Below are 136199 nucleotides of genomic sequence, written 5' to 3'. Positions count from 1 at the left end.
GATGTGGGAAGGTCACTATTTGCAGATGATGGGGCCTTAAAAGAAGGGATAAAACAAGTTGAGGAAGGAATGGGGATTTAGGTTCTCAGCTGAAAAAACGAAAGTGATGGTCTTTACAAGACGGAGGAAAAGGGGAAACTACCAGCTGAATCTTTATGGAAACAAGTTAGAAATTGTAGAGTCGTTTCGTTTTTTAGGAGTGCTATTTGACAACAGATTAATATGGAAAGACCACATTAAAAATGTTATAAATATATTAAGATGTCTGGTGGGAATGGCGTGGGGAGCAGAGGTCGCGGCCATGATTCACTTGTACAAAGCGCTAATTAAGTCCAGAATAGATTATGGGTGAATAGCATATGGGTCAGCATCAGAAACCACACTTAAACAACTAGATGTTAGACCAGACCAGGGCCCTGAGAATTTGTATAGGTGCAGCAAGAACATCTCCCGTGTGCAATTAGAGACTAGAGACTGGAGAAATGCGATTGTGTCATCGCAGAAAGCAGCTAATCGTTAACCATTGGATAAACCTGAGAGGTCATAAAGAAGATCACCTTGCAAAAAAAGTGGTACAGGCATGCTGGGAAAGGCACAAAGGACCAAAGACTAGTTTTGGATGGATAGGAGGAGCAGCTGCAGAAAGTCGAGGAGTAGCTGATAAAGAGCTTACCCCTACTAACATTTGGCCAATAACTCCTGTGTGGTTGCTTAAGGAACCAGAGGTGGACATGGAGTTGCTGCAAAGTAAGGTAAGAAGAAAGAACCCTGACCATGTGAGTGAGTTTTATGAATACACAGACAGTAAATATGCAGAGCATGGGCAGGTGTTTACTGATGGATCTAAAGACCCAGATACGGACAAAACAGGAGCTGCTGTAGCAATCCCATGTTGTGAAATATAGTGTGAAATATACAATTGCACCTCAAATTGTCTGGCTGTGTACTCCGTTGAATTGTATGCAATTGTTATGGTCTTAGAGTGGGTTGAACAACAAAAAACAGGCAAAGTACTTGTTTGCAGTGACTCCATGTCTGCCCTTGAAAGCCTAAAGTCAGGAAAGTCCAATACTCTACAAGGAGTTGAAATTATTTATTTATGGACACCAGACAATCTAGGTATCCGAGAAAATGAAAAGGTGGATAAGCTAGCCAAACAAGCACTAAAGGAAAACAAAGTACAAATAGATATTAAGCTATCTAAAGCAGAGGGAAAGGGCATTGTCAAGAATAACACACTGTACTTGATCAGAAAGCATGCAACTGGCCTCTGTGAGCACTGCCAGTCACCAGAAACACGTTATCTCTGCTTGTAATAGATACAGCGCAGAGAGGAAAGACATGCTGAAGGAAATGGAAACGCAAGGGATGAAAGGAAGCGAGACAAACAATGCACTAGAGTGGGGGTCCAGTAAGCTTGGAAGAAGGTGCTTTATACATTTTTTGCGGGCAACAGGGCTGATTGGGAGTTTAAGCGGTGGGAGACAGAAGATGGCGGTAATGCAACAAAAAAGGATGCAAGCTGCCGGTAAACAACACAGAAGAAGAAGAAGTCATCACTTTGTCTGGTCTGGTTTTTGAGTAAGGACTCTCGTCGATGCACCTCTCACCTAATCCAATTCGGTATAGAGTGCTATCTGCCTACCCGTGTCTCCATTGTCTCCTTCGTCCTCCTGGTTCCCGTCGCCATCCCGCCACTTACCTCTCGCCAGTCCGCAGTGTGTGTCCCAGCGATCTTCCACCTCCTCATCCATCCTCAACGAGAACGACTGTCAGTATTCCGATTCTCTTCATCTACATTACACCTCCTCTGATACCCTCACCATCCAGTTCAAAATTCTAGTACTTACTATCTACCTTGTTGTGAGTCTCTGTTCTGTGACATAAGACCAGACCTACAACAGAATGAGTTCCCCGGATTCTTTCCAGAAGGTTGTGGATGCCCTCAAACGTGCACTATCCTCTACCACTTCCGCATCACCAGTCACCACTTCTCCTTCATCGCCAGTCCCGTGGCCAATCCGGCGCCCTACTCTGGCTTGGCAGAGGATTGATTGATTTTTGCTACAATGTTCGCTGGCCCTGGAGATGCAGTTGCCCCGCTTCCCCACCGAGCGAGCTAAGATCGCCTTCATCATTACCCTTCTGACGGGGCGAGCGCTCTATTCGGCTCAAACGATTTGGAATCAGAAAACACTGAACAACTTCGTCACTCACTTCCGGATGGTGATTCCTCCGTGGGTGAGCAGTTATATCATCTTCGTCAGAGTCTGTTTCTGAGCATACCCTCAAGTTCCGGACCCTCGCGGTGGCCAGTGGGTGGAACGAGCGCTCACTCCTCACCACCTATCGGCAGGGTTTGAATCCTTGTCTGCGACTGCATCTCGCTGCATACAAAGATACTATGGGTCTCGAACGGTTCCTTCATCTCGCCATCCGCACCGATCGTCGTATGCAACACTGCTTGGAAGATCTACAGGACCAGCAGTCACCTTCCCTGCCTCGCCAGCCAGAGTTGACCAGCTCTCCAGTGCCCATGCAGCTGGCCCACACATGTCTGTCTTATATGGAGCGGCAGAGGAGGTTGTTTGTACTGTGTTTGTACTGTGGCGATAGTGGACACATCATCTCATCTCTGCCTGCCATCCGTCCACCACGACTCAGGTGAGCGTTCTCCATTCCTTACCAGTGAACATGAAACCACTCACCACCGAAGTTGTCCTTACTGCCTCTAATGTCTCTCTACCAGTACACGCCCTCCTCGACTCTGGGTCAGCTGAAAACTTAATCTCAGATTCCCTCTGCCGCCAGCTCAATCTCCAGAAGTGGTCCAACAAGGTCCATTATCAAGCCCACTCGATAATCGGCAAACCTCTCAACAAGAACAACGTGCGTTTCTCCGTGGGACCTCTTCAGTTACAAGTGGGACTGTTACACACCGAAGTCCTCTCATTTCTGGTTCTGGAGAATTCCACCGCTGGTATAATCCTAGGGCGCCCGTGGCTAGTGCAACACGATCCGGATCTCTCCTGGACCACCGGAGAAGTCCTGAAGTGGGGCAATGGCTGTTTTTCTCATCTGTCTCAACCTGTGATTCCTTGACCAGTCAACCTCCATTGAGAGCCCAGTGGAGCGAGATTCCATCCTGCTATGCCCCTTTCAGTGACGTTTTCTGCCCGGCACGCGCATCGTCGTTGCCTCCACACCGGCCATGGGACTGCGCCAACGATCTCCTTCCAAATGAGCCAGTGCCCCACGGTAAGATCTATCCTCTATTACTCCCTGAACAAAAGGCCATGGAGGAGTACGTCAAAGAGGCTCTCCAACAGTGTTACATCCGCCCTTCCACTTCCCCTGCTGCATCAAGTTTTTTCTTCGTAGCCAAGAAGGACGGAGGCTTGCGGCCCTGCATAGACAATCGAGCACTCAACAACATCACCGTCAAGTTCCGGTATCCACTTCCTCTCCTCCCAGCAGCCCTGGAACCACTTCGTAGAGCACCCCTGTTCACCAAATTGGACCTTCGAAGCGCGTATAACCTTGTCCGAATATGTGAGGGGGACGAATGGAAGACGGCCTTTGTGACTCCCACAGGACACTATGAATACCTGGTCATGCCTTATGGACTGGCAAACGCCCCCTCCGTATTCCAAGACTTTGTGCACGAGGTGCTCAGGGAATTCCTTCATCGCACCGTGATTGTCTACATAGATGATATTCTGATTTATTCCCGGATGGCCGAACATCGCCATCACGTTGCGGAGGTCCTCCAACGCCTCAGAGAGCATCATCGCTTCCTTAAGGCCGAGAAATGTTCATTCCATCAGCCAACCGTTCAGTTTCTCGGCCATCCAGATGGACGAGGGGAAGGTTAAAGCGGTCCGGAACTGGCCCATACCTCCCACCATCAAAGAACTTCAACGTTTCCTTGGATTTTCTCATTTCTATCCCAATATTAATCCCATGTGGGGTAAAATACAACTCTGACCTTGAGTTGTTCTTGATGATGTTGGACCCCCTTTTAGCCACTCTGTTATGGGATGTACAGTGCATCCGGAAAGTATTCACAGCGCTTCACATTTCCCACATTTTGTTATGTTACAGCCTTATTAAAAAATTGATTAAATTCATTATCTTCCTCAACATTCTACACACAAAAATAAAGAACGAAAACATAACATGTACATAAGTATTCACAGCCTTTGCAATGACACTCAAAATTTTGCTCAGGTGCATCCTGTTTCCACTGATCATCCTTGAGATGTTTATACACCTTGATTGGAGTCCACCTGTGCTGAAATTCAGTTGATTGGACATGATTGAGAAAGGCACATACCGGTCTATATAAGGTATTACAGTTGACAGTGCATGTCAGAGCATAAACCAAGCCATGAAGTCCAAGGAATTATCTGTTGACCTCCGAGACAGAATTGTATCGAGGCACAGATCTGGCGAAGGGTACAGAAAGATTTCTGCAGCATTGAAAGTCCCAATGAGCACAGTGGCCTCCATCATCCGGAAATGGAAGAAGTTTGGAACCACCAGGACTCTTCCTAGACTAGAGTTGGCCGCCCAGCCAGACTGAGCGATCGGGGGAGAAGGGCCTTAGTCAGGGAGGTGACCAGGAACCCGATGGTCACTCTGACAGAGCTCCAGCGTTGTTCTATGAAGAGAGGAGAACCTTCCAGAAGGACAACCATCTCTGCAGCACTCAACAACTCAGGCCTGTATGGTAGAGTGGCCAGACGGAAGCCACTCCTCAGTAAAAAGCACATGACAGGCCGCCTGAAGGACTCTCAGACCATGAGAAACAAAATTATCTGGTCTGCTGAAACAAAGATTGAACTCTTTGTCCTGAATGCCAAGCGTCATGTCTGGAGGAAACCAGGCACTGTTCCTCACCTGGCCAATACCATCCCTACAGTGAAGCATGGTGGTGGCAGCATCATGCTGTGGGGATGTTTTTCAGCAGGAGGAACTGGGAGAGTAGTCAGGATTGAGGGAAAGATGAATGCAGCAATGTACAGAGACATCCTCAATGAAAACATGCTCCAAAGCGCTCTGGACCTCAGACTGGGGCGACAGTTCATCTTCCAACAGGACAACGACCCGAAGCACACAGCCAAGATAACAAAGGAGTGGCTTCGGCACAACTCTGTGAATTTCCTTGAGTGGCCCAGCCAGAGCCCTGACTTGAACCCGATTGAACATCTCTAGAGAGATCTGAAAATGGCTGTGGACCGACACTCCCCATCCAACCTGATGGAACTTGAGAGGTTCTGCAAAAAAGAATGGGAGAAACCGGTGTGCAGCTTACATATGTATCATAATGAGAGACTGCTTAAGTGCCCCAACCTGCAGCTTGTCCCTCAAACCCCACACACCTCCCTCACTATCTCTCTAACCCATAAAAGCCCTTCGGGTCATCAGTGTCGTGGTGTGATTTTTGATACTTGTTGTTTTTTGTGTTCTTCCATTTCCCTGGCAGTAGGAGACGGCGGAGGGCGAGGTTGGTGCTGAACGAGACACACCTGGTTCCCATCCCACCTAATCACTTGTGCCATAAAGACAGGCTCTGCTCGCCACTCCGGTGCCAGAGTATTCCCGCTCGTACCCGCTGCAACTCGTGGCTCCCGGCTCTCTTCTCCCGTGCTCGACGCCAGCCCAGCCAGCTCAACCTCCGTCGTCTCCTCCGCTTCCAGCGCCTTGTGTTTTTGTGTAGCCTGCTGTGAGGATTAAACCTTTTGAAGACCATCTCGTCTCCTGTCTCTGCATTTTGGGGTCCACCGAGAACCGCACCGTGACAATCAGACCATGATCAGTTTCAGATGTCGGGAATTGAGGGGTGGAGTTCCCAACTCCACCAGCTCCACCAGCAGAGCCATAGCTGTTTCTGGTTTTCTTATGGGGATGTAGCGCCCTTCCAGGACACAGCCTCTCATGACATCACAACATATATATCTATATTTTTAGGTCCTTGAGATACACTACCAGGGACACCCAGAGCAACACAAGGTAGAGCTGTACGCTGACGTCCACTTCTCCAACCTCCACTTCTGCGACACCACGGGGACTCTCGCTGCATGCTCAAACTTACAGGGGCCCGCAGGGCGATCTGAAAGAACGCACAAAGCGAACGAACGTGATCAAAAATTGGAAGCCCGGTTGGGGACATCTGGAAGCATTCAGTCAAACAACGTCTCTCGTTCTCATAGATTTGTCTGATCACAGGTCAAGTATAAGCGCTGCATTTGCAAAGGCAGGAGCAGTTCTGTCGGCCCGGAAGAACAACTGACTAACATCCGGAAGAACATTATGTTTTATATTTCTTGTTAGATATAAATGGAAATATATCTATTGGGCCTAAACTGGCGTTGAGGAGGAGCAGGTCCTCTCGCCACAACACAAGATCCAATCACATGCAATGTGTGGTCTTCTAACATAATGTGAACATAACGAACAAAGCGTGAGTGTTGTATGGTGCTTGGTGTGTCACAAAATCTCATCCTTATCAGACCTGTGTCTGCCTGGTTGGCACTTTGTGCTTTTCCTCTGACTTTGCACCCCTCAAGACAGTGACTCCCTAAATGAGCACTGGGAAAACGTTTTTGATTATCAGATCTTCATCACCAACTGCTCACCGCTATGGGGCGCCGTTTGTAAAATGTTGCACATTCTAAAATCCTGCGCAGTTTTGCTACATTTAGCATTATATGAACAAAAAAGCACGACAATATTCACATGTCACTTTTTCAAAGAGAGAAATCCATGTACATTCATGCAATAACTTTTCCAAGGATAATGCTTGGCATAAACAGAGTTGTTAAATAATATAAATGTTCAATCTAAATGTTAAATCTAAATCCGTCCATCCATTGCATCCATCCATTTTCAACCGCTTATCCGGGGTCGGGTCGCGGGGGCAACAGCTCCAGCAGGGGACCCCAAACTTCCCTTTCCCGGGCCACATCTACCAGCTCTGACTGGGGGATCCCAAGGCGTTCCCAGGCCAGTGCAGAGATATAATCTCTCCACCTAGTCCTGGGTCTTCCCCGGGGCCTCTTCCCAGCTGGCCGTGCCTGAAACACCTCCCTAGGGAGGCGCCCAGGGGGCATCCTCACCAGATGCCCAAACCACCTCAACTGGCTCCTTTCGACGCAAAGGAGCAGCGGCTCTACTCCGAGCTCCTCGCGAATGGCTGAGCTTCTCACCCTATCCCTAAGGGAGACGCCAACCACTCTCCTGAGGAAACCCATTTCGGCCGCTTGTACCCGTGACCTAGTTCTTTCGGTCATGACCCATTCTTCATGACCATAGGTGAGGGTAGGAACGAAGATTGACTGGTAGATCGAGAGCTTTGCCTTCCGGCTCAGCTCTCTTTTCGTCACAACGGTGCAGTAAAGCGAGTGCAATACCGCCCCCGCTGCTCCGATTCTCCGGCCAAACTCACACTCCATCTTCCCCTCACTCGTGAACAAGACCCCGAGGTACTTGAACTCCTTCACTTAGGACACATTCCCTACCTGGAGTAGGCAATCCATTGGTTTCCTGCTGAGAACCATGGCCTCAGATTTAGAGGTGCTAATCCTCATCCCGACCGCTTCACACTCGACTGCGAAATGCTCCAGTGAGAGTTGGAGGTCACAGACGAAAGATGCCATCAGGACCACATCATCTGCAAAAAGCAGCGATGAGATCCGCAGCCCCCCGAACTGTAGACCCTCCTCCCCCCGACTACGCCTCGATATCCTGTCCATGAAAACCACAAACAAGATTGGTGACAAGGCGCAGCCCTGGCGAAGGCCAACCCCCACCGGAAACGCCTTCGACTTACTGCCGAGCACCCGAACACAGCTCTCGCTTTGGGCGTACAAGGATTGGATGGCCCCAAGCAAGGACCCCCTCACCCCGTACTCCCGCAGCACCTCCCACAGTATCTCTCGGGGGACCCGGTCATACACCTTCTCCAAGTCCACAAAACACATGTAGACTGGATGAGCATACTCCCAAGCCCCCTCTATGATCCTGGAAAGAGTGAAGAGCTGGTCCGTTGTTCCACGACCAGGACGAAAACCGTATTGTTCCTCTTCAATCCTTGGTTCGACTATCGGCCGAACCCTCCTTTCCAGCACCTTGGAGTAGACTTTACCCGGGAGGCTGAGTAGTGTGATACCCCTGTAATTGGCACGCACTCTCTGGTCCCCCTTTTTGAAGAGGGGTACCACCACCCCGATCTGCCACTCTTTTGGCACTGTCCCAGACTTCCACGCAATGTTGAAGAGGCGTGTCATCCAAGACAACCCCCCAACACCCATTGCTTTTAGCATCTCTGGACGGATCTCATCAATCCCTGGGGCTTTGCCACTGCGGAGTTGTTTGACTACCTCAGTGACCTCCACCAGGCCAAATTACGATGATCGCTCCGCCTCTACCAAAGAGGGCGTAGTAGTTGGATTCAGGAGTTCCTCAAAGTGTTCCTTCCACCGCCCGATAAGTCGCGGTCAACAGGGTCCCATCCTTACTGTACACAGCTTGGATGCTTTCCCGTTTCCCCCTCCTGAGGTGCCGGATGGTCTTCCAGAAGCACTTTGGTGCCGACCGAAAGTCCTTCTCCATAGTTACCCTGAACTCCTCCCATACTCGGCGCTTTGCCTCCATCATGGCAGAGGCTGCTGCCCGTCGAGCCTGTCGGTACACTGCAACTTCCTCCGGAGTCCCACCGGATATCATAACCCGGGGCCTGGCTCCAAATGGGGGCCCCGGGCTTCCTCCGGGCCGGGTAACTCCTTCCCTCTTCCGTTTTTTCATGGGGTCTTGAACCATTCTTAGTCTGGCCCCTCGCCAGAGACCACTTTGCCAAGGGTAACCCTACCAGGAGCACAAGGCTCCCGACAACACAGCCCTCAGGTTCATAGGGACACACAAACCTCTCCACCACGATAAGGTGACGGTTCCCAGAGAGGTTAAATAATCTAATCTTAAATCTAAATGTTAAATCTAAATGTTAAATGTAAATCCAAATGTTAAATGTAAATGTTAAATGTAAATGGTAAATCGAAATGGTAAATCGAAATGTAAATGTAGAGTGAACATTTAGCTCTACATATTTTAAGCCCAGTTTATGCTTCTGCGTTTTCAGAGCGACGCAGACGCAAGCCCCCCTTGCGTGTCCCTTGCGTCGCTTTTCACACCTCCTTGCATGTGTCGAGCCATTTTTCTAGGCTTGCGTCGAAAGCGACGCAAGCAACGCAAGCCTCCCGCAACGCACAACGCTGCGATTGGTCCGCTAACTACATCCTTTACGTCTCACATTTCCGCTTTCATAGCCCGATACAGCCATTATTAAAACGAAGGATGTTTAAGAGAGAACGGATCAGATTTAAGAACTTTTGTCGGAAGAAATGCGTAAATATGACCGCTTATACAAGCCGTCATTGGCGGGTTGTAGAAGCGGGTTGGATTCACGGAGGGAGATTGTCGCAAACGCCGGTTGGCAGGTCGAGAGGTGCGCAAAGTTGTGGAGGAAAATACGGGACAAATGTGTCCGCGATGAAAAGCAGCAGTGGCGGTGCACGGGGCAATAAAGTCTATGATAAATAAATAACACAGTTTACCTCCTCTATGCTCATGTACATTTCCATTAAATATTAATGTATAGATTTTGAGAAAAGTAAAAATGTAATCCGTTACCATACCATAACACCTTAAATAGAGGCACATTTCATTTTGAAATGCGGTCCGCATGGCCGCAGTGGAGAGGGGGTTCACGGGCGCAGATAACAAGAGCTAATTCATCCAGACTTGCCAGCTTGTCGGCGTGAATTACCGTAATTATTGTAATGTTCAGTCGTCAAGTCTTAAATGTTAAATGTAGAGCTAAATGTTCTCTACATTTAACATTTATATTTTACATTTATATTTAACATTTAGATTTACATTTAACATTTAGATATAGCATTTAACATTTACATTTACATTTATATTATTTAACAACTTTGTTACTGCCAAACATTATCCTTGGAAAAGTTATTGCATGAATGTACATGAATTTCTCTCTAAATGTTTGAAAAAGTGACATAATATTGTGATGCTTTATTGTTCATATGATAATGCTAAATGTAGCAAAACTGCGCAGGATTTTAGAACGTGCGACATTTTACAAACGGCGCCCCATACGCCGCTTGCCGTGTCCTACCACTGGGTCTTCCGTTGACAGGGTGAAAAGTACACACACAGTTATATCAGTTAATATTCGGTCTTCTTCATGCTGCTTTCATTGGGTTGTAGAAATAAAATAAACTATCACTCTTCTTCCATCCCTCTTTTTTTTACCCCAGCAGTCTATTGCCTTGTTTTTTAACCCATGGACGGGAAGCTCGTGTTCCGGTAGAGGTGTTGGTGCCATCGCAGATGGTTCGCATGGACTTGCCTCTGTCTCACGCTGACTTAGCGTCATCTCTGGCAGAAAGGCTGGAGATGGCTTTTTGTGTGGCCAGACCGTATGGTGCGGATGCCCACAAAAAACAAAAGCTGTACTATGATAGAAGGGCACGGTACCATCCGTATCGGGAAGGGGAGCTCGTATGGCTGCATAATCCTACGGAGGACCGTCTGAAACTTGCTCCCCACTGGAAGGGACCCTAAAGGGTGCTGGCTGTATTGGACTCTCAGGAAGAACAGGAAGAACATCTATCGTATTGGCAGTCCACTGGATCTCCACGGACCGGAGCAAGTGGTCCATTATGACAGATTGAAACCGTATACCTTGCTACGGCCTGCTGGTGCTTCCGGTAGCCTCCCAGCTTCTCCTCACCAAGCGCCTCCGGAGGACGATAGAGTGGAGGAGCCACGTGTCACTATTGGCACAGAGACTGCATTGGTTACGGGAAACGGTCAACCACAGCAGACCAGGACTCGTTCGAATAGAGTTTTGAGGCAGCCAGCATATTTGGGGGACTTTGTCACTTACCGCTAGCTGATGTGTCATGTGTAAATTTGTTGATTGACATGTTTTCGTAACGGTAGATGCACAGGCCTTATTAGACATGTATCCAAAAACTATGGGGTATCAGCAATTTCTGGTGTCTACTGGAATTAGTGGGGCATGTTTTCAGGAGGATCTGCAGTGGGGGATTATGATGTATGTATGATGTTATTTACTGTTAAACGTTGTGTTATGAAGACATGTTGCTGGGTTGTTTTGAAGGAGCAACATGATACAAAATGTTAGTTTGCAGCTGTGCCCTGAGAAGGGAGGGCGGTCAACTCAATCTCATAGACGCTTGAAAACAAAGGACTTCTGTTCATGGCCTTGGTTCATATCTTATTTGGTACGAAAGTTCTCGGATCCACGTTTTTACTTTGTTAATTATTTAGGATTTGCACCGGCCACTGAGGATGATCTTGCTGTGTGTGTGTGCTACCCTCAGCTTCGCCTGGGTTCTTATCTCAACCTGATTTGTAGCTTCTCGTAACTGGCACTGAGGATGGTCTTCATGTGTATAAAAACCCTGAATGGAGTCCTGCATGGGGCTCCAGTAGGGGACTCCATAGTCCTACTGGGAGACTTCAATGCGCACGTGGGCGACGATGGAGATAACTGGAGAGGCGTGATTGGGAGGAATGGCCTACCTGATCTGAACCCGAGCGGGTGTTTGTTACTGGACTTCTGTGCCAGTCACGGATTGTCCATAACAAAAATCCATGTTCGAACATAAGGATGTTCATAAGTGTACGTAGTACCAGAGCACCCTGGGCCAAAGATCAATGATTGATTTTGTAATCGTATCGTCTGATCTGAGGACGCATGTTCTAGACACTAAAGAAAGGGGCATAGCTGTCAACTGATCACGATCTGGTTGTGAGCTGGGTCAGAGGATGGGGGAAGACTCAGGACAGACCCGGTAAACCCAAGCATGTAGTGAGGGTGAACTGGGAGGAGGCCCCCGGTCCAAAAGATTTTTAACTCACACCTTCGGCGGAGCTTCTCTCACATTCCTGTGGAGGTAGGGGACATTGAACCAGAGTGGTGTATGTTCAAAACCTCCATTGCTGAAGCCGCGGCAGTGAGTTGTGGCCTCAAGGTCTTAGGTGCATCAAGGGGTGGTAACCCTCGAACCCCGTGGTGGACACCGGTGGTCAGGGAAACCGTCCGACTGAAGAAGGAGGCCTTCCGGGTTTTGATATCCGGTGGGACTCCGGAGGAAGTTGCAGTGTACCGACAGGCTCGACGGGCAGCAGCCTCTGCCATGATGGAGGCAAAGCGCCGAGTATGGGAGGAGTTCGGGGTAACTATGGAGAAGAACTTTCGGTCGGCACCAAAGTGCTTCTGGAAGACCATCCGGCACCCCAGGAAGGGGAAACGGGAAAGCATCCAAGCTGTGTACAGTAAGGATGGGACCCTGTTGACTGCGACTTATCGGGCAGTGGAAGGAACACTTTGAGGAACTCCTGAATCCAACTACTACGCCCTCTTTGGTAGAGGCGGAGCGATCATCGTAATTTGGCCTGGTGGAGGTCACTGAGGTAGTCAAACAACTCCGCAGTGGCAAAGCCCCAGGGATTGATGAGATCCGTCCAGAGATGCTAAAAGCAATGGGTGTTGGGGGGTTGTCTTGGATGACACGCCTCTTCAACATTGCATGGAAGTCTGGGACAGTGCCAAAAGAGTGGCAGACCGGGGTTGTGGTACCGCTCTTCAAAAAGGGGGACCAGAAAGTGTGTGCCAATTACAGGGGTATCACACTACTCAGCCTCCCGGGTAAAGTCTACTCCAAGGTGCTGGAAAGGAGGGTTCGGCCGATAGTCGAACCAAGGATTGAAGAGGAACAATACGGTTTTCGTCCTGGTTGTGGAACAACGGACCAGCTCTGTCACTCTCTTCACTCTCCAGTATCATGGAGGGGGCTTGGGAGTATGCTCATCCAGTCTACAGGTGTTTTGTGGACTTGGAGAAAGCGTATGACCGGGTCCCCCGAGAGAAACTGTGGGAGGTGCTGCGGGAGTACGGGGTGAGGGGGTCCTTGCTTGGGGCCATCCAATCCTTGTACGCCCAAAGCGAGAGCTGTGTTCGGGTGCTCTGCAGTAAGTCAAAGGCGTTTCCGATGGGGGTTGGCCTTCGCCAGGGCTGCGCCTTGTCACCAATCTTGTTTTTGGTTTTCATAGACAGGATATCGAGGCGTAGTCGGGGGGGAGGAGGGTCTACAGTTCGGGGGGCTGCGGATCTCATCGCTGCTTTTTGTAGATGATGTGGTCCTGATGGCATCTTCCGTCTGTGACCTCCAACTCTCACTGGAGCGTTTCGCAGTCGAGTGTGAAGCGGTCGGGATGAGGATAAGCACCTCTAAATCTGAGGCCATGGTTCTCAGCAGGAAACCGATGGATTGCCTACTCCAGGTAGGTAATGTGTCCTTACCCCAAGTGAAGGAGTTCAAGTACCTCGGGGTCTTGTTCACGAGTGAGGGGAAGATGGAATGTGAGTTTGGCCGGAGAATCGGAGCAGCAGGGGCGGTATTGCACTCGCTTCGTTGTGACGAAAAGAGCTGAGCCGGAAGGCAAAGCTCTCGATCTACCGGTCAATCTTCGTTCCTACCCTCACCTCATGAAGGATGGGTCATGACCGAAAGAACTAGGTCACGGGTACAAGCGGCTGAAATGGGTTTCCTCAGGAGAGTGTCTGGCGTCTCCCTTAGGGATAGGGTGAGGAGCTCGGAGTAGAGCCGCTGCTCCTTTGCGTCGAAAGGAGCCAGTTGAGGTGGTTTGGGCATCTGGTGAGGATGCCCCCTGGGCGCCTCCCTAGGGAGGTGTTCCAGGCACGGCCAGCTGGGAAGAGGCCCCGGGGAAGACCCAGGACTAGGTGGAGAGTTTATATTTCCTCACTGGCCTGGGAACACCTTGGGATCCCCCAGTCAGAGCTGGTAGATGTGGCCCGGGAAAGGGAAGTTTGGGGTCCCCTGCTGGAGCTGTTGCGCCCGCGACCAGACTCTGGATAAGCGGTTGAAAATGGATGGATGGATGGATATTGATTTTCAGGTTTGAATTGTGTCCTTGTTTGTGTATTTCAATTCTCTGTACATTGGGAAGAAGTGGAACAAACACTTATCTATGTCTTTCTGCACCTTTGTGGATGTATGTTTGTGATCATACAGAATTAATAGAAGAGCATACCAGCAAGTGCTTCCTACTGCATCTGCAGTTCATGGCAGTCATAGGAACTTATGTGAATTGTTTGAATGTGGGAAGTGATTTACAGAGGAAAGCTCAGTGGGGCAGTGATAAAAAAAATTAAAAACTCCCGGAAAGAAGCTGAATTATTCATGTGCACTAATAAAACGTGAATTATGGTAGAACGAGAGCGTGAGAGAGGAGCTCGGGGTGTCCTAAGAAGTCCCCCGGCAGTCTAAGCCTATAGCAGCTTAACTAAGGGCTGGTCCGGGCTAACCTGAGCCAGCCCTAACTATAGGCAGAATCAAAGAGGAAAGTTTTAAGTTTTACATTAAAAGAGCTGTAGGGCAATAAGGTGTTACGAGCGCTTTAAGATACGACAGTGCCTCACCAGCAAGTGCCTTGTAGGTGAGGAGAAGTACCTTAAAACCTTCTATGGCCTCTCAATATTCAACGTTTTAAATTAATAATTCTATTGTGTTGCCTCTTCAAACGATTCAGTCAGAGACTTTAAAAGCATGAAAAACCTGCCTTGTGGAGAGACACAGACTTTTACGGTCAAATTTGACCCACAGACCGCCGACCTGAAGATAGGGGATGGAGTGTTGTAATGTCAATACAGGTAAACATGGGCTTATTTCTGACTCAGGATGAAACTTTGACACAATTGGTTCGTTGTCTGCCTTGTTGAGCAGTAGCATTGTGGCCTCTTTGTCTCCACTTGGATCTACAGGTCTTAGGCGGCCCGATGCTCCAGGTGCGGCTGTGTGCTTTGGTGACAGGCTGTCACCAGGATACCCTGTAGTTTGACACTGTGCAGTGTGGCATGTGTCAGGTAATAATCTGTGACAAGATATACCTTTCATGTAGCCCTGCTGAGGTTGCTTGTCAGGTTCTATGATTGAGAATACAGCGTTGGAAGTTTAGATTTTTTTTCAGTCTCCGACATTGATTTGACTAAAGTCTGTTGTAGCCAAATTGACGAGAATGCCCTCGGGTTGCTGTTTTTGTTCCCCATCAGATGAGGACAATACAGCTGTTTAATCGGGAGTCTGTGCCATGCACATGGAGGATACAGTGCATCCGGAAAGTATTCACAGTGCTTCACTTTTACCACATTTTGTTATGTTACAGCCTAATTCCAAAATGGAAGTTCCAAAGATTAAATTCATTATTTTCCTCAACAACCCATAATGACAAATATAGACAGGTGTGTGCCTTTCTCAATCATGTCCAATCAACTGAATTTAGAACAGGTGGACTCCAATCAAGTTGTAGAAACATCAAGGATGATCAGTGGGAACAGGATGCACCTTGGTGTCATGGCAAAGGCTGTGAATACTTATGTACATGTTATGTTTGTTGTTCTTTATTTTTAACAGATTTGCCAAAATTTGCAAAAAAACTGTTTTCACTTTGTCATTATGGGTTGTTGTGTGTAGAATGTTGAGGAAAATAATTAATTTAATCCATTTTGGAATAAGGCTGTAACAACAAAATGTGGAAAAAGTGAAGCGCTGTGAATACTTTCCGGATGAACTGTATTCTTGGTATATCATATTCTTGATGCAGAGCCATCCCTTCAGTGTGACACCAAACCCCCACAGGATAACATAAAGCGGTTTACACACATCAATGAGATGGAGAGATGCATTCTGACCTGTCACACGCTCACAACATCGCAACATGGCTTTAAAAAACATGAATCGCATTCCAGTAACGCAGCGTTACTTCTGTAGAATAATCCTCTTTTACACATTTTAATCCCTCCCCCTATTTGTTGAGTGTAAAAGGTAGTTAAGTTACAGTAATGCTGTACTAGAAACCAACACATCAATTGGATACATCATCGCCTGTGTGCACAGACGGCTGTTGGCAAGAAGAGCAATTAACACGGCAACAAGATCTCGTCTCCGATGCCCAGTCAGATGTCAGTGCCAGCAGCAGCATCGGCGTCGTGCTTCCACAGGACATTATCCCTCAGATTATCTTGAATATAACAGGGAAAGACTATCCAAGTGCTGCGGAGCTGCTAAAAGGCAGCACACTGCCTCCACTGGCCGAGGTACAGCTGACTTTTCTGTTTGATAAGCAATCATAATTCAAAAATGTTGTCCATTAATCTTCTACTTGTCTCTTGGATCCGATTCCGACTAAGCTGCTTATGGAAGTTTTTCCTTTAGTTAGCACGTCTTTATTAGATATTATGAATCTGTCTTTGTTGACAGGACATGTACCACAGTCCTTCAAGGTAGCTGTAATTAAACCTCTTCTTACAGTTTTTTTCGATTGCTAAACGACAGTGAGCACAACTGGAACTACATGTGCAAAACTCTAACTACAGTCTGCACAGCAGCAGCTCATGTGGACCAAACTCTAGTTCATTTTTCATTGCTTGAACACAGTTTTCAAAACTCTACACACTTATCCCATGACTTTAACCACAACCTGCACAACACTGTGGATTTACAGCACTTTGTTCAAATGCTAACACACTGCTGTCAAAACTGTGAACCACACATTCAAAACGGAATAGATTTCAGCCTTGTGCCTTTCAAACACTGCTGATTGCAATTTCAGCTGAAAGGCTAAGCAGGTGTCTTGTTTTAGACTTGTTAGTGAACACACACAAAATATATATATATACACAGGTAAAGCTCAGAAAGACTAATTTTGGAAATGGAACAAGGAAGACGGGTTCGTGGAGGGAGAAGGGTGGCAGGGAGAGGGCGGGTTTGTGGAGGGAGACAAAGAAGACAAAGAGCTGTTATTTCAGATGAAATAAGGGCTACAATTATAGACCATGTCGTGAACCATGGTCTCTCATTGAGAGAGGCAGGGTTGAGGGTGCAACCCAATCTGCAAAGATCCACAGTGGCATCTGTAATGCGAATTTTCCATCATACAAACAGGTGAGAGTTACATCCTTATAGTAAATGAAAACATTACAGGAATTTATTTTGTATTGCAATTATGGAATATTTACACAAATATATATTACAGTAAGTTTGACTGTAAAATATATTTTTACAACAGGACCCAAAGGCTGCCCCCAACAGGAGGAAGAGCAAAAATATTTTCAGATGCGCAGGAAAATGCTATTGTTGACATGGTTGTTGTCAACAATGCAATAAAACTGCGGGAGATTCAAGATAGAGTGCTGGCTGATAATGATATATTTGAAAATGTTAATTCTGTCAGCACAACAACTATTGCTCGAGTCCTACAGAAACACCAAGTTACAATGAAACAGTTATACACTGTACCGTTCGAGAGGAACAGTGAACGGGTAAAAGAGCAAAGATACCAATATGTCCAGGTAAGACGTCCGAGGTTACATACACAGCTATTACTGTAAAAATATTTACAGTAAAAAAAACACTAGCATTACTACAGTTACGTAAACTGTGCACTTACTGTTTTTCAGAGAGTAATGGAGGTGGAAGCACTGGAAACACCACATTCATTTGTATTTATCGATGAAGCTGGATTTAACCTTGCCAAAACACGGCGCAGAGGAAGGAATGTTATAGGTCAAAGGGCCACTGTGGAGGTTCCAGGCCAAAGGGGGGGAAATATAACCATGTGTGCTGCAATGGCCAATGATGGTTTGCTTCTCAACACACCACTCATTGGCTCATACAACACAGAAAGGCTTATAGCTTTCCTAGAACAGCTCTATGCTCAGCTAGTGCCAGCAGAACAGGGGGAGCCAGTAAGAAACCCCCAAGTTTTTGTCATAGTTTGCGATAACGTTGCTTTTCACCACTCTGCAGCTGTCACAGATTGGTTTGCAGCACATTGCAGATTTATAGTTTTGTACCTGCCTGCATATTCACCCTTCCTCAACCCAATAGAGGAGTTTTTCTCTGCCTGGAGGTGGAAAGTGTTTGATCACCACCCACATGACCAAATGTCTCTTTTGGAAGCCATGCGTGCCGGATGTGAGGCCACAAGTCCAGAGGACTGCCAGGGATGGATAAGGCACTCCAGAAGGTTCTTCCCCAGGTGCATGGCAAGAGAGAACATTAGATGTGATGTTGACGAAAACCTGTGGCCTGATGCTAGAGAGAGGCAGGATTAGCCCCTCAATTATTTGTTAGAATTAAAGTATGTACTTTTAGTTTCTACCTTTTTTTTCTCATTACTGTAATTCTGTAAATTACAGTACAGACTATTGAAGCAAACTGCTAATTTTCATTTACCTTAAAGAATTGTTATGTTCTAAAAATGTAAATAAAATAAATCATGTGAAAGAATGTCAATCTTTTCATTGAAGAAAATATTACTTTCTATGAAGTCACTGAAATTGTTCAAACTGTAAAGATGAAAATTTAGTATTTTCTGTATTGGTGTTTGATGCTAGTGTTTTTACTCTCAGTGTGTTCTGAGTGACAGTGTGTGTTCTGTCAGTGAGGCTTGTGCACAGTGTTTGCTGCACTGAGCCTGTTTTGAGCCGTGTGTTAAGAGTTGTGTTGCTTGGAATGAGTTTTGCACGTGACGTGAACTGTTTAGCTCAGGTGACTGTTGGTAGTGCAGACTGTAGTTAGAGTTTTGCACATGTGACTCCAGTTGTGCCCACTGACGTTTAGCAATCGAAAAAAACTGTAAGAAACCTACTCTTGCTCTAGAGGTGTTGGCCAACTACAGACCTATCTTTAATCTTCCCTTCCTCTCTAAGATCCTTCCTCTCTAATGTTGTTTTTTTTCCTGTCACACTTCCCCTCTGATCATTAAGTGGTCACAATAAATACTGAGAAAAATGATTAAGCCTTTTCAGCTTCAAAAATTCAAATTGAACGAATTTCACTTGAGATACTGAGAAAAGATCATCATGCTGCTTTTGTGGGCAAGGTCCTCCTATAACCAGCAAACAATGTAAAAAAATGTAATTTCTCACAATGTAACTGTGACAGGTTCGACCTGTGGGTGGGTCCCGGAATGACGAGAATGCAGTCTGTTCCATTTATGCAGTCTTTATTTTATGTTTATACAACAACACACGACCGACTCCAGCCTCCTCGCCTCGCTCAGTTTCCCTGCTGTTGCCGGATCTGTCCCTCTTAAGGACAAACACACACACTGATTAATCCCACCTGAGGCCAATTCTGTCTCCCCCGGCACCGTTCCCCGAACCACTCCCTTCTCCGTCCGCTCTGCAGCTGAGCCAAACCATGGCCGCCACCACATACCCCCACCGCCTGACTTAGGCCGGGGAGCCGTCCGGCCTAGCCTACTCCCCCCTTTCAGGTGCTATAACATGGGTGAAAGTATTTGGGAAGGCAAAGCTTACCATTTGGACCCCACTTTCCTTGTCAGAGGCTCCACGACCCCTTTACCCTCTGTGGCTATTAATGCCTCTGTTTAAGCGACCCGTTTGGCTCCCTGTGCAGAGGAATGGTGAGAAAGAGAACCAAGCATGAGGCTTGATGTTTCTACCATTAAATCAGGTAGTCCTCATAGGGACCCGGACCGGTCCTCATAGGGAAGGAGGTCCGGATTAACTACAGCACTTTCAGAGGGGTTCGGGCGAGTAGTGTGTAACTGATGTGTTTAGGGCATGGAAGAAGTCGACTCAGACACTGATCTTTCCAGCATTTATTTGGTCCTGCAGAAGACAATAAAACATAGACATTGCCTTCTGGTCTCTCTGCACATCAGCTCCCTAGGCACAGGATCTTCAACAGAGTAACGCTTCTGTGAATGAAAAACGGGACTGCGCAAAATATAAATTATAACTTGTCAAATAATCCGAATCATGACAAAAAGGGTAAAACAGGGTAAAACAACAACCCTAACAAAATAAATAACGTGACAACAAAAAAAAGTTCAACATTAAAACAAAAGAAAACACATACCTACAGAAGACAATAAAACACAGACATTGCCTTCTCGTAGTGTTACGAGATGTGCCGATGCTACGACGCTTCGACGCTTCGAAGCGTGTGTCGATCCATTCAAAATGTGAGTTGTTGGTGGAGAGTTGCGGTCAGTTGAGAGTTTGGATAGCGTTTATATAGTTTGGAGAAGTTCAAGAGAGATAGTTTGGAGTGTTAGGAGAGTGAGGAGAGATGGATAGGTGAAAAGTTGGAACCAGCTAGGAAGAGGAGGATTTCCCCTGTGTAGGAACACTTTGATTCGATAATTCCTAATAAGGTAAGCTAAATGTAACTCTATTTCAGACACATTAGGTTTGCTTATCAAGAACTGTATTTTTCAGTGTCTTATTTTATTCAAAGGTGAGATGTTTATTGTGCTCCAAGAAGTTGGGGTACAATAACAACACCTCGTCCATGCTATGGCATCACCGTGCCTTTCATGAGAATACGGAGGAAACTGGAGTTTCCCCCATCCAATGTAACTCATTACAATATTACAAATGCAGCACCACAATTTTTCACTGTTCACTTTTGTTTATTGTGCAAATAAAGACAGGTAACAGACACTGTATTTATTCTCTTTTAACCAGCCACCAGAAAACAAGAGCTGGATGAAGCCCTCGTCTCCATGATACTGAAGGACACACAGCCCTTCAGTATTGTCGATGGGTTGTCGTGGCGCAGGGGTTAGAGAGGGTGTGCTGGGAAGCACAAGGTTGGTGGTTAGAGTCCAGGCTGCCCCATGTTCCATGTCGAAGTGTCCCTGAGCAAGACACCTAACCCCTAATTGCTCCCTGGGAAAAAATGTGAAAAAGCCATGGGTTTAAAGTGTAATGTAAGTCGCTTTGGATAAAAGCGTCTGCTAAATGATCTGTAATGTAATGTAATAATGGATGATGTTGGATTCAGGGCATTTGTGTCCAAACTGGATCGTAATTATGTTCACCCTACAATGTAGGTATGTATGGGTGCATGCATGAACCAAATGAGTACTTTATTGTGTCTCACAGTTCAGCACTATATATTTTTTCCTTTAGGCTCTGAAGGCCATGGTAGAGGCCAAGTATGAGTCCGCTAAGGAGAAGGCTATGGCTGGAGTGGAAAAGGTGGCTACTGTTAGCCTTACTTCTGACATGTGGACATCCATCAATACGGATGCCCACCTGGCTGTAACATGCCATTTTGTGGGTGAGAAAACCACAATCAGTTCAGTGCTGTTAAGAGTACAGACATTTCCCCCAATCACACACTGCTGGAAATATAGCTTGTGTCAAAGCCTGATGGAGGAATGGGGAATTGCTAATAAGGTGACATGTATGGTCACTGATGGTGCTCCCAATATGGTTGCCTGTGTGAGAGAGCTGAAGCTTCGGCACCATATTTGCGTTGCATACATGCTGAATCTGATAGTGTGTGTCGACAGTGGCGCATGAGTAGAGAGGGTGCACCTAACCTAACCGCTGGGAAACGCAAGGTTGGCTGTTCGAGCCCTGGCTGCTCCATGTCCCCTGTTGAAATGTCCCTGAGCAAGACACCTAACCCCTAATCTCTCCCTGGGCACAAATGTATAAAGCCATGGGTTACAAATGCAATGTAAGTCGCTTTGGATAAAAGCGTCAGCTAAATGACCTGTAATGTAATGATAGTGAAGAAGGCACTTGACCAGCAGCCTGTGCTCTCTGGCATCTGGGCCAAAGCACGGAAGCTGGTTGGCTTCTTTAGAAGCAGCACCACTACTGAGGTTTGCTCTTTTATTCCAATTTCTAATAATGCTAAGAGTTTGTCTGTGTTCCCACTGCAGTGATTTAATGGCCTACTCATCTGTATCTTTAAAGGAGAAGCTTACACAAGTGTAACTTCATCTGGGGATGGCAAACATGAAGCTAATGCAAGAAGTGGAGACCAAATGGAACAGCACATATTTCTCCTGTGACATCTCATGATGAGAACACTTAGTAACATGATCTGTGGGATCGGTAGCAAACTGTGGCATTACTTAGACACCAGCATCATGGAGGCACGGAAGACTGTATCACAATTGATATAGACTTGCTGTTGCGTTTTTGTGCACGCCAACATCTTCTGTAGCCTATTAAAGGGTGTTTTCAAAGGCCGGAGAGGTTGTGTCAAAAAAAAGGAATTGTTTAAAACCAAAAACTGTTGAGAGACTGTTATTTCTGAATAAAAATGAATAAAATGTCCACTGTCCTGTACATCAATGTCCAAGTTACACAAGTTACACAAACACATATTCAGTCCCCTCTTCCTAGTTCAATAAGCACTTTCACTGTCATCATAATCATTCCCAACAGCCATAACAGACACAAAAAAATTCAATGCATCCATTATGTGGTTCAGATACAGCTGCCTGTGATTATACACTTGGCCAGTAGATGGTTTTGTGTGCACATGAAGCTTCGAGAAATGAACCCTTTCTCGAACCAATTGGCTGAAGTGGTTCGATGCCTCACGAGGCTTCATCTCACCATCACTACTTGCAGCCTTTCGTCAAAATATTAATATCACATTTTACAGTTAGCTCATGCAAACGTGACACTACGGTAACTAGCTAACGTACCGTTACGTTATCAACCTGTGGAATGCACCTGTCAGTATGTACTTTTCTCTCGCGAGATTTCGGCGTTGCGCAGTGGAGTACAGCCGTCCGCCATCACTGCATACAAGCTAACATTAGCTAAAAACCACTGAGAGGAGAGCGAGTGACAACAACATAACAGACATTCAGACCGACCTAATTTTTGAAGGGGAGGTCGCTGTGTTTCCCTGCCGCTTTCCTGGCGTAGAAAGCAAACTAGCAACTGCCTTGCATGTAGTCTTCAAGTCAACTTAGAAACGAAAGTCGTTCTAACTCATCATGTCCAACCTCAAAGGCGGCCCCAAGAAGGACACCAAGATGCGGATACGAGCCTTTCCCGTAAGTATTTTTCGGCTCTGTGAGCACCGAGACGCTAACTACGAGACTCGAGTACCGGGGATGACGGGTCTCTAAACTAGCCACTACCTGCTAGCTAGCCACTCAAACTAGAAATACATGTCATTGTCAAGTGAAAGGTGGCAATAGTGAAACAATATAACCGAAGAACATAAGCCATTTGAGCAGTTAGTTCATTTAACGTTTGCTAGCACCCTGTCTGAGCAACGATATTGGCGTTGGGCATGAGCTAATGTTAGCATTTGTAACGTTAAGGAAACTTCCCCAGTGTCTTACTAGCAAATGGTAGCTAGCGTTAGCTAAGCATCGTAGCAGGCCTGATAATGCTGGCTTACTTGACGCTAGCTAAGTTTCGGTCAGTTAGCGAGTATCATCACGCTATGGTAACGGAAGGCTCTCTTGGCCGTTGCTGTTCGTTGCACGACGCTTTTGGCGTGGGCTGCTGTAGGTGCCAACTACTACATTGTCGTGTCTTCTTCAGAGCTAACGCAGCTTCAGCCTAACTAGAGACTCCAGTAAACACGGGTATGGTAACGTCAACCGGGCTAGTTAATGGTGTTGACGTCAACCAAGAAACCTAACGTTACTAATAATAACGTTACTACTGTCACACAACGAATTCCCCAACATCTAATGATCACCGCAATCAAGACACTCACCCACTCAACTATCATCTGTTATGAACGCAGTTGTCATGTTGTGTGATGTGCAGTCTTGTCTAAGTTGCCTAAGTTAGTTCTTAGAACATCCTTCCATTCTTTGTCGAGATTACTTATAAACACAGACTTTTTTTTCTTCTTCTGTTGGTTATCCAGGGTCATGAGTGGGTGTTTAGCAGAATGAGTCAGTTATGTGAGCTTACATGCAAATGCAAAAGCAGCCCATTAGACCAGAATGTAGCCACTACCAGTTTCTCTCTGTCAATATAACAATAAACTCGAGTTAAGTCATTCTATTACAACTATTGTATTTGTAGCTGCCATCGAGATATGCTTGTCTTCTGATCTGATAACTCTGACTAAGTATTTCATTTTGTATTTGGGGAGGTCGGTGTAGCGTTGTCCTTAAACAAATATTCAGAACAAATGTTTTTATGTGCTGATTCATACTAATCAATAACCAGTGCATACGTTCTCCCAGATGTAAAACTCTATTATTCCTAAACCAAGGAAGTAGTCAAAACAGAATACCCTTTTATGTTTTTTTCAAGGGGTTTTAAAGCCTTCTCCATAGCCGCCCCCTCCCTCTGCGACTTTATTCCCAAACATCCGAGACTGCACCGACATTTACATATTCAAGTCACTAATCAAAACCCACCTTTTCAGAACTACTAATATGTGACCAAAATGATGTGTGTTGTTTTTAAGGTTTAGCCTTCTTTTTCACATTTGATGATTTTAATGTAACGTGTCTTTGAGTACAATGAAACACACTATACAAATAAAATCCATTGTTATTACTAGTATGTGTAATAACGTGAAGCTAATGACCCGAGTTGACAGCCTTTGTTATTACATTTGTCATGACATTGGCAGGCAAACTTTATTTAATGTGGATTAGTCATATGTGGCTGACGCCTGATCCGTCTTTCCTCCTAGTCAGGTTCTGATCAGGTTCTTGATCGAGTTAAAGGAGTGTGTAAAGACCTCAAATAATACACTCTGCTTCTCTTTAGTAAGATTGTATGAGATTGACATCCATACAGCTTTTAGTGGACTGTTATGTGTACAGTTGCATTCCAGATTAATAAGCTCCCATTGCAAATTAGGTTTATGAGGAATTAGGTTCACGTGATGCGGACACCAGGTTGGGGAATTCAGCTTTCAGATGTTCCTTCTACTTTATTGATACATTTGTCTTTTCTGCCGCGTCCAGGTAGTGTTCCTTTATAACTTTGAACTTGAGAGCTGTGCTTCCAATGGTATCTCTAAGAACGTTCACTGTCTTTCCATCCATCCTCTTCTTCCATTTTTGTGCAAGGCAACGATCTCTCCTCTTACCTTTTTGGAATATTCCCTTGACATAGCCATATTTCAAGTATGCAATCAAAGTCACTGCCAGTCCACATATTTGATGTAATCTATCTCGAGCTCAACTCAGGAGGCTCTCGATTTGTCACATCAGGTGTAAGACAACACCTGATTTGTTATGAGGGAATCTATTAAAGGAGTTTAATCATATTTGCATCATGTACATTCCATACTCTTTATTGCTGCTGATATGACTAAACAAGTATAAAATGGAATCAATCATTGCTTCCTGTCGATCAAAGCTATTGCCTCTGTGCTGCTGCATTGAGATCCTTGAACAAATTGCTGTTATATACAGGCAAAACCTTCAAGGTATCACCTGCATTTTATCACAGGGGGAATTGTGATTAGTATAAATGAAGCGTGTGTACATTTCTGCTACATCAACATCTGGGCTTTCAAAAAGTTCCACCATCCCTGTCTACACTGCAAGGTAGAAATTAAGACTTAATGTGTAAGTTGTTTATGTATATGCACTTTATTACCAATGTAGATATCTTAACTGTTTTGTGCATATTGATATGTTCCTTCATAAAGTGACCATTTTCCATTTAATTTCATTGCATTGCAAGGAATAATCCTTGACATAACTGTGGTCATAGGCCTCTGCCAGGTGGACATAATGAAAATAGACATTTTCATCTTTCTACCCCTCCTAGATGACAATGGATGAGAAGTATGTGAACAACATCTGGGACCTGCTTAAGAATGCCATCCAGGAGATCCAGAGGAAGAACAACAGTGGGTTAAGCTTTGAGGAGCTGTACAGGAACGCCTACACCATGGTGCTCCACAAGCACGGGGAGAAGCTCTACACGGGCCTGAGGGAGGTCGTCACGGAGCACCTCATCAACAAAGTGAGGAAACCTGTTCCTCTCCAAGGCTGCTAAATACCCCTAACCTCTTTTTAAAATCATTTCAAGTGTCCTTTGAGTCACACCAGTAATAACTTAAAGTGATCTGTCTATATTTTCAGGTACGGGAAGATGTCTTAAACTCTCTAAATAATAATTTCCTGCAAACACTGAATCAGGCGTGGAATGACCATCAGACTGCCATGGTTATGATCAGAGACATCCTCATGTACATGGTAAATAAGCTGTTGTGCTTTCTTGTCATACTCAATTTCTTTTGAATCAATCGGTAACTATAAAATACTCTTCAAAGATCTTCAACAATGCAGTGATGACTTTTATTTTTGTTTCATTCGTGCCAATGTTACCAGAGTTTGGACGTTGGTGCCGTGAGTGTGTATGTTGCCTCTGCAAGTGGATTATGGTGCGCTTTTTGAAGAAATAGCCTTTTGTTCTCTACTGTGGCTACCCTTCACCTACTCCCTATTCTGGACTTTGTAAGGTGCCGTTATATCTGTGGCCCCAACAATGAGCCTCCTGTTGCTTTTATTTTTTTGGAAAACTGGCAGGACTTGATTTAGTTAGCTGCGCATGTTTGTGTGTGGTAGTGAGAGTGAGCGAGCTCTCAGGGTCGGCCCAAGTGTAGGCCAAACAATGGCACAGGCAGTACCACCAGACCACACGGCTCTCCCGAGGTTCTTTTGTTTTGCATTCTCCGTTTGCCTGTTCTGGCTTTACCCCGAAAGGTTTGCTTCCTGGTGCTAAAGCAGACTCCTCCTGCTGACTTCTAGAGGAGAGCCAGACCGATGCAGCGAGTGTGACTTCACTGTTCTCCCGCGGTGTATTTACCTTTTTTGGAAGCTGCTCTTCCCCTGGTTAGGCCCTTGGGCATTGGAAGGCAATGGGACTTTTTCCACACACTTTTCATTTATGTTATGGCAGAGCATTCTCTTTTATTTATTTGTAATTTGTCTCCCATGTAAAATATACATTTAACATGGTAATCTGTTCACAAGCAAGCCATCATTTCATAAAACAGTAAACGAAAACTAAGCTCATTTCTTTAAAAGAACGAACAAGGGTGCTATTCAAATCAAATTATTATACCACACTATGGTACCTGACTAGTTGTCAGGTGGAAACTCACTCTAATTTTCCAATGTCAAAGCTTTCCCCTTGAATATTTACTCTACCCTTGAAACTCATGTCGTTACCTTATGTTGATGCCTTATGTTTAATGCGAATAATTCAGATGTTCCTCCTGACAAAGAATTGACCTTATCAAATTTGCATCCCGTCAGTAGCTCTGTCAAACTTGTAATGAACGGTCTGCTGGCATATCCAGCCCTAATATAAAGTTTGCATTTTGAATTAGATTCAAGGTATTTTTCTTTTTTCTATACAACTCTGCATTCAAAACACTTGAAATACGTACTTGTGTAGTTGGATGAATACCTTTCTTACACACTTTAGACTTAAATATAACTTATTTTATCTGTGATTTTAAGGTTTCTAAATCTTTAAACATTAATATGTTTATATGAAGGTTGTTGAGTACTACCTTCCATATATGCCGTATTCAGGGTCTTTCTCCCCTCCTTTCTCTGTCGTCCCCCAGGACCGGGTCTATGTGCAACAGAACAATGTGGAGAATGTCTACAACCTCGGCCTCATCATATTCAGAGACCAGGTGGTGCGCTACGGTTGCATCCGAGACCACCTACGTCAGACGCTACTGGACATGATCGCCCGTGAGAGGAAGGGAGAAGTTGTCGACCGGTACGCAGAAGTACTACTTCTCTACTTAACTTTAGGCCTGCCATGATGCCCCATATTTGGGTTAAATTAGAGCATGTCTCAACCTTATATCCTATGTTTCTGCTAACTTTCCTTTTGGTATCATCCATTGCAGGGGCGCCATCAGAAACGCCTGCCAGATGCTGATGATTCTCGGCCTGGACGGCCGGTCTGTGTACGAGGAGGACTTCGAGGGTCCTTTCCTAGATATGTCAGCGGAGTTCTTCCAGGTAAGTCTCTGGTCGGTTGTTGGTGGTGTCCTTTCTTCTTTTTGTAACAAAATAATCACATGATGCTGTGCTCTTCCAGATGGAGAGCCAGAAGTTCCTAGCAGAAAACAGTGCCAGTGTCTACATTAAGAAGGTAGAGGCCAGAATCAACGAGGAGATAGAGCGGGTTATGCACTGCCTGGACAAGTCTACAGAGGAGCCCATCGTCAAGGTGGTGGAGAGGGAGCTTATTTCTAAGCACATGAAGACTATTGTGGAGATGGAGAACTCTGGACTCGTCCATATGCTCAAGAACGGCAAGACAGAAGGTCAAATTCCCTTTCAATTCTTAATGATTTTGAATGGAGAGTTAAAGCATTGCATTTATATTTCAAAAATGAAGTTGTTTTTCTCAGCCTTTCCTGTAACCGTTTCTATTTGTTTCTCAAAAGTTGTCGCCCCCACCATATCTCCCTCTCAGACCTGGCATGCATGTACAAGCTGTTCAGTCGGGTGCCAAATGGCCTGAAAACCATGTGCGAGTGCATGAGCTCTTACTTGAGGGAGCAAGGCAAAGCCCTAGTGTCAGAAGAAGGAGAGGGCAAGAACCCTGTTGACTACATCCAGGTATGCACAAAGTCCAAAATCACGCCCTAGTGTGCGACTTGTCCGCATGCGTTGTTATTATATCGCCTTTTAATTGTCTCATTAACAGGGCCTGCTGGACCTGAAGACCCGGTTTGATCGATTCCTCCTCGAGTCCTTCAACAATGACAGACTTTTCAAACAAACCATAGCAGGAGACTTTGAGTATTTCCTCAACCTCAACTCCCGCTCACCTGAGTACCTTTCACTCTTTATTGATGACAAGCTCAAGAAGGGTGTCAAAGGGGTGTGTATCTTTTTGAATTTGTGTTGCTTTGCTTATACTTCTGCAATATTGTGCTTTTTTTTCTTTGCCCAAGGAATTCCTCATTCTTTTTCTCTCTGTCGCGTTTGAGCAGTTGACCGAACAGGAGGTGGAGTCGATCCTTGACAAGGCCATGGTGTTGTTCCGGTTTATGCAAGAGAAGGATGTGTTTGAAAGATACTACAAGCAACATCTGGGTCGCAGGCTCCTAAGCAACAAGAGTGTCTCCGACGACTCTGAGAAGAACATGATCTCCAAGCTCAAGGTAAGCGGGACGCTTCTGTAACAGAAGAACCAAAAGTGCACATCCGCTGCAGTGCTCGGTCTCTGCCGTCGCCCTTCACTCGACCCGACTCCACGTCAGCAGTTTTGACTCGGTGTTGCGTCTTTGTGCTTTGCAGACGGAATGTGGCTGTCAGTTCACCTCAAAACTGGAAGGGATGTTCAGAGACATGAGCATATCCAACACCACCATGGATGAGTTCAGGCAACACATACAAACCACGTCGGTAAGACAAAACGGTCATTATTCTAAACGAGGCATTCTTTAATCATCCATCTCATAATGAGAAAGACGTCTAAATCCCAGGATTTAGAAGTGAGTCTTCAATCAGTGGTACGTCAGAAGGTTGTCCACCTGTTATTCTGTTATTGAGATGTAATAACTGATGAGTCATGTTATGTCTAAATGTGCTTCGAGAAGTTCCTGAAAAAAGCCTGTGTATCTCTTTCAGGCATCTCTAAGTGGTGTGGACCTCACAGTAAGAGTTCTAACCACTGGCTACTGGCCTACACAGTCGGCGACACCGAAATGCACCATCCCCCCCTCCCCCAGACATGCCTTTGAAGTCTTTAGAAGGTTATGCTTTTTAATTCTCTAAAATTGTTTTTTCTGAACAAAGGGAGGCTGTGTGGTTTCTAAAGATCTTGGCTTTTTTTTTTTATTTTGCAGGTTTTACCTCGCTAAGCACAGTGGTAGGCAGCTAACACTGCAGCATCATATGGGCGGGGCAGACCTAAACGCAACCTTCTACGGCACTATTAAAAAGGTAGAGGAAGAATTCCATTTTCCTTTTTTTCATTCTGAACCACAATAATCAGTGGCTTTGTTGTGTATATAGTTCAGTTTGGAGTGTAAATGTGCCTTCCCCTCTACTTCGTCTGCAGGAAGATGGCTCAGAGGTGGGTGTAGGCGGCGCGCAGGTGACGGGCTCTAACACCCGGAAGCACATTCTGCAAGTCTCCACTTTCCAGATGACCATCCTCATGCTCTTCAACAACAGAGAAAAGTGCACATTCGAGGTGGGGACGCAGGAAGCGCGGCGGCTTTCATGATCTCGCCCTTGGGTTAGATCTTTTTGCCATACGAGGACAGAATTCTCACAATATGCTTTGTCCCTTTTTATCTCTCTCCTTTGCAACCACGTCACCTGTTTCGTCCCCGTCCAAAGGAGATCCAGCAGGAGACGGATATTCCTGAACGGGAGTTGGTGCGAGCGCTGCAGTCTTTGGCCTGTGGGAAGCCAACGCAGAGAGTTCTCACCAAGGAGCCAAAGTCGAAGGAGATCGAGAGCGGCCACGTGTTTACAGTTAACGATCAGTTTACTTCCAAACTGCACAGAGTCAAAATACAGACAGGTGGGCAAAGTTTATATACTGCACGTACTATCAGTACTACAACATGTCTTGCCTCGCTTCTGTGCCGACTTCCATCCAACATAGTGTGCTCTCACTTCTCATTGCCAGTTGCCAATATATTTTTGCTACATACGCATTTAGCGCTATGTGTATAATATATATTATATACAACAGTATCACGTTTCAGCCTCTCAGAAACATGAATAAACGACATCCTCTGCTACTCATCCCTCAAAAGTACACGGTGACATCAAGCGGAGATTGGATATAGTAACAGTACCTTGAGGGATTCTCTGCATTTGGTCCTCATCTTGTTCCTGTCTCCTTCCTTCCTAGTTGCTGCTAAACAAGGGGAGTCGGACCCCGAGCGGAAAGAGACGCGGCAGAAAGTGGATGATGACAGGAAGCATGAGATCGAGGCAGCCATTGTCCGAATCATGAAGTCTAGGAAGAAGATGCAGCACAATGTCCTGGTGGCTGAGGTAAGGAACCCCTTTTTTCTTTCATGAACGGACCACAATTTGAAGCGAGCAATTTCTCATCTTCAAAACCTATTTATTTTTGCAGAGAAATGTAATGTAAAAAGAAAAAGGCTTGTTTTCTTACATGTTGTGACTCTGTGTCTTCAGGTGACTCAGCAGCTGCGGGCACGTTTTCTCCCAAGCCCTGTCGTTATTAAAAAGCGCATAGAAGGACTAATAGAAAGAGAATACTTGGCAAGGACGCCAGAAGATCGCAAAGTATACACCTACGTTGCATAGACGATGAACTGTAGCTGAGAGGAGGAAGACTCTGGACAGGGGTGGGGGGGGGATTTGTTTGTTTTCTTTGGACTGTTGTTACGCATGGACTGGAAGTTTCTTTTAAAGACAAATGCTGGGAACCTGATTCATCCTCCCTTACAAAAACACAGTTAAAGAACTTAAATGGGAATAAAATGTCGGCGCAGAAATTAAATCCATCTTGTAGATTTTTAAATCAGGCCCAGTCTTCCTATTCCCTCAGTTTTAACATGGATGGATCCGGCTTCAAGCTTTTCACTGTTTTACCCTTGTAGAGATCAAACTTGCAAAGAATCCCTTGGGAAAAATGTGAATGCACCACATTATTTTTTTTGTTTCAATACTGTATAAAAATAATAAAATTATTAAAAACAGCAAATGTGGATCGTTACAAAATAAAAAACGAGTATTGTTGCTCTCTAGTTTTTCACAGAAAGTCTCATCTGCTCTGCTACATTTTACTCTCCTACATAATAACTTTTTTTTCATTCTTTGTGTGGAATGAGACAATTTGAATGGGAGCAGATGACTAATGTGGGAAATTAGATCTATTGGACTTTTCAATTGAGTAACGCTGAAAATATCTAAGGTGTGAGCACTGAGGAAATATAATCCTGCACATCCAGGTCGCGCTCTGAGGCCCAACGGCTCAGTGTGGTAGCCACGACTTCTAAAATATAAATCACATTGAGCAGGTAAACCAGCAGTTCTTGCTTCAGCTGAACAACAAACACACAATTTCACACACACGCTGTAAAATCAACTAGCCTTGAGACCATTAGTTTGTGACAATGAGGACACGGCAGTTACTGATGACATCACAGGTCGCCCTGGTACCTCCAAGCTACGCTCCTAAACATGGCTGTGGGGAATCAGGACATGGGATTTTATTTCAAAAATTGATCTTAATGCTTTATTGGGTCACTTCCACGTGGTGTAACATTTGTATCAGACTATTGAGAGCCGTTGAGGCGGTGAAGGAGCGTTAAAATCTACGCCGCGTTTTGAAGGTAGGCTCTGGCCAAAGTCTCCAGCTGAGTCATGAAGCCCTGAACTTCTTCAGCAGAACTCTGAGTCCAGGCCAGAGGCAGGTGAGCTGCAACAGGCGTGCGATCTGCAACACAAAACAGCCCGTCAGAAGATGGCAGAAGGAAATAAAGGAGCGTCCCTATATCACAGTCTCCTTCACCTTGAAAGAACTGGCCGCTGCGCATTCTGCCCGCAGCTCTGGACAGCGCCAACCACACAACGGTGTCGGCTCCCTGCTCCACGCTGCGCAGCCTGTCGCCCATCATCTGGTGGAACTGAGGCATTGATGTGGAAACAGCTGGACAAGGGGGGGGGGGGGGGGTAACATTTTAAAAAGGTGCTGGTGGTGTGTATGTCTATCTCGCACTGATCTATATATTTAATCTCCCTAATGTCCTCAGTCTCACAACCCGAAATCACTTTTCTGTAAATATTAATTTAGCTATGGAGATACATTTGATACTAGAGTTTGAGGTCACATATTTTGTGTGGAACAACTAGTCCTGGACACTATCCACTTGAACGCTGTTCATAAATATATCTTTTAATAACTACCCACACAGAGGTGTATGGGCCAAAGCGCAAGGCAGTGAGTGGAAGCCCTTTACTCTGTTGTGTTGTGGGTTGTAATTTGAATGAACCTTCAAAATAACAAGCACAAAAAAAGTATTACAATAAAAAACAGCAGTTTAATCATCAAAAACTCCCTTATGGAAAAGTATGTATGTGTTATCAATTAAATGTATTAAAGTAAAATAGCAGTTTACATTTGTAAATGTTATAATAGCCTGCTGTATTTCCCCATATTGACATGTAATCTAATTTTAAAATTGTATCTGACCACTGTCAGATACAATTTTAAAATTAGATTCAGTGGAACCCTAATTTGACAATGCCATTGATCAGATTATTACTCATATGTAGACATCAGCGGCATATGAGGGACAAGACAGCTGTGCATTTCTGTGATTTTTCTCAACAAAGACAAAAAATGACCAACACCAACAACCGTCTTTAGGTCATTTGGATGAGCTGCCTATCGGTACCTGGAGTGTCTGCCCAGCCAGGATGCATTGAAGAAAATAGAATGACTGGGTTGGCCTTGGCCCACTGCTGTGTCAGCACCACCTGCTGCCTCTGAGGAGAAACACCACATGGTCAGAGACATAACCAACATGTAGTCACTACCACTGCTGTCAATGCACTCGCCACTGCCACTTCATCCGTTTTCCTCCGTTCAACTGCATCACATCAACAAATCGGAACGAAGCGAGACGCACAGCGTTCCTAAATGAGGGAGACGTACACGGCGCACGTGGGCCTGCTGGTTTTGTAACCTGGATTGTGTTCTTTTCCTCCCCCCACCTTGTTCTGCGCGTACACCATGACGCCGTCAAAGTCGCCCTTCTCTGACTGCAAGTCATCGACTCGGAGTTTCTGGACCAGCATGCCTCCTGAGGACACAGTGATCTAACAGGCCGGGAGAAAAAAGGCCCAGTGTGCTTAGAACACAGCCACTACAGCGCGGACAACAGTGCCATTATGCTGTCCGCATCACGCGGAGGAGCACTTGTGTGTGTGTGTCTGAGAGAAAGTGTGTGTTTTCATACCACCCTTGGGTCCCGGCTCTTCTGTAGAAGTGGCATGAGAGTCTCCGTGAGGATGTACACCCCTGAAGAAATGGAGAAGAGGCAAACTTCAAACTGTGCTATGAACCGCAGCGGTCAGCCTTCTTTGACCATCAGAATGAAGGCTCACCCATAGTGTTGGTGGCAAAGTTCTTCTCCAGGCCCTCGGCATTCAGCTCCCTCTTGTGCACCATGCAGCCCGCGTTATTTATCTGTCACGACAGAAGTGATGCAGAGATCGGATCAAACAGTCACATCAGAATAGATTCACATAGACAGATTTGGCATGAGGATTAAAAGGAGACTGGTGACACGTACCAACACGTTCAAGGCTGGATACTGCCTCTTGAAGGCCTCGGCGAACTCCCTGACCTTCTGTGTCTCTGACATGTCCACAATGTGGATGTGCACCTCCTAGAATGACCAGATAAGCATCAGTCTCTCCCAATGGGATTTGTTGCCATCTTCGTCCCGTTTAGTGTTTGGCATGTTTAAGGTCAACAACACCCACCGAGTTGCCTGACTCACTGACAATGTCCAACTTGGCCTCTTCTGCTTTATCTTTGTTCCTACAAACCATGTAGACGGTCCCACCTGGAAACAAAGTATCAAAAGTGGAATTTCTATCAATATGAAAAAGGCAGAGACAACACCTCGGCAGTATTGTACCTTTCTTGGCTATAGCCATGGCTGTCGCCCGGCCAATTCCACTGTTGGCTCCGGTGATCATGAAAGACCGTCCCACCACGGACACATCCAGGTCTTGGGGCTCAAAGTCTCTGAAGGCCGCCTCATATCCTTTTCTGAAGGCATATGGGGAAAACCATAGGTGCAGATTTAAGCTTCAGAAGAGTCAGGTGATTTCATCCTCAATGCACACCAGCTGTCAATGGCCCTATTGTAATTGTGCATAAAGGCCAGTTTGTGTAGCGATGTGTGAACGGTGATCAGACCGTTGATATTACCCGGATGAGCCGTCTTCAGGCTTAAACTAATGATACTAAATACATTTTTTTAAAGAGAAATGCATTTCAAATCTAGACAACCGACAAAGCAGAACTCACAAACAGGATTATACCGTACACACAAAGCATCATCTGCCAACTGTTTTCTTACAACTCCAAAGTAAGCACTCAGTGCTTGACTGAGTGATGACTAACCTGGTGTATTGGTGGATTCCATTCAAAAACCAGACGGCATTTCGGTACAGAGACATGTTGCCAAATGAACAATAATCCCAGGAGTGTTGCAGTTTGGCGGCTCCCTGTCAGCCGCTGTGACGGATCGGTGTCACATGAAGCGATCGGACGGAAAGGGAGCGCTCGCTGCTCTCCGCCGACTCCGCGCGGCAACTACACTGAGACGCCAACAAAGTGCAGTCACATTAATCTTTTACCAGCTAATTCATGAAAACAACTTTTTTTTTAAAGTAGGGTGAGACCTATTTGAGAGGTTGTCATGGGCTGCACCTCTGCTACACAAACCGACATTAACCAATCCAGATGGGTGTGAGCGGCGGTGACGCGCCCACGGGGGCGGAGTTACAGCCAACTTTCACGCCGCTCGGAGTGCACCAGACAGAGATGTGTTCAGCCGGACCAGCTGACCCTTTGTGAGGGTTAAAGTTACTTAAAACAATTAAAAAAACATTTTGATTTAGCATTTACAGCTCTTGTCGTGTCGTCAAAATGGTAAGTACGTGTCGGTTTGTTTTTCCCACGCATGACGTTGTCGAAAGCCGCCAGGCTGCTGTTCACCTGTTGCACCTGTCGTCGCTGTGCTACGCCTCGTAAATAAACGTTAACACCTCTGCGCCACTTCCTCATACACTCCGGGCCCCGTTTGCGCCTACTCGGACACCGAAAATCAGCTGTATATCTTTAGTTTTCTACCGTTTAGTATCTAGTGGTGTTGCTTTAAAAGCGACAACCGGAAGTAAGGTGAACGTTTCCTCGACCTGTCGCCTCAGTCCAACAGGTTTGGTCGCTTCGCGTCGCGTGCTGCCCTGGTGGCAGTTCAAAGCTTCCCATGTTCGATTTGCCTTTTGTGTGGAAACACTGACATTGGCCTGCTGTCTTTCTAGACCCTAGAAATTAGGTTTTTAAATGTCCTGTATGGTTCACTTTACAGTTCAAAACAGCTTCTTCACTTTGACAACAAGTTAGAACATTTTTTTTAAAATGGCAACACACGACGGTGGTGTTCTGGGCTAGAAGGTTGCATTGTTGCACAATCTTAGATTAGAAACGACGTCTGCACGTCTCAGTTATTTAAGCAACATACTTTTATGCCAAAACTCGGACTCAGAGCTGCAACACGACACCCCGCATCCTTTACCCCATTGAAACCTCAAACTACTTGTTCTTCCTACGGCAACAATGACAGGAAGACTCTAAGAAAACATTGTGTCCGCGTGTTTTTGATAGAAATGGGGTAACCGTAATGTCCATTTTTACACATAGGCCATATGTCCAATGACTCATTCTGTAAACATCTGAAACCCTCTCTTGAAAAACATACTTTTTCACGATCACTTGCTGACCTTCACATTTCTGCTTGTGGCGCCTTCTTCCCCCCCGCCGGTGACGTATTTGTTCAGTGGAGTTACTCTTTAATGAGCCACAACCTCAGCAAACTACTCTTTTGAACCCTGCCTTGATGTGTTGGCAGGGTTAGTTAACAGTGTCCTCTGCGGAGACTTCATGCTGACATGCGTGTGCGTTTTGTCGCCTCAGTTTGTGCGTGCATCACCACTTCCCCTGTGACCCTGCTCTGTGTCTGTGCTGTTCAGATGCGCTTCCTGCTCCTCTTCAGTCGCCAGGGGAAGCTGCGTCTGCAGAAGTGGTTCACGCCCATGTCCGAACGTGAGAAGAAGAAGATCATCAGGGACATGACCACAATGGTGTTGGCACGGCAACCGCGCTCCTGTAACTTCCTGCACTGGAAAGACCTGAAGGTTATTTACAAGAGGTGGGTTTGTTCAAATAACTTTATCTGCTTCTGAAGCAGCGGCCTTTTCTTCTCCTTCTCGGAACAATTTTATTTTATACTTACGGAAATCTTCACCGTGTCACCGTTTCCTCAGGTATGCAAGTTTGTATTTCTGCTTGGCCATCGAGAACCAGGAGAATGAGCTGATCGCCCTGGAGGTTATTCATCGCTACGTGGAGCTGCTGGACAAATACTTTGGCAATGTATTTCTTAATGTTTTACCCTCTTTTCATTTAATACACAGCTAGAGCCTAAAGTGTAACTATGGAAACGTGATGCTAGCTTAAATAGAGGAAAGGAGTCAGTAAATACCATATACAAATGTCTGTTTTAAAGTAAAAATATGCTTATTTACTGTTTTGTGACATGACCTCCTCAGGTGTGTGAGCTGGACATAATCTTTAACTTTGAGAAGGCCTATTTTATCCTGGATGAGTTTCTAATTGGAGGGGAAATACAAGAAACCTCCAAACAAATGGTGAACCGCTCCATTGAAGCCTCAGACATGTTACAGGAGGTGAGATGCGCCGGCACACACTCTCATACACAACACGAGACGTGGCTTGCATCTGTGGTGTGAGCATGTAACATGTGTGGCATGGCTCGACTTGAAAAAAACTGATTAAAAGCTAAAAAAAAAGCAGTACTTATTGCATCTGAAAAGAAGCTCAGCTGTGGGATATCGAGACATATCCAGATGTCTGAAATTGTTTCTTTCTAACACTTATCATGAATCAAGCTCCAGGATGGAAACTTGTTTCATTTTATTTGTGTGTGCGTGTGTGTGTGTGTGTGAACGTTTATTGTCGCAAGCAGTGTCATTATAAGTTCCATTAACCGCGGTGCTGAGTCCTTGGCGTGCCTTTCTTTCTCATAGCTTTTACACTTGTGGATATTGGCTCCTTTTTGCATAGATTTGAGTTTGTGCTGCTGATTTCCCCCTTTGTGTGTGTGTGCACATCTCTCTCTCTCTCTGCCATGTTATTGCGAGTGAGAGACAGATCTTCCTGGAATGTGGCGTAGGTTTAGTGTCTGGCTGAATCTTCCCGCTCTTCCTGTAGGTTCATGGCTCTGCGTGGTACAGTTGTTAACTGGGTGTGTTGTTCTGTGCTTCTGAGTAGGGTTGACTAACACTTATTAAATCAAGAGTTGGATTATGTGCAGCGTAGCCTCCCATTCATTTTGACCATTATCACTTCAGGATGACATCAGTGAGTGGTATGAGGTGGAGCTGTTTGGATGACCTTGAATATGGACAGAAAGGTTAGATGTTCTGCTTGTGTTAGTTGGTGTGCTCAGCACTTATCACCAGGTGATGTGTAGATGTGTGCCTGTGAATATTCATTGTATTGTAATGCCTTTTTTTTTTTTTTACAAGGCGTAGAACGTGATTTTAAAACTAAACTCTTTGTGTTTTTCTCTAGACCATGGAGGAGTATATGAGCAAGCCTGCTTTTTAACCTGGGACGTAAAGGACACAAAGGCACCGCCGGGAGGAACCCAGTGTACTGCATATGAGTCAAAGACGTTTCTGATATGGAATTTTCTTTGATTCTATTGAACATTTTCAAAAGATGAAACAGGCCTTCTTCATGTCTTCTTACCTTCTGCTTGAAGCTTCACTACATTGTAGCTACATTTGAGAGTATGTTTAATATTTTTTCAGTCATTCGCTTAATTGAAGGAAGCCGAAAAGTCGTGATTGCCTTGCAATGTAAATGAATTAGGAATCTGATTTTGGGGTGTATTTTGGGTTCATAAATTTGTTGTGTTTTGTATTTAAATCATGTATTAATATATTGTAACAAATGATTTTATTCCAAAAACACTAATGCTAGTCTGCAACTTAGTTAATATTTCAACAATATTTGGACCAATTTGAGTGAGACTAATAATGACAACTGTTTTTAAGCTGTGTAGCTTCCTTAACACGTCTTTGCTATTGAGGGTATGAATAGCATTATTATTTATCATGTCCAATTCATGAAGTTATGATTAAAATTTGTATTTTGATACCGTTTCCATGTGTAATTGAATTTCACCAAACCTTGCAAAAATGAGTGTTTATGATCAACATCATTTTAAATAACTTTCACCCAGATTCCTCTGTAAACAGTGTCTGGTGTGTTTTTTAATAAGGCAACACAACTCCGCAAGAAGGAAAAATAATACAGCTGATTCTTTATTGGTCTGTGATTCATCACACATTATTGAACATGTACAAAATGGTTTAAAAATGAGCATACATAGCACAAACCACTGGTAGGCCAACAATACAGAGCTTCGCAGTATGAAAGGGTTGGAAGGCAGGCGACGGTCTGATATTTAGAATTGGAAATAATGATCCATTATAATAACATGAAATCTACTAACCCTGAATATATCACGAGTCACAACAACACTCGCTCTCAGCCCAGCACGCTGCCCTAACGAAAAATGCCCGTAATGTTCCCCCTCTCAGGACATTATGCTAAATAATTTACAGGTATATTCACGTTGAATAATTTGAAATGGATGAAAAATAAGTATTTTTTACACTATCTAGTTGATTATGATTTAAAATAAGCCTGTTTACAAACACAATAAACCTAACCAAACTTTTGACATCACCAAACTTTAATATATTTCTGTGTGATTTAGTTGATGCGTACTAGGCCTAATTGGCAATTTCAGAGTGGTAACACGTTGAAATTATAAGTATTTTGAGAATATTTTTTACCCATTTATGTACGGATTGCACCTTTTAATCTCCTCCGGTATTAATATAATCTCTATAATGTTCTTGCAGCAAGTAGGGACTATAGTACATTTAATGTGTTGGATGTATACGATTGCCATAGTTCATTTTCATAAGGGTGATATTAGTTATACCAGCTATAGTTCATATAATGTAAACTAGATCACGTCCACCAAACTTTATTTTCGAGACAGTATAAATACTATATTCATTGTTGCGTGCTTCTTGCAGGGCTTCAGGCTACATCCCGGCCACCTTTTTGTCACGGCGCTCCTCCACTTCATTTGCGGTCTCTGGAGCCGAGGTCTTGGGCGTCATCTCCTCCTCCCCCTCCATCTCCACGGGCTCCATTGTTTCCTCGGTGGCCTCCTCGGTGTCCCTCTTGGTTATTGGCCGCTTTTCGGGGTCCGCTTGACCCAAATAGTCTTTCATTGCCCGCTCGTACAGCTCGTAGGGGAACTGCCCCTTCAGTTGGGCCTGGGTGTCCCTCTTGGTGATGGTGTTGGGGTACTCTGTGAGGATCTTGGCCGCCAGGTAGGTGGTCACCTCGTCTTCCACGTCACCATCCTCGTCTTCATCATCGGCGACATCGGCCTGACGTTTCAACGGCATTTTGTTGAGCTCGGACAGAAAGAGGTTCTCCCTGCGGCCGGAGGAGGCAGGGGGTTTAACCGGTCCGGAGTTTGGAACGGGATTGGACGCCACGGGGATTCTGTCCGAGGAGGGAGAGGTCTTCACGGGTCTCTGCACCACGGGGTACTGGTTGCTGATAGTCTCCACTCCGATGATGTCTAAAAAGTCCTCCCTGTCCATATCCTCGGGAACGGGCTTGCTCTTCGCCGGCAGCCTGTGGCTGTAGTACCTGATCTTGGGGGTCTGCCCGGTCGGGTAGCGGGTCTCTGAGGCTTGGGGTTCGCGGTGGAATTTTCTGAGCTCCTCGGTGAGCAGCAGGTCGATGAGGTCCTGAGGGGGGACGTGGAGCTTCAGGGACAGCTGCAGCAACTCCCTCAGTGTCCGAGGATCGACGATGGAGGGGCGGATCAGCCTCTTTCTCTGCTCTCCGATCTTATCCCTGCGCTGCGTCTGGTCGCTCATCTCCAAGACTTTCAACAGGTAGTAATCTACCAGTTTAGTGTCGTCTTCCGCCTGCTCTTGGTTTTGTCCAGCACGGCGTTGCATTTCCCCTCTCTCTGCTTCTCCCTGCTCCCCGAGCGCCCTGTCCATTTCTTCGTGGCTCCCATTGACCATCTCCTCCGTCTCCTCCCTCTCCTCCACGGGGACCCACTCCTCTCCGCCGGCCACATCCTCGTAGGCCGGACTCCTCAGGTTGAACCCGAGCTCTTCCTCGTCATCATCGTCCCCGAACACGTCTCTCTTCTGGCCGGACAGACCGGGCATCCTCCCGAGCTCCTCGAAGATGGACCGCAAATTGGCGAGGCTCTGAGGTGTGTACTGTTCATCCAGGTCCTCCGTGGCTCGCTTGGAAGCGTCCGTGTTCTCCTCGTCCTCAAACATCAGGGGGTATTTCTTGTGGGGTCTGGGAAAATTACCGTATTCAGACTGTGTGCCCGCGGGGACTTCGGTGTCTTTGGTGCGGTGCCTATGCGTGCGGCGGTCGTTCCTGGGCGCCGAAACGGGGCCGGGGTTTGCGTCCTTCCCAGTCCGATCCTGGAGGGACTGGAGCATGGCTTTCATCAGCTGCTCAGCGGTAACGTCCTGCCTCGGCACGCCGGGGGCTGGCTGGCGGTCGCCGGGACTCTCTTCTTGCTGCGTAGCGAGCTGAAGGAGGACCCTGAACTTGTCCACTTCGTCGTAATCCACGGGTTCGGGTCTGCCCCCGTTCCGCTGCTTCAAGTTTTCGATGTACTCCAATGCTTTCATCATGTCGGAGCTGGGCGGATAGGCAGCCGGCTGCCCCTCGCTCTGCCCGCCGCGGAGCCTGTAGTGGCGGGGAAGAGACGCAGCCCGCACGCCGCATCCATGGAGGAGGAAGGCGAGTAGCACCACGGCTCCCCCCACGGGCAACTTTTGGTGGAAATGCAGCATTATAGGCAATGTATTACCTGCAAACCGAGAGAGCATACGAGGTTAGAGGCGGAATAAGCGATTTCTACGTTTCTACCAGAATGTATAAAGCAACGTGCACAAGCGTGCAAGTCTGTTTTTATCCGTGAAATGAAATCCGGGGAGTTACGCTCGGCAAATTGAATGACGATGCCGTGCGTGAGGAGATGCATTCACATCACTGGATGAGTCATTCACCGCGTTGTTATGGGCAACCTCAACATCCGATTTTCCTCACAAAGCCATTAAAAAAACAACACCCCGTTTTCTTTTCTCTTTTTTTCACTATAGTAACAACACATTTTAATCACGAATTGTTCAGACTGTGCATTTGATCACATCGATAGCCCTCATTCAACACATTGTCGACATCTGCGACAAGCGAATGTGACAGACGGTTGTCTTTCAAACCTCGGACTCGGGAACCGGAAACACATTTGAACTCAAATATAACGAAAACATATCAAAACTGTTTCTTACCTTTGGCAAAAAAGCTCAGACAGCAGTGAAGGTGTATGGCATCTGCCGTGAAACGGTTCTGTTCTCTACTGTTTTCAGCACTTGGACAGCTCCCCCGGTTATATGAGGCAACACCTGACCACCGCGTCATCACACAACACACGCAATAGCCGCTCCTCAGAAATCCATATAAATGATTCAGGTTTGTTTGATGGCTTACTGAAAAGCTCGCTTCATTAAAACTATTTTTCTGCTGTCTGTGATGTTTCACAGCACTACTCTGAAAGGTATAATGACTCGAAATATATATATAATTCTGGGAGTAAATGCAACCTGCCGATATGTTTATGTAATTACTCATTCATTGCATTTACAACTTTTATCTAAAATCTGCAAAACAACGTGTAAAAGTTCCTGTGTAAACTTTAGCATTTAAGCATCTACTTAAAAATTGATTTCTCACTTTTCATTCTGATACAGAAAAAAACACTCTTTTGTATTTTGGTATAAAACCTGCAGTTTTACCATCATTGCCTCCGTCATCTTGGCAAGTGAGGAGTTAACCCCTCTAACGATGACTCACACTCCAAAACCACCGCGCAGTTGCTGTCGCAGTTGCTCGCTCCCTCCCTCCCCCCCCCCACCCCCTCCCCCCTTTCTGACAGAGACGTTGATAAACACCCTCCTTGTCGGCGAGAGGCCGAAGCTGCGGCCTTCTGCGGGTCAATTAGACGAAAAAAAGGTCACATGTAAGGATCGTTTAAACGGTATGTATTTCCCTCTAAGAATTATGATATCAGTAGTTAACAAAGTAGTAAAAAAAACAAATTTCACAATGATAAAGGCATACGACTCAACCCTATACCATATCCCTCACCATTTCCATAGGGTGCAACACAAGGGAGATGAAGCTTAAACGGCTCGTGATACTTGTTGTAAAGGCATCGTTTAAACAATCTGATGGGACCACTGCTCAGGTTGTGTAGGTGGAGCTCAATTGTTGGAATTGAATGTATTGCTTTGCTTTTACTTCATTCTGTACACTTCCGTTGTAGTTCATTCAGGGAGAGGGATCCCTTCCTCTGCCGCTCTCTCTAAGGTTTCTCCCCTTTTTTTTCCCCATCAAAAGGTTTTTCATATTTTTTGGGAGTTTTTCCTTTGCAGATGTGAGGGTTTTGGAATAAGGATGTTTTACGTGTACAGACTGTAAAATTCAATAAAACTAATTGAATTGAATTAATTGTGTCACCTCTTTGAGCAATACACATTTATTTAAAACAAAACCGATGTGCATTGGTCATTTTAAGCCAATACATGTACGAGTATTTAAATTTCATATCCACATTGCAGGGATTTTCTTTCATGCTTTTAATGTTTAAGTTAATGTTAAGCAAAGCAAATGGTCAGTCAGCCGCTCAATGCTTATTGCCATATGACACCTTTTATCCACCCCAACCTCCATTTTCATTTCACATCTAATTAATCTAGTGTGCTTCTTATTTATTCGATGTTGCAATACTATCATGCCTATTAGTTAAAGGAAGAAACGTAATCTTTCAACTCCATCCTCGTTGTCGGGCACTCGATGTGTCATCAAATATAGACAACAACGTTGGAGGTGCTTTTTAGTTGAAGGTGCCGTCATCTGCCTGCTCTGCAGAGCCACAGAGAGCCTCCTGATGTTAACAGACACATCCATCTGAAGAGCCACTGATGCGTGTGCAGCCTTGTTTAAGCCCCCTAGTGTGTGCAGAAAAAATGTGAACAGAAATTGAAAGAGGTGATGCATGCCTTGCATGTCCATTAAGAGATGGATAATAGGATATGCTCATCGTCTGCAATCAATTGAACTGAAAATTAACAACTGCACAGGGACTATATAACAATTCATTTAATTTTTTCAGCTTATTTGATATTCAACTAACTAAAAAAGGAAAACATCAGACTTCTTGGAACGATTACGATGAATGTAATGAGCTCAAGAGCCCTTTAACATTGCAGTTGTATCTATAGTCTGAAGGACGAGTGAAGAAACACACGTTTTTTTGTTGTGTGTCAGAAATACTTTTTTTTCACTGCTAAAAATAACTTGTCATGTGGTTATTGTGACGTGTTTGGGCAAGTGATTCAGCACCACAACAAACTGATTTTCCTAGCTACGGATATGGTATTTATTCAGCCTTAACTCCGATGTTATGTCTGAGGAATGGATCGGCCCTAGCACAATATATCAGAAAAATGTGCATGGAGCATCATTGTTAAAGTACTTGTTCCGAAGAAAAGGGACCTGGTCCATTGTTTCATACAGTGGGTCCGGGAAGTATTCAACCCCCTTTAAATTGTTCACTCTTTGTTTCATTGCAGCCATTTTGGTAAAATCTAAATTTTTATTTCTCATTAATGTACACTCAGCACCTCATGTTGACAGAAAAAACCCAGAAATGTAGATGCAAATTTATCAAAAAAGAAAACCTGAAATATCACATGGTCATAAGCATTCAGACCCTTTGCTCAGTATTGAGTAGAAGCACCCTTTTGAGCTATCATTCCCAAGCTCTTCTTGAAGTTTTTCCACACCTGGATTTGGGGATCTTTGCAGATCCTCTTCAGTTCTGTCAGGTTGGGTCGTGAACATTGGTGTACAGCCATTTTCAGGTCTCTCCGGAGATGCTCAATTGGGTTCAGGTCAGGGCTCTGGCTGGGCCAGTCACAGAGTTGTTCCGAAGCCACTCCTTTTGGCTGTGTGCTTAGGGTTATCCTCTTGTTGGAAGGTGAACCTTCGACCCAGTCTGAGGTCCTGAGCAGCCGGGATGAGGTTTTCTTCCAGGATATCTCTATACTTGGTCGCATTGATCTTTCCTTCAATTGCAACCAGTCATCCTGTCCCTGCAGCTGAAAAACACCCCCATAGCATGATGCTGCCACCACCATATTTCACTGTTGGGATTGTATTGGGAAGCCAATGAGCAGTGCCTGGTTATCTTCACACATACCGCTTTGAATTAACCCAAAAAAGTTCAATCTTGGTCTAATCAGACCAGAGAATCTTATTTCTCATAGTTTAGGAGTCCTTCATGTGTTTTTTGGCAAACTCTATGGGGGCTTTCATATTGCACTGAGGAGAGGCTTCCATTGGTCCACTCTGCCATAAATCCAAGACTAGTGGATGGCTGCAGTGATAGTTGACTTTGTGGAACTTTCTCCCATCTCCCTACTGCATCTCTAGAGCTCAGCCACAGTGATCTTTGGGTTCTTCTTTACCTCTCTCACCAAGGCTCTTCTCCCACGATTGCTCAGTTTGGTTCGACGACCAGGTCTAGGAAGAGTTCTGGTCGTCTCAAACTTCTTCCATTTAAGGATTATGGAGGCCACTGTGCTCTTAGGGACCTTGAGTACTGCAGAAATTATTTTGTAGTCTTGGCCAGATCTGAGCCTTGCCACAATTCTGTCTCTGTGCTCCATGGGCAGTTCCTTCGACCTCATGATTCTCCTTTGCTCTGACATGCACTGTGAGCTGTAAGGCTATATGGACAGGTGTGTGCCGGTTTAATTCAGTTTAATTAAACACAGCAGGACTCCAAAGAAGGAGCAGAACCATCTCAAGGAGAATTAGAAGAAATGGACAGCATGTGAGTTAATGTGAGTGTCACAGCAAAGGGTCTGAATACTTATGACCATATGATATTTTAGTTTTTAAAAAAAAATAAATTTGCAATAATTTCTACATTTCTGTTTTTTTCTGTCAAGGGGTGCTGAGTGTACATCACTGAGAAATAAAATGAACTTTTTTGATTTTAGCAAATGGCTGCAATGAAACAAAGAGTAAAACATGTATAGGGGTCTGAATACTTTCTGTACCCGCTAGATACATTGTTATATCATCTTACATCATAGAACCATTGATAAAGCTTCCTCAATGCATAAGGAACACCAAGTTCAAATGGTTTGTTTGTGAAATCTAATCTGAAGAGTAACTTTGACTTTCAAATAAATGTGGAGAGAAAAAGTTTGTGGAGTACATGAAGCGGCATGATCTGGATACATAGACTTTGATAATTCATTACATTGATGCCATTATAAGTCAATCAAGGGATCCACCTTTGTGTGGAGTCTCAACAAATCTGTATATCCGAATGTCTATCTGTTCATTTTCTTGTCAATCTGGCATTGTGAAAGTAACATCAACCCTCTGGGCACTATGACGATTAATGGATCATGTGTTTTTAAACAGGAATCCAGGTTTTCGGTCTGATTCCTCTACAGGCCTTATGATGTGCTGTCTCTGTGCATAGTTCCATACAGACCCGCCCAGTTATTTCAGAGATATAAAACAGCAGTGAAATGTGGTACAGCTACATCCCATTCACTCTCCCTCTTTTCTCTATTGATTGATAACAATTGCAGCAGGAATTATTACAACTATCACAGATTTGTACTCTCTCCTTTTGTTTGTTACATAGTGGTATTTTATATGGAACTTACTGCCAAAGCGTGCAAATGTTTCATCGAATGGTTTGAACACATTCAGCCAGATCCATATTGGCCTTTTTCATTTCACTGTCTTTCTCTCTTTGTACAATATTCCAGTGTCTAAACCAACAGCTGACCATTGGGGACCCAGCTGCTGTTTATCCCCATGTCCGTCAAAAAGCTGCAGGGCGAGGATGATGTCAGCTCGCCAACGACTTGTGTGCGTCACCATGGCACAAAAATCACACGGGCATGTGTTCACATGCATGTGTTCATATGCATGAGCTCACAACTGCAAAAATAAAAAAAACATGCACACAGGCTTAAAAAGCTGATTCTCAGATCCTTTTGATCTTCTGAATGTGTTCAGATGCTGAATTTCACACAATAGCAGCTCAAGGACTCACTATTCAACCAGCCCATGTTAAAGATCTGCAAACGCTTCATTTTTTCAACACTGGATCTGAAAACAAAATAGAAGAGGAAGAAAAGAAACAATGATCGTCACAAAAGAAGGAGAGAGGCGTCAGGGCCACATGTAGGCCGTTCTTCTCTTCGGCTTTGTTTTGTTTTTCTCTCCCTCCTCCTCAGCTCTTCACCCCCCCCCCCCCCCCCCCCCATCACCCCTTCATGAAGCGGGGAGAGAATGGCTCACCTTCTTTTCAACCGACATCTCCATGGTGACGCTGCCTCAAAGCCTTTGCTCTGCTTCTATCATGTCTTCCCACAGGTTGGCATCCACCTGCCCTCTCCTCCATTAGTCGCTTCCTTTCTTAAGATGGACATCTTTTTAGTGGCTTGCATTCATTACGTCTCCCTCTGTCCTGGTCATCTCACTACTTGTACCAATTAATGTGGTCAATGAGTGGTCCTTGTCTTCATGAGGCAGGTGGTTTCAGCCAGGGACATATTTGGGCTGATTAGGGGTCGCAATACGGAGCAGAATTAGGTATGCTGTCTGGATCAACAAGAAAACTGAAGGGGTGTATGAACAAAATGAAAGTGGAGATTTGAACCTAGCATATCCTTTTTTAAAAAGGCACATGTCCGGGAAAGGATTATGTTTCATATCTGTATGTAGCAGACAATTGAGCCTTGATCTTTTACTAATGAGCATCTTTTGAGCTCATCTAAGTGTGACATTTGGCACACATGTGCTCTTTTCTCTTTGAGGATTGATCTTCTCATTTAACTTGGCAAGAAAGATAACTCCTTTACTCTTTTGCATACATATTTTTAAGAAGAAGAAAGTATCCTTTATTAATCCCTGTGGGTTCTCTGCATTTATCCCACACAATGGGAGCAGTGTGCTGCCGTAAAGGCGCCCGGGGAGCGGTTTGGGGTTAGGTGTCTTGCTCAGAGACACCGACACGGACGTTTAAATTGATAAGATTAGCCTGTAACAGGAAATAAAGAGAAAGAAAGCCGGGGATTGACACGCAACCACGACCTCTCGCAGCCTCTGCACACCCACGCGAATGTTTTTACTTAATCTTTCTCAGACCACTCAGGTCAGACACTGTTGGAGTTTATCAACTGTCCGCTGTAGCGTTGATGCACCTGTGAATATTTTTGACATCAGAAATGATCACGAAATCTCCATCTACACTCAACCTAAACAGAGGTCCCATCAGACTGTAAATTCCTGTGTTGGTGTTCAAAGGTCTTTAAGCTTATTTTTACACCCCAACTTATTTTCAATATAATCAGATTTCAGTCAAATCTTTGCCTCCACCATCACAAACCTGTTTTTTGTTTCTCTCTCTTTCCTGAACTTATCTTTGGTCTCCTTCCCCCCAAACCTGTCAACCATGATTCCTCTCATTATTAGTATCCTCCACCCCCCTGTAAATATTAAAGGCTGCTCACCTTGGTGCTCTGACTCATCCCTCTTTAACAAACCGAGAGTGTTCTTCTGCGCGTGTGGACAGCCTTACATGAGCGCACATGCAGAGTTATCTTGGTGTCTATGGTAAGGGACGCAGCGTGACGCACTTCAGAGACGGAGAAAGGATGTGTTTTTTTTAATGAAGAATGTCAATGAAGGGGCCAGTAAGAATGTGCCAGTAATAATGTACATATTTGCAGCATGAACTTCCAAATCCATCATAATCACGTTCATGTTATAAAGCTCCAAATAGTGCCTTTCTAATTTGATTTTGGTCTTTTTGTCTCCCTAATTGGCTGTGCATGTAACAGCTTTATGTGTTACTTGGAATATACGGTGTCTTGGCAACTGTGGTGATTTTTATGATCATTATAGACTGCAGACTTTATCCGAAACCCAATTGTGTCCGATCCTTCCTTTTGTTTCTGCGTCGTGGCACTCCCAGCAGGATGGTTTTTAACCTGAGAAACTTTTTTAAATACGCTCTTTTTCATGTGAATGCTGTTCTATTTTTGTTTCCCCTGCTTTGCTTGACAGTTCAACTTTTCTTTCCAATATGCTCAGTCTCAGAGATCCACCCCTCCTCTCCTCCACCTTGCCTGTTTTCCAAACCTCCTTCTCTGCTCTTTCCCCACCACCATCCCTCCCATTCCCCCTTTTCTTCTCCGTGGCTTCATCCCTGCGGTCTCTCTGTCTCTCTCTCCGCCACTCCCTGTCAGCGGCGCGATGATGCTGTGCTGGCTGACTCCCAAAGCACTTGCCCCCTCGTTCCTCCACTTCCGCACCACCGCCCTCCCTGCCGATGCTATAAATACGGCGGTGAGTCATCGCCCAGACATATCGGTTGCCCCTCCCCCTCCCCCCCTTCACACACACACACACACACACACACACACACACACTCACACATGCTCTCTCTGCTCAAAGCTCATTGCCAGACGTCACACAATTTCCCACCTCCACTTTGGCCCACCCATCATGAAGACCCAGCTCAGATAAGTCGGGGCGAGGGCATAGGCACGGGTGCAGCCAGTGTTACCCAGCCTAAGGTCAGCACATCAAGAGCAAGATCAGCAGAAGGACCCACAAGATGGGGAAGATAGTCAACCGAAAATAGGTGTCACAATAACATTTTCCATTTTGGTGATGGGGATCTCCTTCATTGGCCCCTTTTGTAGCTCACCATTAAACATGTACCTGCATCTGCTTGTCCCATTGCTTCATAGCATCTATATCACTCTGGAGTTAGGTGTCTTGGTCAGGGACACTGACACCGAAATTTATTAGATTAGCCTGTAACAGGAAATAAACGTCTTATGTTACACCGTTTTTTGTATTACAAGTAAAATATTCGGGATCTACGGATGCCTTTGATTTGATGTGTTTGAACAGTGCTTCACCACACAGGTTTGTAGTGACGGACCACACTTCATATCTCCAATCAAGCAGTGTCTACATAGCTTCAACAACCCAGTGTCCTATCTCAGTCCCAGTCCTCGTTGAACCACCGTCTCTCAGCCTCAGATATACTTATTATATGTTCTCTGTCACCCACCTTTCCACAGTGATGACGCAGATCCGGTTCAGCTCCTCTCATCCTTAGGTAAACTACAAATGGTCTATTGGCCCACACAGGGATGTGCACATATATAAAAGCACAACCACAGATAAAAGTTTTTGCGCACTTCTGAGTCATAAGTAGCGAGGAAGAGGGAGGAAGGTGCGAGGGGAAGAGAGAGAGAGAGAGAGAGAGAGAGAGAGAGAGAGCGAGAGAGAAACAGACAGAAAAAGTAAAGGGTCGGAGAGCAAAGACAATCACAGAGAGGGAGATATGCACACGCACACACACACAACTAACAATATGGAAGATGTCCTTCACAGTTGCTGGCTGCTTGGTGCTGTTGTTGTTGTCTCTGTGGCAGAGGAACTCAGTGTGTGTGTGTCTGCGTCAGAACCGGTTGGCTAATGAAGGGAGCATTATGCCTCTGACGCACTCTCCAGTCCCATAGGGTTGGATGGAAGGAACGGAGGAGAGGAGAGGAGAGGAGAGGAGAGGAGGACAGGAGGACAGGAGAGGAGAGGCTAGAAGAATCGCTCATGTCTCGATGGTCTCACGGCTACTCTTTTGTGCCGCTTTTGCATTTCATTTGAAATCAAACAAAACCCTGTGTTTTTAGTGGGATTTTGTTTGAGAGGCTGGTTGATCTCTTATGTTTTCCTTCTCAAATACTGTGTAGGTTCCGATTCGTCTTTTGAAAACTGGGATGGCCAATGTTTTCACTTATCTTATAGATCAACAATATCAACAACGATACAGTCAGCTACTCTGCCTGGAAAGGATTTGAAAAGAATCACCGCTGATTGAATGTTGACTCTAAGGACTGCATGTTCCATACGCATCCGCAAACCACACAACTCTTTCACAAACCACATTCACTCAAACACCCATTCAGAGACACGCTGGCCTCTTGTTGCCATAGAAACTGGTTTCAGGATTCTAATCAAGCTGCCGATCCGATCAGTCACACGTCGTGCCGCGCAGATTGCGTTGATCAGGCGTTGAACGCAGCTCAAAAACACACAAATACCAGCAGTAATTACAACACCGTTCTTTATTGGATTTATTTCAGAATTGTCAAGGCCAACTCACGAATAAATAAGGAAGTAAACACTTGCAATAGCCCGGCAGCCGGGACCCATTGACCACACAAAACAAGGAGACCCCAAAAACTCGTCCTAAACAGAGGTCATTAAATATATCAACAGGAGACTTGTACACACCTGTACAATATATTGGTAGTTTGAATGAACTTGAATCATTGATCAACTCCCATCTCGGTCTGTTTTCGAGCGAGGGAGAACAACACAAGTGGTCTTTGCACCACCCACTCTTTGTCTCGCCGTTGGTTAAAAATGGATGTAGCGGTGCACGCCCTTGTGTGCCATCAAAACACGGGGAGTTCTTCCCATTCTTAGGACCTCTGAAGACAGCCTGTGTGTGCGTTCAGAGGCAACTTGCCACCTCTAGTGAGAAAGATGAAAAGCAGCACGCTGCTTTCCACTGAAATGTCAGGAAAAAGAAACTCGATTAAAAAAAGAAAAAGAGGTAAGAATGGCAATATGATACTGTCAATTATTAATGCTAAAGTGACCCCATTGAGATAGTAGACATCTGGCTAGAGGAAAAGTTAGAGTACCTGATTGTATTTTTATTATTGCTAAGGGTCTTCAGTGGGAGACCACTGCCCAAAAAATTAATAAGAATAATCTGCTCATTAACTGAACAGAATATCGCCACTGATTTTTTTTTAAAGACAGTAATTAATGTGTGTGTTATATGGGGGATCAAATGAATGGCAGTTCACCCTTTTATATACATAGCACATACATTATCATACAGCAAAACCAAATGAAGTGTTATCTTCTCTTTACGAGGTCCGGTGAATTTACGTTATACACAAACAGGTCAATAGGGAGCCGATTTATAAGGAATGTCCTCAGTTGTCTCGACTGGAGTGTGATCCCCTTATTTCCCTCTCACACACATGTATAATAACTAGGCGTTACGTTCTTTTTTTATCATGCATCAATTTCTTCGATGTCAAGTATTTTTTCTCTACTTTACGGTCTTATTAAAAAGCATAATATTTAAGGACTTTACATTGTTAAGCACAGCATGTTCACACGGGCTGCATCAGTGTCTCTCTACCACCCTCTTCGTTAATCCCGTGCCTATTGGGCAAAAGGCCTAAACATTCAACACTACGGAGGCATCGCTATAGGCCAGTTTCTTTTCCTTCTTAGATACTTAAAATTTGTGTATAAATATTGCACATTCATTTTGTAGTTCATACTCATAAGTATAAAAAAAAGACAAAAGTAACAGTAAGTAGACATATGGCGCAAAAAAAAAAGTAAAACATGTACAGTTGCGCCAAAATGTAACTGGGCAAACTAGTGTAACAAGGTGGGAAAAGTTCCTTTGTAGACGTCCATACAGGATATTGGTCACGACAGGAGGAATACGCAGCAGGGCTACGGTTCGTCAGTGAACCAACCAGTAATCATGAGACACAAGTCAGGACGCATCCGGGAGTAGTGGGCGACAAGGGGGGGGGAGCAGGGATGGAAACAATAAAATGAAGAAACTTTGGGACACGAAAAGACAATAAAAAGCTTAAAGTAAATTAGCATAAACAAATTGGCAATAAAAAAAAACAGGAAATGAAAGACTCAGAATGTTAAAACATAAAATAACATTGGAAAATGTCATTAAAAAAACATCTTGATGCTCAATCTCTCATGGCTTTGCAACACTGATCTTCACACACAAAAACACTCAAATGGTTTCAAAGCTGACAAACCAAACCTGAAGAAAACATGGAAGGAGAAAGAAAGAAAGAAAATATCCCTGCATTGATTACAACCTAACACCCACTTAAAGCACAGAGGGACACGTCCATCGGGACCATGCAAGCCCATTTCCCTGCCAGCTACCTGCCACTACACGTACGCGACCATCTGAACTGAAGGAAGACTCCAAAACAAATGGGGGGAGCGGGCAAAGGGGGGACGTTGACATAGGCTTGATGTATATCTGCATCAGACATTTGCTTCACTTCGAGTCATGTGAAAGTTTACTTTGTGCGACACCCCCGTGGTCAAAAGAGGCCGCCCCCCTCTTTGGATCGAAGCTGGTGTTAGGGAAGCGGAGGTGCATGAGATGCTCCTATGTGTCTGTAGTAATTTGTAAGTATAGTGGCTCCTTCTGTATGTTGCGCAGGGATATATACATGTTGCCTGGAGTGTATTCGGGTGCGTTATTTTCCTCCGTACATCCGCTCTATGTCGTCTTGGTAGTGCGATTTGAGCTCCTTGCGTTTCAGTTTGAATGCGTCAGTGACCAGCCCGGTCTCTGGCGTCCAGGGCTCGGCGCTCAGTCGGATCTTCTTGGGGATCTCAAATCGCTCCATTTTCGCTGGTTGTGGGGGAGAGCAGAATCACACGTTAGGGTGACATCGACAAGTGCAATAACTGGTGCAAGTCTGACGCCGTCTGCCTCGCAGGTTATGACTGAGAGCGCCACCACTCTGGGTTCTTCCGAGGCTTCATTGACACCTCTTCTCAGTGTGCAACGGCACAGTGAAAATGAACAGAGAGAGCACGCACGGCCTTTGTCTCCCTACCTGAGACGGCCGCCTCCGTGATGATGCGCAGGACCTCTTTCTCCATCTGGGCGTTGTTGCAGATCTCCTCCCGTGTGCCCTTCAGCTGCATCTGCTCCGCCAGCACCATCAGCTGCTTGTGGTTGGGCACCACGAAGCTTATCACGTACGACTGGTCACTAAAGAATAGGGCGCACAAGAGTCTGCAAGTTTACATCTTAATCACCGTTAGCAAGAGAGAAAAAAAACAAGATAGAACGTGAGAAAGGACACTGGCTGTGATGTGTGTGATTTTACCTGTTGGCATACGCACAGATGTTGTCTATGAGTGAGCAGTTCTTCAAGACAGCCTCCACTTTTCCAAGAGAGACATACTCGCCTGCCTGCAATTTCACCAGGTCCTTCTTGCGATCTGTGGAAGTGTGTGTGTGGGGTGTGTAGGGGGAGGGAGGGGGGGGTTCACACGTCACACTCCTCATACACGTTACACGCTCGTGCAGCACACATGCACGCGTTTGATTCATGTTGTACCGATGATCTTAAGGCATCCGTCAGAGTGGATCTCCCCGATGTCCCCGGTGCAGAACCATCTCTGGCCGTGCTCGTCCACGTAAAAGTCCTCGCGGTTCCGGGACTCCTTCTTGTAGTAACCCATCGTTACATTCGGGCCGCCGATCACAATTTCCCCCCGTGGGTTGGGCTTGTCCGTGCTGTAGTATCCACCTGGGGGGGTGCACAGACCTCAATTATCACCACATCGACGCATCATTTGTCGCCTTCTCTGTTGGGTTGTTGCCGCCCATCGACTCACCCTCCTCCCAGTCCTTCAGCGTAATCTCGGAGCAAATGAGTGGAGCACCGACCCGCCCTGTGCTGTAGTCCCAAACTGCAAAATAATAAGAAAAAAAACCCAGAGAGCAGCAGAGACTCCTGTTTAAAAAAAAATTGGTAATGTGTACAAATCAACTCATTTATAGGGGAAAGAGGATGGGGGGGCCAAAAAAACCACCACTGTTTGACATTGGAATCCACTCCCTTACTCTCACTGATGGTGCCGGCTCCACAGGTCTCCGTCAGGCCGTAGCCCTGCCCCACGGGGCAGCACAGGCAGATGTTCATGAAGTGCTGCGTGGCGGCCGAGAGCGGCGCTCCACCCGAGAGCAGCACCCGCATGTTCCCCCCGAGGAGCGCGCGCACCCGCTTGAACACCAGACTGTGAAAGCGCGCGCCGGAGACAAGATGAGTGAAGGGCGCCGGCGATTCCAGCAACAACAAAATAAATAAAAAGCCATTTCTGAATGAACTGCAGACTCAGTGTTGACAGGAATTCACACAAGGTTTTTTATTATTTGTTTAGCCAAGTAGTAACAGAGGCTGATACTCCTTGTGTTTATGATGCGTGTTTCACCTGTCACACAGCGGCGTGCTGTAGCCTTTGGAGATCTGCTCCATCTTGTAGTTGTAAGCCAGCACAAAGAGCGTCTTCTGGAGTTTGCTCATCTCCTCTACTTTGGTCATCACATTCTTGTAGATTCGATCCATGATCTCCTAAACGCATCAGGTGGGAAAACCCCGAGTTACACTTCTGACATTTGGAGTGTATACTCAGTATATAACTATGTTATTTGGTGGTCCGACTGTAGTTCAGAAATAATGTTAGAAAATTAAATTTGAGGCCATGTTACAGACATAATCTGATTGGTTTTTTGAAGTGATGAATAAAGACTTACTGGTACAGCAGCCATGAGAGTAGGTTTCAGCACACTGGTATCCCCTTTACTGCCCTTCTTTATCTTGGTAGACTGAAAACAAAAAATCAAAAACATCTAAGCAATACTGAATGGAATCTAAATTTAACTAGCGTCTAGTGACATTTTTTAGACGACAATGTAAAAAGCCAAAATACACGCTGGCTATTTTCCATGGCAGCTGTATAGACAGCACCATAGCAGCAATAACTGTGCCCCTTAGTGCCTGAATCGGCTCGTCGTGAGTACCCTCACTTCTTATTGCGTACTGACACCTTCTGGTGAGGCCACGTGCGCACTCATACCCAGAGTAACTGCGCAACACATTCAATTCAGACACAGCACACATCACTGCCCACGGGGAGTTTGTGTGTGTGTGTGTGTGTGTGTACTTTTATACACTGACCTGGTCGGCTAGAGTCTGGGGGGAGGAGTAGCCGATGCGACAGCCGTGAGAGATGCACACAAGTTCCGCGCTCAGCTCCAAAACGTGCGCCAACGGCAGGTAGCCGATATATGTGTCTGTTTCACTGCCGGCACAGACAAATGTTGCGGGTTAATTTCCACAGTAGAAACAGAAATGGCAATATTGTGCGTATATTCGGAAGCAGAGATATTTGGTAGGTTGCAGAAAGAGGGGAGGGGTACTCTAGAATTGGCGTACTTGAGATTTGGGAGTCGCTCCGCCATGCCAGTGATGCCGGCAATGATGTTGCCGTGGGAGATCATGACGCCCTTGGGGATCCCCGTGGAGCCGCTGGTGTACATGATGACCGCGATGTCCGAGGACTCTGGCTTTCTGCGGTCTACCGCCACTGGACAGGCAGAGGGGTGAAACGGATCACATAGTCATCAACATTATTCATTCGATTAATATATATATGTGTGTGTGTGTGTGTGTGTGTGTGAGAAGAAGTCTCAAGTACAGATCTGTAAAAAGATGATTTCAAAAAGCTGTATGCTATGACGGGATCTGAATATGTCACTACTATGCTATTTTTCTCAATTTATCATTTAATCTTTAAATCGTCAGAGAGCCATGAAGACCCAAATGCTTGTGTTGCTCAAAAAACCCATAAAGAAGCAAAGACAATCTTAAATAAAAAACCCCCCTAAAAAGCAGCAAATTCTCACATTGAAAAAGCTACATATTTATTAACCAATTGTCGGTAAAGCTGCAGAGGATTTAGCACCTTTTTTTTTACCAATTTACAGAAATGTACAGTGCAAATAATTGCAATCAAATGTGGTTTCTGTTTTCTACGTGATTGTGAAGGACACAAATGATTCACATGTATGTTATATATTGTCGTCATTTTGCAGTACCTTATCTATCAAAAAATTCCAGCATTGTCTTCATTAAATACGGTCAGATAGAAATTCTAAAAGTAGCTCAGGAGATTATTGTTATGTAACCCTAACTTCTGTTTCCACCAATTTTCCTAAAATGTCGACCAACGTCGTTGTCTGGAGAATGCTTTTTGACCTCTTCCTGACTCATGCACAGCACAGCACTCCAATTAATCATCAGGGTGTTGGCTTTTCATTAAGCCCCCCATCAGCGTGCTCCCATTTCCGTGACAAAATCAGAAAAGCTTTTTAATCAAAATGTTTAAACACTCACTGCTGTCGGGCCTGGATCCCATCGCCTTCACAGCATCCATGTTGTAGACCATGATGCCTCTGGGAACGCTTGGACAGCTCGTCAGTTTACTGTCGACTAAAATGATATATTGCAGTCTCGGCACGTCGCACACTATCGCCTGGCACGTGGAGTTGGGTGTGGGAGGCCGGCGGCAAGGCGATCGAGAAGAATCGAAAAACGAGAAGTATTAGTGCAAATAGTACCAACACACACACACAAACAAACAAACAAACACCCTCCAATTCAGAGAAGTATAAGTGCATCCCGGAGACGGATGAGGGCGGTCGAGCGGGTACCTTGAGGCGGCTCTGGAGCAGGTCTTTGCTCGTGATGATGTGCGTGATCTCCGTCTCGTTCAGGCCGTGGGCGATGGCCGTGGGTCCGAGGGTGGAGTACAGGGTCACAACTGTCGAATTCAAAGCCAGTTTGGTTGGTCTCAAGTCCTGGACCGCGGGTCGGGGATTTGGATGGATACACATTTACTGGTCTCCCTTGCCACTTACGTGGAAAGTTGTACATGAAGCAGGCTTGCGCCGCTACCACCCACTCCGCTCTGGTCTCACAGAAGATGGCGATGTTGCACTTGGGCCTCTGGCCGAGCGCCGCCAGGCCGCTGCCGAAACTCTTTGACGCCTCGTAGGTTTCCTCGTATGACAGCCAGTTGTAGTTTCCGAGTATCACCTAAAAAGATACAGAGGTTATATATGCAATCTTCAGGATTCATTTCCCAACATGACACAAAAAACAACATGAAAACTGAGGTCTGCAAATACACTGTTCAGGTCGGGTAGATTCAGAGAATCTTCTCTGCAGTAAGTCAATGATTCAATGATTCTTGGGAACCAATTGTATTTACATTGATGGGCTGATATGAGCACTGTTTCTCTGTGCCACAGTATAATGAAAAAGGCAAATGTCGGTTGGATCTGAAAGACGTCGCCTGTTGCCTGACATCATCCTTCATATGCTGACAGTTGGCGACACCTACGGGGCTTTCGAAGCTACAACAGCTGCCGATGAGGAAAAAAGGCCCCCGTCACAGTGCTGCTCTTCCTGCCACATTCCTCCCACTGTGCACAGTGGCAGACATCTGCGTCAGCCCAACGCTCGCTGGCAAACATCCAGTAATCCCACAGATTCACTTCAAGCTTCCCCGTTCTACACCTACAACCAAGGGACTGACTCTCACCTTCTTGAAGACCTTGCCGTTGGGCTGGAGCTCGTCCTCCTCACTCAGCACCTCCCTCGTTCCCAGACAGTCTCTCTTTGGAAACCGACTTGCGGCATATTCAAATATTTTGTCCAGGGAGTCCACGCTGGGGTGCAGCCACGCCGACAGCTTCTCCTGGCTGTTGACGGCCCTGTAAGGCCCCGCCGGGTGTCCGCTAATGGAGCTGGCCTTGATGCGGCGAGCTCGTTCCAAGTTGCCACCGGCTCCCGAGAAGAAGTACCAGGGTATGAAGGTGATGACCGAGTACACCCAGACGACGGAGCGGAAGACCTGCAGCAGCACGGGGTTCACGTCCTCCTTCAACTTCATGTTTTGGGGGAAGACGGCGGTGCCGGAGAAGAATCCGAGCAGACCTGCAGTGATCTCACCGATGGCTCAGTGCTCCGACCGCTGTGGCTGAAGGTCGCAGGCGGTGGATTTCAACCAGAACTGCAACACAGAAACGCAGAGGGAAATATTAGAAGTACGGTCTGGTGTAAAATGATGCATCAGGACATCCGGCAGTATGACGGAGAATCTAAAGTGTGCTGTTGCCTCCTTGTAAATGAATCCCTGCTGGCCTAAAGACCGTTTCGGTCTATTCTTAGACCGACTGTCGGTCACATCTCACCAGATATTCTGGCATTAATAATCTCATCCTTAAGTAAAACGCTTACTAGTTGATTGGCTGATTTTGTATTTTTAGATTTTCTCCCCGAGCTCAGCTATTTTTAGCACCCTCATGGCCACGGTGTAGTTTGCAAGGAGTCTGAGGACGCCACAACTAGCGACAGTGACTCAGGCTGCTGCTTAAAACAAGAGGTCATGGCCGGCTGAAGTGACAGAACGCAGAAGAATCTAACACTTGCCGACGAGGCGGGCCGCTCCTGGTGTTATTGATACAAAAAAAAAAAAGACCCAAATACCAATGTGTAATAATACATGCTTAGCGACTTATTAAAAAAGCTCTTATTGAGACAAACAAATAGTTTATCCAATAACATTGTACATGTCCGTGGTAAAAGGAGAAGTGTGTGCAGACGTTTGACTTCAGTTAGAGGGTGAATCGGCACCCAGCGACGATCACCTGCAATGCACCACGCTCGTCTCACACACTCAACCACCGTGACACTATGGCCAATATATAGTGTTCTACAGCACGAAATCAATAAATCGCCTCTCACCTTCCAATGAAGCATGTTTATGTGTGCACGTGGATGTGGATGCAATCAGAGAGTACTCCCCGTGTCTATTCACACAAACTGTGTGTGTGTGTGTGTGTGTGTTTTACCATCCAGCACTTAAATGAACGTTGCATGAACTGTCCTGGTCTCACAGGCAAATCAAGTTCCACAAACCAACTGACACAATTCTGTTGACGGAAACATAGCAGCCAAAGACAGGTGGCTTAAAAAAACAACACTGTTTAACGCTGTAGGATTCACTGGCTGGCTGCTGTCATTTAAATGAGGTGGACACACTTGCTCCTAACAACTATTCCAACAGCATGTGCCACAAGATGAAAACGACAAAAAGCTAATGGGATAATAATGGACCAACATTTCTGTGTTGCTACACATTCCGATAAAGAGCACCACAAAACCATACACACATTTAAGCCTTCAATGAATTTATCAGAGTAATAATTCGACATGTCATATATTTTAAAACACTAAATGAAAATTGGGAAAACAGGATAATGCTAAATTATCTTGTGATTGTATGACGCATTCCCTACATCATATAATTAATATACATCATATAATAACTTAACTTACATCGTTCAATCGGATGAATACATGTTATTAACCTGTATAATACCAATATATCTTCGTCCCTTTGACAAGCACTCGATTCGCGCTTGGAACCCCCATGTTTTGAATGGTGTGTCGTTATCTTACATCCGCGGTAGATACCAACGTAGGACGCTCGTAGCGCAGCACTGTTACACTGTTACAACAATCGTAAGTGTGATTGCGATCAAACACACGCGGGTAATATGACCGCGGCACGCGTCCTCTAGTCACCAGCTAACAGCAGGACACGCATCACTACGCCGAATGCGTTTCCAGCGGACAGCTTGAAGACGCGCTAGCAGCTAGCATGGGCAGCTAGCATTCAGGGCTGCGCGGCTAACCGCTGCGGCTGTTGTTGGCCCGCTGCTGGCGTCGTACACATCAGCCACATCACCGAAATGCAGTTCAGAATCGAGAGGCGGGACTCGGATGTGATTGCACGGTAACATCTGGCACATTAGAGACAACGTGATGGGTTTTTTTGGGGGGGGGGGGAAACCGGTGACTCTCTTTCACATCTGCAGAGCGCACACGCAGCAGTACAGTCTTACCTCTTTTCTCAGCCGCCTGCGTCGTTGCCGGCCGGCGTTGATTTGCGTGTCCTTATCCCTGCAACCAGTAATCTGACATTATGCTGATATATTCTATTAGCAGGATGCGCTTGCTATTAAATCAGAACTGCCCGTCTGTTATGAAACGTACGTAAAATTAAGGGAAATTCTAAAATTGAGCGTCTCCTGGCCAATGCTAACAGCCCGGAAGCTGGGAAATGACGTCAGGACACTTCTCCATCAGCGATTGGAGCGCTGAGGTGGCGCGTGCTTAGAGCGGCGGAGCGAGGTTACCAGCGGTCACGAGAGTCTGGGGCGTCATTTCTCGCGACCGGACACGGGAACCTCTGAATGTGTCGCCCGTACCTTGTATTTATGTGCTAGTGTGTTGCCTAGCGAGCCGTAGCGACTAGTCTGTAAGCTTAATGTACCGCAGCGATGGTCGATACAGTATTGGTTACATCATATGATTTAATGGCTAATTAACCAGCCGTGAAAAACTGCAGAAAGCTGCTGCGCTGTAGCTTCCTTTCAAAAACCGTAAAACAATGTCAGATTAAAGGGACTGAAATAGAGAAAGGATACATAGGTTCATATCATATAAAATATTGTATAATTATTTTTTTTCTAATGAATGAGGGTCAACATTACAGAAATAAAGACGTCGACATAAAAAACAAAAGTGTCAAACACGTTTATTTAAAATACCAATAGGCCTACTACAAACAAAGTATTATTTGATTCAGCTCCAATTAGTGTTTGCTTCAACCACCAGACGTGATCCAAAAAAGATCAATAGAATTAGATCAGATATATTAAAATATGGGCGGCACGGTGGCGTGGTGGTTAGCACCGTTGCCTCACAGCAAGAAGGTCCTGGGTTCGATTCCACCCAGTGGCCTTTCTGTGTGGAGTCTGCATGTTCTCCCCGTGTCTGCGTGGGTTCTCTCCGGGTTCTCCGGCTTCCTCCCACAGTCCAAAGACATGCTCTGGGGATCAGGTTAATTGGTGAATCTAAATTGTCCGTAGTTGTGTGAATGTGAGTGTGAATGGTTGTGCGTCTCTGTGTAGCCCTGCGATTGGCTGGCGACCAATCCAGGGTGTACCCTGTCTATCGCCCGAAGTTGGCTGGGATGGACTCCAGCCCCCCCGCGACCCTGTGTGCAGGATAAGCGGTTAGACAATGGATGGATGGATGGATATTAAAATATTATTAGTTGAGATGAGATTAAACGTTCTTTTGAAGAGTAAATGAATAGTCTTAAAGAGCGTCAGACTTTAATAAGTGTGGGTGCGCTGGGAACTGCAAGGTTGGTGGTTCGAGTCCCGGCTTCCCCATGTCTCAAGTCGAAGTGTCCCTGAGCAAGACGCCTAAACCCTAATTGCTCCCTGGGCAAAATATTTTTAAAAAGCCATGGGTTTAAAGTGTAATGTAAGTCGCTTTGGATAAAAGCGTCAGCTATGTAATAAATTTCACTGTTGGCATTAAGTTCAGTTTCTCACTAGACCTAAATTGTAGCTTTATTCATTGCTGAGCACAGCAGCGACATTGCCCTCATTGACCCTGGCAAAAGTGGGACTAGAGAGCCGACATACACATGTTGCCAATGCAATACATTTATCATTTAGGTGGTGCTAATTTATGTTTTCCTCATCTTTGTAATACCCAACTCTATCCCACACCAGCATTTAGTGCTTGCAATAACCTTTCTACCAGTAGGCGTGTTGTGTTTAACATAATCAAACAATAACAAATACAAGAGTAACTAATTCAGAGGATGTGAAAGTATCTGGACCACTGTCGCTCAATTCTATTGTAAAATTCCGATGTGGTGAACGCTTCTTCTGGTCTTGCTTCCTTTCTAATCCAGATCTAATAACAAACGCAAAAGAAGCGCATACCAAAAATATCTGACAACTGGTGTTGAAACTAGTATGGCCATTATATTTAAACAATACTCAACCTTAAAATATCTCTTGGTTGGTTTATTGTGTGTGTGAGTGAGTGTGGACCTGCGGCGGACATGTGCAAATTACAAACAAACTACTTTTTATATGAGTGACCGCAGAAGTCTGAGATCTAAAAAAAGAAGAAGCAACAAACAGAATTTTTATATATTTCATATTTCATTTAAAAATTGAAAAAGGTGAAACAGTCCGTTGTTTAATTTTATGCAATTCCACATTTATACACTCGAGGGAGTCGTTGTACATTTCTACTGTAAGGGCTTTGCACCGCAATCTATCTTAATGTCATTTAAACTTGACAAAGAGGAGATCCAACACTTCACGACAAAGTAAAGTCTTCTTTGACGTCTAAAGACCAACAAAATAAAAGTGACAGGGCTAGGTAAGTCATGTTTGACCCTTCAACCCTGGACACTGATCCCTTCTCATGGGTCTTTTGAGTGTTTTTCATGCCTGTTAGGCCATATGTCTGTGAATTTCCCCAAAACATGCATGCAAACACACAAGTTCATGCTTTTTCCTCCTCTTAGATGCACACCATTCACACCATCATGTGATCACATGGCCGAGCCAGAGCGCTTATACAAAGTGGTGATAATCGCTCTCCTCGGGCTATGTTTGAGGTCTTCTTGATTAGGACACAAACCATCGGAGGGCAGATGTTATAAGCAAAGAGAACACTTTCATCTCCTCTGTGAAATTCCTGTGTCCAATCTGATAATTACACAAGGACACACTTTGCACACACTAAAAGGAAAAGGAAGAAAGGAAATGTATCCTGAACTTCTGTCTCTGGGTGACCCATGCACCCCGACAGCACGCACATTGGCTGATATGCTCTCTCAGGATCCACCTATCCCAAGCGCTGACCAGTGTCATGTGACTTGTTAGGGTATTTTTCGTGATGATATGCTTCTTTTAAGTTCTTATGGCTCTCAACTAGACTTCCTAACACTGAAAGGACCACAATTAGAAGACTTGTAGTGAATATCTTTTGACAGAGTTGTCTTGACAGGACATCCCTATCACATGTAATTTATTTCAAAGTAAAACAACTACACTATTTACTTTTGAGCCCCTAGCTGGTTATGAAGCCCTTTGACGTCCGGTTGGATTTATACGAAGGGTGAGAGGGGGAGGGGGGGTGGGGGTGGGGGGATGAGGATTAGGGAACAAAGGGATCCTTCTCTGTCATCAAAGAGGATCTGCTCTGCCCAACTCATCCCCTGCTCTGTGGCAACAGCTTTTCATTTTTCCGGGAGAAGGAGTGACGGCTGGAGGGAGGAGGGAGGGCGGGCTCTCCAGCGCCAGAGTTTGATGGTAGGGGATGCAGATTTCAAAGTAATCTTCAACTTTAAGCCCTGCAGTGCCTGTGAAATGAAGCCCCCTGCCCCAGACACAGTGTTGCCTGTGGCTCCCGGTGGAAGTCTGCCACCCCTCTTTTTTTTCTCATGATTTTGTCACGGTGGCATTTAAGTGGCATTACTCACCGACTGGATGACCAAGTGAAGGAGTCCCTTTGAGAAACCTGAAAGGGATGGATTTTAACTCCTGAGACCAGTGTCGCCTCTTAAAACAACACTAAGTGGAGATAAATGCCCACTGTGTTATTGTGGTGAAGTTAAATAATGGAGACATCATAAATTATCTAATAAAAGCTATAGCGAATTGACAACATGTCTCTTGATTTTTTCAAATATAATAAATTGATGACTGGGAACAGACCTTTTCGAGAATGATCCCGGTGAGGACCAAGTCGTTAGTGGAGTTTATATTGTCTTGCAATTTATATGAGTAGGAAAGTAAACTTAAGCCCGTCATATGATTCAGGTCCCCATAGGAGGTCTTCTTCTGTCCGTCCATTGTCTCACTACTTTACGACACTGCTTATTTTGGCCCTCTACTCCAAAGTTATTTCTCTCATCTTGTGATGGCTCATGTCCCCTCAGGGTCATTTCCCCGGGAGACCCCTGCTGACTTGGTCAACCACAGGGGGGGATCAATGCAATCACACAAAGGTGGTTACGGTAATTAAGTTCTGTCTTTTTCAATAAAGGTCCTGTTATCAGAGATGTGGTTGGCATGAGAAGGTTTTAATAAATCAGCTGCATATCCAGCTTAATGCATAAACACCTGCTTGGACTGCACAGCACCTTATGAAGCCTGTCATGTGTAGGAGGAGAGAAGGGACACTGCTGCAACAAATAATCATTCAAGTCAGTGTCTGCTAATGTTTCCATTAGCAAGACAAGTCAATGAGCTCTTTCTGTGTTTTAAGGAGACAGCGTAAGCCTTCGTCATGACATGCCCATTATTCATTTTGTTTTACTCAAATGTTCTTTGGACTGCATACAGTAGATTGTAGCCAGGTTTTGCTCAAGCAATAGTCGTAAGTCATGACAAGCAAAGGTGGTTCTGTTCTATTCCAACGGTACACTCTAAAAAATTTCACTGCAAATTAATGGTATTTTACTGGCAGCAAGGACGCCAGGAATTTACCGTTATTTTACGGTATAATGCCGTAAATGGTTATTACACTATGTTACCTTAAAATGGATTACTGTATGTTACCGTAAATTTTACCGAATTTTACTGTGAACAAAACATAAACATAAAATATGCCCCATGTTTACAATAATACAAATCATAAAATCATTAGGAACAAGGTAAACTAACTGCAACAATACGCTATGGAACACTTTCAATTGACCGCAGCAAACGACTGGCGTCCTTAATCTAGTGGCTACTGTAAAACAAACCAAAATTAAATATTTAGAAACACTGTCAATGGTAAAATATTAAAATTGTTGAAAGAAGACAACAAGATGTAAGGAAGGAGAATGTTAATCATGCTAGGCAAATAACACATACCGACGTTACTTGGAGAGACGAGGCAATGAGAAACTCCTCTGATGTTGAACTGCACTGACAGGTGTTCTGGATGAACTGAGATTACGGGTCTGACGTCACATTCAGGAGCAAATGGTCACGATTAACACTCAAATGAGTTTTAGGTAATGAACACTTTGAATAATACACATTTTTATAATCTTTACATTCTGGCCACTGAAACGACAGTGAAGGCGGCACATGGGATGGGGAGGGTGTGCTGTGCAGCACAAGGTTGGCGGTTTGAATCCTTGCTGCTCCCTGTGCCAGGTTGAAGTGTCACTGAGCAAGACACCTAACCCCCAATCACTCCACATAAAATTATGTCAAACCATGGGCGTTTTGGATAAAAGTGAAGCTACATGTATATGTCCTGTAAGTCAAAGTCATCATTGTATCTCATGAGATACTATCTCATTATTATGACTTACAGGACCTGTTTTTCAGTGGCTGACGTGGGCTTCCATACATTAACCTACAAAAGATGTAGATGGATTGTGATTCACTGGACTTATATGTGTATTTCCACCACTTCTTAAAATATATGTAACATGCAGTTGAACTACAGTGGTCTGCTATTATTGTAAATTCACAGCTTTAACTGTTTATTCATGACATTGCCCGTTAATTTACACGCAGGGGATGGAAATTTAACTGTATGTTACAGTTATGACATACTGTAAGATACCGTTAGAAATGCACCGTAAATTTATGGCAATTTGTTACAATGTATAAGTCTGGCAGCGCCGATATTATTTCCATCATCAAGAATTGCATTATTTACACCCGTGCTTTTTCCAAATCACTCTTTGTATTTGTATTTATGAACACTTGTGCACACTGAAACAAATGAACACGCCTTAATACTTGGTGCTATAGCGTTTATCCCAAAGAACCCCATGATATTAGAGGGCACCGAAGTTGCTTGAGTCGGTTTCCGGTCAACGTGCAGAATCAACGAGACCTGGGAAAGGACACTAGTAACAGACAGGGCCCCGGGGCACCGGGTTATCCACAAAGACAAGGCCCAGAAATATCATCACCAACAGGCACAGGGAAGAAAAGACGGCGCAGGCGCAGGCACAGGGAAGAAAATATCTATCATGGTAGTAGTCAGAGAGGTCCTTAACACAGGTGCATTGGTCTTGGTCTGGAACTATTACTTTTTATTGCAGTTCAAACTTTGAGAAATGGTGTTTTTGAATGCGCAAAACTAGAGCTTTTACTTTGTAGAAATCTCCAAATCTGTACTATAAAAATGTCTCAAATTCAGCATGCTAGTAGTCAGAGAGGTCCTTAACAAAGTTACAATGGTCTTGCCTTGGAACTATTGATGAATCTGTTTTTATTGCATATCAAAAATGGATATATGGTAATATCTAATTGCATGTAATAATTTGCTTGTTCAAAAAGAACATGCAATTATACGGCTTTTACTTTGGTGAAATCTCCAAATCTGTACAGTAAAAAGGTTTCAAATTCAGCATGGTAGTAGTCAGAGAGGTCCTTAACACAGGTGCATAGGTCTTGCCTTGGAACTATTGAGAAATTCCTTTTTATGAGTTCAAACTTTGAGAAGTGATGTTTTTGAACTTGCAAAAATAGGGCTTTTACTTTGCAGAAATCTCCAAATCTGTACAGTAAAAATACTTGATATTCTGCAAGGTAGTAGTCAGAGAGGTCCTTAACACAGGTACATTGATCTTGGCCTGGAACTATTGGGAAATCTGTTGTTATTGCAGCTCAAATATGGAGAAATGGTGTTTTTGAAATTTCAATTATAAGGCTTTTATTTTGGAGAAATCATAAATTATTGTACACCAGTAGTCCTGTACACACATAGTTATATCATTGTCTGGAATTTGCTATTTAAATAGCCTTTTTTCGGGTTACTTGTTCAATACCGTAAATGTCAGCATATACGTACACTAAAATTCAAGCGTCGGCTGAGTTGACCAAGGAAATCCGAGTGTCGGCTGAGTTGACCGCAGTTGCAGAAGGTGCGGGAACAGCCCGGCCGCTCTGGAGTGTGGCGGTCCGCGTTGAAGATTTGGCTCTCGGAGTCCTCAGCGGGGATCGAGTCGGTCACGTCCGGCGCGCGGCTCGCCTCCTGCTGCGCGCCCCTCCGCCTTGCTCTGTCTAAACGGTGCTTCACTGGCCCAGAGGGCAGTGCCCCAATGGTGGCAGTAAAACGTCGTATTATCCACATTTACAAAGAAAATGCTCCATGGTTTCCAGGTTTGAGCCGCGGATGCATTCGGTTGTGCGATCACGGACTGACCTGTTGCGGAACCGGCCTGGGACATAACCCGTGGACAGGGACAGACTATACGACTTCATCAACCGTGAATGTCGTTATTCATAACTAAACCCAGTTTACCGCTATGACACAGGCGGTAGACCTTCGCAAATTGATTTTGTAATCTGGTGTCTGTCACCTTGTCGGTGTGTCATGTGTACAGTATACGGTGGATTAAATAGCCCCATCTAACCGTATTTAGCTCCTGCAGCGACAGTGCACCATGTTTTTTTTGTCCCTTTTTCCTTTCAGCACCACACGCCGTGGACAGCGCAGAGCAGTGCGATCAGCTGTGACCCCACCTCCTCCTCATCCATACACCGTTGTAGATGTCAGTCTCTGGTTTGATATCATGTCATTCTTTGATTCGTGCTTCATTTGAAAATATGCAACACAAGCATTTGCACACTGGCTCTGCCTTTTATGCGTCGAGGGCTCAAACACTTTTAAAGTCCCCTGTCCCCTGCTCAACAAGTTTAAACTTCAACTTATTGTTTTTAGTTCTTAACTGCATTCATTGTTTATTTGCCACCTGGTTCCAAGGCAAAGATTAATACCCAGAAAAGTTTTGACCACTTCTGCAGCATCGAAGAATAACCCACCATCATGCACATTACATGTTGATATGTCTTTGTGGCCCAGACAAATGTATTCTTAACATATTCTAATGAGAGCAGTGTTAATCTTAAAAGAGTCATTCCAAATCAGATTATGGGTGATGGATTGATTTAGTCAAGTTACACAAGTAACCTTGTTTTAAATGAGGTTGGTCTCATGACATACTCTTGGTGGGATGCGTCCCATTCAATTGAGCTCTCGTGCGCCCTCTTGTGGCGGAAGCTATTCACGTGCGTATGTACAGTGATTAAACCTGGCTAGTAGCATATTGTGTCTAACTGGATTACAGTCACATGCAATTAGATGCAGATCGTTTTGCAAGTTTTGCTAGTTATTAATGAAAACAATTAATATTTTAAAGATGTTAAAAAATCCATACACAGAGAAAGTGAGTGAGAAAGACCGCATAGTCATTTTTATTATGTTAACCATGGAACTTACAGTATGTTAAATCTGTACAATTAATGCATCAAATAATTCCCAATCAACCAAAAGCAATTGGAAATTGAGAATGCCATGTAGAATGGGAACGTTTGCTTGTATAAAAACTGCAGATCTTTAAGTAAAAAATATTGTCAAGATGATCTTTTCAAGTTCCAAAACTGGATATAATATATGTTAAATGCTACTGCTGTCTGGCTATAGTTGATAGATTGCATGTTTTATTATATTTTTATGATATATTTTCTTATGTATATTTAATAAACAAAACATAAAAACATGCAATGTGTGATCCTTGGAAATATGTTCTTGACGAAAGGCAAATTGCAAACATGTTATCAGTTATTGTGCGCAGTAATTCCATACGTCTAAACTAGTGTGAAATTCCCTTCACCATCAGATACTGAACCCACCTACAGACGCACTACAGTAAAGAAGTTGTGTATTTGAATGACAGATAAGAATCTAGCAGGAGGTATTGCCGTATGCTCATCATGGGACCGTAAACTATTAGCTCACTATTTACATCATCAAAATAGCAAAGTAACCACATGGCCAGAGGCTGCCTAACTAATGGTCTGCTTATCTTTGACTTTTCTCTCTCTCACCTGGGTGCACCGTATTGCTCTTTGTTATGAAAACTACCCTTAGTTTGAGTGTTGTGGGTCACATGTATTTGATAAGATCAAACATGTGGGAAAAACAATGTGTGTTTCAGAAGCACCTGGTAACGGTAACATCCCAAAGGCTACTAGGCTTCCTTATTCTGAAGATGCAACGTTTTCCCAGATGCTTATCTAAATGTCGGCCCGGCAATTCTTCTAATCTGTTTCTCCTATTTCACACAATGTCTGCTCTGTAGTCTTTGTGATGCAAAGCCCTTTTAAATAGTCATTGAACCGCTGCAGGGGGATAAAGACAAAACATCAAACATAAATGAGTATATCACAAACTGCAAGTAAAATCAGACGCAGTCCAATTATTTTTTAACAGAATAATACCACACTTCCTCGTCATCTATTTTACAGTGTTGACATAAAATACAGTGTGTTGCATTGATATTTAATTCATAAGAAATGCAGGAATACTCATATTCATGGTACAGAACATAGAAATGCAAAACGAGGGCTCTATTTCAACAAGTACAGTGAAGGACTGCTGCTTTGAGTCTGCATGACATGTGGCCAAGAAATAGTATAATTCACTCTTTCCAAATCTGTGTTCAATATTCTAAGAGAAAAGTGGCAGAAGTAATCATACTCTGTGTCAAAGCCTGCAGTTCAGTCTCTGCTGGCGACCGCAGCACAGAAACAGACATTACGGCATGTTGAAAATTCCCTCACAGCGGTGGCACGGTTCTCTGGGGATCAACAAAGGTTGTGGACACTTTGTTTTACAACTAACTGTTATTCTAACGTTCTAACCTCCACAAAAACCCAATGAATAATGCAAATAAGGGTAACATCATACGGTATCTGTCACTCTGCTTGTCACAGTAAGCTGCAGTTACAGTTTTACAATAAGGAATGCATGACTGTCTGTTTTTATGTGGAGAAGCTCCTCTATAAAAGCCTACTCGGTCAGATAATCACTGAGATGATCTGATCGGATACAATCGTCCATCTGTAGTTGATCTCATGGTGTGGAGTTTATCATGAATACTGAGCAGTATTGTAAGTAAGCCTGGAGAGAATGGAGATTCTTTACAGTGGTCTAAGTAGGCCTCATAGGGCCACAGCCAAGATCAAACTGCCTATGGGTTGCTAGGCTGTTGGAACAACTTTATCTTTAGAGGACGCAAAGCTAATTATTATTTTTTTAAGTGCGGTTTGAGAAATACAGCCTTGAAAGCCCCTGGCTTATTCTGTGCGTCTGCCGAGCAAATTCAACACAGTGTTTCTTCTCGGGGGCCATTTTGTCCTTTATTTTTGATGCATTTTGTCCACCGCAGCGCATTTCTGACTCAGCTTACCCCACTAATTGATTTGACATGGTAGATCCAATATCCTTTTCATGATAGTCAAACTTTAGTATGATAACTTTCCTCCCCTCTCTCCATTCCTTCTTTTATGGTCATATAATGTTTCCACATGTTCTGTCTCGACTGCACCACTTTTTCTACATAAAGTCTTACAGGGGGAATGAAATATATACCGGGCCACATACTGCAGTTAAAGGGACGGGAAGCTGACTCCCCTGCTACATAGGGTCAAATTATAGAACAACATTGACAAACCATCGACATCTTATATCATTGTGTCCCATAAAGTTTACTCATCTGTTAAATCTGGTAGCCCCAAACAGCTTGTTGCTTATTACCTAATATCATGTGTATGAGGTTCCGTCCATGAGTTTGTGACAACATTGTTTCTCGATCATTGTTGTGTTTAAACAATAATAATAAACAATAAAAGAGTATTGACTAACCTGATGGGGATCAATGCTGCTAGTCAGCACTGTTGATGCATCAACAGTGCTACATGCATTACAGAGGTCGTGACCAACCAGTCACTCACGGTATGCAGCTTGAGAAAGCCTCCGAACGAAATCAGTCTATGTATGATCTTTTTCCTGGGGGGGGGGGGGAGAAAAAAATGTACCGGTCTATTAAACACGCCTAATTATCATAATTATCACAACTCCACCAGCCTCAGAAAAGTCAAATGATCCCTCATGTGGTTCTATGTGTCTATAATTGACCATTTGCACGGATGTGTTACACTGCCGTGTGGCTGAGCCACGGGTCCGAGCGGCACCTATTGTTAAATTCGTACAACCAGCAGATGACCGTGCGGCGCTTCTGCGTGGGGTGTGGTGAGGAACTCTTCCGCTGCGCGTCCACACACCATATCTATCCTCCCCTGGCGCGTATTGTTTGTGTGGTTTGCTGGACAGAAAATAAAGAAAATTTAATTACAGAAAAGCCACCTCTGTATAACGTGTTTACTGCACCACTATATACGATTCGGTAAAGGAAATACATCGTGCCATTCGCACAAGTGAACTACAAACCCTTTGCATATGCTACAGACAGTAGTAGCAGTTGATTATTAATAGCTATAATAATAACGATTATAATGTACGAGATGAACTTCGGGACATAATTATACAACATGTAAAATAAATGTAAATAATTGTCAAAAACGTTATTAATTTCCATTTTGCAGAGTAAAAGTTGATTAAGAACCGTTTATGCTGCAGCGTTTTGCGCAGAAACGAGTGCGCATAGTGCGCATATACACATATCTTCTCTGTGGGGAAATACACAAATGTAAGCGTCCTGATTTCTTAACTCTTCAACCAAAGAAAAACATTCTTCTATTCAATTAGACTATTTGTTTTCATTCTTCATTTTAACGTAAATAATACAATGATAAGTATAAAAAACATAGGCCAAAAACACCCAATTATAAGGAAATGCGTATTTATGTGTTTCGGGAAATAATATGCAAGATTGTGTGCGTGCGTGTGTGCACCCGTAGTCATGGTGTATGGATGCAGAAGACTATGAAAACATGTGTATGCAGTATGTCTCGTATTTTTTAACACACGCAAGTAATTGCGATATTTTTTTTTAAACAAATAACAATCCACATTGCTTTTTTTAGTGGTCCAGCTTCATGCATCGTTAAACTTTCTTCCATACATCAGTGTCCTGTAGACAGTGTAGACCTACAACAAGTAGCCAAAGAAGAAGATCCCATTTCAGAACAAACACATTATCATATATAATAATCATTTCATTGATTTTATTGGACTTATTCAAAGTCTCACTCGGTGCAAAGTATCGTGCGCAGCAGCAGAAGCGTGTGACACCACTAACTGACCTCGTGAGGTCAACACAGACAGAAGGCAGCCCCCCCCCCTCCCCCTCCCCCGCCATCCAATCACAACGCTCCCCGAGCCTCCCAACGTCCGGGTCTTTGACCAATCGGAAGGCGCAGCGCGGAGTCGGAGGGGACAGCGAGTACAGATAAAATGTTTGACTTGCATCCATCCCTTCAATCCTCGCAAGACTGTGAGTGACCTGCTCTTTGATTTAAACTCCCACCTCAGCCTCACATCTGCCACCGGATACCAGCCAACGACATCTCCCTGTCTGTTCAACCTGTTACTGAAGGAAACGGGGGAGGGGGGCGGGGGAGGGTGCAGAGAAGAAGGAGGAGAAGAAGAAGAAGAAGACGGGCCTTTACAACAAACACAACGCTATTTTTGTGGGATTAAAAAGAGACAAACAAAGGCAGCGTCGTTGAAACTGTTACCTGACAGAGAGTCGGGGGGTCATGACAGCGCTTGCAGGAGGTTTACCGAGAATGATGCGACCGACTCCTCACCAGAACTACCCGCGGGGGGGATACTCTCTGGAAGGTAAGATGCCACCAGTTGCTGCTCGCTGTCTGAAGAAACTACAACTTTTCCATATCGCCAAAGTTATGGAAAGTTTTTCGTCTGTTGAAATGTAATTATTGGCGTCTTGTTTGAAGGTTTAAAAGAAGTTTTTTTTTTTTACAGCTGTAGCCTGATGGAAACTAAAAATAAAACTGGTGTGTCCCCGGTTAGGTCGATATTTACACTTTAAATACGCTGGGCCTTTTTTTATTGCAATTGTATTTATTCAATCTATTATTTTTAAAGTGATATCCCCTCCAAAAGTATCACATTAATTAGGAGAGACATGACCGGCCATTTGTGAAAAGTAAATTCTTTTAATTTCTCACGCTACATGCAATCAAATGATACTTATTGTAGGAATACAGCATTTGATGCACATTATCTGAGATGATTTAATATATTCGATTGCACATTAAACGTGTACTCGTGGACCATATCCAACAGGTACGGTCGGGATGAAAGTTATTTCTCACCCCTAAAACTGAGACACACACACACGCACACAAACACACACACGCACACACATCGTGTAGCAGCAGCATACGCGCTGTGAGCACTGAGACTAACTGAATCCCACGCACGGCCGTGCAGTCTCCACTCCGCTAGGACAGGGTCGGGTCAACCAGCTCGGCGGTGTCTTCATAAACGGCAGACCTCTCCCCAACCACATCCGACATAAAATTGTGGAGATGGCCCATCACGGTGTCCGGCCGTGTGTCATCTCCCGTCAGCTGCGCGTGTCCCACGGCTGCGTCTCCAAAATCTTGTGCCGGTACCAGGAGACGGGCTCCATCAGGCCGGGGGCCATCGGAGGCAGCAAGCCAAAGGTGAGGGATCTAAGGACGCGCGACTGTAAATGCGCTACTGTGGATGTGAGGAAAGTTATCCGAAATTCAGAAGTTCTTTTGGAGACATTTTATGTGTGTAATTTACATCCCTCGTTTTCACTCGGTTGGAAATGCCATTTGAAAAGCGCACAAACATACAAAAATAATCTACAGTCAAATAAAATAAACAAAGTAATTGGGTTTATCGATACCTTTGTGAAAATAATCTTAGGATATTTATTACAACTTCATCAACAATCCCTATGATTTACTGTGTCACAACTCCATCCAAATGATTACATTCTCAAATTGTTAAACTTTTCTTTCCTCTTTCCTCCCATCTAAGCAAATCTCTACTCCGGAGGTGGACAAGAAAATCGAAGATTACAAGAGAGAAAACCCGGGCATGTTCAGCTGGGAAATCAGGGACAAATTACTGAAAGATGCAGTCTGCGACAGAAACAACGTTCCCTCAGGTAGGCGATAGTTTCAGCAACTGCTAGAAATTAAAAATATTTCCATCTTTCCCTACACAAAACAACATTTTGCAATAACACGAACATTCTTTACATTACATTATGTCCTTTGCTATGATTAGATTTCTTGTGTAACTTATTTTCTTTTTTCATTTTCTTTTCTAAGTGAGCGCCATCAGTCGCATCATGCGGTCTAAATTCGGCGGAGCCGGTGATGATGAGGAGGAGGATGATGACGTTGTAAAGAGGGAGATGGAGGAAAACGAACCACGGACCAAACACAGTATCGATGGCATCCTCGGAGACAGATGTAAGTGCAGGGTTATAACTTTACACTGTTGTTTTTTTTTTACAATCCAAAAGAAATGCGGCATCAAGACCTCACGGAGGTTGATTTTTCACTGGCAACTTGGACAGAAAACTTTTTAAAACAACAATAATAATAATAGTAATTACATTAAAAAATGTGTAACGTACTAATTTAATTCGTATTGAATTGGTCGCAGACACGTTTTTTTTTTATTTAACCTACACATTAAAGTTCCAGGTGTTTACGCATGCGTTTAGGCTTCTGAGAGTGAACAAATGTGCAGAGTTTTTTTTTCTAAGTGGATAATCAAACATTTGTCTAACTTCCAAGCCTGAGAAACATTTTTTTTATATTGAACACAATTGGACACTTGAGGATGAACTTCATGGGACAAAGGAGGGAGAGTCCATTGATACTCACACCTCAGTTTGACGAGCACAAAAGCCAAACTCCAGTGAGCGGCTCAGTGGTGTACAAAAAGACGCCAAGGCCTTTCAAAAAGGGGAAGAAAGGGAGAGAAAACTGTGCTGACAAAAGGCCGGGAGAAGACATTATGAACCCGCAATGAGCGATGAATTATTCAGGGACACCAATAGGCCCGGTGCGACCTGGTTTATGGACTGCTCAAAAAAAAAGTGCCAATTTTGGGGGCTTAACCCCGCTGATATCAGTTTTTCGTTGAGGAAAAAAAAATGGGGGAAAAGTGTCGACTTCAGGCAAACACCTGTTGATTTACGACCTGTTGGGGTTCGAGGAGTGCTGCCGCAAAAGGAGAGGTTGCTGTTGGAGACATAGAACCGTCTGTGGTTAATTATTGATGAGCAGACCTCATGAAGGCGGGGTGTTTTGGCAATACCGTGCAATGACGCACCGATTCATTCACGGCACCAAACGTTGTAGGTTTGTTTAGATTTGTTTTTATTTTCACATTTTAGTATATGATAACGGACAAATACGCATGTAGCTAACGCATTTAAGGCAAATGTGTTTGCCTGCAAAACGTTAAAGACACGTCAGGCCTCGCGCTATCAAATTGAACGGTGCCGTAAGTTTTGCGCACTGCGCTTTTGTCACAGTCCTTGCCCAGTCAGCCAGTGAGCGCGGGGGAAACCCTTCTCTCCACCAGATTCAATCTAAACCTTTTATTTCTCTCCACTTTCATCTCGGACAAAGTCCGCCCCTTTCCTTTCCGCCTAGGGCGCACACATTCATGCCGTGTCTGTGGGCACTTCCCTCTCCTTCTTTCAGGGAGACGCATCTCGGGCAGTGGACTTCTTTAACTTCTCAAACTCTCATTACTACAAAACAAAAACCCACACTTCAATTAATAATCAGTTTACTGCAATCGATAATCATGATGCATAGCTTCTGAGATTTATCTGAAAAACAATTAATATTAGCTATTTTACATCAAATAGGTGACATCCTACATGCAAACAGCTCAGAGGCACTTTCCCCCATTGATATACAGAGGAGCACTATTTCATTCTTGTGTCTCTTTGTGGAAGTAGTTGTTGTTTTTCTCTTTTATAGCTCTTCATTAGAATGTGAAAAGGGTGGTTTGGGGACTGTGAAGAGTGTCTTCTGGCCAAATATTGATTAAGTAGGTGTTTGCAGAGGCTATTGTTGTGCTGGAGAGAGGCCTGTTGCTCTCTGCCCCTTTCTCCTCCACCACTATTGTTGTCTTTCCTTAAGTGCTAAGATCAAAGCTGACTCATTTAGATTTATTTGTCTGGGAAAAGGACTGCTTAGGTTTGTGGGATAAAGTATACGGGCAGCCCCAGGTCTGCATGGCATTAGCAGGCTGGAGCATTGTGGGAAAAGGATGCTTGCTGGGATGAAGTTGTTTACTACTCCTTCAACTGTTGTTTTACGGAGACGGAATTTACTCCTGTGAAGAGAATTTAAACATCATGCAAGCTTGAGAAGAATTGTTATTGACCGTATCACATTTACCCAAAGCAGCATTAAAGTGTATTTCTGGTAAATCATTTTATTTTTGAAAAGATTGAATGATGCAACAGTGCCCCGATTTTTTTGTTTTGTTGTTGCCATATGAGTGGTACTGAATTAATAGATAGCATCCTCTCCTCTATCTGTTATTGCTATAGCGCTTTAGCCTCATTTAACTAATTAAAGTAACTTAAGTCATGAAAGGGGAGTAGCTACTTTCGCAGGATCCATTTATGGCAGTGGGGGTGAAAGAGAGAAAGACGAAGAATAAAAAGAAAGCTCAGAAATACAAACAGTCAAAGGGATAACTTTTCTTTAAAGGGAGTCCTGTGGTGCCAAATTGAATGAGGCCAGTTCTTTCAAATCTGCCATGGTGAACGCAGTCAACATGTAATAATTGGTTTCATTGAGGTGCATTCCAACAATCTGCTGCCATTCTCCTGCCTCCATTGTCCGAAGGCAGGCAAATAGCCAGAGGGACAGGAGGAATCAACTGCTGACAAAACATGAAAGATTTAGCTGCTTTTGTCAAAGGAGCTGAGTAGGACTTTGTTTGTGTAAATAAACTGGGTTACTGACTCCCCTTGATTTTGGCAAACCAAGAGGCAAATTTAGGAGCGCAGAAAAATTATATTTGTGTTTGAGCGCTCACCATGTTTTAAAGGAGTTAAAACTCATTGGTAATATATTCCGAGAAGGGAGGGTGGGGGGGGGGGGGGGGGGGGGGTGATGACGGCAGCAAACTTCCATGAGCAGCTGCCACATTCAAGCCATCTAATCCAATTTGAAAAGTTTCATAATTTATATTCCCATCAGACGTCTCAGAACACGACTGCCGTCACTCGCGGGCCAAGAGCAAAACCAACCGAGCAGCACGGCTATAACCCACAAACTGTGTACACAGAGGTGGACGTTAAATTGCCACAACTTGAGCCTTTGTTAGCGGCCCTTGCATCTCCGCGGTGAAGTTGAAGACTTGAGGTTTAGAGGACACAGAACGCCTCAATGTAACCAAAAGAATGTCTGCTACAGCTGCGTCTTCATTTTCCTCTTAGGGAATTGTGCAAATAATGCCAGTTTAGCCTTGTGGCCAGTTAAGTGAAAAACAAACCAATATTCCCAATATATATTTCTTCCCTTGATAGAGAGACAGACAGACAGACAGCTCACAGCCTCTTTCTCTGTAAACCATCTCAAGTATAAACGCTCAACACTTTTACGTTCTGTGTTGGAATCCCTCAAAAGGCAAGAGACAAAATCCACACTGGCTGATCTGCAACTGAATGCGGACTCTATGCTTCATTAAAGCCTCTTTCTCCGTTGGCACCCGCATTGTGATCCTCCAATATTAATTCAAAGGACAATTAATGAATGCACGCCAACTTTGAAGTAATGGGCCGAGGTCCTGCCCCGAGCCGGCCCCTTGGCGCTGATGTACTCTCCGCATTCTCCCCACTAACCCCAGAGACACTGTGAAGTGACTGAAAGAGAAGCAGTGAGCAATGGAAGGTCAAGGAGAGGAGCCCCAGTAGAAAAAGACCTCTCTATTTCCTTGGAAGTATTAGCCAAGCAAAACTCTGTGATGGGGAGGATAAAGGAGCGTGAGGAGAAAAGGGTCGGGGGCGAGGGGACTCTGCAAAGAGGAGCACAATAGGATAGTTAATTGAGTAAAGCCAGACAGCGTTGTCAATCACTTAACTTTGTTTAGCCCCGGTTTTTGTGGAGCGGTTTCGTCCAGCACATTGCACTTTATGGACACGCCAGTACAGCCCTGTTTCTGTTTTGATTAATGTCATTTCCCCTCATTCAGAACAAATATATCTATGAAAAAAAAAACTGAAATGTAGGATATAAGTAAATAAAAAAAAGAAATGTTCCAATTTCCCAATCTTATTGAACAAACAGGCTTTATAGAAACAAACTAAGTGAAAAATGTGCACAAGGAGCTCAAATGACCAATATAAATGCACATTTAATGAGTGAGAGCGTAAGCGTGGAATGTGATGATGTCTTTTCTCTCTGTTGCGCGTGGAGCTTTGTTGCGCGTTCGGTGCGTCGTCGCTACCTTCGGAGCAGTGCTGTGGCTGTGAAAAGGTCAGAGGCTGACCTCGGGGTCACTTGACTGTTAAAACTATCAGGCCCCAGGAGAGGGAGGTTACAATAATGTTTGGAAAAAGACGACAACTGACAGACTCCCGAAGCCGAGATCAGCAAAGCGCTTCTTCTGATGATCTCCACCTATGAAGATACGCAGACTTGTTTCCGTTCGGTGAATTCAAGTAGTTTTTAGAGAGTAGGCCGGTTATTCGGAGCGAGGTAATTGGCCTGCTGGTTCGTCTGGACCCCAAAGAGGCCAGGCTGAGGACGAACTCCGCTGGTCAGTGTCCGTTTGACTGGAACGTGCGGCAGACCGGCCTGTTGCTTTGTCCCCAGCGTGGGTGCTGTCCCGTTGCTTGGTCCACGCCCCGAGGGTGAAAGTGCCACCGTGAAACTATCACCTAACTGCACCCCGGTGGAACTAAATAATAACCACCGCACACTGGGCACACATAATAGCCATCAAGGGCCATTTGTGTCTTTTTGTCACCTCACCAATATTAGACAGAGATACATCTTTCAAAGTCATATTGCCAGCTCTTTCTTTGTCTGATAAGTGCCAACCTCCTGTGCTTGTGCACTTCATTTTTTTTTTCCATCCATCCCATCATGATCTTACCCCCCCCACCCCATTCTCTTGTCCCAGGCAGCTGCGGGATCCTGGGGGCTCTTTAGCAAGTCAAGTGAGCCGCCGCGCTCACTCCCCAGTTTTTCCCTTAACTGTTAACCCCAGCTGAGCCCATAAGCTGTCAGTTAACTATTCTTTTCCTCCCGTGCATCTGCTCGTTCTGGCTCTATGTTGCGTGCCACTTTTTTATTCAGTGGGCTGCTCGCACCGCGCTCTGTGGCCTGAAAGGGCCAAGATCTACTTCCTTGGCCAAATAACTAGTTCATTTGTCTCTTCTGCCCTTTGTTTTGTGCTGCAAACACATGTCACCGGCTCAATTACCTTCTCTATTAACAGCCCCGGGAGGAAGGGCTATCCAGCCCCTACCAAGACAAGGCCGTAAACTGCCCCATATGCCCCACTTCTCTTTCTCTGCGAGGCTGTTCATCTCTTTCCTTTCACAATTTCTTGCTTTTTTCCCTCTCCATTCGGGTTCTCCCTCACACTTTGTGTCAGTCTTTCCACCTTCCGCTCAGTTTTTGCCAGTTTTAGCCAGCGATTTTTTGCGCGCATGTACGTGGATGCGTGCGCCTGTGCATGCCTCTTCATATTAACGTCACTTGAACGCGTGGGAAGAGGAGGGGTGAATGCTTGGCAAGGCGAGTCTTGGCCGATGTAAACTACGCGGCGGTAAACAAGAGCAGTCTTTATCCTCGCAGTTGGAATCTCCGCTTGTTTTTTTTGGCCTGCGCGAGGCAGCACCGCCGCGGCAGGTGAAGCTAATAGGACTGGACGTTCACATCTGCGACCCTCTGGAGTTTATCTTCGCTGCCTGTCAGTCTCCTCTCTTGATCAATAGGTGGTTTACCTCAAGCTCTGCTCTTTTCCTTCATCCTTTGAGTGTGTGTGCATTGTATTTGTGTCCGCGCACAAACGCTTGTTTTATTTCATTCATTTGTCATATTATGCAGAGAAACCTGTTGGATTCACTCGTTGAATGCATCACTTCAGTAAACTGCGCTATACCCCCCAATCTATGTTAAATCAATCTACCACGCTAAACCACTCCAGAGCTTTTTATCAATCTACAACTTTCTTTGTTTTGAAACGTCTGTTTTATGGATAACGCTCCAGCAGCCCCAATTTCCGCTTGAGGGATGATAATCCATCTTTCTATTAAGATTCTTGTCAGGGCCACGGCCAAACTGTGAGCCGCTATGGAGCATTTTCAGCTCCCTATTGCTTTAGCTGCAGCGTAAAATTTGATTTGGGTGTTTAAGTAAGGAGGTCGAGGCCTCCCTTTGTGTGTTTTAGTATCCTCTTCTGCCATTTGTCGCGGGGAATGTGTGGGAACGACCCTCTCCGAGTCCGCTTCTGCATCAACTTGCCTTAACATCAATCCACGGCAGCATAGGAGCCCTGCTTGAAATGGTGGATGCAGCGACGGGTGAGCGCACAGAGAGAGAGAGAGAGTGAGTGAAGTGAACGGATCAGATGGAAAGGACAGGTTGGCTTTTATGAATGACCAGCACACCACATTCTCCTTAGCTCGGCACCCCACACCCCCGTCCCCAGCATCTTCTTCAGGTGCCTTCATCCTCACATCCCCTCTCTGTGTCAACTTCTCCAACTGCCCCATCCCCCCTCCAGCTCTGTTCCCCTCGGGCTGGGGAGGGAGGGGATGAAGGGGTGCCCCCCTGCTGTGCACCTCCACAGCCCCCAGTGGCCCTTCACCGGACCCTTTTGTAACCCCCCCCTTGGCCCCATCCCCTTCACCCTCCCACCCTTCATTCCCCAACTCAGCCCCTGGCCTTACAGCCCAACCCCCCTGCCCCCCTCCCCCCCCCCCCCCCCCCCCCCCACCCGCTACCCCCTCCCTCGCCCCGCACTCCCCTGCTGGGCAGGTGACAGACCCCTGAATGCGGGCCCGGGCGTCCCTGATGGCTCCTACAGATGGAGCGTGGTAATCGGTCCAACAGAGGCCTGCCACAGGCTTTTCCCTGCTAAGATACAAAGGCTTGGCTTCATCACTTCCAAAAAAAAAAAAAAAGACAGCGAATGAGAGAGGAAGAGACCAAAAGAGAAAGTGCAAGCCAGAGGATGACAAAGGCAACAATGTCATTTGCCATTAAGGGAGAGTCTGTGACGGAGTGTTTTCTCTGTAGTTACTAATAATAAAAACAGGGAGGGGAAAAAGAGAGGGAAAGACAGAAATAAAGGGGGCAAAGGAGGAGAGATCCACCCCCACCCGCAGTTAACGTGAGTTACAGTGCCAATGGGGAGCTTTATGAGCTCTTCCCCCCTCCCTTAGGAATCTTTTCATTTCTGCGTCGTCATTGGTTCTCTGTCTTATTCTTTCTTTCTCGGTTTCCTCCGTCATTAAAGTGGTCACGGCGTGTTACTTTGCTAGCTGTTTGTTGCTGCTTTAGTGTGGTTAACGTGCTCATAAATGGAAGATTGACTTACTAAACCAAACCATATTGACGTGTTCAATAGTATATATTGGAAAAGTATGAAAAAAAGTCTCGCTGTGTGGCCTTCTGCTTGTTGCACTTAGAAACGAGCTCCAACTGGTGTCGGGCCACTTCGTTGACCGAAAGAAACCACATCCCTACTCACAGTGCACGTTCCAGGACCATCTAAAGCCAAATCTCTGTGAGCCTTGCTGCCAGCATGGCGCCCCTGCTTCCAATGTAATAAAGAGCTCTTCTCAGCATCAGAATCTTCTGTGCTTGCGGCCTGGAGCACAGCAGCGTTCCCAGGGACCAAATCCTTGTGTAATGCCTGGTCAGACACACACTGGCAACCAGCAAAAACATTTCCTGCTTTGGCTCCAGCGGCTCCAGAGGCAAGGGGAGATCCCTGCTACCCCCTTCCACGTCTGACTTGGCACTTTTTAATTAAAGCTTTGAATCTGGAGGGCGCAGAGAGAATGAGCACTCTGGGGAAACAGACAAGCTCCAGCCCTTCTGTTGCTTACACCTGTCCGTCTGCTGTGAGTTTCTGATTTTTTTCCTCCCCCAGCTTAGATGTCGGCTGCCCAGTCTAAATTTCGAAAAGGTGCAGTGAAGCTTCCACATGAGGTTTAAAAGATCCCTTTGGGGTGGATTTGGGAGTGAATTCCAACTCTCTCCGTCTTGCGTCCATCTGTGTTTGAGACATTGTCATAGGCCGCGCTCACGGAGTGAAAGCCTATAGTCGAGACGCAGCAGATGCATGTTTGTGAGTGCGTACGCTTGAGAAAGAGATGGGGGATTGCAGACATGTAATGGCATACAATGGCAGGCTGTCATGCTAGTTTGTGGAGCCTAATCATTATTTAATAGACGGGTAACCTCCCCCCAAAAGGCCGCAATAGTCCTGTGTCTCTAGTCTCAAGCCCTCATTGATTCCCTTCTTCTGCTGAATTAGATCCCAATGGCGGTCTCACAGTTGCCCAGTCGCTCTTTGCAGCCTTCAACTGAACAAACAGATTAAGAAGCACCTGCAAAAGGCGCCCTGCTCTTTACTGTGGGACCCTATCGTCATAGCGCACAGCAGGGCTAAGACCGGGAGAGACAGTTTGTCCCAGGGAAAAGATCCCCCAGAGGGATCTAGTCATCACTAATCCATGTTCAAGCAGCCTCTGGCTTTTGATCCCCTCAGGAACCGCTGAGGAGTTTTAGGGAGCAGGAGGACACAATGGAAATATATGTTGTACTCAGCACAACTTTCCATTCCAGCCTCGTATTTACCCCAACGTTTCATTCCATGTGAGCCCGACTCCTCTGAATGCCCAAGTGAAATTCTCAACTGTTTGCTTTGCAATTCCAGCCAGCCACTCGGACGAGGGCTCCGACGTGGACTCAGAGCCGGGCCTGCCTCTGAAGAGGAAGCAGCGCCGCAGTCGCACAACCTTCACTGCGGAGCAGCTGGAGGAGCTGGAGAGGGCCTTCGAACGCACGCACTATCCCGACATCTACACGCGGGAGGAGCTGGCCCAGCGGGCCAAGCTGACGGAGGCTCGAGTTCAGGTCAGCAACATGCCCGGATGCCCCATTCAACCTCAAAGCTCCCCAGAACCCGTTTTTTTGGACTGCATAGATGTGTCGATCTGTCATGGGTGTGTGTCTTGGAGGCGTTAAATTGCCGAGGGTTGTTGCCAGACATTCCTTACAGTCATTAGACATATGTCCTCCACAACACCCTCGACCCCACGCCCGACCCCGCATCTCCACATGTTCAGACACGGACAAACTCAGAAACACTGAAACCACTGTGCGTGAAGAAGGCTCTATTTTTTGACAGACACTGTACAAAAAGGGCTATGTGTAAAGACCCCCAAATAGATGGCGGATTTAGATAATGTGCTAATATAGGCTTTGACAACTGTTACCCTCTGAACCCAGTGACTTGCAGTAACACACAAAGATATAATGTCTGCATGCTCCAGATGTTAAGATTTCTAACAGTTCAGCTCCCTGTGATGGGTCAGAGAGGCCTAACACACAGAAACACACACACAGAGACATACACACATGAAAATGACTTTCACATATATGGGGTTTACAAGTGAACTTATTAATTTGTTTCAATACTTGGATCTCCGTTATTCTCTCAGGTGTGGTTCAGTAACAGAAGAGCCAGGTGGAGAAAGCAGGCAGGAGCCAATCAGCTGATGGCGTTTAACCACCTCATCCCCGGTGGGTTCCCTCCCTCAGCCATGTCTGGTCTCCAAACCTATCAGCTGTCTGACAGCCCCTACACTCCCACTTCTATATCTCAAGGTCAGTTACACACCCCAACATTAACTTAAATTGTGGAATTTAGAAATGTGTGCAATGTGACGGAATCTGAAATGATCTTCAAGCAGCAAAAAAAGTATTCTGGATGAAACCGAAATGGGATTTCTAAGCCGAACGCTTTTATTCTGTGCAGCATCCGAGCAGCCCAGTACAGTCCACCGACCGCAGCCTCTGCCCCCCACCTCCGTGCACCAGAGTGGGCTCGGCTCGGCAGCTGGCTCCCAGGACGGAAGCTCTGCGTACTGCCTGTCCTCTGGACGTCACAGCTTCTCCGGGTACTCGGACAGCTTTGTGACCCAGACCGGACACAGCAACAGCGTCAACCCCACCATCGCCAACGGCCTGTCCCCACAGGTTTGTCTCTATATCCATGATTACAATACAACATAGCAATATAGAAAACACAATGAACACCTGCTTATGAGCACATTCTCATATTTACACACAAATTCAGTCTCAAACACACACGTATCCACACACAAGTGTTGTCATACCAGGAAACAGGGCACTAATAGGGAGGGAGGGTAATGATACACACCAACAAACACTGTCTGTGTGACCTAAGATGCGTCACTGCCGTCGACATTGATGAAAACCTTGTAATGCAAAGAAATACGGTAGCTCTTAATTTTTGTTTATTCTGATGGCTTGTTTGATAAATTGAAAATAGGGCGAGCGCTCAGTCTTTGAGGAGGGCAGGAGGAGCAGATATGAGGAAGGACGAATGGATGTCGGATGATGACACAAATCAAAACTGAAAAGACAATTATGGTCGATTACACAGTCATCAGTGGGCATCAGTGGCGTCCTACCAGCCACGGAGATGGACTAACAGGCGTAAAACGAGCTTTTAACCGCCACAAAGGGTGGCCGGTCCACGTGCAATGCATGCTGGGTACTAATTCCCATGAGAGAGAATCTCAGACTCCTGTCAGGCACAGATAAAAAAAAAAAAAAAAACTGCCTCCAGCAGGTTTGTTACGATGTGAATGCCTAAGGAGGAATGTATCTTGAAAAAAAAAGCAGAAGATCTTTGTTGTGGCTGGCAGGGTGCGAGGTCACAGATTGGTAGGTGGCACCATTGTGGCTCAGAAAAATGGACTGCTTTGATATACAAGCTTGAGTTATGGACTATAATTTGTTTGGTCCTCTAGAACTAAACACATTTACTTTTAAATCCTTGGTGTATTCTTATTTAAATTGGAGAGGTAAGCGTATGAACGGTGAAGTTAAGGGAGGACTTTGCGGGTGGATGGTTTTAAACCAGATATTTGTTGAAAGATAAGTGGTATGAAAACTTGGTAAAGCTGTCACCGAGTACATGGTTGTGTTGTGGGTTCACACACACACACACACACACACACACACACACACACACACACACACACACACACACACACACAGGGTCACGAGTGACTTTGCCTCCAATAAAGAGGCCAAAGGTGCTGTGGCCCTGTGGATGGTTTCAGCATTAACCTTAGTGGGCAGCTCCGTACAGAATGGACTCATCTCATCTCGTGAGCGACGTTGGCAGGCCCGGAATGTTTTCTCAGTCTGGAATGGCAATCATAGAATGTTCCAGTGTCTTAATTGATTGGAATGAAGTAATCTATCCCCTTGTAACAAACTGTGTAATTTATGCAAATGACTCACTTTGTTGGCTAATTTGTTTTAATTCATGTATTCATTGCAGATGTTTGAATGTATACTCCAATACAGTTTCCCCCATCTCAGACGAGGAAAGAATTAATTCCCTGGTTTTAACTGAATAAGAGGGAGGAAATGAGACTTGATTAAATTCTATGACATTGATAGTTAATAAGTGAAGACCTCTGCACAACTTTGCGGCTTTTCGAGCAGTTTACGCAGCTTGGTCAAATCTTCCCTGGAATTATCCGGCAATCTCAACTCCAAATTCTTCTGTGAAAGATACTCTATCTACTAGTGTCGAACAGGAGACTCAGGGGGTTCAGTTAACTCCAGATTTGGTCACCGTAGAGCGCTACGGATCCTTGATATGGATGAAGTTGACTTTACAATGTTGTTGTCTGAGCAGTTAGCTGTGTATTTGGAGCAGGGGTCTCCCTGCGGTGCGGGGTCTCTGGCGTCTCACCGCTGATCTGGTGCATACCAAAGAAACCCTTTCTCACCGAGCAAGCGAGCGGCCGGGATTTGCACCCCCCTCGAGACCTAATCCCCGGAACAACCTCAAAACAGACACTGTCGGGAACTGCTGCTGTTTTTTCGGCTGCAGGCCGAGAGTGCATGAGCGTGTAGATAAACACAGGCATGTACTCACAGACACTCACACACCACACGTTAACGTGTGATGTTGTAAGGTGATATGGCTAAACACCACTCGATAACCAAGGTTAAAGAAATCCTGTTGAGTTTACACTGTTAGCATTAAGTTTATTCAATATTTCAATTAACAACAGAACATGTTTTGAAATTATACATTTGACTGTTTTAAAGCAGCATCAAGATTTATGAGCATCTGGATTTTTTTTTCTGGAATCCATGCTCCTCACCTCTATAAATACTCAAATTCAGATGGGACACTGTGTGCGACAAACTTTTGTATTTCACAGAATATCACATATCTTTGGCAGAAGGAGAAATAATGGCTGTGTCTTTGGCCGCATTGATGTGTTTTGCAAGCTCAGATCACTGACAGACCAACTGTATTTTATACATTAAAGACACCGGCGGTTTCTTCAGTATTGTGTGCATTTTGTGCGTGTGTGCCAGCTGGTTGTCAGCTGGGAAAGATTCTTTCTTTTTTTACATCATCACATTATTTTTATTTCATGCTTTATTATTTTTTCCTTTCCATTTATTGCCTGTTTATTTGGGCATTTTATAATTGTTTTGCTTGGCTTGAGATACTACTACTTTCTCCTCCAATGCCTGTAATTCCTCGTCCCTGTTCTTTAACTTAACATTTTTGATGTTTTTGTGACTTCGCTTCTCACGCAAACCTATATGCAGCTGTTCACCATGTATCACCGATACCCTTACACCCTTGACATCAGAGCAAAAAATGCTTATATTACACATGACGCACACACAACTACTGTTAAATACACAATTCCACACGTAGGAGAGGTAGCTCTCACACACAAACACACCCTCCTTGATCCCACGTACCCTTTGGCCTCTTCACCCCGGCCTCACAAAGATACGGTGATTTCAGATGCATCAAGAGCAAGTGAATAGTAAAAAAGGGACCCAACACTTCAGTGGATTCATTTAAAAAAAAGTTCTTAAAATTCATCGCATTTTTACTAATGCGTTTTATTATATGCAAGTCTTAACCTCTGTACTTACTAAAAGCACACAAGTGTCATTATGAGGACAAATAAAAGGATGTCCTCTACAACCATAAATTCTAACAGAAACCTCTAGTGGCTGAAGGATTAATCTATTTAGCCACCATCAGCTCGCCAATCAATCAAGACGAGTAAAGGGAAACCATGTGTGAGGGAAGCCAGTGATCATTTATTTTAGACAGACAACAAGGAGCGTCCTACCCGGGCCACCTGATGGAATGTGACAAAAGTATAAAAAGAAATGTACTACCGTAATAAATTGTCAAATAGTCTCTCTATGATTTTCTGTCCTAATTACCCGGTTTCCCTCTATTTCTCCCCTCAGGTAATGGGCCTATTGAACCCAGGTGGAGTGCCTCATCAGGCCCAGAGTGACTTTGCCCTCTCGCCACTGACCGGAGGCCTGGAGCCTAACGGTGGCATGGCGGCCAGTTGTCATGGTTCCCAGCGTTTGGAGGCTCTCCCCGGCCTGACCAGTATGCCCACCTTGCCTAGCACCCAGTCTTACTGCCCCCCTTCCTACAGCACCCAAGCCTACGCCATGGACCACCATCCACCCTATCAGTATGGACAGTACAGTCAGAGCAAGGTACGCCTCATACACCTCACTCTTTAGGTGTTAACTTAACATGTGGTTTTGTACTGATTTAGGGCTTTCGTTCCCATATTTGTTTTAAATGACCTATAAAATTTGGTAAGACGTCATACCCCTCTATAAACCCTAATCTGGCTGTGCGATTTAGTTGATGATTTCCAACTCACAACCCACGTTAATTGCTCGGTCCGCTCTGATGAGCTGGCTTCTCAAATCACCCTGCGCTCTTCTGAAATTACATGTATGACGGCGAGCACAAGTGGCCAGGTTACCTCAGTTTACATTACCGTCATCCAAGTGTCCACTTGGCCTGATGCGGAGGCATGTCCGGGTCCCATCCCATCACGCACAGTTTCACTCCCTGTCCTTTCATGAACCCGTATGATGAGCTTTCCCCATCAAACCCTGCGAGCAGCGCACCTAGCCGTGTAATGACCCCTGTGTAACGAAGATAGCCTCCCAAATGAAAGGAGCCACGTCCCAAAAGCGTGTTTGACAGGAGGGAGGGGGGAGGGGGGAGCGCGGTGCGTTGCGCGGGCTGATCTGAGGTACACTACCACATGTTGACCGACCCATCAGTGGCAACATCTTGATTTCATTAATTTAGCCAGTCCTGGGAGAGACCCACTTGTAGCTTTTTGTGGGGGGGGAAGGTGGGGTTGGGGTAATGTGCACGTCTTTGTGTATAGGCCTATGTCAGTGCAGGCATGTTTGTGTGTGTGTGAGTATAAAAGGAGGGTAAGGGGGTCTTTAAGGGCGATTTGGGCCCTTGGCAGACCAGGATTGGAACCATGTGTCCCACTGGAGGTCAGATTTAGAGTTGTTATTGATCAGCGGAGCGAAGCCACAGATCCAGGGAAAGGCTCACTCTCAGACTAGTTTTGGCGACCACAGTATAGGTTACAAGATATCAGGGACATTCCGGAAGCTGGTCACCTGTTTTTACAGTTTGGTCATTTAACATCGGCCCCTAGTTCACATCTGGTCTTATGTGCTCCCTAATGCCTCCTATTCTTGCACCCACTTCTTCCTGTCGACATGACACATCTCATTCAACTTCACATTTGACTGTGTTAACATCAGAGGATTCGAGCTGGGGAAAAACCTTCCTTCTGTGTGTCCTTGCTCTCTTCAGGTGCCTTTCATTATATGAAGCCCCCAACATGGGCCTGACCAGGAGGCTTCCTGGGCCAGTCTGACATTCATCGCCGGAGAACTTCCCCACCCGCTGCCTCTGCCAAAGCTCCTCAGGCCAGACGACAGCAGGAGAGAAGCGGTTGAGGTTTTCTCCATCAGAAAGGGAACCAGTTGAGGCGGGGGTGTGGTAATGGCGATGGAGGGGTTTGACGGGAACAATTTGGACCAAAGGCCAGGAGTCTCTCCCGTTTCCTGGCGATCGCTTTGCTTGTGCTTCCTGTCACGCTCCAAGGACCAAGCCCCGCAAGTAGTCCATGCTTAAAGAGGAAAATGGGAGTAAAGTCAAGATTATGTATTAGATTTTGTAACAAGTGGCAGAGAGGTGGACTTGGAAAGCCCCCTGTGTTTCTGGGGCCACTCGGTGGGGGGAGGGGTATTTTCTTACGGCCTGGTTATCAAAAGGCCAGATGATGATGCGCCCCAACCACATGTTCTTTCAAAGGGTCTCTACGTCATCATCTCTTAGAAAAGTAATATTTACTGTACATTGATGTGATTGTCCCATACGACTCTGGAGGTGAAATTACGACTACACCGGAAGAAACAGCAGAAAGGCGTGAATCCAGGCAGAGTGGAGACATGGCGAAACCACAGCAACCCAAAGAAAGTGCAATACATTCATACCTCATGTGATGTACATTTACACGGATCAAATGTTCCCAATTATACCCTCAAAAACTTTCTCTTTTTAATGTAATTAATTTTGGGTTTTGTGCATTGATCAATCAGGGGAAATCATCAGGCGATGAAAAATAGAAAACGTATTAGTGATGTCATTATGCCCAAAACATTCTCTGCCAGCGAGTATATTTTTAAGTCATTTTTTAATTTTGCTTATGTTCAATATTTCACCAGGAACTTGCAAACATGAGTTTCATTTCTTATTTATTTAGTTGTTGTTCAGCTGTTATGTCTCTTCTGTATATTTTGTATTAAGTGCGCTTAAGTGCTTAAATCTTACACAATGTTCATTATACATGATTTTTCTTTTGTATGATTTACATTTGCATTGGCGTAAAACGATTTTGTTGTAAGAAGTTTTGTGTACAATACAGCACTATTTACTATTTATAATAAACTATATAAAAATGTAAAGTTGGGACTTTGAATGTCATTCACGGGAAACCGTGGCAGTAACCAATGAGAAGACAAGTCATGTCCTCAATTGTGTATGTCTTTTCTTTTCAAAAGTTTAAATTTAAAATTAAAATTTAAAGTTTAAAGTGTTCAAATAAGACTTAGAAATTAGACAAAAAGGTTTCAAAGCCCTCAGAATTCACTCTCCAGAGTTTCGATCCTTGAAATTAAATTTAGAGGAGGCAAAATTTGACCGGAAGTGAAAAGTACAAATTTAAGTCATTAAAAGATTACACAAATGTCATTTAATCTGGAATATTTCTCTTATTTCCCTTTCAAACATGCTGTTTCTCCACCTCCCATCTAAATCCAGATGAGCAGGACAGTGACAGTATGTACTCTGAGAGCTGCACCCCATGTGCACGCTCCCTGAGCACTAAATTATAAATATATCCCCTTTCATAAACACTCCTTTTGGACAAATTCCTGCTCCCTAGGGGCTCCTTCACACCCCGTAATGACTAAAGCAGAGCTGCTGTAAATTATATAAGCACATAGTCAGTCACTGACATAGCTGCACAGGGTTATGGCTCTCAGCGCTACACACACACAAATGAAAACACTGTTCACCCAGTTGGCAGACTCCTCAAAAAGTTACAGATATCAATGACGCATTTTTATCACTGCCTCGCAGTTTTTTTCCGTTCTTTTCTTCAGGATGTTTGGAGATCAGTTATGCAGCTGTCTATGTCATACCTAGTATATATATTAAGTAAAAATGCACGAGAATACACCAAATGTTTTGTTCTAAAAAAAAATTTCAATGCAATAATTTGGATCTCACCATATTTGTTTGGATGTTTATGCCGCCCAACACAATCAATAGATAAGATCAAGGCGACATCGCATTTTAGATTTTACTATTGCTTTACTCTCTATTTCTGTTTTATTTTTTAACAAGTGCTCAACTTGTAGCACACAATGAGAGGAGCGGAGTGTCAGTCAAGCAGCAACACACTGGAGACAACTTAACCCCTGACCCCAACCCTCTTTGAAATGAGCAGACTACTTGACCAGCGCTGACAACAATCCAAGCGTCTCTGCAGCATCCAAGAACCCAAAATGAAAGAGAAGGAAGGAGTACAAAGGGGACGGTTCCAGGACGGAAAAAAAATAGAGTTAAAAGGGAGCTTTAGAAAATGCTCTGAGCTAAGATGCGCTGGGAGACTTGTATTCATGGCATGTATGACTTATTCAGATTGATTTCTGATGAAATGACTGACAATGCTGTAGAATGAATTCTTAAAAGGAGGTCATAGTTGTTCTTTATGGTCTGGCTGCATCTACCAGGGTAGAAAGGGATTGGGTTTTATCTCTTAAATACCGCCTTATCAAGTCTCTTGAGGAGTGGGTGGATGACGCATGCGTGCCTTTCCTAAAGTGCTGAGTGCCCGCCTCTCACACTTTCCAGTCCCTTTCTCAGTTGCTCTGATCCCTTTGCTTGGTCTAATGTTTATTTTGTTCCTGTCCAAATTCTCATCTAAGTCTTTCGTTTTTGTCATGAAGCGCATGAACCGGACCGTCCTGCTGTCTCTTCTCACCAGATGCCATCAGGTTCTGGAGGACGCTGGTATGGACGCCAACGGACGGCAAATCAACGTCACGACGTCCAACTTCACAGCGAGTCCACCGTCCGGCACCAGTCCCGTGTCCGCCATCACAAGTTCCAGGGAGACTTACGACAACGCTTACTTTTACATCGTGTTTGTTATGGTCTTCTACTCCTTCCTTGCCATGACACTTTTAAAGTGCTTAGGCGGCGACGAGGAGCAAAAGGACCCCTCTGAGGAGTTCATAAGTACACAACAATTCAACACAGGCCGCGTGGTGGACATGCTTTCCTTTGAAGAGGAGAGCGGCTTGTGAGCTACAGGCTTTTTTTCAAGCAGGAGTGAGGTTAAGAACGCATGGGGGGGAGCGGGGGGATGTTTTGACAGTCACCAAGCCAGAAAAACGTCAGTGTCGACCACTCAGGCAAGACCTGCTAGTGATTTTGCAAAAACCTGTAGCAAGTTCATTTTCCTCCCTCTCCCCCCTCCATCTGACAATCAGAAATCTCATGCGAGCAGGCAGGCAGGAGGAGACGGCTGCCTCTGATGATCTGAGAGAAGGGTGGAAACATGGAGAAGTGTGGGTCAATGGCAGGCCGGAATCTCCTCCTGTGAGGCCCAATCAGGATCAATAACACCGGGGCCTTCGACATGCACACACACCACAGGGAACCAGGGATATCTCAGCAGACCGATGGTGTGGACAACACGGACGCTGTGTGTGTGTGTGTGTGTATGTTCCGTTCTCTGAATTCATTTGAATTAAAGATTAAATCGATATATAAATTGGTCTTTAATGCGTTTATTTTGAGACTGAACTGAAAGTGTTTATTTAAATCAGTAAGGTTTTAATATGCGGTGTGGTGCAAGCACTTTGGCAAACATGATGACAAAATACAAATGCGTGCAAAAAATGTTGGCGAATAAAATGACATCTCCCTCTCTGGAAATTGGTCCTAATTAGAGCTGAAGGCCCGTGCACACATGCGATGGACAGGACGGAGCGACATTCCTACGCCATTACGTTGTAACTGATCTTCGGGGGACTGGACGCGCCGCTACGGGGCCGCTGCAACCTCCCGGTGACCTCACATGATCTAAGTTTACAAAGCTGTGGCGAAACGTGAACCCGAGACTCGCTCTGCAGAATTAACTTCAATTGTGCTGCGGGATTTTGGAGAACAGCTCACGGGGAACACACGCTTCTGATTTGCGCCGAACATCGAGAACGCGAGGGGGACCTTTGCGACGCAGGACGGGAGGACGCATCAGGTCAGCGGGGATGGGGGGGGGGATTTTTTTTTTTTTTTTTTTGCATTAAATTAAAACATCCGGAGTCAAATGTGGGTCTGGACTGACAATGCTGGTCTAATTTGAACTATCCGCTCCTAGAGGTTATGTCGGTGCCTCGGGCCATGTGGACCTGTTTCTTCTTCTTCCCTCATAATGAAATCTCTGTCTCATCCTCCCCTTGAAGTGCCGGGGTCACCACATGTAGATCCTAACAGCCAAACAACACCGCCTGGAAGTTTTGGGCAAGCTTCTCGAAACGTAACTAGTCCTTAACGAATACAAGGAACCAACAATTATCATGTTATCTAAGTATTTTTCATTGTACGGCACAGCAGAGTCCAGAAGAAACGTATTATAACGTAAGATGATGGGAAAATAATGGGATGGATATTGCTTTTTTCTTTATTTTCTCAATATAATTTCATATAGACCAGCCTGATTTGAGAGAAATTGATGAAATTGATGACATTTTTGAGGGATCTTCCCTATGATCATGATGATCATTCAGAAGTAGAAGCAATTGTACTTAATTATAGCCTTGGAATGTCCAGTAAAACCAAAGCATTGACGTCCCAATTTAATTGCACTTCAGTGCACACAAATCACATGTAAATCACACACTTACAGCACGTGCTATTATATGAAATCACAAAATAAAAGAGCTGCTTCTGGTTAACTGCATGAGAATTAATCTATATTTAGTTTATGCGAGTGAGATTGTCTGAATCTGGTTCAAACCTACCTAACAGGTAGAAACGGGTTTGATGTTTCCCATCTTAAAGTCCACAGCTGGATAGGGATTTGGGCCTGATACAATCTCTACAATCACATCATCATTTTTCTCCCTATGGGTTAAAACGGAGACTTTTTAATGCACAATCACCGTTTTAACATATGAAACGATGGATAGGGGTCCCAAAGGAAACACATATTACCTTTTAAACGGTTAACTCCTTTATTGGGTTACACAAATATCTGTTTCGCTAACTATACGGTGGTCCTGAACTGCGCCCTTTGGTCGTACTCTGTGTAAATGCTACCATCTAGTGGTGAAGATGTGAAACTACTGGTAGATTTGTACTATTGCCAGCACGTCGAACCGAGGTTTTATTGAACATGCAGACCCTGAAAACCACACTACTTTCCCAGCATCTAGAATATATGTATTCCTGCAAATAGGAGTTTTTGAAAGAGTTTTAGTAAAGAAAACAGTTAATTAACGTTGTTTAATATTTATGTCCTGCTGTCATCTCTTATTGATTTTGCAGTTTTGCACTTATCTACTGACAAGGATGTTGCACTACTTTTTATTTCATTAAAGATTAAAGGTTAACAACGCTGCTATGTGTTAACGTAAATGTATTCTCTCTATCCCATCTGCATACACAAGTGCAGATTTTTGTTAAAGATTTTAATAATCACAAATTACAAGAATTGTAAGTTTAGTTTGTTTTCCAGTTGTGTTTGAGCCTTAAAACATACATCATGACATCATCAGCAGCAACATTTCAATAAAAATCCATCCATCCATCCATCCATCCATTTTCAACCGCTTATCCGGGGTCGGGTCGCGATATAAAAAAATTCAATAAAAATGCAAATTACATTTCTTATCAACCAGATACTATTATACCAGATAGCAATACCTTTTCAATTTAGAGTATTATTATCATGTGTATGTGTCCCATTCAACAAGTGCAAAATACACACATATTCAGACAGCAAAAGCTAGTTATCCTTGATTAAATAATATGGTACTGGTACAAATAAGACACATGTCATGTTTTGTTGTAAAACATCATGACACCCACTCGTATTTTCTGATTGCACATTAACAATTCTCTAAAGCCAGTAAAACAGCGCCCACTATATTTTGGTGTAGGGTTAGTGAAACTGCACCCATGCAGTCGCAGAAATCCAGATAAAGAGGGTTAGTAAAAAGTAAACTAACTCAGTGTCGTCAATGTCCACATTCCTGGAGAAGAGAACGGGACGCCATCAAGTCACACTGACAATGTGACTGCGTGGGTGTCTGCGTGGGTATTTGTTGGAATCGACCCTGTCACAGTATAAGCTTCATGCATATGCGTCATTTGCCAAAAGGGTCTAAAAAAACATGCAGTTTATGGATCATGTAATATCTCTGTAATATCAAGATATTTCCTATTGAAATACTTGAGCTTCGTATTGCTTTGCTGAATTTTAATGGGCATTTTTGCACAACTTTTTAGCCCAAATGATTCATTTAGTAGTCAAGAAAATTCTAGACAGATTATGTAATTGATTAAAAAAATTATCCCTTCCTGAAGCCATGGGTTGTTTCACTACTATGAAATCGTAATACAGATCTGAATTTGTGAACATGTCTTACCCATTGAGAGGACCTGCTGGTCACATATAACAAAACCCTGCAGTTTAAATTGACCGGAACAACAGTGCCAGTTTTATTGCCAGTATTATTAAACCTTTGGCCCATCATCCTTCCTTTAAGAGTGTGAATACTACTCGCAGACCCTGATACAGCCAATCAGCACTGCCTCCATAGACATCCAGTTAACCCTCAATGGATTTGATCTGATTTTCCTCCCCAATACCCAGACCGTATATATCTCTCTCCCTATAGAGATATATAATGGATGGTGTAGTTTTTTTTTAGAGTAGTGCAGCCTATTACAGTAGATCTGCAGCCACACTGATGCTTCCATTGGTTGAATCATAGATATAGGCCTTTTCCCGAGTGATCTGTCTGATAGTCAACAAACACATTTATGTGGGAGAAAAGTGTAAATAATTGTGTGAAAATGTTAACATTATAATAGTTAAATGCTTAACTGAATTTCCATGGTGCTCACGGCACCTTTACTTGAGCTGATGGTTGAATCCTTTTTCTGGTTTATAAAAATCTTTGCTCCCATCTGCTGGTTAAAATGGGACCCTTGGTGGTTTCTTTCAGTGTTGTCCCAGCAACGAGGACGAGAACAGACTTGTGAGCTCACTGCGTAAGCATGCTAAGGGAGGCATTGAGATCTTCGGGAGAATCTTTAAGCTACTTAAAACCTTTACATAATTGAGCTTCATTTGTATTTATAAGAACAGAATTGGTTATTTGTTATTCTTAGTACCTATTTAATTGTAACAATGGCGTCAGTACAATTAGCACTGATAAATGACCTCTCACCAACAAGTACTTTATTTAATTGATTATAACCTCAACTGAGGCAGAGTGTTGACTAAAAACCTCAAAGTCAGAGACCTTATTCAGCAGGACCTTTTTAAAAAACATTTTTTATTTTCAGTGGAACTATCAGACTGTGTCAAGAAGGCAGATGAAGCCACACATGAGCCTGAAATGATTTGAATAATAGAAACACGAATGTAACCACAGTGCGTGTTTATTAGAGCAAAGAAGTTTAAATAGAAAACCTTCCAATTAGATTCCAATTACACAGTATGCAAGCAACATTTTGTATAATCATTTATTGCACATTGATCGTCTTTCCAACAATAACGGATAGTGCTGAATAATCCCATGTAGTCATGCATTATCATTATTAAGGCATATGCACACCTGTTTGTTTGGCAATGACACAAACAGTTGTCTGATATATAGCCACAGAGCTCAATGATATTGCGAAGAAGCAAAGATGTTTGAGATTTCTACTTTTTTTAAAATTGACTTGAAAGATTCTTGAAACAATGCAACATTGCTGATTGATGTTAGCGTAGTGGTGCATTTAGTTATGTCTTGTAACTCATGATGCTTTGGGTTCTGGTGTACCCCTCTAAGAACTTTCACTATCAAAGCAGTGGAAAAGTTTTCATTGTCCTGTATTTATATCAAGATGAAAGAAAACCCTCAGTCCCTCAGTCACATCAGTCCTGCTGAAGTTGTGTCTGTCGATTTTTTGAGAAGAAATGTTGCCTCATTAAAAGATTGAATCAACATTATTTCTGTCTGAATTCTCGTTAGCTGCCGCAATGATTCTTCTGCTCGTGGTCAAAGCCGTCACGGGTCATTTTATGAGCCATGTCTCATTCTTGCATCATCTGGTGTTCACACTCTCCAGCTGTCTCCAAACTTTTTGATGCTCTTGGCCCTGGTACCATCTGGCTTCATCAGGTCGTTCCCCTTGTGGCCGTCAAAGTTCCCACACAGACCCCCCACTTTCCTTTTATACAAGTTTGGTAAAATGATCTCTGTGGAAACATAAACAATGCAGCATTACTCAATCAATGTAAAACACTCATTTAAGGAAATAACCCATTAGGTTAACATGGGATGGAATGATATTGGGTTAGGGATTTCAGGATTTGATGATGAAACCCACAAACAGTGAATTCTATTGATTAACAAGGGTCCAGATGAGTTACCTGCTGCGTTGCGTCCGTCAAACTCCACGGAGAGGCCAAAGTCGGTCTTCAGGTAGATGCGAGAGGAATGCAGGGAGATGTTTAGACCAGCAGTTGGTGAGGTGGGAGTTTTGGTTTCCCTTCCATCCACCTGGAGTGAGACAGAAGCGGGTCAATGCAGCAGGTCAGTGACATTCATCATATTTAAGTAAACTTGTTTGATGTAGTTTTTCTATGATTTGGTGTAAGAGTTTACAAAACATACATTTTTAGCAACACTGTCAGGGGGAACTCAGTGAGTGCTTGTCACGGTGTGGTTCACTTCCTGTCTTATTTTGTAGTTTTCTGCCACTCGTGTCCCCGGGTAACTTCACTTCCTGCCTTGTCCTGTCATCCCCTGTGATCGTCTAATAGTTTCCACCTGTGTCCAATCACCTGCACCTCCTTGTGTATTTAAGCCGTGTGTCTCTTGTGTCACTTGTCGCGTCATGGTCTTTCGTTGTGGATGTTCGTAGCTCCTGTCTGCTGTTTTTCCCCTGGTTCCTGTGTGTTTTTGCCCCTTGGCCTTTTGCTTTTGCCTTTTTGACAATTAAAGTCTTTCGCTTTCCAAGAAGTCTGCGTTTGAGTCCTGCCTCCTCCACGCATCCCTGACAGTACTCAGGCTGAACTATTGAATGAATTCCCATGAAATTGGATCCAGACATTCATGGTTTTTATAAACAAAAGCTGTCAAATTGCCTTGTTATTAAAACAAAAATGGCCCTGTTAGTATGAGGATGACTCAAATTCATGATGACTCATGATGATCTTGTTGTACAACAAAGTGGGATGCATATATATCTAAAAAAAGTAAAAAAAATAGATGCATTTAAATACTGATTTAGACCGTGATTACCAAGTCAGTGGGCAATGCTTTGGAGCATTAGCGCAAGCCTTAAATTAACATTTTTAAAACTACAGCAGCGGCATGGTGGTGTGACGGTTAACACTGTCGCATCACAGGAAGAAGGCCCAGTGGCCTTTCTGTGTGCAGTCTGAATTTTCTCCCCGTGTCTGCATGGGTTCTCTCCGGGGACTCTGTCTTCATCCCACACTCCAAAGACATGCTCTGGAGATCAGCTTGATTGGTAACTCTAAATTGCCCGTAGGTGTGTGAATGTGAGTATGAATGGTTGGATGTCTCTGTGTGGCCCTGTGATTGGCTGGCGACTAATCCAGGGTGTGCACCGTTTCTTGCCCAAAGTTGTCTGGCATAGACTCCAGCCCCCCTGCGACCCAGTGTGCAGGATAAGTGGTTTGCAGATGGATGGATGGAAAACTACAGAAAATTTAAAGTTGTTGCTTCTCGTTATGCTTAAGCTTAATAACTGTGTTATTCCGCTAATAATTTACATGACTCCGAATGCCTCTGACAAAGAATATTGCAGCTTTTTTACATTTCTTTTGTTTACTGGAACAAACACGCACACAGATGCATGTGCAAAGGGCCAATAGGGAATAAACATATGACAAAGCATAATGTATTGGACGTCATCTGCCTCACCGCTGTCTTTAAAATATGAGGGAGCAGTTATTTTCCTCAGTGCTTTCCCAAATGTCTGTGGGTGGACAAAATGTGAGGATATTACCCCATTAACAGTACCGTTCTGAAAATGAAATTAGTTGGAGGCAGAGTGTTGTTAAAATGCCTCTGATACTCACAATCAGCCTGCAGTTCTGCTTCAATACGACAGTGTGATCATATACTCTGATCTTAAGCTCTTGTAATCTGTGGTGTTTCTTGTGCTCTTCACTGTCGTCATCATGTTTGCTGTCATCATCATCATCGCCCCTCGACCTGCGGCTGTTGTCTTCTTCACTGCTACCGTCACCATGATGCCGCCTATCTTTCTCATCATCGAGGGTATTGGTGCCCTCGATGTAGACATGTGGAAGGTAATACGGCAAGTTGTTGGTGCTGACCAGCACATATGAGTACTTTCCCTCAAAGTCAAACTTCATTTCATCAAATGTTCTGTACTCAGGATCTCCCCTGATAGTGCACTCTCCGAAGCCTGTGAAGCAACAAGTGTAGCGTGATTCATGAATGAGTGGACAAGATATAACATGAATTAGATACTATAGTAAAATGTTGACATTTACGGCACCTGTAGACTGGCAGTAATAATTTCCCGCCTCATTTTGAAGGCAGACAGCTTTTCCATCGCACTCATCTTTGTCATCGCAGTCAATCTTTCCCACGCCGTCGTCTTTCTCACATTCACATTTCTTACTGCAGTGATCGGTGTACCACTCTTTATTGAACTGATGAGAAAAAAAAATCATTATACTGTGAGAACATCATTGTCCATATGTAACATTTATGGCAAAAAATACTATATAGTATTTGACCTTATATACAACCGGAGCTATTGATGAAGAGTCATTTTGACACTCACGTTGTGTGTGGTGCCATTCCTGTCCACACAACCACATCGTTGGATAGGCACACAGGCCTTACTTGTACGCACAAAACCGTCATCACATACACATCCCTTCACACAACCCTCATGGTCACTGCAATCCGATGGGCCATTCAGGTGTTCACAGGTTGGACTGCATTGTGGGACGCAAGTGGTGTAATGACTGTTCTCAGGGCAAGAGGGTGCTAGGGAGACATAATGGAAAGGACAGAGTACACTTACTCATACATTTATAATGTCTTGGTCCCCGGACACTATAAGAAACCCAGTCCATGTTTTGGATAGAGAAATACAAACATCAAACTTACTTGGTACATGTGTAGTTTGTGGTTGTGGTGTGGCTGTAGTTGTAGGCAGAGGTCTACCTGTTGTTGAATGTGGTTTATTGGTTGTTGTACGCTGTGGGGCAGTTGTTGTTGTGGAATGTGGTCCTGCTGTTGTTGGTGGGTGGGGTACGGCTGTGGTTGGGGGTCCATTGGTAGATGTAGTTAGTGGTTCCGGACTTGCTGTTGTTTGAGGTTTCTCTGTAAATTCATGCTCTGGAGTTCCAAGTCCTGTTGTTGGTGGGTGGGGTCCGGCTGTGGTTGGGGGTCCATTGGCAGATGCAGTTGGTGGCTCTGGACTTGAGTTTGTTTGAGGTTTCTCTGTAAATTCAGGCTCTAGTTGCTCTGGAGTTCCATCTCCTGGGTGCCCTGTTGTTTGTGGGTGGGGTCTGGCTGTGGTAGGGCTTCCATTAGTAGATGTAGCTGGTTGTTCAGGTCTTGCTGTCATTTCAGGTTCTGGATGCTCTGGAGTTCCAAGTCCTGAGTACTCTGTTGTTGGTGGGTGGGGTCTGGTTGTGGTTGGGGGTCCATTGGTAGATGTAGTTAGTGGCTCCGGACTTGCTGTTGTTGGAGGTTTCTCTGTAAATTCAGGCTCTGGAGTTCCAAGTCCTGTTGTTGGTGGGTGGGGTCCAGCTGTGGTTGGGCTTCCATTAGTAGATGTAGCTGGTTGTTCAGGTCTTTCTGTCATTTCAGGTTCTGGATATTCTGGGGTTCCAAGACCTGGGTACGCTGTTGTTGGTGGGTGGGGTCCGGCTGTGGTAGGGCTTCCATTAGTAGATGTAGCTGGTTGTTCAGGTCTTGCTGTCATTTCAGGTTCTGGATGTTCTGGGGTTCCAAGACCTGGGTACGCTGTTGTTGGTGGGTGGGGTCCGGCTGTGGTTGGGGGTCCATTAGTAGATGTAGTTAGTGGCTCTGGACTTGCTGTTGTTTGAGGTTTCTCTGTAAATTCAGGCTCTAGTTGCTCTGGAGTTCCATCTCCTGGGTGCCCTGTTGTTTGTGGGTGGGGTCTGGCTGTGGTAGGGCTTCCATTAGTAGATGTAGCTGGTTGTTCAGGTCTTGCTGTCATTTCAGGTTCTGGATGCTCTGGAGTTCCATGTCCTGAGTACTCTGTTGTTGGTGGGTGGGGTCTGGTTGTGGTTGGGGGTCCATTGGTAGATGTAGTTAGTGGGTCCGGACTTGCTGTTGTTTGAGGTTTCTCTGTAAATTCAGGCTCTGGAGTTCCAAGTCCTGCTGTTGGTGGGTGGGGTCCAGCTGTGGTTGGGCTTCCATTAGTAGATGGAGCTGGTTGTTCAGGTCTTTCTGTCATTTCAGGTTCTGGATGTTCTGGAGTTCCAAGTCCTGTGTACTCTGTTGTTGGTGGGTAGGGTCTGGTTGTGGTTGGGGGTCCGTTGGCAGATGCAGTTGGTGGCTCTGGACTTGCTGTTGTTTGAGGTTTCTCTGTAAATTCAGGCTCTGGTTGCTCTGAAGTTTCATGTCTCGGGTACTCTGTTGTTGGTGGATGGGGTCTGGTTGTGGTTGGAGGTCCAGTTGTGGTTGTTGTTATTGGTTTGGATGTTATCGGTTGCTGTTGCCTTGTTGTTGGTATATCGGTATTTGTTGTAAAAGTAGCTGTCAGTGTGGGCTGTGGTTTTGATAAAGTTGACGAATGTGTTTGTGTAGCAGTTGTGGGAAACTCTGGACCCACCGTCGCAACTAGAGGGAAAGTTGTGAGAACAGGGATTTGAAGTTTAGGTTGGTCTGTGCCTAGATTTCAAAAGTTGTATTGTCAGTTATGACGTGTGCGATTGAATGTTAGTAGGAAGACAGAAGACAGAGAAGAGTTACCTGTGCAGGATCCGCGATAAAGTATTACATCATCTATGGCAACATCGGACTGGATGTTAGAACCTCTTCGGCCCTCAAATATGATCTAAAACAAAATACACATGTTACAGCACAACGCGTTAAAACATTCTGATTTATTAAGTCCAATCACAATCATATAGTGTAGACGATTAATAACGTTTGCTCTGCTAGTTTCTAACATTAGACTTGTTTAATGTTCACCTGGAAAGCTCCAGTTGTTGTGATGTCCAACTGAGCAGGCTGCCACACATTTCCATGGTCATTTCTCTTCCACCAAACAGCATCGGCCACTCTGTCCTGGAGAAGGTAAACATGGAGGCCCATTGTATCCGCTGAGCCATACATATGGTACCAGAACTGCAGACATTGAGGACCAGAGTCAGAACACTCAGAGCTGATGAGACGAGCCGTATCTCCATGTGACGCGTTGTTGGCTTCAATGTAAAGATAGTGTCCACCTGGTTAAGGGAGTAAGGCATAGGCCAGTTACAATAATGCACAGCATGTTTAAACAAATGTTCCTAGATCATTTTATACATGGTTTCTTCCTGTGTATTCCAAGTCCGTTGCCCCGGACAAAGTGTGCTTGGGTACACTTAAGGTTGGTGGACTATGGACCACCTCTTCATTTGAGTGACAAGACACTCCTAAAATATCAACCTTCCTGGTGAAAACCTTTTGGAAGTCTAACTGTGCTATATATCAACATACAGCGTGGAGAGGACGCTGGCGCTGTTCTGTTCGTCGCTTCTCCGCCCGTCTGTCCGTCTGCTACCGTTTTCCTTGTCTGTTTGTTTGTTTGCGTTTGATGTGACTACCACTGGACAGTCGCTGCACCTCGGGACACCCTCTCTCCTAGTTCCCGAACCCGCCTGGACTCCTCGACCGGACTCTCGCCTCTTCGACTAGCCGTTAGCTATCACGGAGCTTCCAGTCCCTTCGCTCGGCACCATGATCAAATATTCAACTCTGCAACTGGTCCAACTCAACAACTACTTCATTCCATCCTGCATCCCAATCATCAGACAACTCGGACTTCTACGTCGACCCCATTACATCCACAAAAGTTCTCGTTGCAAGTTTGTTTTCTTCCACCACGGACATTCCATTCCATCCATCTGGTCACCTGCACACTCTGTCGCACCGGTCCCACGTCATCAGAATGCTTCACCCACTGGCTCTCATAGGACTGAACGCACCATCAGGCTGCACAGAAAACCCGGACTGGACTACAGTGCTTCTGTTCCCACTCAACTGCAACACCCCGACACCCCACCGACCACACGCGCTGCTAACCTGGACATCCTCAGATCTCTCCAGCCTGCCCCCATCCCACCACCCTCTTGCCATGCCAACTTTGCCCTCCTCAACACCCGATCTCTCAACAATAAAGCCCCCATTCTCCATGAACTCATCCTGGACAATTCACTGGACTTCCTCCTGCTCACTGAAACCTGGCAACAACCCAATGACTACTTCTCCCTCAACCAAGCATCCCCCCCAATTTCGGCTATCTCTGCAAACCCTGCCCCTCCCGGCGTGGAGGGGACGTCGCTGTAATATTCAACAAAAACTTCAGGACCATCGAACTCACTTTCCCCACAGTCACTTCATTCGAATTCCTCGCCTTCAAAACCTGCTCCAACACAGTTATTCTCACTTACCGGCCACCTAAACCAAATTCATCCTTCATCTCCGATCTGTCTGAACTCCTTATCCTAGCTTCATCTTCCCCGCTACCACTACTTCTAGTGGGCGACTTCAACATCCACATGGACTCCCCCACCTGTAAACTTGCCTCGGATTTCTCTGCTCTACTGGACAACTTCAACCTCACCCAACACATCACCTTCCCCACACATAATAAAGGCCATATTCTGGATCTCGTCTTCTCTGCCATCGCCCCGGTTCTGAACATTCAATCTTCCCCCTTTGCCCTATCTGATCACAAACTCATCCATTTCACAATGCCTTCCCCATCACCCCGTCTGAAACTCCCCAGAGTCATCTCATTCCGCGACATCAAATCCATTGATCCCCTCCATCTCTCTGACCTGCTATCTGCTACCCTACCTGGACCCACCCCCCACCTCGCCCGATGATCTCACCAACCACCTCAACGCCACCCTGTCTGCCTCCCTCAACAAACTGGTCCCCCTGAGAACCAAAACTGTTTCATTCAACGCCTCCTCCCCCTGGTTCAAACCCCACCTCAGAAAACTCAAATAGACCAGCCGCCAACTCGAACGCCTCTGGAGAAAATCTTCACTCACCGTTCACCTTGAAGCCTACAAATCTCACCTCATCATCTACAAAGACGCCATTACTGCTGCCAAATCTCACTACTTCTCCAACATCATCAACAACCCCACCCGCAACCCCCGAACACTCTTCTCCACTGTCAACACTCTCCTCAAGCCTCGAGCCAATACCCTCACTGACCCCTCGCCTGATCTATGTAACTCATTTCTTCAGCGACAAAATCACCACGATCAATAATTCACTGCTCCCTGTGTCTGACCCAGCAGCAACCACACCAAGCCCCTTTTTCTCCATCCTGCTCGACCCCTTGTCCCCTCCTCCCCTACACCGCCTCTCCCGGTTTGACCCTGTTGACTCGGCAACCATTGCCAAACTCATCAGCACATCCAAGCCCACCACCTGCTCCCTGGACCCCCTCCCACCACCCTGCTGAAGTCCTGCCTCCCTGTGCTATGCCCCTACCTCACCGACCTCTTTAACTTCTCACTGTCCCATGGACTTGTCCCCTCAGCCTTCAAAATAGCTGCTGTCACCCCCATACTCAAGAAACCTGGCCTAGACCCCTCCTGTCTTAATCACTACTGCCCTATTTCCAACCTCCCCTTCCTCTCCAAAACCCTTGAATGCCTGGTCTCCACCCAGCTTCAATCCCACCTACATTCCAATAAACTGTTTGAACCCCTTCAATCTGGCTTTCACCCCCTACACAGCACAGAAACTGCACTCCTCCATGTCCTCAATAACCTCCTCACCTCTACCGACACCGTGAGTCACACTATCCTGTTCACCAGACTCCAAGCCATCGGTATCGAAGGTACTGCACTCAGCTGGCTCTAGTCATACCTCATGAACAGATTTCACTTAATCCCCCTTCACAAAAACTCCTCTGCCACATCCACAGTTACACAAGGTGTCCCCCAAGGCTCTGTACTAGGTCCACTCCTGTTCAAAATCTACTTATTCCCTTTCGGTCAGATCCTTCGTCACTTCAACCTGGACTTCCACTGCTATGCTAACGACACTCAGATCTACCTCAGCACCAACACCCCTCACAACCCATCACTCTCCCACATCAACGCCTGCCTCTCTGCAATTAAAGCCTGGATGCAACAGAACTCTCTCAAACTCAACAGCGACAAAACACAACTCCTCCTCATCGGCTCCAAATCTACCCTCACCAAAACCAACAACCTCACACTCAACATCGATGGCATCTCGGTTTCCCCCTCCCCCCAGGCACGCAACCTTGGCGTAATATTCGACTCCACCCTCTCCCTTGAGACACTCATCCGTCAACTGGTCAAAACATCCTTCTTCCACCTACGCAACATCGCAAAAATCCGTCCGTCTCTCACACCCCCTACAGCAGAGAAACTCATCCACGATTTAATTTTCTTCCCGTCTTGACTATTGCAACTCACTCCTCTATGGCATCAGCAACACCTCCATTAATAAATTACAACTGGTCCAGAATGCAGCTGCACGACTACTCACCCACACCAAATCATGGCACCATATCACCCCAGTCCTGAAAGACCTCCACTGGCTCCCGTCTCCCACCGGATCTCCTACAAAATCTTGACCCTCACCTACAAAGCCCTCAACCAACTTGCACCTCTCTATCTCTCTGAACTCCTTTCCCCCTACCAACCTCATCGGTCACTCAGATCCACCTCGGCCAGACTACTTTTCACCCCCACATCCAAACTCCGCAGCTTTGGGGACAGAGCATTCTCCAGGGCAGCTCCCAAGCTCTGGAACTCACTCCCCATTCTCATCAGAGACTCCGACTCCATCACCACATTCCAGTCCCACCTCAAAACACATCTTTTCTCATCTGCTTACCCGTAGCCCCCTCCCTTCCCCTACCCTTCAGTCTATTTAGTTGTATGTGATCGGCCCGTATATGTCGCCCCTCGTGTCTTGTCTCCTGCCTGTCTGCCTCACACCGTCCCCCCTTCGACTATGTTAAAGCCTCTTTGAGACATTTAGAAAAGTGCTATATAAAATCAATTATTATTATTATATGTCAAACCGGCAAAGAGTGTGCTTACAGTTCTACAGAAACTTTGCAGAGTCCCTTTACTTATTATATCTTAAATTACCTCCTGTTGTGTGATCTGAAGAGGGCCCAGTCATTGTAGTAGGAGTGGAGCCACTATACCTTGTCCAATCAAAAGCATCAGTAAGAAGTTGATCCCACTGACATAAATCTTGGTCAAAATTGCAGTTGAGTTGGCATACTGGAAAGGAAAGTCAGACATGTGATTACTGGAAACCCCCAAACTGGATTTAGAAAATATAAACGATGGCGGCCCCAACACCAATTAAAAGTGGTTCTGTGGAATTAGCACTGCACCTGGTGGCGGTCTCTCTGCAGCTTCAGTAACATTTTCTCCATTAATGAAGTCAGTTTTTGCTTCTACTGTTGAATGTACGGTGACATTTGCTACAGGAGGTCGAGCTGTAACGGGGAGCTGAGCAGTAACATTGACCACAGGGGGCTGTGGAAACACAGTGGTTGGCACCAGGACCATTGGAGGACTTGTGTTTTCATCAGGTTTAGGAGGACTTGTTGTCACACCACTCACATCTGCAACAGTTCAAGAAAGGTTAGTACATGCAAATATTTCAAACGTTATCAATCTATATACAGCCTTAAGATAAATAACATAGATAATAATACATTTTTTTAGGATTTAGAGGTAGGTCTACTCACCAGGGCATTGTCCACGATACAGCTTTACGTCATCTATTGCCACATCAGACTCTTCGTTGGAGCCTCTACGCCCTTCAATAATGATCTTAAGTTCGGGGGAAAAAAAAAAAAAAAAATATATATATATATATATATATATATATATATATATATATATATATATATATATATTTGTTAGTTGACTCTTAGTCTGACAATCTTAATAAATAATTGAATCATTAGTGCCTGGGGAGAGGTGTCTGACCTGGAAAGCTCCAGTTGTTGTGATGTCCAACTGAGCAAGTTTCCAAATATTTCCATTGTCATTTCTTTTCCCCCAAAGAGCATCGGCTACTGTGTTTTGTAGCAGGTAAACATGGAGTCCCATTGTATCTGCTGAGCCATACATATGGTACCAGAACTGCAGACATTGAGGACCAGATTCAGAACACTCAGAGCTGATGAGACGAGCCATGTCTCCATGTGACGCGTTGTCGGCTTCCATGTAAAGATAGTGACCATCTAGAAAGGAGGAATGAAAATTTCAATACACCTTCCATTATGATAAAGATTTCTCTTAACTCTGTAAATGATTTAGAATATCACATGAATAAAGAATATATTACCACCAGTGTGGTCAGCAGATGGCCCAGTCATCGGGGTTGAGGTGGAACCATTTTGCCAAGTCCAGTCCAAAGTATCAGTCACCATCTGATTCCAGCTACAAAGGTTGCCGTCAAAGCTACAATCCATATTGCAGACTATGAGGGAAACATTTGCAAAAAAACATGAACTAAATGTTTAGGCCATTATGCAACTTCCTAAATTTAGACAATATTTAACCTTAACTTACCATTCAAAATTGTTCAGTCAATAGACATACATGTTAATTTGTAACAACACTTGAGCTTTGTGATGAACAAGTGAACCATTAAATATTGCTTCCTGTGCACTTACTCGGAAGTGAGGGGGGGACCGCCGCTGTTAGGGAGGGAGGCACAGTTCCACTGCCCAGGCCAGGGAAGTTACCTAAAGGACGTCAATATTGATGGTGTTAAAACCATGACATATCTTTTATTGCCATAGTTTATTGATATATTTGCAACATTGGGTTATGTTATTATTATATGGTCAATCCAATTTAAAGTGTTTTGTTCTCCCTTTTAGTTGGAAGTGAATGTACCTGAACATGAGCTAAAGTGGATGGAAATGTCATCTATGGCCACATCTGATTGAGTATTAGAGCCTCGAATTCCCTCAATAATGATCTGAAAGAGGTATTAGTAAAGTAAAATGTGTTATTGTAAAAAATAATGAAATATTTTAGTCTCCTTTATTGTCTTTACTTAGAGTTAGACTTACTTGGAATGGACCAGACACTGGAATGTCAACTATTCCTGGATGCCATTCTGGTCCCTGGTTGTTCATCATGACCCAAAGCTTGGTAGCTTTATTGTCTTTGAGCAGATAGATATTGAGCGCCATGGATGTGGCTGAACCATACATGTGGTACCAGAAGCGCAGGCAGAGTGGGCCATTGTAATGGCACATTGAGCTCCAAAGACGAGCTGAATCTCCATGGGTTACATTATTTCCTTCAATATACATGTAGAAACCAGCTAGAGAATGTAGGAGAACAGCACATTAAACAAGAATGATGAGGTGCCAATGAAACAACACAACAGATGTGGTAGTGTGGCCGGACAATGTGTCTACCTCCAGTGGTGTGGTCTTGGTTTGGTCCGGTCAAGCTTGATGGGGTTGATCCAGAATGTCTTTTCCAATCAAAACTGTCCTGTAAGAGTTGCTCCCAACCACACAGGTTTTTTTCAAAGTCACAGTTTATGGGACAGACTAGGAAAAATCATATAAACACAAGGGATATCGTGAGTCTAATCAGCTGTTAAAAAGCCACTGATAATACACACCTGTAACAGATTAACCATTTCCACCCCTGCATGCCCTTACGAGTATGATCTGTTGTTGGAGAGGTAGCAGTTGAAGGTGTTGGATGAGCTGTAGTGGTTGGGGGCTCAGCTGGAATTGGGAGGACAAAACAAAAAGCCAAACAAACAAACAAAAAAAAACGATGTGAGTTCACCACCTCAGCCCTCTTGGCACCCTAAAAGATATTGAGGTCGGCAACCCCATCATATAACCATATACTATCTACAACTGTGTTTTGCCATATAGTGATGTTAATAATAAAATGGTTAACTTTTAACCAACCCAAAAGTTATTTTGACCGATTAATGTTCAAAACGGACGATATTCAGCAGAAAGAAAGTTCTAATTTGGCATAGAGTAGCACACACAAACAAGATGTTGTCAGTGTGGAAGTTAACGACGACAAAGCAATTTGTAATAAATACAAAACAAGTTGTACAGGAAAAACCTTAACCGTTACTAACTTCATTATGCACTCAGTAAAAAAAAAGGATATTTGGTGAAGGTAAATTCTAATGTCATGATCAATTCAAATGTACAAATGTTTTTTGGAAAAAACTTGGTGTTTTGACCTCTAGTCCCAATATAGACATTTTAATCAATTAAAACATTCTATCAAGTTGGTTGCAACAAAATATCATTGTTTATATTCACAGTTTAACCACAAAGTCATAATCATCCTCAAATTGGACTGAAACTCTCACCGCAGGCTGTGTTTGATTGCCAGTTGGGCAGCTCCACTCCTGCAAACTGGCATGCTGCTGCATAGGACTTGAGAGATTCACACAGGGTGTGTTGATCACCATTGGTGGCGCAGTAGTCATAGACACAACTATTGAGGTAGATGTTTGGGTGAATGAGTTCATGGCAGGGTTTGAAGGCGTCCCCCAGTAGGGTGTAACACTCATTGTAGGCCTCATTCTCCTCATGATAATCACAGTGTCTGGGATCACTTGGATGGGAAATACACCTGGATGAAAAAGGTTAGATAATGAAATATACTTCTAGAGGTTTAAATATATTGTTCAACATTAGAACAAGACAGAATTAGGTTTATTAATCTGTAGAAGTCCAAGCATATAATAAATCAGAACCATTCAATAATTTGTTAATTAGCACAAATCGCAAAGGACAACTGAGGCAGATCGGTATATATAGTTGGAAGCGTTGCAACCCCCCCCCCCCCCCCACCATTTATTTTCTCCCCTCCCATTGAAATAGCATGTTTTATTCTCCCTTTGGAGGTATTGAAATGTCCTAACAATCGTTAGTGCAGATAACCGAGTGCAGATACCCTTTATAGTAGAATAGCTTACTCATTGTCCCCTGGCAGTCTCCAGCTGTCACCAAACTCTAATGACCCCGTAGCATTTTGGCCTCCTGGTGTTACGAAGTCATCATCTTGACGTTCAGAGTAGGTGCCACACAATCCGCACAGTTCATATTTGTATTGCTCATCGACCTCCAGGAAGAGTCTGTTCCTTGCATCTATCGTCATTCTGAGGCCAAAGGTTGTCTCCAAGATGATGTAGTTTTTCTTTTGGTGGACCCATACTGAGCCGAATGTGCCATTGGTGGAATAGGGCAGTCGGACGAGGCTATTATTCACCTAGAAAGATGACAATCAAAGATAACAAACAAGGTACTTCCCCAAATTGCCAGACATAGTAATAACTGCCCCCATATAAACATGGGTCGTTCTGATACTAAATTTACTACCCACAGTCATTAATAAATTACTGTAGATAACACTCCAAATCCTGTAAGCAGATGACTGATTTGTAAAACAGCCTCTGATTCACATGCTATAAAAGAGCTGGGATTGTTTGATTTGTTGTGTAAGTACAAGGAGATTTTATGCTTACATAGACCGCTCCACTCTGATTCAGAGTGAGGTATAGATCCTCAACCTGAAGAGCAACCGCTTCAAGCTTGGATCGGGTGTTCTGAAGGGCGGGGTGCATGTTGTGTCCAATCACAGTGAACTGGACTGAGCTTTCCTTTGCACACGTGGTAGTCAGTGTGTAACTGCAGCCTCCTTGAAAGTCATATGCCATCCCATCGAAGGTTATGTAGTGTGGATCACCATAGACGCTGCATGTAGCAGGCTTAAAAGGGAAACAGCCTTTCACCCCATCCTTGACCTTGCAAATCTCTTTGTCTGCGCATTGCATTGTGGTGCATTGCATGTCATTGTTACCCATGCACTGACACAGTTGCTCACATTCTCCCTTCGAGAATGTTGCTCCATTCTGCAAGCAAAAGGGAGTTGTGTGAATAAATTCACGCACTGTGGAAGTGAAAGGGTGAATATAAAATGATTATCTGCTAACCCACTTACCTCATAGTGATTTCCATCATACCAGCACCCACAGTCCTCTGCTGGGACGCAATTTCCCCCACTGAGCTTTAAGCCAGAGTCACACTCGCATCTTTCCTCACAACTTCCACAGGGGCCAACTATATCCAAACTGGAGCATACCTCGGGACAGCCATTGGCACATGCGTTATAGTGGCTGTTCTCACCACATAGCAGAGCTAAGAGGAGGGCAGGAGAAAGGGTGGAAAGGGATTAACTTACCTCTAATCGGCCACTATTCCCCATATTTTAATAACACGGGGCAAACACATAATAGCACAAAGAAGTAAAGCTACATACGGCAGTATGAAGAGTTCCTCCATATGGGTATGGAGACTCCAGCCTCCTGGCAGATATCACTGTACACCTGTAATACCTCACACAGTACCGTCGGGTCACCATGGCTGGAGCACATGCTGGCCACACAGCCCCTGAAGTAGCTCTCTCCCTCCAGAACTGATAGGCAGTCAGCAAAGGGCCCACTGCTGGAGCGGAGGCCTCCACAGTACTGCTCACTGGCATACTCGGCCGCCTGCAGGGGGTCACACTGATGAGGTACAAGAACGGTTTCACAGGCGGAGGTGGCCTGCCCAGACTGCCAGCTCTCTGCAAAAGCTGTTGCGTTTTGGGCAAATGTTCCGTCGGGCTTTCTGAAGTCGTCTCGTCTGTCGTGGTTATAGTTTCCACACAACCCACAGACTTTATCAGAGTAAAGAGACGGTAGGGTGACATGGACTGCACCAGCGTTGTCATACGAGACCAAAAGGCCAAAACCGGTTCCCAGTTCGACAGCAGCGGGGTGGCTCTTGATGTTGACAGTGCCACTGCTGAGGCTCAGCGGAAGCTTCTTCCAGACCCCATTAACCTGCGGAACAGTATGACTTTCAGACATCTTATTGGTTGTCAGTAATCAGTAATATGGACTTACTTTATATACCGGTTTGCACAAAGAGCACTCTTCCGGAGAAAGATATAACTTTGTGAAACGATAAGTCGGATAACTCCAGGACATCATGCCACTTAACTTTAAGATAAACTACTGTTTATCAGTAGATGGGGCCGCAGATATGGGAACTCCTCGATTCATTACATTATAGCTCAGCACTCATTGCATTATAAAGGCAAGGTCTTATAAAACTGAAGTTGTAGGAACCATATTAATGATGACAATAATATGAGATTTAAGGAACAAAAAATACTGTTTCCTTTAGCCATGAAAAATACAATTGTTGACATTTGATGTGATATCAATTGTATAAATAGCTCAGTTCAGAGTAAACTGAACATAAACCAGTGTCAAAAATGTGAGGCCTCGTGGTTGTAGTTTATAAAGCATAAGCCAAAACATGCACTATTTTTGTATAAACACAGGAGAAAACTAGCCTCCCTTTTTAAGAGAGCATGATGTTATCTATGGAGAAGAATTGTCCATATAATATATCGGCATATGCTACAGACATCAGTAATGGATTACAATATTTGTTCCTTCCTAAATTTCATTCCCCTTTTAGAGTGACTCACCACAATCCGGCTTGTTTCCCTTTTCAGCAGGGACACTCTGAAGTTCCCCATGTTCACAACGACCTGCTGAACAGTCGGCAGCGACGAGTTCCAGCTCTGCTCGTTAACCACTTCCACCGTGAACATGGGCATGGCCTCAGAGGGCGAGCAGGTCTTAGCCAGCGTGTAGGTGCAGGGCATCATGAAGCGGAACACCTCTCCATCAAAAGTGCTGCAGTCAGTGTGACTGTGCACAGTGCAAGTGGCAGTGGATGCCCCTCTTTGAGGGGTGCAGCTTTGGCCCTCAGGGCACTGAGAGGGGGAGCAAGAGAGCTGACCACCAGGACAGAGGCAGCGAGTGGACTCATCCGTCCACAGCTCTGCGTCAGATTCACACTGGGGTCCTACATGGGATGTGACAGAGTAAACAATCACTTAGGAAGGGTCATAGGAATAACACTAATTCAAGTGTCCCTAACCAGAATTGTCATTGTATGACAGTGATTGTATTCAATTTAACAGACCAAAAAGTAAGCTGTTCTGTATATTAATAATAATAATATTGTACAAGAAGACCAAAATAATATTTACCACATGAGCCTCTCCTTACACCCATCCGGTTAAATTCAAACTGTCCCTCCGTGGATGCTGCTTCGATAACGACCTGATGTAAAAACAGATTATCTATTTGAATATGCACAAGGTTATATTTGAGTATATTTGACCCAATACAGTTTAATTACAGGTTTGTTCATTTCACCTGTGTCCCTGGGTTGATGATGTCCAAAGGGACAAATACTTGTCTCCAAGCATCCCTGTGACGGGGAGGCAAGGTCCAGATTTCTTTCAGACCAACGCTGCTCTTCAGCAGGACACGGAGTTCTGTCCCATTAGTTGCAACTGGGGCTAAGTACCAAAACTCTAGACAGGCCTCGCCCTCCAGTCTCAGTGGACCACTCTCTACAGCTGTCACTACGCCATCCTCTGTAGGTGAAAAGGACAATGAGCAAATGTGTTACCCTAAATGTTTTCCTCCACATAATAAAATGGACTCAAAGGATTTTTCATAAAGGTCTAATGAAACACTGTCGGTAATAATTCAATGACAGTGACCACTCCGCTTGTCTTTAAATCACACAATATGAACGATGAAATACATTATTAACTACACTGGTTCTGAAAGTGCTTTTATCATCAGAACTGGCAAACTTCGTGGTTATTGCAATACAAAAAGAAGCAAATCTGTTTTGGTGCAATCATCGTTAAATCCAAGATTGCTGTTTATAGTGTTTTGTGCTAAATTTGAGCCTTAAGTGTAGGCCCTCTCCTTTCATTGTGCCTGAGAGAGCACCAGACTATAAAAGATTATTAGTCTGCCTCAGATCAGCTGTTGATACACGGCGAGGCACATAGCCTCCCTGTAGATTAAAACAGAACTGTGGACCGATGTTCCAAATCCCCTTAGAGAGGGCGGGACCGCATTGACGTTTACTACTCTAAAGTTATATCTTGGTGTCAAAGCAAAACTCTATCTGAGCTGAACTGTAACCTATCTTGATGACTTTAAAAATTCAATCAATTGCGGTGCCCTTTTGCGCTAATCATCTGTACCTGTTGCATTCCAGTCACAAATCACAGGGCCACGGCTGTCATAGACACACTGTGTAACATATTCTATGAAGAGAAAAAAAGGGATCAAATATAGTTGGATGTACAGTATGCATGTATCTCTATTTATGTTTTTTTTAATTTAATCCTTGTTGTTTATTATATGCATGATGGCGTCTACAACTCTTAGTAAAACGTCATACCTGAATTTGTCCCCCAACCTGGTAAAGTAACTGATGAAAAGTCAATTTCACCCCTGAAATGAAAAAAAGATTTTTATGTTTCTCCAATAACTAATAAAACATACTATTGACCTTAAAATGAAACCAACACAAATCAAAATACAAATATGTTTTAACATGATGACATTCCTATGATCCGTATAATAATATTTCAATTAACACATCATCTCAGATTAAACAGATTAAAATTGACAGATTAAAGTTATTCTGACACCCACCTGCACTGAGTAACTGTTGGAGTTACAAAGAGTAGAGTCACTGTGACCAACAAATTTGGGAGGATGCCTCCAAGCATAGCTGATCCAGTAACGGCAGCTGCTCTCGCGTCGCTAATGCGCTCTCTGTTTGCTCAGTTGAAAAATGAACGATGAGCAGTAACTGTTGTGCCTCTGTGTGGAATCTCAGCTTGTACCGCCAGCACGCCGCGATGTGGACCCTATTGAGTCCGTCTCAGGACAGAAGGCGTGCTTTTAAGCATTCAATGCCCTCCCCACCAACTAAACAGGTAACCTCAGCAGTGGGTGGAGAAGGAGGACTATTGGCGAGAAAGACAATAAGGGGTTGGACTTGATCTCTGTGGCGTAGGAATATTCCCAGAGTGATACTGCAGCTGACACAGTTACTGAAAATAGTGATAGGCAAGGTCAGGGTTCATAGTTAGTGAGGGACAATAATGACCTGTGAGTGATTTGGTTGGTCAGCACAGCATTTTCCGACCATATTTGGTAGTGGTAAAGTTTTGATTATTGATAAGATATCAGTGCACAGTGTAAGGACAAGTGAAAGAAGGGTGATCAAAAGACAGTTCGGAAGACTCGTCTTTTCCAATAATGGGGCATTCCTGAAGCTTGACGGCATGCGTCAATAGAGAGGACGGCTCAAGACAAATATTAGAGCTCTTAAAAACTGTCCAACCGATAAAAGAGGGTCATTGTTCGAGATCAGTGGCACAACATTACTGTGTATCCGTAGAGATCTCTTGTTGGCAAATACACCGCAATTCAGTAACTATCTTAACTGCAGAGATAATTTACAGTGAAAAGACTGCAGCCTGATTTCCTAACAGATAATACCGGCTTTATCTCACTGTATCTCAAGTGTAAAAGGTGAGTGATGAATGCCACAGGAGTGAGTGAGTTACTCATAAACAAGCCCTCACAGGTATGTACAGAGCAGCCCTGTTCTCTACCGGTCCTGGCACAGTCTGACAACCGGAAAAATTCTAGACACAACTGGGAAAAATAACAATAACAGTATAACATTTTTTATACACGTGGTCCATAAATTACCACATGGTGCTATCGAACCCTTTTTTTATTGTCAAAACGGCAGTTGTCCAAAATTGAAAAACGGTGCAATTCGTGGATTCAACATCTATCTGACAAATCAGCTAGATGTTGAATCCACGAATTTTCGAGGTTGCAAAGATGTAAATTGTTTAATGATTAAACTATTTACATCTTTGCAACCTCTACTTAAGACCTGTCCTCTCTCTATATATATCTCCTCAATGTGTTCAGCAGTCTGCAGTTCAGTTAATTGTCACTGATTGATTAACCTGATTGATTACCTGAGACAAACGACTAGTCTCAGGTTAATCAATCGTGGTTTAGTAGTTGCGCTGGACAGCTCAATATTTTATGTTATATACAGTATCTGGTTGAAGCAATAGATTTTTTTGTGGCGTCACATATTTTAAATGTCACATATAGAAAAGTAACAAGATGCAAAGAGATAGATTGATAATTGATGAAAAACAGAAAAAAAGCTCATGGAGTCTTGCTGGTCTACAATTACACCCAAGGTTTTATATATATATATATTGGGTCACTTGCTTTCTCAATCATAGTACACAGATCTTGAGAGCCGATTTCTTTTTGAGGTTCCATTTGAGAGTATCAACCATATTCTAAATCTTTAATTCACTCGACTAAACTTCCATTTCCTGAATTCGGAGTGCTCGGTTGCAAATGCCAGATCATTTCTGCTCATGTGCAACTCTGAACAAAGATGAGACGTGAGTGAGATGGCTCACGCCTTAGTTACTTCCCTTATCAGGTTGATGTATCAACACGACCTGGCATTTTACATGTTCCCGACAATGGGCAATCCTTGTTGTCGCGCCTCGCTTTCTACTTTAATATGCTCATAATAATTACTAAAAGGGAGTGTCCCGTCTGCTGATAAGGGTTAACTTGAGGTCAAATGCATACAAAGATATACCCACCTCTGAGGAACCATGATGTATAGTCACCAACATGGCAACCTTTCTGCCTCACCCAAAGGGGAACATATGCAATAATACACCAATTGGTTGCATTGTCACAATACTCTGTTAAAAATAGAAAGATGCAATAAAGCAGCAAATTCTGCTCAATTACACACCTATGAATTCATAAACCTGTTCTTGTCTTTTGGGGGGAAATGTATCGTATTGTACTTAAATCTGAACATATGCAGACTGGACCGTCCAAACTCATCAAAAATTAAGTGATATCATTGCAAAGGTATTTTATTTTGACTGCGGACCATCCGGTTCTGCCCTCCCTTACTTATCATGGAGACCATAACAAAGCTGGGATCGTACGTAGAAGAGCACTACTAGATATTTGATTGAGGAGAGAGGTCGTCCTGAGAAGGAGTTTGATACTTCCAATCTAATCCTGGAACTGTAAAAAGAATCCCACCTGGCGAGAGATCTTTGATGCAGTGGATCTTTGGAGTCCCGCTTCCTGCACATTCGGGTTGCCGGACACCGTTGTGTCCTGGTTAACATCGGTCGGACTATACATGTGAAGGGCACACTGCATGTCTTCAGTCAAGAAATAAGGCCATTAATAATCAACCTTGCTGATGTGGGGGAAGAAAGGAACAAGGGGCCAAGAACAAGTTCAAAGTTATATAATTTGGGCTTTTCCAAAGAGCGTTGTGGACTGCAAAGGCTCCGATCCATGACTAACAGTTAATACGCTTGCGTTTGCTCTTTGAAGTTCCCCTTTGGCAAACCAAAGCCACTTAAAAAAGGACCCCATAGTAAGATAAGGATGCTATTTTGCAATAAAGGAGAGGTACATTATTCATTGGAAATCTCAAGGAGTAAACATTTTCTGTGTGGGAGGGTAGTTATGACTAAGCAAGTCTCAAGTTAGAGATTAAAATATGAACAATTTGAGATTTTTACACTTAAACAAGATTATCAGCGGTTCTATGTGTACGTTTGAGTTAAAGAGCAAGTATGCTTATCGGACAGAAAAACAGCATTTCTAATACACAAAACTGACCTTAATGTTTTATGACAGTTTTGATATAATAATAAGGATTCCATTTACAATATTTTTGTGAATAAAAGTTGCAGACGTTTTTTTCAGGGGGTCAGATGAGGACAAGCACACCAAACATATTGGGTGCTAATTTACATCCCCACCTTGCATCGCAGAATAGAGTTTAATTGGAGGAAAAACGAGGCGTGAAATGCCACGCCGAGCTTTGACGCTTGTAGTAACACTGTGAAAATGGGCGAGGAAGTGCAATCAAGATATTTACATATTACGTTGTTATTAGAGCAGCGTAATGTGTGTGTTGTGTGTGGTTGAGCGACGGAGAAGGTCACCTTGGTCCCTACTGGGGACAGGGAGGGCCGATCTTGTTTTTATGGTTGTGATGTCACTAGAGGCACACAGACAGAAATCCCCTTTCAGAAAAGCAATTCGTTTTTTCAGAAACACATTTTGCTTTTACCGTTGTGTAAACTGTATAATAATAAGGTTTGTTGCCCAGCCATCATGCTGAAAATAATCAAGCCAAGACCAACTACTTACTTCTGAGTACAACAAAGCCTCCTTGTGCCACATTTGATGAGCCTGAAACCCTTACATATGACCTAAATCTTTTTGTCTAAGGTAAAACCCATCTTTGAAAACTGTCCCTCACCCTTTCCATTCAAGCATGCTTTTGTTAGAGTTCAGTTGATACCAGGCTAGCAGTCACAGGTCACCCATGCTGGAAAAAAAAATCAATCCACAGTGCGGCATTTTCATCTGAGGAGGGCACTCAATGGCATATGAACATCTTCCTTGCAATGGGCTTGGGTCTGTGCTGTCTGCAGTCCCTGGAGGTGTCTTTGGCAGGTCAAGGTCACTGTTGATGGATAACAAAGGTTAGGTCAGGGCAAGCACTGAGCGCTCCCTCACATCATAGCATCAGCACTATATTTCATTGGGATTTCATTCATATACTCATTCCCTTTCCGTAGATTTGGGAATTAAGTGTGGATGACTGGAATGAAAATGCTTCTTATTTTTCTTTTCTGAAAAGCAGATTCATTAATTAAATAAATTCATTAATATATGTCCAAGGTAATCGAAGATGGAGTCCCGTGAGAAAGCAGGCCTACGTATTGCCATTTGTGTCTCAATGTTAAACTGGAAGCCTTTCTGTTGGTGCCCTATTCCTGCAGTCTGACTGCCAAGGTACTGAAGAGTCTGAAGAGATAGTAATTCCCACAGACTCGATCAGGACCCACAGGTGGGGCACGGAACAATTCCCTGGTGTCTTTAAATACATGTTTTTATCAAACATTCATGCCTGTAGTTAATATTTGAGCCTGAATGTTCATTTTCTAATAATATACATTACGAAAACAACGGTTTTAAAATGAAATATTATCTTGCACATAAATTACGTGAATATCTGTGTGAGCATATTTTACATTTCTACACAATGGTAATGGTTTCTTTTCCTTCTCCTTCCAAATTGTACAGAACAAAATGTATGGTTGTTTCAAAAACTGCAGAGGATTTTGTGATTGTGAACTTGAACAATTTAAATAGCACACAATAATATAATTGAACACTATAACAGCACATTACAGCAGTAAGTTGTAGCTGGTCTATAACATTGCACTCTAAATCCCCTATTTAGGGGCACTCGTTTCAATCTCCCAAAATAAAACAAGTCTATCACAACAAATTAGACCTCAATATGCAGCGCCTGTTTAATATTCATTGAATCATTTGACTTGCCAGAGCATTTCTTAATTTCACAGGGAAAAGTCAAACTTGTTAACATTTTACACCCGGGGCCCCAAAGGGAACACGTGTTTACGAAGCAATAAAGCAATAAATAACCTGTGTCTCTTTTGAATTATTACTGCAATAGACACACTGTTTTTGGTTTATGTTTTTGGTTTATTTGTCTCTTTTTCTTTTTTTCCAAGACATGGTCACGAGCTGTCCTCCCTTTACTCTCTGTTCCTTCCGCTTGTCACGCTACACTGAGAAGTTTCCATGCAATCTCACAGGTGTTTCTTGGCCCGTGGCGCTTTGTTTTCATGAGCGTAGCTTGATTTGTCCTTCCGCCGCGGGGCTGCTAAACAGGTTGTTTAATGAATACAGGTGCTGCGGCTCTGCTCTGCCTATCAGGGGGGACATGATCAATACTGCAGGCAAGCTGCATTTAATTGTCTTTTGTCAACAATGTGCGAGGAGGTGAGAGGAACACTCCCCCATCCGCCCAAACCATGTAACCAGTATTTCTTACATTTTATCAAGGTTCGACAAGCTGAAAGGGATTGTTGGTGTTTGGTGAAAAAGGGCCACGAGGAAAAAGAAAATGTATATATTTCATATCATATGCAACCTACAGAGCTGCACATTAGAAAAAGCAGTGTAAAAAAAGTCAAATCAGGAGGCTGCCATCTTTGTGCACCAAGGTTGTTGTTTTGTCATCGCTGTACTTCATTTAAGCTGTTTAAGCCATCCGATGGTCCATTTCTAATTTGCTAATAATAATTCAAGGGGCACTTGGTACTGGCAAGTGGAGCAGAACGTTTACATCATGCATCCGTCCACCAGAAGGTGGCAGTCTATCGCCTTGTGAAAGAGGCCTAAAGTGTCAGAGCCATGACTTTAAAGTTTCTGAGGGTTTGCATTATTCAAACGTTTTTGATTTTCTACCGCTGATTGAAACGCACAATGGTAAACTGAATTGAATATTAATTCTACATTTACGGAAAGGCCCTGAAATACATTTTTTAAGAATGAATGAAACAGAAATATAGTCAGACGTGCACATGGACTGAACATTTTAGTCTGGCAGGTTTTTCATGGCCATGAACCTGACCAAGAAACAGATTAACAGAATATGAATTCAATTATAGCAACAATTGATCTCGCTATCTTGTCTGCTAAAGCAAGATAATTCCCATTTATGAGGTCTGATTATGAGTTATTTTTTCCTGGGTTCAGTGATTCTCTCACTGATAAACCCGAAGCCCAACCACAATGCTCCACACAGACAGGAGCCCAGTGTCCTATCTCCCCTCAATTAACTTCAAACTGCTCTCCATTACACGGTACAATGAGACACGCAATTTCATTACCTCACACGGGCCTATCTGCGCTACTAATTGTTTTTCTTTTCATTTTCAGCATCCTTCCATCTCCCAGCGATTGGGTGTTCAGAAATCCCATGGACAGAAAGATAGATGGATACAGGAGGTCGCTGGGGGGGGGATGGGAAGAGAGAGATTCCGCATATCCTGAATTTGGTGTTTATTGGCCCGATGTTGAACAGTTGAGCCGGTCTGAATAACCTTCAAAGGCCAGGAAGCTAAAACGCTCGCACACACTTAATTCACAATCAACAAAAGGTCAACAGAAAAATATACACAAACACACACACACACACACACACACACACACACAGAGTAGCGGTAGTTTACTGAGCTAACTGGCCAATGTCAGTGTGATCAGGTGCTTTCTGCTGTATTTTGAAGTCTTTCTGTTGCACTCCGAAAAAAACAAACAGATTTCCTTTGAAATGCACGACTCCCACAGACTTGAGCTGAGTTGGAGACATCAGTCTCAATCGTGTCTCCTTTCGTTTGATAGTGAAATAACAGTATTATGCAAATCTTCACACCTTTGCATGAATAAGGTAAATAAAATGAAGGCAATTTTGACGATTTTAATCCTTTTAATTTTAAGCGTACTATCTGTATTGTTTTTTTGGCCACTTGAAAGCAGTAGAAACATGGTATAAGCACAACACTGACATTTTGTGTTAGTCTCCATATCCACTTTGTGCACCTGAGGAAAACAGCTCTTGACCTGTTAAATGCTCCATTGTGCTATTTCTATCTATTCTTAACACATGAATACTAAATGTAACAGCTGCATTTGACTTTAATGAATTTGTGTCAGGATATTGTATAGTATTTTCTGCACTATTGCGATGCCTAGACTTTAAAGAGGTGCAGCACTGGTAATAATAGTGCTCGTACGCAGCAGCTCACAGTCGAGACAGAAAACACAGCCAAGGAGCCGAGACGACCTAACTGCCATTTAACCACTCAGAGGAAAGAAGTTTCCTTGTTAATAACACACACAGTAGAGCAGAGGAGTCGTTGTGAGAATGTCCTACACATTCGATGCGAGAATGGAGAATGCGTTAGAGGCTTTGAATTGTGCTTATCTAACACAAATGTATTTCTTCATGTTACCATTGGACTTTTGGATGGCCAGTTATACAATTTTCCATACAGTCACTTCACTGTGGATGTAGAATTTCTTTCCCTTTTTATTCCTTGTCTAAGTGTGCTTAGATTGTGTGAACCCGTGTTGTTTGGTAGTTGCATCTGGAGGAGAGATTTTCACAGGCGTTAACACAGAAGATTCCACGTTTACGAGCCCCTCTGGAGCTTTTGCTCATAACTTTAGCTGTCCTTTGACACACCGCTCTCGCGGTTCCTTCCCATATATGAGCTGAATTGAATCGAATGCATCCAATTGAACGTCTCCCCCGCCAATGACTGAGACGTGAGGCAGGGTCTCCGGTATCAAACTGAAATCGTTTTGGTCGTGCTACCAAGGATTTGATTCGCTCACCCAACCAACCGAGACCCGTTTGTGATGAGATGCTGGTCTCCAACAGAGCTATAGAAATCACATCCGTGCTGTTTCACCGTGGCTGAGGCATGCAACTACTACACCGAGAGAAGAAAAGAATGACAAACAGGCAGAGGTGGAGAGCGAGGGAGAGATAACGGGAAAAAAGTCTCAGGCTTCAAGCGAAATGGTTGCCTGCCCAAAATCCTGTGCAGCCGAGCATATAGGGACAATCAAAGCTTTCACACACATGCACAGACACACACACAGAAACTGTGACACTCACGCACACACAGAAACATAAACACACAGAGACACACACACACAAATTCTTTCTAGCGTCTTTGTTGTGCTTTGGTTCCTTTCTGTTTTGAACTTTTTTGAATACTTAAACTATACAGCTGTGGTCTGTAATGGTCAGCCAATAGGACTTAGAGGAACAGCACGTCCATTCCATTTAACAGAGTAAAAGCCTAAACTTTTGGTGTTCCAATTAGTGACTGATTTGCAAACATTCCACCCACAGTGCATTCGCCCAAGGGGACGGCTTTTTGTCGCCCTGGCAGAAAGAATAAAAACATTTTTCCCCTTTTCTGGAAGGGGACAAGGCACAGAGGCGCTCTGGCAAACCCCTCATTATGTTCTGAAGAAATGTCCTCACCTCCAGCACACAACCTATGCACCTTTTGCTCCACCTAGCTGAAACTGATAACAGTGAGCAGCTGCAATCAGGTAGAAAAGACCTGATTTGAATGCCAACCGACAAATATCAGACGAGGAGCTACAAATGACACCGCAACTTTGTCAGAGTAGTAAAGACGCACTTTATCTCAACATGGAGCAACTCTGATAAGGCGAACAGAAGCCATGGTAATTTTAATCATAATACATAGGATTAGGCTGAATAGCATAATTGAAGTTGCCTAACGCAGCTCCGAATACAAAGTGAAGGGAATTCATAAGAGATGCACAAAGTAAAATAAATAGGCATAGTAGGAAGTATGTTTTAATAATCAATGCACTGCTTTATTTATGCAATACTAGCTCATCTGTAATTGTCTGAGTGGGAGCATGTTTGGAATCTTCTTTAAACATCCCTTCGGTGAATAACTAACGGCACCCATCTATATATGCTGGAGGTGATTACTAGAGAGCACAGTACCTCTGGGAAGGGTGAGGTGCTACAATGTCCAACACAATGATCTACTATATTTCAGGCATTTCAGGTTCTCCGCATTACATCGTTATGAGGCTCAGAGAATTTGGAGCCAGACCCCCCACCTCCTACCAAGATACATTGAGCATTGGAAATGAATACTCGTGTTTCTGTATCCACAATGCCGGTCTCAAAAAAAGACCCCCCCCTCAGGTTTGTAACAATGATGCGCTCTATGCTTGCATCAAGTTGACTGATAGGACTGAGAAAGATTGTTCCATCCTTGCCGGTCTAAAGGCCTTTTTTGTGGTGTGTGTGTGTGCCTCTGCATGTGCGTTTGTGGTGTGTGTGTGCGCATTTATTCTATTGCCGTATTGGCTGGGTATGTTTGCATTGTTGGTAAAAGTTGTCTGACCCTCACTTCTGTGATGCAACTCGGGTGTTGATGCACAGATACACAGTGAGTTGTCCCCAAAGAACTCCAACGTTGACAGAGGGCTACGGGTACGCGCTCGCCGAGTCGATAAACAATCGGAGCACCACAAAGGAACAATAGCCACCATTCTTTTGCCCACCCAGCAAACACGTCCTTTTGAAATGTCAAATAAAACAGCAGTTGCAAGGGTGCAGTGTTCTATTGATTCTAAATGGCCTCATCATTTGACCACCATGCCCAATTTATGGACTCCTTTCCATCTTGGATACAAATTGGCGGCGAGGCCTGGGATTATGTAGGAAATTGCAGAACGACACATGACATCTTTAAAATGTGCAATTTGTGAAAAAAGTGAGGTGGCCGACAAAGGCTTAAACGAAGCACTCAAAGGCGAATACACGAAGAGTTGACTGCAGGCCGCTGATAGCGTCGAGGATTTGCAACACTCTTGACCCCTTTGTGCCCCGTCTCAAGGTCTGATTCACAGAAGATATTGTGCTATGATGTAACAGTCCAACGATCTTTTGCAGTTGACTCCAATTTGCACGCATCGTTATAATTTTTCACGTGGAAAGGTAAAAATGCCGAGAATACAGTTGGCAGGGTGATGGTAGGGTAAATAAAGAAAAAGGATTTCTGAGGCCGTAAGCTACAGGTCCTGCCAGGTGGGACAAGAGGCAGACATGAATAATGTTGCTAACTGTGTTTGGCTATTAGACGTTGATCTTGAATTGGACCGTTTTCGTGATGTGGCTTATTTGCATAGAAATGGGACGATTTTGCGCATTACCTCATTTAAATACGTGCAAATAGCACAGAAGCACTAACACACTATTTGCTCGGCAGTGCACGGGGGCTGCAGTTCACCTGTCGGGTGCACTTTGAGACAGACACTGTTACGATGATATCAGTCTACTATCAACACGAGAGGTAAAAAATAGCAAGTATAAAAAAGAAAGGAAATCTGCTGAACAAAAACAGGACCAGTGCCTTGTTTCTTACAGTATATTCAGAGTAAATATTCTCCTTCCTGGGAGTGTGGCCCCCCCTGTCTGATCGGTATCCCTTATTCAACCAGTCCAACCACCATTTTCCCCCCATCATCTTCCCTCATCTGCTACCCATGCCCCATGTCCTGAATCCCCCTTCCTCCCCACCAACTACCAGCCAACCTTTTAGTTTCTATGGTCCTATGTCACCTCACCTCTTCTTCGATCCTCATGTTCTTATTTTCCTCCAATAGAAAAATAAGAAAAAAGTTCATCCAGTTCATTCAGAAATTAAGATGAACATCAACATTCATTCACACTTATAGTCATGGTCGATAGGGTTGTACCCAATATCTTCTTTTATATTCCAAGCTTCTATTGGTTTTTAAAATGTAACTTGTACGGCTGCGTTATATGACATTTCCCCCCCAATAATGTAAAAGAATATTTTTTATTGTTCAGTTCGATAAATATTTTTTTTAATGTTAGATTGTTGTTAGACCTCCCCCGTAAATACAGGCGAGCGCCTCCCATTGTGTGTGCGGCAAGCTGGACAGAAAAATGTTTTGACAAGAAAGACAAAAAATGTTTTTCAAGTTTTTGAAAGGCCAAATGCCAACAAATACAAAAACATGTGGTTTTTGAAAATTGGAATCTTTTTTTCAGATAAATTTTGGATTGAGGACAACGGGAGAGACGAGGACTGAGTCACTCCTTGTGAGTGAGAGCGAGAAAGTGGACTTTGAGCGGAATGTTTCTGACGCTTTAACTGATAATAACATCTCTTCCTGCTGCACAATGTTTAGAATAGAATAATATTTAAACTGATTCTAAGTTATTATAACTTATGCTATACATTTATATTAAGTGCATAATCACTTGAGAAAACATGATGATCATCAACACACTTTTTTAAAACAGTGTTGGCTCCGGTTAGAGAAAGTTGTGCGAAAAACACAGGTTTCTTATGCAACCATAATTCCTGAGTGAACAGAGCATCTCTGAGTTTAGTCATAATTGATTCTGTCAAGGCTCACAGGTGCTGTGTACATCCCTTCGAGGATCAGTCCACATGCGCATCGAAAATGCTGACAGGGAGGGAAAAATATTCAGAGTGGTAAAATATGGACATGGACCCGTAATGTGCATCCGGAATCTCAATTTTCTCCCTGTTACTTTCCATTGCACTGTAAAACACCATTTTGGCACTGTAAAAGATGGATGAGGAAGAAAAAAAAGGAAGGATATTTGGCTGTTCTGTAACAAAAAAGCTAGTACCTCTCCCCTTTACGTCCACCCATTTTCAGGAGGAGAGCGAGCGGAAAGGGATTCTTTCACAACACGACCATCCAGATCAACTGATTCTGGATGGCACAAAGTTCCAATTACAATCATGTTATAAAATCTTACAGGAATGTTATAACCTCTCAATAATTTACAAAACCTTACATACCACACAAGCCACCCGGTTTATTAATTAAAATAAACAACGTGCAAATGTACTGAATTACATTTACACCATTATCCTAAGAATCTTTGGAGAGGCTGTAGATGAAAGATGGATGGAAGGAGCTTTTAACCCCAACAGACATTTTGATAAGGAGATGGGGAATGAATATTCTAGTAGTTGGTCCATTTTCTAAGAGTTAACAGAAATATCTAAGGCATGGGACATCTTGGTTTGTCTTCCTTACATTGCCTAAGAACAGGTAATGAAGGATCCAAATATCACAATACTCTGGAAAGTTTATTAACTGTGGTAAACAACATGATAGTCTTGATACAGTCCTGTTGTTTGTATTCAGAAAAACTCTTATCTGGAGACAAACAGTTATCAAGCAAAGCAGATGAGGACGGTTCAATTTAGGCTACCACAACCAAACAGGGATATATGTAGCCATATATCCCTTTTTGCTTCCTATATTAAAAGTGATAAAAGCGGTTTAATTCGATCTTTGCAATATGGATGGAATAAATGAACGGATTTAATGCAATTATATTGTTACTGTAATGTTTTCTGTAGTGTAGTAAGTGTAAGTGAAAACACTTTTCAATGTGACTGTATGTATGTCATTTTAATATGGGCCCAAGGAGGAGTAGTTATTGCCCTGGCAATGTGCATCCCAATTAATAAACCAAACCAAAACTTCCTCCTAATTGTCAAAGTCTATAAAAAAGCTTCAACACTAATTCTATGTTTGTCTCTCTGTGTATGTGTGCGTGGTGCTGTTCTATGTGGAGTGTTCTTCAGGCCTCGATAGCTCTGTGATGAATCCTCACGGCCCGGCCGACATCTGCCTGTATTACAGCTGGGCCAGAACTAATGAACTGGACCCACACACAGTCATAATCAGATTAATGACTGTGTTCAGCTATAAAATTGGAGGAAAGCAAAGGTAGTGGGATAGTGGAGCCCATCCACGGCTAAAGGATGATTAGACACTGTGGACCGGCATGGAGCCAAGGTCAGAGAGGCAAACCTACCTATTGCAGGCCAGAAGAAGCTAACTACGCCAGGGAACAAAATAAACATAAAAGCAGACCAGGTAGTCGGAATGCTGCAACATTATGTTGGCCTGCTGTTGATGCCATAAGGAAAGTTACACTGACTGAATGCAGATCACTAATATTTTTGAGAGCCATATGGGGAAAAAGGTCAGGGTCGTTCCTTTTCATGCCCGGTCCCATCCCCAAGGACAGTTTGTCATTTGACTGTAAAAAAAAGGTTACCCATCGCAGTGTTGAAACAGAAATCATTCACAGAGGCCAAAATTAAGAAAAGAAAGCAAATTCTGCATAGCATAGCAAATGACAGAGAAAAGTAACGGTTTTAAAACAGTGCTGGGAATTTATACACACTAAACTAGATCATGAGTCTTGATCATGAGAAACTTTCTTTGTATGGTGTATTTTATTTGAGGTTGTGGGGGGCTTGAAACACTCTTAGAAGTAGTGGAACCGTGTGAGGCATTGTATGTATTGTATTAGGAAAGATTTTGTGTACCGGTTGCTTACAATGTTAAAATGCGTACAGCAGGTTCCATTCCATTTGCTAGTCAGAGGGTGTTTGATTACAACTGGTTTGAAAATTGGCACCCCCGCCAACTATCTCCAAATGAGTGGACGTGGCAAATGCGTACGGATGTCAGCACCAGCTCTCAAACCAGGGTCTTATCCACGCAGCCTAGCTGACTCTTCACCTAACCAGAACAGTGGTCCTATAGGACATGCTTGCACCCTCCAGCCTGCAGGCAATGCTCTCTACCTACTAACTCTGCCACTCTTTGGGTTTGGGTATCCAACACGATAATCGAACGTGTTCAAGCATATCTGTCGGCTAAATTTCAAGGAATCTAATTGTTGGATGGGAGATGTTATGAGCAGCCTTTCCATTTGTCAAAATCTTCATAGATGTAGTGAACAAAATATTCATTTTGCACTGTAGCCTTTTCTTTTCACTTTAAAAAGTAAAGATGTTCCACTAATATGCTGTAATTAATACAGATGCGAATGAATAGACTCAACAAAAACAAATTAAGGAACAACAGCAATGCTTACGATCACTGATATCCTACGTTGCAAAAAGCTAAATACCCTTCATGTGTTCAACATTGCAGATGTTGCAGACAAAACATGATTTGCAGTGGGTGAGAACATGACGAATGGATGCAGTGTGTCCGTGTCCTGTGTAGGGCACTTTGCATGTTTAATGAATTTGAATGGGGGCACGCTTTACAGAATCCATTTTTCATTCATCAATTGTACCATTGATTATGATGAGGTAATCCTTTTAATTTCCCAATACGTTTTGGTCAATATGTTTTCTCAACAGGTTGTTGATTTGAATGTTCTCACCCTTTTCTTACAATTCAAACGCACTTCAGGAGGCTTAAACACACACACACACACACACACACACACACACACACACACACACAGATGATTTCCCCTTATCCACAGCATACAGGGAGTCAGGCAAGAGGGCGCTGGGGAGTTTCTTCACAGCAGGCAAAGAAAACCGCATAAGAAAGGGCGCCTTGTTCTACTGCCTAGCCACCAACACACTTTTGTAACTTGAGGCCAATTTCTGATTGTTTGGAAAGAGACAACCTTGCTAAATAAATTAGGGAACAATATTTGACATGCCAAGAAAAGTTGTAGTGTGAGTGCGTAGGCTTCTATTCAATGGTGTTAGGCAGATGTTATATGTGTTAAAAAATTGGCAGCTCCACAGGATATTTTCTTCTCGTTTGAAGTAATGGAAGAAATGTACAGTATTTAAAGAGGCATCTAATCAAATCATCAATTATTTTTTTAATTTAAGTGTTTTGTCAAGGCACCATCCTTGCAGATACAACATTCAAATTATCTTTTCCATCACTGTTGGGTTCTTCCACGTTTACTCATGTGGATTCATTGTTTGGTCACTGATAATACATCGTGTGGATTAGTCTGTAACTCACATTTCACTGTGGATAATTATTGTAGATGTGAATATCTTTATTACAACAGGCTGCTGCTCTCATGAAATATTCAAGAGGAACCATTTACCTCCATTTAGGTGAGTTTTTATTGACCCCCTTTACATGTATTAAATAAATGAATGAAAACACATCAGGATTGATGAATTATTTACTATGTTTCATCATGTAAGGAAACCCCTGAGGAAAAAGTGATATCAATTCAGGACGTCACAAACAAAATCCATTTCCATTTGTTTGATCACCATTCAAAAGAATTCCACCTGATGGAATAATAGTGTAGAATCCAATATGGTACTGTTGTGCACAATAAAAGAGAAAACAGAGAAATCATCTTTACAGTGCACTTAGTCTTTAAAACATCCTACAACAACCTGTCTGGGAAACTGGGCTGTGCCTTTCTTCCAAAGCAACCTTAGAAGTATGTTAGTTTCAAAGCCTCTGGATGATAAATTATTACTTAAATCGCAAAGGTGATAATGATACCATTTAAATACCCCCCAACATATTAAAAAATAAGATTTTCTTCTATGTGTGTCTCCCTGAGAGCCATGCAAATTTCTGTATAAATACTGCCTGCGAGTCAGTAATTCATTGTGCCCTTGAACAAGAGCAATGTTTATTTTCCCACATCTCAGATGTATAACACCTAAGTGCACATTTCCATGCGAATAGGCGAGAATCCCATCACAAAATATTTAAAATATCCACATTATCACATTCCGCCTGCGTCTGCTTTCTGAAGCTTAATAGTGAAGTGGTTCTGGTTGTCTATTTCTGAAAAGCGGCGGGGCATGCGCCCATTTTCTGTCTTTTCTTGACAGCCCTGTGATGTATACAGAGTCCCCATTCCTCAGCTGGGAAATCAGCCTTACCACAGCCCCGTCACAAACAATCAGCACTCATTACCCACTACAGAGCACTACGCTCTGCGCCATTTACCTGCAGTGTCTACGGCGTGTCTCTCCTGTTTCAACGCGTGTGTCTTAGTGCGCTCGGCTTATGATGGTTTTGCTTGTGCACAATGAATTGTCAGCACTCTTAGATGGATCGCTGCTCAGTTTTCAGTCCCCAACTTGGCGAATGAGCCCTACGGTGAGACTCGATGCTCATGTTGCAGAGGGCCGCTGACCTTGCGTCAAGAAGACCAACTGTCAAATCCGAACGGTGCTTTTTATCCGCCAATTACCTCGCCGCCATACATAGACACGTACGCCGTGTTGCCGACTCTCTTTATCTCTGCCTCTTTGAAGGACATGATGATCACAATAAAACCTTGTGTCAGGCAGAGGGCCATTCCAAGACTTGAGTGTAATTGTGGAGGAGAGGTGTGAGCTGGTTGCTTTGTGTGTAAGCAGATTACAGGCTGGCATAGATGAGCCCCCCCTCGGGGTGGCATAACATGGCTGTTGCCTACGTGCTGTGAAAAAAACAAGCATGTCACTCATGAATTATACATGGGACAATGCCCACCAATGCAATTGGGAAAGCGGGAAAAACAAGGGAATATAAGGAGATAAAAAATAGGAGAACGGCTGAAAGACAAAAGAGGGAGAGGCCTCACTTCATGACAATTAAATGGAAAACAGGTGTAGCCAACCATCAGGAAGCCAGCCGGCTGAAAGCAGGCAGCTCCGGTGCTTCTGCCATTTCCCATTGTTTGCGACGATGTTGTTGTTGCCGTTTTGTGTTCGTACCCTCCTGCTAACAATAAACTTGTTTTGCATACTTCAAATCATTGCTTATCGTGTTTGCGGAAGAAAGGCTCCTTCATGCACCTTTTGTTCTCCCTTGGAAGTGTGTCGTCTTTAGGATTAGTCTCTTTTATCATTGCGAATTGGTCCCTTTCGGCCTGTGAAGCTTCCTTCATTAAAAGGGAATACAATAAACTGTACCAATATACATAAACAAAAACATTATTTGGCAAACAGTCTGGGGGATTTCTCTATTAGAAATTGGCAACAGTTATATGCAAATAAGTGGCCATGACACCACTGCAACCATTGGCAGTTATGCACGTTTTTTTGGATTAATTTAATCAGGAAGTGCATATTTTGGCGTTTTGGTCTTGATTAAAATGTAAAAAGTGCAGTTGCTTTTGTAAACATTTTGTTGCATATGGATGTATGGTTATTTGCTTTGCCACTGGAGTAACTGCTTTGTGAGATGTTTCCCACCCAGGGCCTTCATCTGCATATTTGCACCAAATCAATTCATCCAAAATTTACCTGAATTATTTTAGCTGAGTTCAATGTCAAAGGTAAGCAGAAGTTGTGTCTTTGCAATGTTTGTTCCATGGAATATGCATTTGCTGTGTCCTGTATATAATTATGAAAAATAAACTTTTATGTCAAGTTGTTTTTTAACTTCATTTTGGTGAGCTTCATTGTTGTCAGTATGTTTGGTTGTGTGCGCTGTATTCCTGCTCAGATACTCCCTCAGTCACACAACACTCACCTCACACATTTTTTAGACTGCAATTATAATTGAGCCTGGTATATTAAGGAAGAGGACTGCATATTGAAACATGCAGCTCATTATAAGCCCAGAGATGCTTTTGGAAAAGAAAATATGCAGGCGTTCTGTTCCTCTCTTTGCAGAGATGACATGCCGTCTGTGGGTAGAATTAACAACCTGTGCCTCAGATAGCAGGTTATTAAATATGTATAGATTTTAGTCTCAGAACAAGGTGCCTTAGGTTTGATTCCTCTAAGATCTGCAAAAATACATTCACCCTATAAAACCGCATTCAAAAAAGTTTTTTTTCACGAGTGACAATGTGGCATCTTCGTTTTACTTCCCAGTCGTCAATGAAACGGAACGCAATGCCTTATCTCTGTCATATTTTTTTTACCAAAATCACAAGGCCACTTGGCACCGCAGGGTCCAACCAGTGGAACATCCGCCAATTGAGTTGCAGCTGATAATGAGGCTCATTTCAAGACACGTGACAAAAAACGAAACAAAGTCAGCATGTAGAGGCGTCCCTTAATTGAGAGTGTCCACTGCCAAATGAGCACCACCAGTGCAGCTTTACCAACCCTTATCACTACTATCCTGCGCTTTGCATTAAGATGCAGCAGCAAGAAAAACCTTGATAATGGTTTTCATTTACCCCCCACAGCCATACTGATCCTGCCAGTATTGGTCCCACTCACTACTCTGACTTATGCATTGGAAATACTGCGGCCCAGCAGTGAGTCAGTGCCAGCTTTCACTACGCTTAACGCCAGGGGGCCGGAGTACAGAGGACAGTGCTCCCACAATTGACGTTTTCTTCGGTGGGTCGGGCCCAGAAGCAAATACACAATTCTTTACCAAAATCCTGTTTCATTTCATACTCAATTTTGACCGGTGTGTTGTGTGCATGCCAATGTAATCAAGGCACACCAGTAACATATTGCCAAACACTAGCAATGTGGATTTCAAAGTTCAAAGAAGAATAGAACTAAGTTAGACATTTTAATGCATCCGTCACAACGAAGCATCATGATACAGTGACAGTTGCAGTAAATGCTTCATTCTAAGAAGAGCCTATCCCTACGAGTGATGGGTGTGGACAGTTTGTGTGTGTTTCTATCAATGATGTGCATTGTCACTGTCAATTTCCACTACAGATTATATAGTGCACTGCTGTTGACCCTGACCCGAAGCTGCAGGGAAACACAGCCGACATAATAAGAGCATCCACCCACTGTACGTGATTAGAAAGCAGCATGGATTATTCATCTTTTCATTTTTATACCTCTATAAACATCTAGTGAACGTTCATTCAAAGACTTAAATAACATCTGCAATCAAGCCTGACTCCAGCATGCAGTCATATCTAGCAGGTTGGGTGTTTATATTTAAATAGCGATTTAATTGAATTGCTGTTTAAATATAGTTTGTTTCAAGTAAGATTACATCCAGTCCCATTTACGGCATCTTTTTTCTGAGTGTCCTGCTGATGTGGCTCGGCAGTAGCCTGACGATTCTGCGTTTGATGCAGAAACAGCCAGGAACTCTTGCAGCTGAAGCCCTCCACCTGGCAATTAATCATTCAGACCTGAAGGTTCCATTTCTGGAGATTGTGTCCATTTGCCACATGCTCGAATAACTGAATAAGTCAACAGATACAATGAGAGAGAATTTGTTCTTGGCCGAGCCATCTCTCAAAATAACCCTCCTGAGGCTGAAATTGAGACGATGAGAATGGGAGAGGAAATGGAAAAGCCAAATGCATGTTGACTCTGTGCACCGTTATACATGCTCGGCTGTCTATTAAATAATAAAGGTGTAACACAGAGGTCCTACTTTATTTAGAGTAAAAGCCTCTTGTGATTTTGTTGTGATAAGGGATAATAATAAATCCTGTTAATGCGTGTTTCTGATTCTAACTCCTCATAATAACGTCCATAATAACTTCTCTGCGCTGTTCCTACACTAAATTAAATGAAAAAATAAAAACACAAGAACGAGGTTATGCAGCTCCACTTACAACACTCACCATCAAGGGCTTCTCATCAATGGCGTATCAAAGTGTTTTCAGAAATCCATAAATTCACCAGGAAATGAGGATTCAATGTAAGACAAAATGCTTAAATTACCAGCGCACGCTGATTCCCTGTACGGATTTCCATTTTGTTTTGCTGACTCAATTATCTGTGATTTTAGGCTTAGGGATGTACTGCTCCGGATTTACAAACAGGACATTCTAATTACAACAATGATGCAAGAACAGATTTTCCTATTGTTTGCTGTAATGGTTGATTAGCTGGATGAACTCATTAAACAACATTCTCTCTGCATAATTAGCAAGATGCCGACAATCTAATTCAGCAAGGAAGATTATGAGTTAACACTTCAAGTCCCAGACAGGATTCGAATTTTTGAACTGAAGTAGCTCACTTCCCCTTAACTGTATGGACATTTTGCATATAGAAAATATTAATGAAAGCCATAGAAATGTTTATTTATTGAGAATAATAGTTTTCCCGACACTCGTTGATTAAATTGATAGTTTCAAAAAGAAGTGGAATCCAAATATTGCATTTCTTTTGAGGTAAGAAAGGTAGAAGGTAAGAAGGTAGAAAGATGCAAAGATGCAAAGATGAAAAGTGTCAGCTAAAGTAACACATTTCATCCAGATTCTGTTTTTTATTTGGGGCATTTACTGTCAATTCACACTTTTTTCTACGAAATGCTAAAGACATGACACGGGAAAGAGAGTGCAGTCTAATGACAGGAAAGCTTATTGAGAAATGCTATTTAGTTTCGGTATCTCACACATTCAATGCTTGAATAAAGGATCAGATCTTCCAAAGTAGCTTAAAAAAACAAAAACTGTTGCACGTTAACTCCTACAATCACTGTACATACGTCATGTTTCACATACTGTGCATGCATACGGCCTTCTTCATCTCTGTGTGTGTGTGTGAGACTTCATCTTGCATCTGCTTAAACGCTTATTTACTCCCCCACCACTGATGTGGCCCGTCAGGGAGCAGCAGCACGGGTCTCTGACCTGTCGCATTGTTTGATGATAACAGAGTGCTGAAGACACTCTGCACAATCGAGTGCCAGAGAGCTGCAGCAATACTGCCTTGAATTTGTCTCGGGCCGCGGTGGAGGCTGTCACAGGCTTTAAAAAAAAAACTCATTTGATCTTTTATCTCCACACCACACAACCTTTTTCCATTTTAGTGGTCTGACCATTCGTCCTCTCCTTGGATGCATGCCTTCCTCCGTTCTATTCAATGTCAGTAAAAACTGGAGGCAGAAACTTGTAGGATTTTTTTCCTGTTTTTCTTCGAGCACTAATTGTGTTGTGTCTTTTTTGTTTCCACCTCCCATCTTCTGGCTGTTATTTATTCGACATTGAGATTATTTTATACTTGACTTTATTCACGCTGTATTATAATTACATGCTCTTGAATACATTTATTGCAATGCTGACTGATTGCAGGGTGAAGGTTGGTTTGGTATTATCGGCCCTTCCAGACATCACATTGTGAGCCTGCGAGCCACAGGTGTGGGACATTGAAATGAATAGACGCATATTGGCAGCAGGCCGTGTCCGTTACAGCGTGGCCTTCACAGTTTTTGTAGTATACGCTGGTTTCAGGGTCTTCAAAGGCCTTTGGCTGAAAAAGAGGAACCTCTTCGTGTGAAAATGTACACATAAAGACTGGTTGTTACGCCTTGAGCGCAGACCTACTGTACACTGCTCTTTCTGTTGTGTCGGATGTGTTGGCGGCTTGTTAGCGTTATTCAAGCAGTGCTTAAGTATTGATTTTTAGCACTCAGGTATGA

The 136199-nt window shown here is 44.1% G+C and overlaps 7 protein-coding genes and 1 long non-coding RNA gene across 12 annotated transcripts; 4 read left to right on the top strand and 4 right to left on the bottom strand.

The window, feature by feature from the left end:
- The first annotated feature begins 16439 nt into the window (after nucleotides 1–16439).
- On the top strand, nucleotides 16440–18422 carry LOC144405441 (uncharacterized). Its single transcript, XR_013467034.1, has 2 exons — nucleotides 16440–17482; nucleotides 17591–18422. It is a non-coding gene; the product is annotated as an uncharacterized LOC144405441 (long non-coding RNA).
- A 3986-nt stretch (nucleotides 18423–22408) lies between these two features.
- On the top strand, nucleotides 22409–31594 carry LOC120815765 (cullin-3). The gene is made up of 16 exons (XM_040170707.2): nucleotides 22409–22977; nucleotides 25685–25882; nucleotides 26002–26115; nucleotides 27498–27658; nucleotides 27792–27906; nucleotides 27986–28214; nucleotides 28367–28512; nucleotides 28601–28777; nucleotides 28890–29060; nucleotides 29197–29304; nucleotides 29530–29654; nucleotides 29748–29844; nucleotides 29963–30097; nucleotides 30247–30433; nucleotides 30770–30915; nucleotides 31063–31594. Exons 1-16 carry the CDS (start codon nucleotides 22918–22920, stop codon nucleotides 31192–31194), a joined length of 2301 nt encoding a protein of 766 aa, XP_040026641.1. The 5' UTR covers nucleotides 22409–22917; the 3' UTR covers nucleotides 31195–31594.
- Nucleotides 31595–32100: 506 nt separating this feature from the next.
- On the bottom strand, nucleotides 32101–35383 carry dhrs12lb (dehydrogenase/reductase (SDR family) member 12-like b). Of its 2 annotated transcripts, XM_040170709.2 has the most exons (10): nucleotides 35033–35383; nucleotides 34542–34675; nucleotides 34384–34466; nucleotides 34191–34286; nucleotides 34003–34084; nucleotides 33855–33916; nucleotides 33610–33714; nucleotides 33291–33381; nucleotides 32405–32542; nucleotides 32101–32329 (listed from the first exon to the last, which is right to left on the bottom strand). In XM_040170709.2, exons 1-10 carry the CDS (start codon nucleotides 35086–35088, stop codon nucleotides 32208–32210), a joined length of 969 nt encoding a protein of 322 aa, XP_040026643.1. In that variant the 5' UTR covers nucleotides 35089–35383; the 3' UTR covers nucleotides 32101–32207. The 2 variants fall into 2 exon arrangements, with proteins under 2 accessions (XP_040026643.1, XP_040026644.1); XM_040170710.2 differs by lacking the exon at nucleotides 33610–33714 and having other exon boundaries at nucleotides 35033–35370.
- Nucleotides 35384–35418: 35 nt separating this feature from the next.
- On the top strand, nucleotides 35419–38876 carry ap1s3b (adaptor related protein complex 1 subunit sigma 3b). 2 transcript variants are annotated; one of them, XM_040170711.2, is made up of 6 exons: nucleotides 35419–35563; nucleotides 36664–36842; nucleotides 36958–37066; nucleotides 37243–37380; nucleotides 38065–38126; nucleotides 38288–38876. In XM_040170711.2, the coding sequence occupies exons 1-5, from the start codon at nucleotides 35561–35563 to the stop codon at nucleotides 38104–38106; spliced, it is 471 nt and encodes a 156-aa protein (XP_040026645.1). In that variant the 5' UTR covers nucleotides 35419–35560; the 3' UTR covers nucleotides 38107–38126; nucleotides 38288–38876. The 2 variants fall into 2 exon arrangements, with proteins under 2 accessions (XP_040026645.1, XP_040026646.1); XM_040170712.2 differs by lacking the exon at nucleotides 38065–38126.
- Nucleotides 38877–39019: 143 nt separating this feature from the next.
- scg2b (secretogranin II b) lies at nucleotides 39020–42296 on the bottom strand. Its single transcript, XM_040170708.2, has 2 exons — nucleotides 42145–42296; nucleotides 39020–41663 (listed from the first exon to the last, which is right to left on the bottom strand). The coding sequence occupies exons 1-2, from the start codon at nucleotides 42272–42274 to the stop codon at nucleotides 39841–39843; spliced, it is 1953 nt and encodes a 650-aa protein (XP_040026642.1). The 5' UTR covers nucleotides 42275–42296; the 3' UTR covers nucleotides 39020–39840.
- An 8779-nt stretch (nucleotides 42297–51075) lies between these two features.
- Nucleotides 51076–60873, bottom strand: acsl3b (acyl-CoA synthetase long chain family member 3b). The gene is made up of 15 exons (XM_040171277.2): nucleotides 60597–60873; nucleotides 58229–58699; nucleotides 57543–57720; nucleotides 57336–57445; nucleotides 57019–57157; nucleotides 56059–56209; nucleotides 55801–55924; nucleotides 55377–55448; nucleotides 55055–55194; nucleotides 54687–54859; nucleotides 54458–54532; nucleotides 54178–54369; nucleotides 53944–54058; nucleotides 53668–53825; nucleotides 51076–53459 (listed from the first exon to the last, which is right to left on the bottom strand). The coding sequence occupies exons 2-15, from the start codon at nucleotides 58577–58579 to the stop codon at nucleotides 53302–53304; spliced, it is 2136 nt and encodes a 711-aa protein (XP_040027211.1). The 5' UTR covers nucleotides 58580–58699; nucleotides 60597–60873; the 3' UTR covers nucleotides 51076–53301.
- An 11863-nt stretch (nucleotides 60874–72736) lies between these two features.
- On the top strand, nucleotides 72737–90476 carry pax3a (paired box 3a). The gene is made up of 9 exons (XM_040172038.2): nucleotides 72737–73179; nucleotides 73795–74030; nucleotides 74377–74506; nucleotides 74673–74816; nucleotides 83287–83486; nucleotides 84074–84239; nucleotides 84391–84611; nucleotides 87915–88178; nucleotides 89320–90476. The coding sequence occupies exons 1-9, from the start codon at nucleotides 73095–73097 to the stop codon at nucleotides 89335–89337; spliced, it is 1464 nt and encodes a 487-aa protein (XP_040027972.1). The 5' UTR covers nucleotides 72737–73094; the 3' UTR covers nucleotides 89338–90476.
- Nucleotides 90477–96735: 6259 nt separating this feature from the next.
- On the bottom strand, nucleotides 96736–115438 carry LOC120816499 (uncharacterized). Of its 3 annotated transcripts, none has more exons than XM_040172140.2 (29): nucleotides 115176–115438; nucleotides 114919–114971; nucleotides 114719–114781; nucleotides 113868–114091; nucleotides 113699–113771; nucleotides 113129–113511; nucleotides 111908–112472; nucleotides 111590–111786; nucleotides 111114–111500; nucleotides 110565–110857; nucleotides 109953–110218; nucleotides 109270–109338; nucleotides 109018–109155; nucleotides 108664–108920; nucleotides 108485–108569; nucleotides 108259–108330; nucleotides 107928–108062; nucleotides 107567–107823; nucleotides 107323–107407; nucleotides 106963–107196; nucleotides 106709–106846; nucleotides 102543–102799; nucleotides 102321–102405; nucleotides 100482–102188; nucleotides 100150–100358; nucleotides 99859–100015; nucleotides 99413–99765; nucleotides 97733–97862; nucleotides 96736–97558 (listed from the first exon to the last, which is right to left on the bottom strand). In XM_040172140.2, the coding sequence occupies exons 1-29, from the start codon at nucleotides 115250–115252 to the stop codon at nucleotides 97416–97418; spliced, it is 7092 nt and encodes a 2363-aa protein (XP_040028074.2). In that variant the 5' UTR covers nucleotides 115253–115438; the 3' UTR covers nucleotides 96736–97415. The 3 variants fall into 3 exon arrangements, with proteins under 3 accessions (XP_040028074.2, XP_040028075.2, XP_040028077.2); XM_040172141.2 differs by having other exon boundaries at nucleotides 107931–108062; XM_040172143.2 differs by lacking the exon at nucleotides 109270–109338.
- Between the last annotated feature and the right edge of the window lie 20761 nt (nucleotides 115439–136199).

This window comes from Gasterosteus aculeatus, chromosome 3 (genome assembly GCF_964276395.1).
Source record: "Gasterosteus aculeatus chromosome 3, fGasAcu3.hap1.1, whole genome shotgun sequence".
Classification (NCBI taxonomy): Eukaryota; Metazoa; Chordata; class Actinopteri; order Perciformes; family Gasterosteidae; genus Gasterosteus; species Gasterosteus aculeatus.
The sequence above is the reverse complement of the archived record's forward strand: the minus strand, read 5'-3'. Positions and strand labels throughout refer to the sequence as shown.

Excerpts from the sequence above, each read along its gene's own strand:
- LOC120816499 (XM_040172140.2), bottom strand. The coding sequence starts at position 115,252 with ATGCTTGGAGGCATCCTCCCAAATTTGTTGGTCACAGTGACTCTACTC. Across the intron at positions 114,972-115,175 it reads CCAACAGTTACTCAGTGCAG|GGGTGAAATTGACTTTTCAT; the intron begins GTGGGTGTCAGA and ends TTTTCATTTCAG. Across the intron at positions 107,824-107,927 it reads ATCTGCTGACCACACTGGTG|ATGGTCACTATCTTTACATG; the intron begins GTAATATATTCT and ends CCTCCTTTCTAG.
- LOC120815765 (XM_040170707.2), top strand. The coding sequence starts at position 22,918 with ATGTCCAACCTCAAAGGCGGCCCCAAGAAGGACACCAAGATGCGGATA. Across the intron at positions 25,883-26,001 it reads CGGAGCACCTCATCAACAAA|GTACGGGAAGATGTCTTAAA; the intron begins GTGAGGAAACCT and ends CTATATTTTCAG. Across the intron at positions 27,907-27,985 it reads TGTCAGCGGAGTTCTTCCAG|ATGGAGAGCCAGAAGTTCCT; the intron begins GTAAGTCTCTGG and ends GTGCTCTTCCAG.
- acsl3b (XM_040171277.2), bottom strand. The coding sequence starts at position 58,579 with ATGAAGTTGAAGGAGGACGTGAACCCCGTGCTGCTGCAGGTCTTCCGC. Across the intron at positions 53,826-53,943 it reads ATCTGTGCGTATGCCAACAG|TGACCAGTCGTACGTGATAA; the intron begins GTAAAATCACAC and ends CCTATTCTTTAG. Across the intron at positions 53,460-53,667 it reads CACGGAGGCGGCCGTCTCAG|CGAAAATGGAGCGATTTGAG; the intron begins GTAGGGAGACAA and ends CCCCACAACCAG.
- dhrs12lb (XM_040170709.2), bottom strand. The coding sequence starts at position 35,088 with ATGTCTCTGTACCGAAATGCCGTCTGGTTTTTGAATGGAATCCACCAA. Across the intron at positions 33,382-33,609 it reads TGGTGTACGCGCAGAACAAG|AGGCAGCAGGTGGTGCTGAC; the intron begins GTGGGGGGAGGA and ends GTTTCTCCTCAG. Across the intron at positions 32,543-33,290 it reads TGGCTGGGCAGACACTCCAG|CTGTTTCCACATCAATGCCT; the intron begins GTACCGATAGGC and ends CCCCTTGTCCAG.
- scg2b (XM_040170708.2), bottom strand. The coding sequence starts at position 42,274 with ATGACGCGGTGGTCAGGTGTTGCCTCATATAACCGGGGGAGCTGTCCA. Across the intron at positions 41,664-42,144 it reads TCTGAGCTTTTTTGCCAAAG|GTAATACATTGCCTATAATG; the intron begins GTAAGAAACAGT and ends CTCGGTTTGCAG.
- pax3a (XM_040172038.2), top strand. The coding sequence starts at position 73,095 with ATGACAGCGCTTGCAGGAGGTTTACCGAGAATGATGCGACCGACTCCT. Across the intron at positions 74,031-74,376 it reads TCGGAGGCAGCAAGCCAAAG|CAAATCTCTACTCCGGAGGT; the intron begins GTGAGGGATCTA and ends CTCCCATCTAAG. Across the intron at positions 84,240-84,390 it reads TCCCACTTCTATATCTCAAG|CATCCGAGCAGCCCAGTACA; the intron begins GTCAGTTACACA and ends TATTCTGTGCAG.
- ap1s3b (XM_040170711.2), top strand. Across the intron at positions 37,067-37,242 it reads TGGACAAATACTTTGGCAAT|GTGTGTGAGCTGGACATAAT; the intron begins GTATTTCTTAAT and ends TGACCTCCTCAG. Across the intron at positions 37,381-38,064 it reads CCTCAGACATGTTACAGGAG|GATGACATCAGTGAGTGGTA; the intron begins GTGAGATGCGCC and ends TTATCACTTCAG.